Source organism: Panicum hallii, chromosome 3, assembly GCF_002211085.1.
Source record: "Panicum hallii strain FIL2 chromosome 3, PHallii_v3.1, whole genome shotgun sequence".
NCBI classification, from domain to species: domain Eukaryota; kingdom Viridiplantae; phylum Streptophyta; class Magnoliopsida; order Poales; family Poaceae; genus Panicum; species Panicum hallii.
In genome coordinates this window covers 7,033,097-7,171,121 of record NC_038044.1, presented here as the reverse complement: position 1 = coordinate 7,171,121, position 138,025 = coordinate 7,033,097, and the positions used below count along the sequence as shown (strand labels likewise).

The window sequence follows — 138,025 nt, the reverse complement described above, 5'->3', positions numbered from 1 at the left end:
TCGGAGGGGAGCTCCAGCCCGAGGTCGCGGCACGCGCGGACCTCCTCCACGTCCATGGCCACGCCGCCGCCGCCGACGGAGCCCGCGTGCTGGGAGTGCGCCGGCGAGGACGCGCCCGACGCTCCGCCCCCGCCGCCGCCACCGCCCTTCCCGACCACAACCACCACGGGGGTGTCCGCGTCGGGGGCGCCGCCGTTGCGCTCGTGCCAGCTCCGCTTCATCTCCCACGCGCGGTCCAGCCACGCCTCCCGCGCCGCGCGCTCGCGCCGCACCACCGTGAAGCTGCTCCGCCGCTGCTGCTGCTGCTGCTGCTGCTGCCTCGCGCCGGCCCCCGCCGCGCCGAGGAACCGCGCCCACTGCTCCTCCGCCGCCTCCGGGTCGCTGTCGTACTGCTGCTGCTGCCTGATCGCCAGCCACGCGTGCGGCGGCGGCAGCGCCCGCGCGCCGCCGAACGAGCGCCGTCGCCGCGCCGCCACCGCGTCGTCCTGCAGCCGCCCCGGCCTGCCGACCGAGACGCCTTGGGCACGGCCGGCCCTGCTGCCGTCGGCGTCGCCGCCCTCGACAGCCAGGCGGGACACCCGCCGGCTCGCCGCCTCCCTCGCCACGACGCCGCGGTCACCGCCGTCACAGTCAACAAAGCCCCGCTGCTCGTCGTCCTCGCGGACGCCGCCGGGTCGTTGCTCCGTCGTCGCGGTCGCCATGCCTGATCCGACGATCACCGTACCTACCAAAGTAGTCAAACTAGCTAGGAGCCTAGGATATCTATCGGCAGGTGGTCCGTTCAGCTAGGAACAAGAGGAAGAGGAGATCCAAGTGGTGCAGGTGAGAATAGCTGGAGAGCGATCAGTGCGTACTGTCGGGTGGCCGGGTCGGTCTATATATACCCGGCGGGGCAGTGCGGGCCGAGGTCACCGGCGACGGCGACCGGCGGGGGAAGCGGTGGCGCGACACATGGACGGGGGCGGACGGATAGACGGAGATGGCCGTGTTGACGTCGGACGCTGTCGCTAGCTGCATGGTGTGGCGCGGTATGGTGGCATGGTAGGCATGGCAAGGAGTGTATCAACAGTGCCCTGCTCAACCAGGCGTCGTGTAGGACGTCGAGACGGCCGGCGTAATGAATTCAGAATTGGCCGCTAATTCAATGTAGCATATCCGTTAGGACTTGGGAGTTGTGTTTGCAGTCTCTGCAGTGTTCGTGCATTGGAATTTGTGGCCCCTGATGAGTCATGTCGCGCTCTCAGATGGTTTTGAATTGAAGAAGGAAAACAAAGTCGGAACTCCCTTCATTGCCTTTTTTAAAAAAGAGAAGAACATACCATTCAAGATCTAAACTTTGAAGAGTTTGGCCAACAAATAGTACAAGTATCTGTGATTTTTGTAACATTTGAAAATTAGTTGTGGTACACAACTAATTTCAAATTGTAAATCGGAAAGTACGTGGTTGTCGGGCGGCTGGAATTCTCGTTCACCCCGCTCCACAATGTATTCAGCCAACTTTGGTGAGCGGGTTAGGACACCTGAACTTTGGTTTTAGACACCTGGCTGCTGGTTATTGGCATGATCTTTTTTTTTTTTCGCTTCGATCATATAGAAAGCACGCCTTAGATTTGAAGAACAGTGAGATCGATCACCGCTTACAGTTTACTTCCGAGGACAAGGCATTCTGGTATGAACAGTGCACACGCATCCCCTGATCTGAATAAGCAAAACAAAAGATTTCCACAAGATTTTTTTATATAGATGTGATTTTGCCGTGGGGTTGGGGAATAGCTCGGGTGTGCCATTATATATTGTGGTAGGTTCAAACCGTCGCTCTCGTCGAACTGATCATCTCTTAATGGGCAAAGGGAATGATTACACGCTTGCATCGCAGAAGTTTTCAAAATGATGGTTTGGCGATCGACCAGAGGATGGCACAGCAGCTTAAAATTAACTAGCAATACATTAAGCAGGAGATAAACGCCGACGAATAGCATCCAACGCTGCGAGCCACAAGTTCTGAAGCTTGCCTCTTCTCCGCGCCAGCGTGATCGGCATCTGCTTGCCCAAGTGCAGGTGTGTTGCCGTCAGAGGATCGGCAGGCCATGATGGCCACAGATAAGCTTGACAGAGACCAATGGCGCCTGGCGCCATATCTATCCGGATAAGCCAGACCCATCGCCGGGGGCGATTAAGCTTAACCACGCATTAAACAATTACCCAAAAGTAGTAAAGATGGCTATGATGATGAGGGCTCTGCTCTTTCAAAGGGGAAAGAGAAGGCCGGCAGCCGGCGCCGTGGACGGAGGGGGAGCGCAGGCGCCACGCCGGACTCCAATTCAAAGCTGCGTGCGCGCGCGGGAGGAAGGAGACGAGGGGGCCGGGCCCCGCCGCCGATGCACACGTGGCGCGCGCGGGTTCCGGGCCCGGGGGGAGAGGGCAGGGAGGGGTGACGTGGCGGGAGAGGGGTGAGGTGCGGTGGGGGGTCGGCGTCGACGCGGTTAATCCGCCGCGCCAAAAGCGGGGGCGGCTAATCATTTTTAATTAGCCCCCTGCAGCTCTGGGGGGATTAGTTTGATGATGATGATCGGGTAGGGCGGGGAGCTTTAGTTCCCGCGTGTGCCTCCCTCACGCATGAGATCACTGCACTGGTGTGGGCGCACTAGGCTGACACGGCGACGCCGCAGGACGTGAACAGTTGGTACCTCTGCATCGATCTGCTGGTGCCGCGACGCATGGGAAGCGTACGTGCGCATCCATGCCCACGCCTCCTTCCAAGAAATTAAGGCATCACGATGCATGGTCGATCTCATCTCCATTTTTAGTAGTATATATAGAGTAGTAGTAATAACCATATATAACACGGCGACGGAGGTATAGAGTGCCTAATCCGTGTACACGCATCATGCTGATTAATTATCACATGGGCTTTACGGATGTCGCCGCGCAGGTCAGCCCACTCACAGCCCAGGATGACTGACGTTGTGGATGCGGCCCGGAGCAAGGTGCTCAAAATCCTTCCGGCCGGTGCAAACATACAAGCCGGTGGAGAGGCCCACCAGGCTTTGGGGGTGCACGTGCTCCCCCCCCCCCCCCCCCAATAAATAATTTTTTAGCGGCGATTATCTCGTTTTAACAATGTGGCCACCTACTTAAAAAACAGAATTATGCGACCGGAGCAATTTATTTGAACGCAAATCACCGGTTACGAGGTGACGTCAGCTACACCAGCGGAAGAAGGTACACATTTTGGCTATTTACGTGTGGACCGTTGCTACCTTAGCATGAGCTAGGAAATCACCATGGGCTACGAACAGTCATTCTTTTATTTCCTGTTTCTGAGAGGCAACAAGTACTACTATACTTTCCCAGTCTCGAATCAGCCCCAGGAATTGCAAGGCTTTCTAGTCACGAAATTTAATCATCCAAGCTGGATCGCTCGGCCAGCGGACCTGAATTAAAGGACATGCATGAACTGTGCTAAGATCTGATGTAATCGTGTAAAGCAGCCAGGCTTTAGGAGGGTGGCAGATTGCATCCTCTCTCTCTCTCTCTCTTTGTTAGGAGGAGGATTGGAGGAATAAATAATTGCATGCTGGGGTGACTTGACTTGTCCCTATCTTCCTTGCCGACATCTCATACCCCTCTCTTCTTTGTCGATCGACCACCAGTTGCTTTAATTTGTCAAACAAACAAGGCCCAGATGCTTTACTATATTTCCGCTAGCTTCATATATCGCTGTAACTGACCAACTAATCAGTTATAATTGCAAATTAGCCAAGCTTTTCAAAACAGCTGCATGCCATCTGTACCAGCTAGTGGTAGCAGTGCTCTTGACGCCTCTGGTGCTAGTTCTTCACATATACGAACGGATTCAGGCCCATCGATCGATCGTTGCTACAGTCGCAGACGTCTTGTTTCTTCGCTCCTTTCTTGCGTGCGATCTCACTTTTGAGCGTTGGTTCACTAGGTAGGCTTTGATTTTTGTGGGTTGGGCTTTTCCTTGGTAGGACAGCTGCTGGCTCGTGGCTCCTCCTCCATTGTTGGCTTTAAGCTTGGCGCCATGCGTGCAAGCGAGTGTTGCCGTGGGCCTTTCTAGCTCTAGGCGAAGCATCCATGTGACGCGAGAAGGAACGGCGACGACACGGGCCAGCATCACAGTCTAGCTTACAGCCTAGCACGACTGATGTATCACACACAGTCTCAGGTGGACGCATTGCGTGCGTTTTCAGAATTCAGATTTCGAGGCTGGAATGTATGTTCAGTTCAGTTACCTGAAAGAAACTTCTTCTTCTTCTTCTTTTTAACCCACACCTGCAGGTGAACAGTTGCGCGATGTGGATGCATCTGCGTGGAGCTATATATATATAGTAGCTAAGCAATTATTCAGTGTCCTGCCCAGTGACCACGCACGCACCCCCTCTAGCTTGTCTGGTGCTAATCCACGGTTTTGTTTGTTCGATGATGATGGTGATCATGACTAATTGGCCATTAGCATGTCATGGCACTGCTGAAGATTCTCAGTAGCTAGGATATATACATGGGGCTGGCATGCCTCTCGTTTCGGTTTCAGCAAAGCAAATGATGAGTGGATGAGCTGGAAAGCCGCCTCCCTCAGCAAGGACCTAGAAGCAGTGGTGAGCAGGACCTGGCCAACACAGAAACACAACCAAAGGGCATGCATGGCCTATGGCAGCATGCAGGAGGGTATCTAATCATCAAATCTAACCTAATAATAATCTGGATCACCTCTTCTCATCTCATCTCAGCAAGCAACGCTGCGTGTGCGTATATTGTTAGAGAGAGAGAGAGAGAGAGAGAGCGAGGCTCCGAGGCGGCTTAGCTGTGAGTGCGTGTTGTTAGTGTGGGATTCTCTTGTTTGTCTGGAGGCCACCTGTCTTTATTTCCCATCCATTCAGGGGCACTAGACACTGGATTGTATCATCAGGGCTCAGGACCATGTCCTCCACTGCACTGCCTTTAATCTCTCCTTTATGGGCTTGCTGCATTCCACTGCATCTTTTTCGTGAGCACTGTAGGTCATCTGATTTGCAATTGCAAGGACCATACCATCCATCCATCCCCAAGCAATACGATGGGGGACACGGCACTGCAAATGCCTGTCCTATCATGCTTAGTAGTAAGTGCAAGCAGATAGATAGGGCAGGGCACTGCATGCAATTAAAGTGTCCAAGTGCAGATGGAAAGATGATTTGATCAGCCTGTCCCCAGGAAACGAAGGGAACAAAAGGGTTTCACCAGATCAGATCCCTCTGTGTTACCTTCAGTTTGTTACCCTGCAGGCGTTCTGGTGGCCAGTGGACTGTGTCTGTACCTGCAAGTGCTATTTGCAGACTTCATTCAGAGTTATGCTTTTCCTCTCACCTCTCTAGTGCTGCTGGTATTGTGATGGGTTCTGGGAGTACTTCAAATGCTCTCCAATATAATTACTTTTTCAGCGACATCAATCTTTTCCAAATTCTGTCTGGTACCAGCTACCGAATTGGAGCGAAAGTTCAGCTGTTTTGTTTCTTTCTGCCAGGGCTGCATCATTCAACTGCTCTTCAGAAAACGCAGGGTATCATCATGCTTGCTCTCCCATATCCGTAGTACTGAGAAATAAATGATGTGCAATTTGTAGTTCAGTTGAAAATTGGAGCATAAGTGTCATCGATCGTGGTGATGGCCACACCACAAGTTGTGTTTCTTGTATTTTTCTGGCATGAACACCTGATACGTTCACATTGCTGCTAGTCTCTTTCTCGTGACTCAATCGGCGTAGCATCTCTGCCTCTTCGAAACCAACCATAAATACGGCGATTTCTGAATGTCCCTAGGCACACAGGAGACATGGTTTTGATATGTGATTTTATTTGAACCCGTGTGTGTGTATATATACAAGTCAAAATTTGATGCCCTTCAACGTGCTACTTTATTTATGTAGTCCGAAGATTCAGACGTATCGAAACATAATTTTTTTTCCTGTGGGTGGAATCATACCATCCTCGTCATGCGTTTGAACATACATGACTAGTAACAAGATCTCCGTTCCGCTTGAAAATCTCTAGAATTCAAAATCCTGATAATATAAACAAGAGCAATCAAACTAGCCGCGCCCTTTTTTTGAAAGACTTAGTCAAGTGATTGCTCCAGAAATTGACCAAAATGCGAACTAAATTCCGAACATCTGTCGCCATCGAAACTAGTCAAGTGGATTTAATGGAAACCGGTGTGGTCCGGACGGTTTTGGTTCTGATAACTTTTATGCTGAGATGATAGATAGCAACCCCTCGCAAAGATTTTTCAGGGCTAGCTCTAGACGACTGTCAAGAACTGCAGTGCCAGTTTACCAGCTAGCTTTCTTAACAAGGTGCCTTTGCAGTGATGGAACAAGAGAATGTATGGCACGCGCTCCACTGAGCAAAAGGCAACGCTGCCGGGTGCTTCTTGCTGGTGCACGCGATCATTGAGCTGATGAGCCTGCTAGCTACGACGAGCGTTTGGATAAGGGACGGATCGTCGTGTGGGACGGGCGCTTTGCACACACATGCACATGTAACTACATGCACGCACACATTCCCCTGCTTTATTTGCTTTTGATCATGTCAAGTTAGTTACTTATGTTCCTATGGTCCCTGCTGATTGCTCGAGTCTTTGAGTGATCCGGTGACATCTCTGCACAAAGTTGTCTGTACTGTTTCTGTACCTTTTCTTCAACTTTGGGGAAACACTCCATCTGATCTCGAATATAAGGCTATCAGCACATTATCAACGTGATGCTCAATATGATACCTTGACTAGCATGTCTATGCATAAGAACATGCTTTTTTTTTAAAAAAAAGGAAAAATATTGATATAACATGGGAATAGTGTTCATAGTAAATGTAGTAGCTAGTATTTTATTTTTAGATACTGATAGTCAAAAGCAAGAATGGGCTTGACCAACAACAGCCTGAAAATGATATTTCGGTCGAGATGGCAAGCAGGGCGGCTGCATGCATGATGTGATACGTACGTATCAGTAGGTCTACCATATGCACGTGCAGCAGGGGTCAACGACTAATCATTTTGAATCTTTTTATTGTCTTCTATATTCACCTAGAATTACACGCTACCTAGAAATATTGGGGGAAAAATTAATTCCATCAAAATTTCTTGAAATATTGGAAAAGTTCAGTAGCCCTTTACTGTGATGGAAAGCAAAACGGGTATCTCGATCAGCATTTTTTTTTTCTGGTTCCGGTTCCTATTCTTTGTTTCCCTTCGATCTCCTTTTCGATTTCTCATGAATGTGTAAGACCGTGCACGCATGCTTTGCTGGCACGAATCAAATGAAAGACCTACGGCAAGATTCCTGATGCAGAAACAAGAACAAGCCGATGGACTTAGCTTCATGTGCACTTTGAAAAGATGCGTGGCAAAGTCGTTGCGCATGGTGGTCCTTGATCGCGGAAGGTGAATGGAACCGCACGAGAGGCCGCAGATGGATGGATGGACCAGATCGATCCCTTCGACACAGCCCAGAAATAAATTAATTAAATAAAAGCACGCACGGTCCCATCTGTACGCCTGGGCTCCTGGCCAGGACAGCGACGCGCGGGCCCCCGGGCCCGCCCGTCAGCGACGACGTCACTGCTGGAAGGACGGCGACGTCAGAGGAGGATCATCCCAGTCGCACGTATGTATCGTTGCCCTGCCGGCACGGGCCACGGCCATGCACGTCGCGGGCGGCCGGTGGTTGCTCTCGTAGCTAGTCTCGTGCTACGTTACGTATACCTCGTACCTGTAGATCGAGGCCATCATCCATCGCTGGTACGGCTGAGGTCACCGCGGCCGGCCGGGCGCAGCTGGGCCGTGGGCTCGCCGGCCAATAGCGCCGTCCGGTCCCGTTCCTGGCAGGGCGCGCGTGGACGGCCCGCGGAGCACGACGCACGTTACGGCGACCGGCGACGGACAAGGAGTGGCGCGCGCGCGGCGACGCAAGACGGCCACAGGGACGTCTCCGCTGCCGGTCGAGAGCCGCGCCCGCCTGCCGATAGATACACCGACGCGTACCCGCCGGCCGATATCTACTCCGGAGGAATCAAACGACAACGAACCCCCGGGTTTGGCGGGCGACCAATGTCCGCCCGCGCGCAGGGACAGTCGTCACGCGCGGCACAATCATGCGTGGCCGCCAGCGGAGCGGAGCAGACGCGCGCTAGCTGCCGCACGGCCGGCCGGCAGGACGGACGTCGCCGCGGCCTGCGGGTCGGCGTGTCGCTGCTGGCTCAGCGCGCGCGCGCGCGGGGGCCGGAGGGAGAGCCCGGTGCCCGCGCGCGCGCCCGACGTCCGTCCGTCGCTGTCCGGCGGCCACTTGCGCCGACTCGGTCGACGGCGCCCGGAGGGCCCGCGCGCGCGGCGGCAGGCCAGGTCGCCGTCGCCGCAGCTGTGTCGTCGCCTGCCTCTCGGTCGCTAGCTCGGTGGCAACTTGCGGAGTTGCATGCGTGGCCCCGAGCGGCCGGCGGCCCGGCGGCTAAGCGGCTAGCATGCAAGCCGATTGCTAATTGGCTAATTGCTCAAAAAAAAAGCCGATCGATTGCCGATGCAGCTGCCTTTCTCTTTCATTCGCCCGGTACCATTTTGTCGGCACGGCAAAAAAGGTGAGCTGCTCAATAGATAGCTAGCTAGGCTGGCGCTGGCACGCGTCCCGCTCGTGCGTGCGTGCGTGACGCCAGCCGCCGTCATCACTTACCTTTGGTTTCTTCTAGATGAATGAACTTTTCGTGAACCAGCAGTTGCGTACCGTTATGCCGTTAGCTAACTTATAGGCGACGTCCGTGCTCCGTACGTCCGTGTAGGGAGCACGTACGACCGGGGTCGACGTGTACAGCTTACCAACAACTAACAGTTTCTTTCTCTTTTTTTTTTCCTGAGCGTGCAGAGACGAAGAAAAAAAAGATACCCAACCGTGCACAACAACAACATCAAACACACACAACCCGTGCATCAGTCTACTCCCAAGTCCCAACTACTCCCAGCTTATCTACTCTAGCAACTAGACACTCCTACCATAATACACTACTAATAACCACCCTGCACGCCGATCTTAATCCTAATTTATTGGCGTGTCTTCTCGCCGGCTGGCCCGATATATTAGTTGTCGGGCTAGGGTTAGCTGGCTGTCGATGCTGCTAGCTAGCCCACTGTAGTTGCCGTGTGAGCTGATTGAAAGCACGCGCGCCGTGGTCGATCAGATCGCCTCCAGCAGATTACTACTCTCCCCTCTCTCCAATATCTAAAAATTATCATTTTAATAATGAGAGTTGCTTCAGCAAATTATCAATTTCATCATTAATACCAATATATTATTGGTGATCGCCAAAACACATCTCCCTCATACTCAAATTTAAACGATTCCTCCCCTCATCCTAGCTTATATATTGATTGAGTAATCTGCTATAGCATTAACTATCAAAAATAATATAGGATTATTAATAATGGAAAGAGAAAATATATAGGATATGAGAGATGGATAATGTGTTGTAGATGGTCTCAAAGTGCAATCGTGCCATGACGCGTCAGTGCAGTCGTTACCGATCCATCGAGTGAATCACGTACCTAACAGTGGACATGCACGCACACGCACTGTAGGAGCGTGATAACTAATCACCAAATAACTTTTGCTGAACCGAAGAAAAGATAGATGGGCCGAGAGGGATCGGGCGTCACTGCTGCATGCATGCATGCATGCATGAAGGGATGATGCTAGCTAGCTACAAAGGCTAAAAAAAAAGCTAGCTAGTACTAGGTTGCACTGGAGACTGGATCACTGGACACTCGCTGGCTAGCTTGATCGATGGATCGATCGGGCGGCGCAGCAGGAAACGAAAGGAGACTTGGAGACATGGACCAGACGATCTTTCTATCCATGTATCAACAGTCGGAGAGAGAGAGAGAGAGAGAGAGAGAGAGAGGAGACCGGCAAGCAGTGAGCTGTTGGTGCCACCAACTAACTAAGCTACAGTAGTAAGCTTAGCTACATTAGAGCCGACCGAGACCGACCGACCGATCGATCTTTCGACGCGTCATTTAGTTTGACGCCGCCTGGGCCTGGCGCGATCATCAGCCTTGCATTATCTATGCAGCTGGTTGAGTTCGATCGAGCCAGGCGCGTACGCGCGCACAGTAGTGGCTCATCAGAGCTGACGACGTCTCGTCTTATCTTCCTTCAGTTTTCCACAGCTGCCTAAAGCTACTGTTAGCAGACGACCGCCGTGCATCATCCCACATGCGTCGCCGACTCGCCGTCGTCGTCGTCCTCCATCACTCACGAGCTGACCTCGCTCTGACCTCTCGATCTCCATTATTATATTATTCCAAGTATAAAAAGCTCATCGATCAGACGATCGACTATGACGTGTGCACCGGCGCGCTGGCTGGCTGTCCCACATGCACCCACACACCTATGCATCCATGCGTGCGCGCGTGCATGGCGGGCGTACGTGTACAGGAGCTGGGCGACCGACGGGTCCGTGGGCACGACCGTACGCCCAACAACATGGCCCCGGCGCTTCAGGGATGCGTGCTCTCGCCGCCGGCCGTCGTCGTCATCCATCCTCCCCGAGCCACCGCCCATCATCGCCAGCTAGCGACGACCTGTTTGGCAACAGCTAGTTCACCCTTCTCAGCTTCTATTATTTCGTCATCTCCTGGTAATTCTTATTAATTATCACAAGCCGTGCCGACCGCCCTAAACCCGGCGGCAACGCGTGCAGCTAGCAATTACAATTAGGCACCCTGGCCATTGGACAAGCAAGCAAGCAGCATGCGTCTGGCCGGCCGGCACTGCACATGGCGCGAAGCAAGGGGACGAGACGGCCGTCTTCTCGCGTCGTCGTCCTGGCGCCAAAATAATAGTGCCTCAGCTGATCGCTAGCTAGCAGCTTGCTAGCTGATTAAGAATCCTCTTATCATCGCTAACAAGGATGTATGTATAATCAATGGGCGGCCGGGGAGAGAGGGGTCGATCAAAGGGACAGGCAACCACTCCCTCCAGCATAATTGACAGTTCGTTCCGTCCCGTGGCCTGGATCATATCCAAACAGTACACGCACCCGGCCGGCCATCATCATTAGTAGCCCTGCCTGCTGGCTGGGATTATTGGGTGATGATGCATCATGTATGTAATATATATAAAAAAAATCCGTGGATTAATTAATTAGCTACAGGACCTTGTGGAGCTAGCTAGCTAAGAAATTAAAGCTAGCTACGTGTGTAGCATGCTATATTGCTTTGCCATGCTTAGCTTTTGATGATTGATGTGCATGCCCGGCCCTGCACTCAGCCACAGTAGCGTGTGTGTGGTGTGCAGGAAGCTCATCAAGTTATTTAACTTTCTTTTTCTCCAAGGAAACCAATTATTCAGCCGTAGGTTCTCCCCTACTATGTGTTCTATTACGTGCATGCATGTACGTAGTACTACAATAGTATGATTTCAAGATTAATTATTATGTATTTCCAGAGAAAACGTTGAGCATGTATGCATGCAATTTGTGAGTCCGAACGGTCAATTTAATTATCGTTGAAATTTACTAGCTATGAAAGCAATCAGCTCACACACTACAAGCAGTCAACATATATATATATATATATATATATATATATATATATATATTTGAGTATGTTCATATACTAATTCTAAGATACTTCAAAGAGATATGTACAAAAAATTTCAAAAGTATCCCTATTTTTTAAATATATCATAATTATATATTAGTACTAGTATATAAAAATAAGTATGTCTATATACTCCATGTATGGTCACATACTTAAATTATATACCATCACAGATGGTCTAGTATGATCACATACACCTCGTACATACCTTTCGTTGGGTTAGATACGCCCTACATCATGAGATACACATGTAGAAGTAGATACAAGCGCGTGTAGAATGAATTTTTCATATATATAGGAAAAATCTATTCTACACGCGCTCTCATGACGTAGGATGTATCTAACCCAACGAAGAGCATGCACTTTACGAACATCTATAATAGTATATACGTTGGGTACGTGACCATAAATACAGTATGTGGACATACTAATTTTTATATACTAGTACCGAGGTATTATAATATATATATTATATATTATAATATATATAATAGAGCCGCCATATATATATATATATTTATATATATGCATGCTTCTCAATCCCACCACCGCAAGCACCGCTTCACTAAATACACTATCTTATTTATCTACCATTTCCAATATGGCGGCTCTATTATTATGTAATACTACTCGGCTAGCCTCATGTACCTATAGCTTTTGCCTGCTAGCTGCTTTATATCCATAGGATTCTAAACACTGTTAGTAATGAACCCCCTAGATAGGTCTCCTGGACGTGTACATGTGTGTCGTCTGATCGTTGTATCCTCCTTTTTCAATTTAAAAAGAAGGACCAATCTACACGGCCAGAGATTTGCTAGCTATTAAAAAAAAAAGAGTAGAGGTGAAAACGACCATGACATAGCTAGTCTTTGCGAATGATGATGAATCAAGAGAATCCTTGACACACCCTTTATGCGTTGATTGGAGGCGCCATACACAAATGGGAAGCCTTTTCTTGTTCATTTTTTTTTTCACTCTCGCTCCTTCTCACCCTTTTCCGTTGCGTGATTGCTTGCTTGAGAGCTAGCCTTAGGCTTTAGCTAGGAGCCGGCAGGTTGGTTCCTCCTGTCGGTGCACAAGTACAATTGCAAGCACCATGAAATTTCCAACGGATTATACTCCACTCTTGACTTTGCATTATAGATGCTCCTGCCATGAATCACATGCATGATCAAGTTGTGTTGATTTTTTTTGTAGACTCCCATTGGAAAGACGAATTTCATGCATGGAACTCACTTGAGAATCATATATACAGTTATTTTTCAAATTCATGGAGATACCTACAAACTTAATTGCTCCTGTAAACTAGTGAAACATGTTCATATACAAGGCATTCATGATGATGGCATTGCATTGGTTGATATATTTACAACTTGGTACCTTCAATTTGCCTCAGGGTTTTCTAGAAAATTAAAGAACACGGAAACAAAGAATATACTACAATTTTTTGATGAAGCAAAAGAATATACTACCTGTCCATTTATAGGACGGATATTCTTTCGATCGAGATGGCAGCGGCTGATATACACATATTTTGTTTTTTAAGAGATTTTTGTCACTTGTCAGCGGACCGACAGGACTGGCCGGCCGGCGCCGATCTGTTCGTGATGAGCAAATATTCTGATGATTATGCCATACCAAAAAGAATCATGCATGCGCAATATTATTGTATATCCGCGCCGGCGACGATCGAGTTGATCAAATCGAGACATGTATGTGCATGGGATATGGTTTTATAACGTCAACTGTGGCCAACACCCTTTTTTTTTGTTGGAAAAATAGTCGCTGCGCTGATGGACTCGCCTAGAAAGCCGCACGGCTTTGCCCCTCTATTCCGTGTCGTAGCATCGTAGTGGATACAGGCTTTTACTTGTAGAGTAGTAATTATCGTGTGCAGGTAAAGGTATAGCGATGTAGGTAGGATAAATCTGTCGCTACGTTAGTTTCATATAGGTATCATGGTCTACGGCCCGTTGCTGCTGCACCTGGTATATATTTTGGGCACTTATCGTATCGCTATCGTATCGCTATTATTTAAGTAGTATATTATGTTGCGTATTGAAATGGAGCTATGATATTTTGTGGCTATATTTATTGTGGTGAAAGGAGGGGTAAAGTTATTTATTAGGGAGGGCGGAGCGTAATTAGCCGGTAGCTTAATGTAGTTGCGAAATAAGGAGACTTCGAATCAAGAAATTTGGCAATTAGTAGTCGTGATGGTATTTTATTTAAGAAATCAGGGGTTATATTAAAATATGGCAAGTTATTATGGAGGTATCATAAGAAGCGCGCTATTATGTTTTTAGGAAAATAGGATCTTCTGTTACTGTGTTACTTTGTTCATGTGAGTAGCGTCAGTATTAGAAATGATGTATTGCTATAGAGCTGGTACGTTTGTTTTCTTACAAAAATAGGATCTCAGATTGTGATGGGCAAGTTGTATAAAATGTGCAGGTTATTTTTCAAGAGTAACGTGTGGTGAGGTGGAGCATGGTTGATTGTACGGAAAAATAAGGTTCGTTTTGTGAAATGGTGAACAGAAACGGGTTGCAGATTAGTTTTCCGAGCAAAAGAGGTCTATTTTGTAAAATAGTGAAGAGAAGGCTTGGTCTGTGGGTTTATTTCGTGAAAAATTGAGATTTTTTTTATGAAATAACCGAAGGCTGACTACGGGTTAATTTTACAGAATCCGAGGGGGGTTTGAAAAAGAACCGAGAAGACCCTCGGACTGCGAGATGATTTGAGCGAAGCAAGGGGTATTGTGAAAAATTTATAAACTTTCATGGACTGCAGATTGATTTCGAATAAATATAAGGGTCTTTTTTCAAAAAGACCCTCAAGATTCGCAAAATTTGGGCCGTCCGCCTGGCTGATCCGATGGTCGAGAACAGCACGCGATATAGCCATGCTGGCCGGCCTTGTTTTGGTGCATGAATTGTATTATCACACGTCCTCCATTTTTTTCCAGTTTCCCCCCTCCTTCTGTAAAGAACTACACGTCTGTCCAACTACCTCCGTTTCATTTTTTTTGGGGTTAGTTATTAATAACCACCATGCATGTCTCAATTTCGAACTGAAAGCAGCAGTTGGTTAACAATTTTAAGTATTAATTTTATGTGACCACATACGGGTGTGGGCGTGCATTGTACGGTCCGCTACAAGCGTACGCGTGCAGTACAGCAAGCGTGCACAAGCCGGTGGTTGTCATCATCAGACGGCCGGTACGGCGTGTTGATTATCGCTGGCCGTTCCTTAACGACGGCAAACAAATGGTCGTCATTAGTAGCTAGCGTACGTGTACGACACCGACGAATAATACGGCCTATTAAGCGTACCAGAATACGATGGCGCTAGTCTAGTTGCGTTGCGTGCACGTACATACGTAGGCGTGCGACGACCGACCGGCACGGGATTGTATATATGTATATACATAAATATATATGTATCTCTGACAAGGACGACTCAAACGGTTGGGGCGTATTCTAAATTTTTAACAATCATTCGACAGCGCGAAGAAATGAGACGGTTACGTTTCTCTAACTACGTGCGTACGTGACCACACTAACATGTGAATGTCCAAAATTCAGTTTATTTAGATTCTTCTTGTTATTTATTCATTTATATTTCATTTGGTTGCATGTGCGAAAGTTGGAAACGTCCACCTCCGATCCATCACCATACGGATGACTCATCCCTTCATCACCCTTTAAGCCTTTGATGAATAAACTGATTGGTCTAGGAAGCTCGGCGTGCGAAGAGGCAAGCGGAATCGTGCTGCATGCTGCAAACCAAGGAGCCCCTTGAGAGTATTAAAAATAATACGCTGTATAAAATAAAAAGGGATTGTATATATGCTCACAAAAGTGGTATTTCATTCATAACAAATCTACCAACATCGACAATACTTTTACTGTAAAATCTATCTAGTCTCTTTGTTGCGTATAGAAGCTCAAAGCTGAGAAATCCCTTGATAAACGAGACGACAAAATGAAACGTACGACGACAGATTTACATTTGTGGTCAGTAAGTACATGGCGTATCCATCAAGCCGTGCTAAGAAACAGTAACCAGTATAATTAATGTCGGCGCACTATACGCGTGCTGTGCATATATAGTATGCATGAACAAGAATGCTCTAGACAAAAGACGAACTATATGGCGTGGCGTGGGTACACGAGGACCACCGTTACTTCTCACTGTGCCACGGCACTGGCTAGCTCTCACCACCCAATTAAGCTCGAGGTTCCCCACATCCAAGCATCAGCTAAAGCTGATCACACACAAATCATTGTGCTCCCCACCTTCCTGAAGGTACATGTGCGAGCTATTCGCACCTGTTCCGTCTCAACAGTCTCTCCTCTCGCTAAGCTCCATGGCACAAGCAAGCAAGCAAGCAAGCACACACAGAGCGGGCGTATGCGTGTACAGTGGCGCCGCATTTACGATCTGTAGTCCCGTGCTTGATCGATTCCCACGAAATCTACGAAACCCTGTGCACACTTTAATTTATCTGTACGTGACAGGCCCCGAACAGCACGCACCACGCAAATTAATCGGCACGTACAAGGCTCCAAAAGCACCGGGAGAGCGTCGCAGGCCACATGCTCCATCCGTACGTGGTGCAGTATCGCAGTACGTCCTGTACGTATGAGCCTTGCGTCGAGGGTATTGTGGTAGGCCAGCATGCAAGCGAATAATGGACCATTCCGCCATACACGCGACAGCGCATCACCTGCGCGCGAGTGGTGACACGGAGGACGTCGTCGTACGTGCAGGTGTAGAATGGGGCGCCGGCTACGAGTACCGTACCCTTGTACGTATGCATACGTGAGGTTTAAGGCATTTGTACGGATTCTCGGCAGCAGCTAGCGCCGGCAACCGCACGTATTCGTGGCCACACACCTACACGTACGAAAGTCGTTGCCGCCGGTAGAGGACACATGCATAAGTGACACGTAGCGTATTCGGAAAATGCGGAACTTTCCCTAGAATACAACGTACACAAACTTCACAATTCAGTTCCGACAATACATGAGCGACCAAAGCTATTGCGGCCGACGCCGAGCCTCAGTACATGCCTTCTACATGGATGGGTACGTAGCTATTGCGGCCATGGTGTTGGAAGAAAGGGGGGGGACCCTGAGGCAGGTGCGACTTCACATCGTAGGGACGGGGGGCGATTAATCAGTCGTGTTATGGGTTGGACCCCCTTGATTAATACTGATTGCCCGTCAACTGGCCTCCCGGCTTAATAAGCGCGCAGCTTAATTGGGTGGATAATTGGGCGTGCCGGCAGGCCGATTTGTGTGGACTAGGTGTCTAGATGCATGTAGCGGAGTGTACCATAGAGAAGGAAGGGAGGGAGCGCTTGCATTGGGGCCATGCAGTGCAGTGCATCCGGGGCTGCATTATTAGGCTTGGCTAGCAGAGGGGGTCTGGGAAAGTGATGCGTTAGTGTGCAAATGGAGCCCAACCTGATAATGCCCTCTCCTAATACCGCCCTAATATCAAATCAGTGGTGCTTGGGTGTTAAAGTTGTGCCGACAAGATGTTACTACTATAATTAAGCTTGTGTGAATAATGGTATGGTATATGCAGGTTTGTTTGCCTGAAGAGGTATGCTTCCATTACAATTCTCACTAGCTTTAATGAGTTCCATGAAAATAGCAGTAAATAACACGTTTTGGCAAACATGTGCACGTATAAAACATCAATGATTTACATATTAACTAGTTGGATCTCTGGAAGGTAGAGAAGTGCAACATTGCAATTCAATCAGTAGAACTAACCAGATAATTGTTGCCTCCCTTTCTTCTCCACGAATTTATAAATACGCAGATGAGCGAATAAAACAAAGCCATTTGGGATGTTTCCTAACTTAAATTAGCAGGTGGACCATGTCGAGCTTGTATTACGTGGAGAGGAGAAGAAAATCTGTCGGCAGGCTTCACAAAATCAAGTTTGTGGACATTATGTTTGACCTAAAAAACAAGTTCATAGTATCTTCTATTCATAGTTATACTAACATCGGTGTATTATAAACTCTTCTTGCACCAGTGCAATGCATATGGCACGCAACACGCCACACGCACTGACTAATTAAACAGAGTATACCAGCTGGCTGTCCATATTATTTTCGCAGTTCTTTCAAATCACCGTTTTTTCAACTTGATGGGCTACGTTTCCTTGCGATTATGCAAATTAGACGTGCATCGCTACAATGCTAGGGGTCAAGCATCGGTGGACGTGGCGTTTGTGGCTGGCTGTCCGACTAATCTGAGTGAAAGAACAGGGGGCAACCAAAAAGAAATTGCGGGTCGGACGCGGGCAGCTTTCGCGCTACATGGACATACTAGACGCTGGGGAAAGTGATGCATGCCGCATGAAAGCACAGTCCAATTTCTTTGCGTGGAAAAGGACGAGGCCGAGAGCGCGGCACGACGGCACGTACCGATCGTACGTCGCCTGTTATTAACCGCCTTTTTTTTACTACTTTATGCCAAATTGTACCACGTTAGGCAGGTAAAAGGACAGAGCTAGCTAGTTGTTAATTGGGAAATCTGGGCGTGATCTTCATAGGCACTCTAGTACTCCAGTTTATCACCACGTCGCGCTCTCTACTCGATCGCCACCTGATCTATCGGGTATAAAAATAGCGTACGAATAAACAGAAAAAAAATAAACTCAAGTGACCATCAACATAAGTAAGGAAGCTAGTAGTAATTTAACAACTTTTCTTTCGAGCTATAAACGGTAACAGACGAGGTAATTTAACGAAGAGGTACCTGCAAAAGTCGCAGGCGGACGATCCCGATGGCGTTCGGAGCAGCAGGCCGGTCGTCCACGAATTGCGCCTCGAACTTTTGCCAATCAATGGGTCATGAGCCATTCCATCGCGCCCACGTGCTCTGGAAAGGAGCCATATATATGGGTATTGACCTCGGATTTTCGAGATGTTCAGATTAAACCAGAGGCTCAGAAATTAGCACGAGCTTTTTCAAAAAGAAAAGAAAAGAAATTAACACGAGATAGATGTCGATGTAAATTCCCGATGGGCACTGCACTCGGGGACAGCTAGTGCATGGCCTACGGACGTGGTAGGATGCCTACGCGCGTACACGCCGCCGACAGCTGGCAACGGGGGGAGAAAACAAAAGGGGTGACAGGGACAGAGGCGACTCGCAGGCAGAGGGATGGGATATTCCGGCCCAGTCCAGCAGTATTCACCTCTCATCTCTTCTCTTCCGGGAGAAAAACTGTAGCCAGTATGGTATGTGCAAATAAATCAGGCGTATATTATACAGTACAATACCAGCCAAGTTCTGAGACTAATAATAATGGCATGTGTATATAGTATATCGCCATCATCAGGGGCACATTTATATATATATATATATATATGCATATATGTCGATAGGAAATTTGAGGGATGCTATAATGGCTATAGCGCTAGTGCGCGTCTAGTTGGTTGGCACACACGGAGGGGGGCGTGGGCGTGGGGCGTGGTCCCTTCGCTTTCGCCTCCCTTGGCTCGATCCATTCCGTTGATGCTTGATAGGTAGCTAGCCTCTACGCTACATGGGAGGGAGGATTGGATGGGGATTGGGTTGGCGATTGGATGGTGCCCTACCATTGCAAGGGCAGGGACGGCCCACTGCTGTCCTACACCCAATCTCTCTCTCTCTCTCTCTCTGTAGAGAGAAGGGGGGAGGGAGGGCACAAAGGCACAAAGGTGCGTACCGTAAGCTTCCACGGGCCCGCCCCGCGTACTATGGATGCCGTCCTGTTCCAATCTTTCATCCCTCTTGAATACCGGCTGTACTGATCATTCGTTCATCATCACCAGCCCAGGCCACACATCACAAATTTAACACATCTCTCTCTCTCCCTCTCTCTCTCTCTCTCTCTCTCTCTGGGTTGAGTGATCCTATTATTATCATTGTAAATAAACAAATGGATGGATATTGTGAAGTAAATCACTCACCAAGTATCGTGTGTGTACCGTAGGGATTAGGGAGGGGGTGGGCCTATGCTTCCTGGGGACCCCAGAAAAGATGCCTCCTCTGTCAAACTTGCCTTCCCCGTGATCTTCTAGTGCCAGCCTTGCTAATTGCCATGCTGCTGCCGCCGCCAGCCTTCCCTTCTCTCACCACCACTCAAAATAATGCCGCCTCTTTCTATATCATAATAATCACCTTGGACAAAAAGAAAACAAAATTATGCGATGATTCAGCAATCAAACCCAGTAGTGATTTTTTACCACAAGTTTACATCCAAATTACCTAGGTAGGGTCATCCCATACAAATTCTGGAGTCGGTGAACTTCCTTCCTGGGATCATGCATGGATGCATAATTCTGAGTAAGGAAAAAAGAAGGAAGAGAGCACTGGCAGTTGCAGCCAAGATGTAGGTTGTTACCTGACAGTCCGTTTTCCTGGCTCAACGGCAAGTCCTGCATGGAGGAAAAGCAGATGGTGACATTGATTCCAGGAGCATCTATTTAATTTGCAGAATTCAAACAATGACAGTTTGATAACCGGCATATAAAATCTCCAGCGCAAATAATATATACAATCTTCACAAATAATAATATACACTACACCACCCCACAACAGACAATGCAAGGCTCCAGAACGGATGAGATCCGTTGCATGGGGAATCAAAGGACAAAATGATAAGCTGGAAAACCATACTATAAAATTGCTCAATCACAGCCTTTTGATTCGTGCTGCGTTTGTTTAATTGGCGACGAGTATCCACCGTCACATGGGTACAGACGGATGCCATAACAATCCTAATCATGGAATCATGGATAAAAACGCTCTTTCGTCAGACAAGAAAAAGATACCAACAATAATGTGTGCATTGACCAGCTCGTTTCCAATACTATACCCCAAGAAATTTGTCTCCTCCAGTGGACCCTTTTTGTATTCGAAGTTTCATGAAAGAAATTCACAGGCGATGAGTTCCCCCTCGCAATGATCAGTGCCTCCATTGACGCTAGCGACAGTCAATCGGACAAATCATTATACTTGTACCGATTATCTTTGCAATTATGGGAAGCCCAATTCTTAACTGATCGGGGACACATTCAGTGCCTGCAAAGTGGTTCTTGTTGGACTGGAGAAGTAACAATTTCAGATTAGAAATTGCTAGCCAGCCTGCTAGCTGCCGGAGATAAACAAAAGGAAGATGCTCTCTGTCCTGGAATACTAACATATGATGCCACCTCTTTTTCTCCAGGACCGCTGCTGTGATGATTGACCAAGGCCTTTTCCCCAGAGAGAAGTGACCCAGTGAGTTACCTGAAAAGCAAGAGGGAAAAAAGGACAACACTTAGGTCTGACACATAAAATCTTGCAGGTGGGAAGAAAATGAGGTGCACATGCACGCACGAATCGAACAGCAGCTAACACAACGAGTTTTAATTAGCAACAGAAGAAAGGTGGACGACGCTTCTTCCCAACAGTGTGCTCTGCCCTGCATGGACATGGAGCACCCGTGATGTAGAAGTAGCTGCAGAAAAGAGAAAACAGAGTTCACTGGCTGCTCTGGGTCACAGTCATTCACGATGGCAGCAAGAGCATCAATCCATTTTCCAAATAATGTAAACTCTGATGGACACGTTTCACTTTCACTGCCTTGAGCCCGAAGAGATACACTAGGCAACAGGCATGCGATTTGGGATGAAAGGAAATGGGGAGAGAACTAACAGTAACAGTTGAACAAAGGTCACGACAATTAAAATATCGGTGGAGGTGGCTACCCCACCGGTTTTGGCACCAGACATAGATTCTTAGGAGATGACGAGACAGACGCCCACGCAGCGCAGGAAGAAACCGAGGGGAAGGCTAAACCTCCCCTCCCACAACCACCTCCACCACCACCTTTAAAAGAAGGTGCTAAAGGGCTGTCCTGCAAAGAAAAGGAGAGGAGTGCCCCTAACCTTTCCTTGCTTTCCACTGAAATCTCCTATCTGCAACCATACAGTTGCTCAATTCTGGTCTCAGCTGCAGCCCAATCATTCATCGGTATATAAGTCACTACACCCTCTGCATTTCCCACCCCTTCAGCCATCATCAATCCTTGAAGAAGCTTCGTGCTACCGGAGGTGGTGTTGGCTGTGCATAATTGGAGGCTGTATACATCCACAGACCTGTCAGCTCCGCGAATTCGGAGCTCACAGGTTCTGCATTGCGCTGAGATGGGGAGGCATTCTTGCTGCTACAAGCAGAAGTTGAGAAAGGGGCTCTGGTCTCCTGAGGAGGATGAGAAGCTCATGAATCACATAACAAAGCATGGCCATGGCTGCTGGAGTTCTGTTCCCAAACTCGCAGGTATGTATAATGAATTCTTCTTCACTTGGTCCTTTCAATTATCAACTCTCAATTCTTTCCTTTTCTTCCTCTGCATTTCACTCCTTCCATTTACCACTTCAAACTTTTCCTTCACTTGTCAATGAAATATCTCTAAGGCAGTCCAATTATCTAAAATCTAGCTGACAAATTGTTGCAGGGCTCCAAAGGTGCGGAAAGAGTTGCAGGCTGAGGTGGATAAACTATCTGAGGCCAGACCTCAAGAGAGGGGCATTCTCTCAAGAGGAAGAAGACCTCATCATTGAGCTGCATGCTGTCCTTGGGAACAGGTAAATTTAAGCCTGAGAAGTAGTATCATAATTCAGGACTGCATATCTGCAAAGCAACAGTTGGTAATTTAGCTGATATCAGCCCTTTTCTTTTTCTACGAGAAGGTGGTCTCAAATTGCAGCACAGCTGCCTGGAAGGACTGACAACGAGATCAAGAATCTATGGAATTCATGCATCAAGAAGAAGCTGAGGCAGAAAGGCATTGATCCCAACACCCATAAGCCGCTGGCAGAGGCTGATCGCAGCGGTGCAGCTCCCACCATCAGCACTGAGAGGACCTCAGGGTCCAGCGACATCAACCCGTCAAGCACTGGTGCTCTGGGGAACTTGAGCCACCTCCTCAGCGAGACGGCTCAATCATCAATGCTGCTGCCAGTGTATGACAAGAATCACCCTGAAACTCCAAACTTGGCACGCCCTAAGGTGCCACCAAAGGAGTTATTTCTGGACCAGCTTACTGCTGGACACGAGAGCCCATCAACCTGCCGCTCATCAGGCCAAACGCTGTACTTCCCTTTCCAACAGCCATTAGGCTACAGCAGTGAGAGTGGCAGTGGTGATGGTGCAAGTATGAACTCACTCTGGTTCAACCAGAATGACTTCAACTGCAGCACAATTTCCACTGTGATGCCACCAGTTTCACCATCAGCCCTCTCAACATCTATGGGGTTGAATCTCCCACCAGACAATCCTCAACATGGAGGCACTGGCATTGGAAGTGCCTCCGTAGATTCATTTTACTGGGATGGTACAAATCCTAGCAGCAGTAACAGTACTGGGAGCAGAGGAAGCAACAGTTTGGGATTTGAACCGCAGAGCACAAGCTCAATTCTGGAGAACAGTGTGTTCCCATGGACAGATATCGGACAAGAAAAGGATACAAGAGCTCACTTAGGAGAGGAACTTAAGTGGCCTGACTTGCTCCATGGAACCTTTGCCGAGACGACCATAGCCATGCAGAACCAGAGCCAATCACTCTATGATGACGTGATCAAGGCAGAGAGCCAATTCAACATGGACGGGATATGTGCTTCTTGGTACCAGAATCAGCAGCCACAGCAACAGCTGCAGGCAGCACCAGACATATATGACAAGGACATGCAAAGAATGCAACTATCTTTTGAGAATATCTAGGCATTATGTTCCACCATATCGAACAGAGCAGACCAGCAGAAGAAGAAACTTATAATTTTCACAGATTAGTGAGCAGAACTATGCTGAGCTGCTTACATAGACATGTATGTAAGTTGATACAGAAACCATCCACCACAGCTGTTCCTCCGTCGAAGATCCTGCAGTATCATCGAAAGGACAGTCCTGGCCTTAGGAGTGGCAGCGGAATACATAGAAAAGTATGTTCTAGAGTCTCCTTTTCTTTCTCTTCAAAATTGATTTTTTTTTTTCTTCTGTACAAGACAACTCAACTTTTGGACATTTGAGTTTTGTTCACTCTCTGTTTATTAAATAAATATAGACAGGCATGGGCAAAACTGCATGTGTCGGTAGCTCTCATAAACCATGCAAGTAGTCCCAAACTTTTCAACCATTGCCATGCACGTCCATGCAAATTAATTATTGAATGTTGTATTTCATTTCTACTTTTGAGAAGTTGCCGACAAACGGCAGTTGTATATTTGTAAAGGAAGAAATATGGAATATTGACCTGAGAGCTATTTTTCTTCCCCTTTCCCTTTCCTGTTTCTGTCGTAAACTTTTCTGTGTGGAGAACCCAAGCTACTTGATCGCTTTCTACTTGAATACAGGAATCGAAAAGGATTGGTTGATTTGATAGGGTCCAAAGAGGCAATCAACCTCAAGAGGAAGTAAACAGATTCAGGAAAGAAAAGGATACAACTACTCATGAATTACCTACCGTGTAGATTGGGTAATATATGAAGCCTCAGTGTGGTGAGACTCAACTTATGCTCCATTCAGTGTGCATATCATTGTTTATGTGACATAGCCATTAGGGATGCAAGTGGGTACCCAATGGTGTTTTATGGGTCAACTAAATAATTACGATGGCATGCCATCCTAGTTCATTTTATTAAGTTTTTGGGTCGACCCAATGGCCCAAAATAAATATAACTTGCATCCCTAATAGCCATGATTGGGTAATATATGAAGAAAAGTTATTGACTACTGAAGATCTCTAGGATGGGACTTTGACAATTACAGTCCGTAACCTTATATTAGGGTATATTAAATAACAGTAGTACAAAATTATTTTTAACTCCAAATATGATGATACAGCTTTCATATGGCTGCTCCATATAGTTTTGAACATAGTGAATTAGTTTAGAAAGGGTACAGCTACAAATCAAGCAACTGAGTTAATTAACAAAAAAGAAGGATTTAGATGGTGTTGATCCTAGTGATGTACAATTTCAGGATCATGTCCAGCTGGAATGTTAACTGATTTGGCTTGGCCTCTCTGGTGGGTTCCTTTCCTTGTGACTAGTTCAAACTCGAACCAATATCAAAATGAGTTTATTTTCTGCATTGCTCTATTCCAAAATAAAGCTAGCCCAATTTAGTTCTGGAGAAAAGAAATTAGCTTTAGAACTTAACAACTATCATTTATGCCGTACAACTAATGGAACATGACCATGTGCGTGAAAAAGCTGGCATAAAGTGACTGGTCCTTGGATTTTTCACAAATGCAATGAGACCAATAATGCTGATAAGGACCATTAGCACTAAAAAAGCAATTAGAGAAGCCCAACAGCTATGAAATCTACAAGTTGGCTAATAAGAAAAAAAACTATTTTCTGTCTCTAAATTCTAAAGAACAAATGATACATTATACAAGTGATAGCTTGAATACGTACCATGATGTTTCAACTTATGGGCATATGCACTTTAGTTATCTTTGTTTATATCCTGTGTCTGCTCGGACGCATGAGCTGCAGTATTGGATGTATCTTTGTGAGTATGAAAGAGAAGTAGAAATAGCAAGACATGAAAATAGCAAAGGAGGAGCGACAGTGCTCTTCCAGATGAAAAAGACATATAGTTTATATTTTAATATGCAGTCTCAGCTCTGCCAACAGTAGTACATTGGCATCCACCTAACATCATCATTAGTGAGTGGAAGACAACAGAAAAGAGGAACAGTATCAAAAAATTAATCAAACCACATAAATTAAGGGTAAGAACCTAGGGTATCATAGGTTAGCGTATTTAGTGGTCCAATGGAATAACGAATATATAAAAGTAATAGTTCAGTGATTCCATCTGACACAATCCATAACAACCAGGATCAATTTTTCTTAAATAAAATACTCATTTGGATAAAACTGATTTAGTTTGCTGAAAATGTGAACATTAGGCAAAGCAACCAATGCAAAATCATAAGAGAACCTTTTTTAGAAGGAAATAAAATGTTATACAGGTAGCAGCAAACCAGAAAGACAAGGCATAAGATATAGTCCTGCTTGATAACGTGCTGAAAGGTTCTTGCCTCCATATGACATCAGCATGATGATAAACATATGAAAGCATACTTGGAAAGCCTTTGTAACCAAGAAAGTACTCCATTGTTGGGTTTGCAGCTGTCAAGTTAAATTCCATTACCCTTAACACTCAAAACAGCCACCATTAGTCCTTTACACCTTTAGAGACAGGCCATATGCATGAGATGTGACTATAAATAGTTCCATCAATTGCTGAACTGTGGCCACACACCCGCACATATGTGTCAACAGGCAACAGATGTCAAAGCTCGTAGACATCTTTGTATTCTGGTAACCTTTCAACAACTACCTGGAAAATCAGCAACTATGTAAGTAGCAACCTCTCCATAGTGTATAAGTACTTTTGGAGCCCACAACAATTAAGTTGTTACCATGGTCACAGGAATCACAATAATAACCAGGAAGAGGGAGAGCACAGAACTCGAAGAGCTAAATCCATCTTATTAAAAAGGGAAATTTGTGTTCCTGCCACTGAATTTGAGTTAGGTCCAGTAAATCAAAAGGAATGACTAAAGCCATAAGACAGAATTAAGAGAAAAGGAAGCAGATAAAACAGTTGGAAGTGCCTTCAATGAAGCCAGACTGCCAATGATATGCAAGAAACAGGCATAGGAAAATATGAAGATTCTCAATGACTTAACTGTACAATTGATAGATATGCTATTGATAGATATGCTATCATATCAAACGAAGTACAAAAGCTTCTAAATTATAATCCCAAAAAGGAGCGTCACATGAAAAATAATATTAACAGATTATGTATCTGATTTCTAGATTAAATTACCAATTCAGATGATCAGAAGGTTAGTGGGTGTATCCACATATATTGAGCTTTCCGCGGCATACGATCTGGTGGTATCCACCCTCTCATGCATTTTAAAACACATCACAGTCCAATAAGTCTGTATTGAGGTAAAAATAGCGCAACAAGTTTATAAACAAAACAACACATTCCCATTCTGTACACTGAACTCATAATAAAACAAAAAATAAGCAGCACTTGCAGTTGGCAAATGGTGTGTTTGTGCTTTGTAGGTTAAATCCATTTCCATCGAGGTTGAATACAGAGAATGGAAGCAACTGCATATTGGCAAAAAAAAAAAAGAGAGACCACAGGCTTGCACAGCCTTCTAGTGAGGGTTTTCAGCTAATGAAAATTGAAATGCAAGGTCACACCAATCCTGAACAAAATTAGTAGTTTAGTAGTTTATAGTTGGACATTGGACCTAATAAATAAATTCATTCAGGAGATGTTCTGATGAAGCAGATATCGCGCATCCACAACTATAAACAATGTGAGCGTCCGTAAAATCTGGTTGGCTCAGTATGGCTTCAGAGATTTGGCTCAGAGAAAGACACGGATATTCATAATCAAATCAGCTAGCTTCTAATCGCGCGATCTATTTCAAATAAGATCAGTGGTAAAGGCTGAAACAGAGCCATTGAATCTTCGCTTTGCTGGTTTAGGCCATCCAATCAGCCGCAATCATATACACAAGGGAGAAAAATGCTATACTAAGCAATCACTGTGCCTGCAAAGAGGCGGCAAGTCTTCGTAATACTCAAAACGGCCGACGCGAACTCGTCTCACACCGGCCACCGGCAGGGGAACCGCGTGGGCGGGGGGGCGGGTCGAAACGGCCGCCCCCAACAACGCTGCGCGCCACCACCAGTTGCGAATTTCTAAACGGCGTCTATGAATCAACACCGCGCGCGCGCACAGAGAAGGGGGGGAAGTGGGGAGGAGGGAGGAAGAGCACGTACCAATCGCTCGCTCAGGCCGAGCCGGTCGCCGGCGAGTCTCGGGGGGAAGGAGTAGAGGGGGAGGGAGGCTGGTGGGGCGCGGAGTCGATGCCGCATTCCCCGCTTCGCTTTTTGCAGCGGCGCGGCGGTGGCGGTGGCGGTGGCGGTGACGAGTGCGCGTGCGGGCGTGCGCGTGTCTCGTTTGCGCGGAGCAGGAGGGGAAGAAGCGGGCGGAACTGCGGAAGCGAAGGGAGCCGGTCCGTCGCTATCGCTCGCGCGTGTGCGCGTCGGAGCCCATGGGCCGTTATTAGGCTGGGAGGACCCGAGATGCAGTAAGGAGAAAGCCCAAGACGCTCGCGCAGGCGAGGACGATGGGCCGGCCACGAATAAAGCAGGCAGCGTGTAGTAGCGTTGACTCAGCGGCCCAGCAGCGACGAGCAGGAAGCGGCGGCAACGGAGTTGGTCCGGTATCAATCCGAACGAATCAGTCTCTACAGAGATCAGTCTTTGATATTAAGTTAGAGGATAGCAAAGTTCGAAATTCTATCTCGGTAGGACATGGATTTCTATAACGATGAAATTCGTAAATGAAAATGGAGTAGCTAACGGGAGGGCTACCATTATCTTTTTCTAGTATGTGTTTCTAAGAGAAGGACTTTGTCCATTTCATATTTCGAGGTCTAAAAGAAGACGTGAAAACGATAGAAACTCTTGAATGGAAATTGAAAAGAAATATAGCCCCGGTTCCGAAGGAACTGGTGGGCCGTTGGTGGGCTCGTGGCATTCCCAAGAAAGAAACCGGCCTACCCCCCGGCCCCCGCCCGTCCCCAAGCGCACGCACACCAATGAAACACCACGGCGACCGCCGCCACCGACCGAACCCAGGCCGCCGGCCGCCGTGCAGGCTGGCAGCGAAAACCCTAGGCACCCACCACGGCGCCACCCCTGCCGCGAGCGCGCGTATGATGCCCGCTGGCAGGTGGCAGCGTAACGTCGGGTTGCAGCGCGAGAGGCCGAAGTGGAAGAGGCCCGCTCGCTGCTCCGTCGATGTGAACGTGATCCGCTAGCTCCAGACCTCGCTCGCCGTCGCCGGCGGGCTTTTGCGTTTGGTTCCTTCCTCTCGCGATGAGATGTGATGATGCGCGGTCAGAAACCTCATGCTGCACAGGTTCCACTGGTGCCGACGCCAATGTTCAAACGGTGGCGGGGAGGCCATGGCGCTGTCAATCCAGCTCCGGGACGAGGATGATCATGTGCACATGCTGCTCTGACTGCCTCTGCCTCCGCGCCGGGAAAGTCAGTCAGCACGTGAGGTTTCCTTTTCTGGCCATTCTTCAGCGAGCCCCTGTCACTGCGCTGCAAGTCGCACATGCAGGCTCTATCTGCGTTGGCGCGTTGCTCCCCGGACTCGCGACATCTCTGCTGATGATGCGACCAAAGGCACACGCGGCCTTTTCGTTCTGAAACGACGGCAAGGCGATGATAGCTAAGCTAAGCTACCTACCTGCTTACGGATGCTAGTAGCACTGCTAACGAAGACCGGGGATGTATCAGATGTTCACAGTTCACAGAATCACAGTATCAGTGTCACGTTGTGCGTGTCCTGGACTACCATTATGGAGAGAAGAGAGACCGAACGCCGGAGCTCCTGCCGGCTGCCTGCATCCAAGCCATCCATAGATGAGGCCTGCCACCTGCTGCTGTGGGCTGTGGCTTCAGGACACGGGGCGTGGATGCCGTCAGAGTAGCGGCGCCTGACTGCTGGGGGCGGCAGGCAGAGCCCTTTAAAAAGGGCGGTGGGTGCATTGTTGCCAGGAATTGAATCCGCATCCGCCCCCGACAGCAGGCACTGTGCCCGCGTTATCCCCTCGCACAGATCACTCGGACACTCACTGTTCAGGCCCCAGGGTTACAGAGGTACTGCTGCAGCAGCAGCAGCAGCAGCAGCTGCTGCCGCTAGGCTAGCTCTACTGCTCTAGTGTGTGTGGTGATCTGTTTTGGGCAGGGAGCGATGATACCGGAGCCGGCCGGCGCGACAGACAGGTCGATCAGCTTCAGTAGTACATGTGTCGCTTGCGCTTTACAGCCAGGAGAAGAGATGCACGAGCACGACGAGCTGAGATGAACACGAGCGCCCAGCCTGAGTTGGATTCGGATGGAGGGCGTATCCCGTGTATGTATGGGGACACGAATGAATACGCGCATGATGTATGTCTATGCGCCCATCCCATACCCACACTTGATAGCTCTCACCTCGCCTGTCTCTCTCCGGCGAAAAATCTATCCGTTCCTGACCCGACTAAGGTGTTGATTTGCGATGCGAGTGGTTGGCACGCAAGGTGATCCCAGACCAGGAACGTTCAGAACTTCAGATTTGGCCGTCTGGAAGCTGGGTGTAGTACTGCGCTCATGGAGACACGAACGAACACATGCATGATGCATGCGCCCATACACACACTTGAATACTTGATCGTGAGTGGTTGCCACGGGTGTAACCGTTGCAGAAGAATTTAGCAGGAAGCCCAGCAGCCTTTCGTTCCAAATCCCTAATCCCAGCAGCAGAAACATTCAGAGTTCTCTCTTGACAGCCAACATGTTTCTGGTGCCGACGCTTTTGCTCATGAAACACCACAAAATTTCCACATGATTCTTTGAGTTGATCACTAATCCCTTGCGTGAAACGTTCCACGAGTACCTCTTCTGAGTTCTCTCTTACAATCTACAAGCAAATTACAGCCGAGACACGACGTTCTAGCAGGCCTGGTAAAAATGTTTGTTCAGACCCGGGCCTGCTGCGTGCAATGTGCATGCGCTTCTTCAGAGTTCAGACAGGGAACGATGGAGCAGCCAAATTCAGAGCAGCACGGCGATAGCGAGCGGCCGGGTGCCGCCTCAACGCACGCGATCTGCAACAGCACGCGGAGCGCCTCGTCGTCGCCTTTCACGTCGGCTTCGGATGCTGCAGCTTCTGATCGCCCTGTAAGGAGCACATAAAAATGGCGTTTTGATCAGCCTGACGCAGGAAGCGCAGGGACCGAAGCGCAGGGCGCTGGTTCTTGCAGCTATACCTGTGTGAGTGTGGCGACGGGAGCTGGCGGGGGCTCTGCTTCTTCCCGTGCAGGAGCAGCTGCTGCTGCTTCTATGTGCTCGAGCGGCGCGGTGCCACTGGCGGCCATGTGAGCGAACGCTGCCGCGGCCGGCGACGGCATCGCCTGCCCGGGCACGCCGAACATCGGTCCCGGCGGCATTGCCATCGGCGGGCACGGGAAGTGCGCACCGGCGACGCGGGCCATGTCGAAGGCCGCCGCGGCGCCCATGCCGAACCCCAGCCCCATGCCGAGGTGCGGGAAGTGCGCCATGGGGTGGGGCACGGGCACCTGCATCGCCGGCAGCAGCATCGGCGGCACGCACAGCCCCGTCCCCATCGACATCATCTGCACCTGGAGCTGCAGGGTCTTGAGGTACTCGATGGCCTCCTCCAGCATCGACGCCTTGTCGATCTGCAAGAGTGGCCACGTACGTGTCAATGAGTGAAGCAGCTGGATGGATCCCGTCGCGGCAGGATCAGGCCAGTGATGCGTGCCTTATTGCAGTTGGGGATGAGCTCCTGCAGGGCGCGCATCTTCTGGTTGATCCGGTCCCGTCTCCTCTGCAATGCAAGGTCAGGGCAATTTTGAATTTTTCACATTATGAGAACACCGGCAATGGCGTGCATGTGCGCATTGGCAGAGTCGTGCATCGAGCAGTGCTAGCGTGTACCCTCTCGGATAGGTTGTGCACCTCGGCGGTGCGGCTGCGCTTGTTGCTCCGCGACGCCGACCTTCTTATCGCGCCGCCCTCGTCGTCGAGGTCCTGCGGCCAGAGAGACGCTGGGATCAGGAATTCAGGAAAGCCCGCCGACGTTGAGTCCAATGGGTGGTCGGGCATGCTAGCTACCTCGTCCGGGCTGACCGAGCAGTCCGCGACCTGGTGGCTGCTCCTCTTGGGATGTTGGCTCCGGTCACCGTTGCCGGAGCAGACCGACGAGGTGGTCACCACCGCCGTCGCCGCGGCCGCACCGGGAGCCCTTGCCTCCGGTTGCAACCTGCGCTGAGTCACCGTGGCGGCTTCTCCGTGGAGGTGGTGATCTGTGGGCAGAGGCGCCTGGGCAGCGGGAGCGGGAGCGGGAGCGGGAGCTGCCCCTGCCACCGTGGCGCGCGGCCCATTGGGCGGCTGCAGCCACGCCATCCTCTGCTCGGAGAACAGCGGGGTGGCCCGCAGCCGGTTCGTCGCCGCCTGCACGACCGTGGACTCGACGGGGATGCTTGCGGCCGCGGCGGCGGACGCCTGCGGCCGCTGCAGGGGCCGCGAGAAGAAGGTGAAGTTCATGACGCCCTCGCCTCCGCCGCTGGCGGAGCCCGGCGGCGGGGCCTGCTTGGCCGCGGCCTCCGGCGGCGCGGCGCGCGAGGCCGGGACGGCCGCGCCGTGGGAGGCGGGCGGCGCGGCGGGGAGCCCCTGGTACTCGGACAGCAGGCCGGCGCAGTACTCCGGCGGCAGCGGCGCCGTGTCGGCGTCGCCGTCGTCGACGACGACTGGGCAATGCAGCCACGGCACGGCGTCATCGTCGCCGCCGCCGTGGGCGTGGAGGCCTGGTAGCCCGCCGCCGTCGTGGATCCCGAGCGGGACGGGGACCATGCCGCCGGCGGCGTGGCGCTTGAGCTCGTGGGCCCTGCTGCTGCCGGCGGCGCTGCAGGTGAAGGGCTGGAACGGCGGCGGCGCCCTCCTCAGCGCCGGCCCGTTGTCCCACAGCAGCTCGGCCAGCTCGTCGCCCGGCCCGGTCCTGCAGACGAGAATCACACAGGCGTCATCAGCACCCATGCACGGGTGGGGGTGGCTCGAATCGAGAAAAGAACTCGCGCGGCAGGAACTGACATCCGAGGCGCCGTACGCGCACCGAGGGCGGCGACAGGTGGAGCAGGACGGAGCACACGCTGCTGCTACTACTGGGGCCTCCCCGCGGGCGAGCGGAGCAAGAGGATAGCGAGCCGGGGAGGCTCGCTGGGAGCAGTAGCTAGCACGAACAGTCGCTTGGAGGAGGGAGGAGGGAGGGAGGCGGGCGAGCAGTTAAGGAAGAGCGACGCGCCACCTACCACGGCAGCAGCAGGAGCCGAGGAGGCGTCGCCGTTCAGTGATGGATGGATGGATGGAGCCATGGAGGAGAGGTGGGGGGCGAGGGCGACCCATGCGCTCGCCCGGGCTATCCGATATATACACGGTTTCACACCGAGCTACACGGATCTCCCGACACTTGTTCAACACTTGCAAGGAAACTGCCCACTGGGGGCGCCTGTGGATAACTTTGGACTTGGGATCCACTGACAAAACCTCTTTGGGATATTCCACGAGTTTGCACTCTGTTTCAAAAAGAAAAGGTACGAATACTATAGATCAATCCATTTGCATAAATAAAAAGATCATGTAATAGGAGCTCAATCTTTCATAAGACTATACTAAAGTCAAAGGTGCATGAACGATCGAGAGCGCGACTACTCATTATACGACCCACACGAGAAATACCGTAGGTCATATAACATATCGGCATACCCACCCGTGAGTTTTGTGTCCGTTTCTGGATATAGGTGTGCTAGAACCGCTAGTCACACCTCACCATCCCTTCGTGGTTTCACCTATCAAAATGATCTGGACAAACTTATGTCACCTAGCTTGAAATTCCAATAGTAGGAATCTTATTTTCACAGAATTGCTCAAGTAATTAACGTACTGGTGCACAAAAGCGATGAGATATAGGGCCTTATTCGACTCGAGGAAACCTTTCAAAAGTGAAAACGTTTTTCACCCATCTAACATGACACGTGCACGAGCTCTATGTCCTCAGACAAAAAAAGAAAAAAATAATAATGGAGGGATGGCCGGACAATGTGATGGCTCGATCATAGCAGCACGCGCGATGTATAAAAGTATTTTTTTTTAAAAAAAGGAGAACATAAATATTGTTGCGACTTCTATTAGGAGATAAACAAAAACAAGTGTCGATCTAGTTTTCTTAGATTAAAGCCAGTAAAAAAATATCCAATTAGGGGATCGGATGCTTCCACAGCTCTTTTAATATGTACATTATTGTAATCTAAAAAACGAGCCTTTGCATGCACGTAGCCAGTGGTTGACGCGTGCAGCTAACGATCGCATACAGGACGGACGCCGCCGCTGTACCTACTCGCCGCCCAAATTCGACCGTAAAAGTTTCAGAGGAAATTTCGCCCCTACAGCGAGTCCATCGTGGTTAGCTGCCGTTGCAGTCTATCATCTGATGATCCCTCTCGTCGGCACCTGGAGGCACAGGGGTATGGTATGGTATGGTATGGTAGGACGTCTGAAGCTCAAAGATGCCTGCTGGATACGCGTGTTGCGCTAACAATAAGATAATGCTTTTTCTCAAAAGAAAAACAATAAGATAACACTCGAGGAAGCTACAGGTGTCTTGCAAGTTAAAGCAACCTAGCTAGCCGCTGCTTCGCTTCACATGCGTGGTTTTTGTAGGACGATGGCAATCATTGGGAGATAAAAGAACAATACGTCGGATGCTTCCGTCCACTCGTTGGAAACGCACGATGTGAATTCTTATCTCCGTGTCTCCGATCCTTGGGGCAGCCCTGCCTCGCTAATTATTATATTACTATATCCTTAATTTTAATTGCTTTGTTTGTTTAATTTTCCTACCGTTGGATACTTGTATATATCTTCTGGCTGCTCACGTTCATTTGATGTCTACGTGTGTGTGAATTGCATGCAACTCGGTCTTTAAAAAGAAAATAACCAAGCAGACTATATAACCTGTGCGCGTCAATCAACCTGCTTATTACTTCTTGACATGGATCTCTCCTGCAGTGGGGCGTTGAAGGAGGGAAGGGGAGAGAGAAAACCGGCTCTAGCGAATAATATTTCGGCGGAGCCGGCCGGAGCTCTGCCAAACGAGCTCTAATTCTCTTTCCCTGTTGAAACATCGGCATGCATATGCAGCAGTGGGCTCAAGGGTAGTCAACCAGTCTATCACATCAGGCGAACCTGGAAAATCAATGGCATCGAAGAATCTAATAAGCTGCATCGACGCATACGTGGTGTGCCGACCGATCGATAGAGCGATCGACCACTTGTCAAGATAGCAACGCAGCGCTGCTTGCGTGGCCACCCAGAAGCTGCAAGCGTGTCCGAGAGACGACCAGAGAGAGGCAAACGATGGTTGCAGGTAGCTACGTGCCTACGTGGCGCGCCTGCCGCGCCCCGTCACAAAATTAAAGCATCTCCCCGGGGGCTGGCTAGTAGGGCTATCATCGGTCGTCGTCGCCGGCCGGCCGGCGACGACGACGTCGCGGGGTCGCGCGCGCGTGCGGGGCGTGCGGCACTTCACGTGGGCGGGGGGGTGGGGGGCGGGGGGGGCGTCGGCGTCTCGGCCTAATCACCACCCACCTTCACCGGCGATCGAGCTCGATCGACCGGCCTCCTCGTACGTCTCTCGCCGACGGGGACGCGCTGAGGGAGACGGGCGGCGCCGGGAGCCCATGGCTGGCGACCGATCGTGAGGCGGCACGCAGGGAGCCGAGAAATCTCGCCGAGTGGGCCGGCCGGCACGCGTGTGGCCGCCGATGGGGACTAACGCCGCGCTAGTCCAGTCCAGAGGAAGGATGGCACGTACGCGCGCCGTCATTTTCGTACGGCCCCGGAAGGGGAGTTGCCCACGGCCGGTGGTGCTCGACTGCTCGATCGACATCTTTGCGCGAGATCGAAGCCTGCAGCGCCACCCGGCCCTGCGCTCTACGTACGCATCTCGTCCGGAAAGATGCGATAATTTCACGGACGGCTCTCGATGCAGGAATCTTGTGTGCATGTTCATCAAGCAGATGGGCCTAGATTGCTGTACAGTGGCCGATCGATATCGATCGCACGCCTGAAACTGAAGCGCGACCATCCGATTTACTTTGTCGCGTGGACCACAAACGGTAGGTGTCCAATGGGTCATCAGGCTTGTGCTGTCAACTGAGTGATATCCATTGATCGATTATTCTGGTCCTTGTTCCTAGTATCTCTCATCTTTTTCGTCCTCCTGTCGAGAGATGTCATTCGCTGTCTCGGTCGAGCTCACACGGCGTGGTGCCGCCTTATCTCGGTTCTTCTCGCCCTCCACTTCGAGAACGAAAGGCTCATGAATTGGGTGTCAATTTTAGAAATTTCTCTCGAGGGTCTGCCCTCTGTGCGTCAGATTCGTCTCATTGTCACTGCGTACGTTCACCTCATGGACGTCACTATGGGGATAGGATCTTATGGCACCATGAAATGTTTATATGGGTATGCAAGTGGAATTTTCTAGTTAATTTTGTATTTAACAGATGCGTGAGTAAAAAGGTGTAAAAAATAACTTTATTTGAAATTCCGATTTCACAGATAAAAAAAAGATATCACTAAGGGGGAAACTCACTTTGGTATTCATTTCCGAAAAACCATGCTTAAATTTATGGACTCTCACTTTGGTATTTGGATGAACCTTATGCTGAAAAGTTGACATCCGATTTACTTTTAAGACAGGCTTGTCGCATGTACTGGGTGATGTCACTAAGGAGGTCTTTGGTTTGAGAAATCGGGTGATACCTACGTCGTCATCTCATCACTTCTTACTTTTTAATTTGGCTTCTTACCTTTTAATTTGGTTTGTGGAATGGAATAGGTTGATCCTTCGTCATCTCATCCCTCGCAATGCACATGACTAGCTTAGTGATGAGCAATGAGTTCATCCCACCAAATGTAATAGGATCAACTTATGATGAGGTGGTTTCTCAAACCAAACACCTTGTGCAAATTGACCACCTCTGGTCTACTTAATTTCGCAATTCGCACCATGGGTTGAGATGCAGTGAACATCACTACCAAAAAATGATTTGTAGCAATGTTTTGTTTTTTTCTAGGGGCGGGTCAAAAGGCAACCGGTTCTACAAATGGAGTGAGGGTACCGTAGCATCCAACCCACCCCTAGAAAAGCATTTTTAGGGGCGGATTACTCCATCACCCGCCCCTGCAAATGGGCATCATTTTCAAAGGCGGGTTATAACATCATCCGCCTCTAAAAATGCTATTTTTAAGAGCGGGTGACATCACCACCCACCCTGAAAATGGTGACATTTTTAGGGGCGAGTGTAAAAATGGTTCTACATAAAAATTCACAATTTATTCATATGATCCAAGATGAAGTCAAACTTTATATCAAAATTGTAGAGAATGACGAGATCTAGAACTTGGTAGTTTACAACCTTTTCATTTAAGGTCATTTAATGGTCCAAAAAGTTATTATGAACTTACAAATAGCTATGACTATATAGTATCTCGTACAACTCAAGTTATACTTTGAGATTTGAACAATTTTAATCTTTATATACACTGAAATATACCTGGTATATTTTTTATCTATAGTTCACAATAACCATAGTGTAGAAGTTTTATTTTTCTGATTTATTTTGCTATATGGAAAGATTTAAATAAATTTTTGAAATAAAATTGAAAAATATTTTTAGGGCGGGTGATGGCATCATTTACCCCTAGAAATGTATTTCAACGTATTTCCAGAGGCGTCACTCGCACTTGCAAATAGTCCCACATAAAAAAATTCATAACTTTTCATATAATTTCTGATGAAGTCAAACTTTATACCTAAGTTGTAGAGATTGACGAGATCTATAATTTTGTAGTTGATAACTTTTTCATTTAAGATCATCTAATAGTCTAAAAAATTATTATAAAGTATCTAATAGCTATAACTATATAGTATCTCATACAACTCAAGTCATACTTTGAGGTATTGACAATCTTAACCTTTATATATACTGAAATATACTTAGCATATTTTTTCGTGTCTACATTTCACAATAACCATAGTGTAGAAGTTTCACTTTTTTTATTTATTTTATTATATGTAAAGATTTAAATAAACTTTTAGAATAAAGTAGAAAAATATTTTTAGGCGGGCATCACCGCCCCTTGGCGTCACCTGCCCCTAAAAATTAAACCATTCCCCGCTCGCTCCCCGATCCCATGTCATTGATTCGCGCCCCCTCGCGCGCCGCCGCGGCTTCTAGATAACCCGCCTGCTTCCTTCTCTCTCTCCGATCCCCTCCCTTCCTCTCTCGATCCCCTCCTCTCTTGCTGTGTCGCCCCCCTCTCTCCCTCCTCTCCCTCCCCTGCCACCCTTTCCCTCCTCTCCCTCCCGCGCCGGCCTTCCCTCTCCCGCCTAGCGGAGTCACGACGGCTCGAGGGAGGCTGCGACAGCGCGGATCGAGCCGCTCCTCCCTCGCCACAACCTCCCCTTCTCTCTCCCGCCACCCGAAGCCACAACGGCACGAGGGGGGCTGCAGCAGCGCTAGGAGGGCGGGGCGGCGCGAGAGGGACAGCAACACGCGGGACGACCAACGCTGGGCCTCCGCGGCGCGTGGAGCTGCCGGTGCAGGGGAGCTGCCGGCGCGTGGGAGGAGTAGCGGCTCGGCGCAGCACGGGGAAGCAGTGACAGCGCGGCATGGGGAAGTAGTGCCGGCGTGGCACGAGAGAGGAAGGCGGATGTGGCGGCGGCGGCGTGATCCGGCGGCGGGAGGCCGCAGCAAGCGTGCAGGCGGATCTGGCGGCGAGCGCGTGGGCAGATTTCGGCGGCGAGTGCACGAGCGGCAGCGGCGGCGATGCACTTCGTCCCCGGCAGCACGCCCCAAGTTGGCGGAGGGGAGCTGCAGCTGCCAGCGTGGGGGAGCGATGGCTGCCAGCTGCCGATGATTTTTTATTTGGTTTGTAGGGGTGGGTAACCTCCTCACTTGCCCCTGAATGGAAATTGGTTTTTAGGGGCGGGCGCGTTACCCGTTCCTGCAAACAGCATTTGTAAAAGCGAGAAGCAGGTGCGGACACCGCATCCGCTCCTACAAATAAATTTTTACCCGTCCTTAAAAACTACTTTTTAGTAGTGCATTCTATTTCTGCTCCTATTCCTTCCTTATGCCCCACCTCACTCTGCCATCTCTGAAGTTGTCCTTCCATAATTTTCTCCAAGAACTCACGGCTCGACATTCTCCTCTGTAACTTCCCCTATCCTAATGTGACCAATTTTCATCATCATCACTGTATAGTATATTGATGATATATCTCGTGTCACCATCCCGGGGCGGAGCCTAGTGGAGGCCATACTGGGCTCTGCCCCCCTAATTTAGCAAAGTTAATGAAGATTTACGAGTATATCTATAGCTATAAGCCAATAAACACTTTTTTTAACCTAAAACTTGTAGTTTATTATCAATGGACAATTTAGCCCCTCCTTGATTTCAAGTCACTCTCCGCCACTGTCATCATCGTCGTGTGGCAGATCATATGGAGCACAATAAAAGAGGCAAATGCGTCTCTGAAGCAAAAGATCTTTTTGAAAAGATATTTGGTCCAAAGTAGACTTGAAACATGGATGTTCGTGAGTTGAAGTTGAGAAAAAAAGGATTGATTTGAAAATTTCAACTCCATGATTCATAGACGGTTTAACCGTACCCTAGTTCATATACACTTGATTCCAGATTGACCGCTTAATTTCGAGGTAAAAATTTGAACTCGATTTTAAGTTGAAGTCTTGAGGTCCGGTTAGAGATAGGGGCATCATTAATGAATGGAAGTGGGCGCTAGCAGGCATCTTCTGAATTGCTGGTACTATTCTACTATATACGCTCATTCTTGCTGGTACTATTCTACTGTAACTACACCAAAGCAGCTTAATTTCGTCGGCCAGATATAATTTCATCGGTCAAAATCAAGCCGAAGAAAATAGATAGTTTATTTCATCGGCCAACACAGGCCGACGAAATTCGAACTTTTTTCGTCGGCCATCTCAGGCCGATGAAAAATGATTCATATTTTCGTCGGCTAGGCTCTGGCCGACGAAACAAAGAGACCATTTTCGTCGGCCTGCCCTAGGCTGACAAAAATATCTCTACTTGCGTTGGCCCATTTGACCAAAGAAAATAGAGAAACCCTAATAGGCGCCGTTCGGATCTGTTTTAGGCCCGGCCCACACGCAAGTCTTCTCTCCTCCCTCGCGCCCGAGCTCCCCGCCCCCCCCCCCCCCCCCGGGCTCGCCGCCACCGCCCCCGCCGCGGCCCCGCCGTCACTGCCGCGGCCCCCGCCGCCGCCCCGCGGCCGCCGCTGGTGCCCCGCGCCCCTCTGCCGCTGCCCCACCGCCGCATGGCGCCCGCCGCTGCTCTGCCGCTGCCCCTCTGCCCCGCTGCTCCGCCACCGCATTGCGCCCGCCGACGCTCTGTTGCGCCCCTCTGCCCCGCCGCCGCCCCTCAGCCGCTGCCCCTCTGCCCCGCCGCCATTCATCACTTTCACTTTATGTATGCTGCATGTGCAAAATGGATTTTAGTATCTTCCATATGATTCATTTCTTACTAGTTTTATGAGCCTGTTGAATATTATTCCATACAAGTCTAATGGACTCCTCTCCTTGGTAAGGGCGCCCTAGCTTGCTTGGATGGATTGTTTCCAACTTTACTGCGCACATACCAGTACATTATTTTACCAAGTTTTCCTGGGGGTTTTCAATTGAATCGCCATTGCTTGCAGCTACGCCCGCCACCGGATTCAAACATGGGAGAAGGTGGAGAAGAGAAATCATTCAATTTCCTACAGGTTTTGCTCGGTGCGTCGATCTCTCTTATCATATCTCTCTCTCGTAGTATTATCTCTTTGTGTTTGTTGGATCTGTGCTCCGCAGTGCAGCCAGAATTTTTGGTTGCTCATGGTCACTAGTGTGAGCTAGGAAGTTGCTGCTAAGTTCCATGATGAAATCGGTTAAACAAAACCCTAGCTGGGTTTAACTGCAGGGGTTTTGCATAAGTGCTATAACATCACCTTACTCTTTTATTTTGACCAGAACATCCCCTTTCTGTCATTAGTCACAATATTATAGCTTAGGTCGTAATGTAGCATAATCTGGAGTACGCTGATTGTAATATGGCAATCCTGCTGCTCTGAGAGCTAGTTTCTTATTGAAACCTTGTCCATTGTGGATGTGGTTATGTCTGGAGGGTTTGAGCGGTAGACTGGTCGTTGGCCCTGTATCGCTAACTATATTGCTAGGCTTAGAAAATCTTTGCTGTTTGCTCAGTTCGGCTCAATATAGTTCAGCTGCCTTCTGGTAAAGGAAAATGACACTGATCGTTGTATAGCTTTGTCTTTTTCAGAGGGCAGCATAGCTGGCATAGCTGGAGGAACCGCTGGTGTTGTGGTTGAAACAGCACTGTACCCAATTGACACGATAAAAACCAGGCTTCAGGTCAATCATCTTTTTGCTGCACGATAGCTGTTTCTACAACCTGACATCTTGAGAACAAGAGCAGTATGTGTTGTGCATACAAAATATTCATCTAAGCATGCTTGAATGACAACTAAATCCTATTCCACTCATGGTCCAAAAAATGACATTGGCTGCCTAGTTTTTCAAATTATGTTGCGTTTCTAGTTTCCCATATGAGTCAATTTTTCTGCTAATCATTACCAGTACCTTGGAATATTAATATGACACACTGTCTGTCAGACCCGGGGCCACGGGGCTGCGTACGTCTTGGAGTCCGTATTGGGCTAAGGGATAGGACATGTCCTGTACCTTATTTATGTTGTATTCTACCCGCATGCGGAGTAGAACTAGTCGAAACAGAAGGAAACTACTCGAGTTGTACTCGAGTACGATTCCTAAGTTAGTATCAGACTAGGATTCATGTAACCCTGTCCCTCCGGATATATAAGGGCGGGCAGGGACCCCCTCAAAACTAAGATCACCCGATCAACATCAAGGCAATACAAACCATCATACAGGACGTAGGGCATTACGCATATTGCGGCCTGAACCTGTCTAAATCTTGTGTTGTCTGCACCTTCGAGTTTCTGATCTCGGCGCAACCCAACCGAAAACCTACCACCTTGGGTATACCCCTCGGTGGGCAGCCAGATAAAACCCGACACTGTCAGAAATTTGTGATTTTTGCAGGCTGCTCGAGGTGGAAGCCGAATTGAATGGAAAGGCCTCTATTCTGGATTAGCTGGAAATCTTGCTGGTGTTCTCCCGTGAGTATATTATATGTCTTCTTCATATAGCATCTTAGATGTTTACTTGTTATACCTTTTGCATGATATTTGGTTGATTATTAAGGCAATTTTGGTCTGTAAGCTGTGAGCTTATCTTACGTGGCACCAACTTCTGTTGGATGCTATATTGAAGTAGTAGTAATAACTCATGATGTGATGCACTTCCTGTTATATTTTCATTAGCTGTTTCACATTTTAAATGACTGGCATGCACATATTAAGAAGTCATATTCCATGATTTCACCTTATGCAAAGATACCATGGGATGATATTGCTGTCTTATATTGATCCTGTGTACGTGATTTTTCTTAACTTATCTATAACTTATTCCAGGGCTTCTGCGATATTTGTGGGAGTGTATGAACCTACTAAAAGAAAACTATTGGAGACACTTCCTGAAAATCTGAGTGTTGTTGCCCATTTTGTAAGTTAGTACAGATTTAGCCTTCCGTCGTACTACCATTTCTTAAAATAATGCTTGTACTACCATTTCTTAAAATAATGCTTGTTGGATGGCCTTGCTGTCTATACATGTACCTTTTTATTTTACCTGCAAACATATCCATGGCATCTTATAAGGCTTGCTGATTGCATCCAACTGAGAGAGTTCCACATATCTAGCTTGAGAATACTGCTATTTTTTTTAAATAGGATCCCATTATTTTCGTCGGCCAGATGGCCGACGAAAATACTGTAGTGTGACCAGTATTTTCGTCGGCCAGCGTGGCCGACGAAAATAGCTTTATTTTCGTCGGATTTTCGTCTACTTTATTCCGTCGGCCTAATTTCGTCGGCCAACCGACGAAAATAGTAATTTTCGACAGCTTTCGAGCTATTTTCGTCGGTTTCTGGCCGACGAAATTACACTATTTTCCTGTATATACGCTCATTCTTCTAGTATTTCGTATATATTGAAGACAATTTGTTATTTTGTTTTGTATGTAAAGCTACACATTTTTTTGCTGAATGTTGAGGTGTTAGTGCATTTTTTCTTAAAACATAGTTGAAGTTACTAGAGAAGTTTAATTCACATGGCTCATGCTAATCCAATAATGCATAGAGCAAAACATGAGCTCCAATGCAAGCGAGAGCAGCCAGCTTTAGATCCTCAGCTGATCCGCCTGGCCAGCAGCACACGGCTTCGTCCCCAGCCGCCGGACGCGCCTGGCCGCTGGCCGGCCGGCTTTTGATCCGCGCGCGCCGTGGCGCGGCGCGGGCCGCTGGTTTCGCCGGGCGTTCACGTGCTCGCTCGCGGCGTTCGCTGGGGGGCTGTGGGCCGCCGGGACAGACAGCGCACGGCCGGCCGGCCGGACCACCACCGGCACCGACCCGCCCGCCGTCTTGTTCCGTCGACGCAACAGCGCGGGGGCAAGGCAAAGGCAATCGTCTGCGGCGCTGGGTGGCCATCCTCATCAGCCCCCACAACTCCTTGTCCTCTGGGGCACGGCGGGCGAGGCAGGCATGGTCCGGCGCCATGGTCCCCGGCTGTCGCCGTCGCCGGCCGGTCCATCGTTCGCGCTGTATCTGCATTGTATCCATCTACTGTGGAGTGCCAGTAGTATCTTGCAACATTTTTTATTCCGAGTACATGACTATCTTCGTGCACAGCATGCTTGTATCTACCCTGCTATCTTGAACACAGTAGGAATAATCCGAATTTCTTTTCAAATTTTACATGGAACGATTTTTTTGTTTTCAGCTTGTTGGGAAAGATATAGATTTCATGTTCAAAGGCCTGCGATGTCTTGTTCGGGCTGCAGTAACTTGCACCCCTTTTCTTTTTATCGTGGCTTGCATTTTTTTTCTTTGATGGCTCAACTTGAGCTATGTGCTTATGTCGTTCTACGCGGAACAAAAAAAAACGGAGGAGAAAGGACTTGTGTAGGTTGGGCCATGTACAGCGGGAATGAGCTGGGCCTTAACCAGTCCAAATCTCTGGCCCGACATGATTTAAAGGTCCGATCATTTCGCCACTATCCACGAATGATGACGGAATTGTACAAGCCCACGTAGGATGGGCCCTCTTCAGAACAAATAAGGCACAGAATGAGCCTAATTCTAGCCCAATAGACACGCATGATATGATAGCCACGATGTCCGTACGGAGGAACGCTTAATTAGTTGGTCCGCGTGTGACAGTGTGAGTGGGTACGCTTAATTAATTAGTTGGACTATTAGAACCGTTGGAACCATGTGAGGTTTCTTACTCCTCATCTTATTGAGAAGGCTTTTCCATGCCTTTCAAAAAAAAGAAAAAGAAAAAAAGAGGAGGCTTTTCCATGAATATAGTAAATCATTTTGTCAATTGTGCATATAATTTGCTTGTAATTTTCCTTTGCAATCATCTATGGCCGCCGAACATCTTGTTTATTTTTCATCACAAGATCAAGAGGTTGTTTGTCACATTGCTTGTTACCTCCCTTTTATCCCAACAATTTTAGCCATTTGATCCATCTACTGGCCGGCCGGTGTGACTTTGCTGTAAATGAGCAGTGAACAAGGAGCCTCTCAACGTCAAGATTAAAGCATCGCCACGCAATGTCGCATAACTGCAACAACTGCATGCCGAAAATATTGACCGGCGTGCTGCTGCTGCTGCTGCTGCTGGATACAACGTAAGAAAGCAGTCACAGTCACATGCATTAGCAAAAAGCAAAAATCAATCCCATTATTCCTCATATCAGTACATGATTTGTCCCTCACACCATCAATCGTAATTAAATAAGTCAACATGTATAAATGATTGATATCGTAGTTTGTACTACGATTAATTGGTCGCAGCGATAGCGCCCTTGATGTTGCGGTCACGTCGCCCGGATACGCAGCTCCTACTACGTACTTACTATATTTGTAAGCTGATGTGTTAAACCATTATTATGATATGCAACTCCTAATACTATAAATGTAGGCCGATGTCAAACTGTCCAGTACGTAGTTTCATTCTGAACGTGCCTGTCTTTTGCTGCCTCTGATGCCTTTTGCACTGCAATCACCGGAAAGACACAGGTACGTCTAGAGGAGGACAAAAAAAGAAAATGGTACTAGTTGTGCCATGTTTACAAAATATTTAATGTGATGAGTAAGATACTCACTAGGAGAACTAGTATTATTTTGCGCCATATATGTTTCGATTTGCTTCACAACAAATGGAAATTAAAATATAGGTGTATATACGCTTAAATAATCTGAAGTTGGTTGATATACGATTCCGGAGATCGGTCGAGCTGTCTAGCTAATTAAGAAATGTCACAGGTTTCGATCTTGAACGCTCGCCAAACAATAATATATACACGTATATATATAGAACAATCAAAATGGGTCCAGGGTTTGCCGAATGGAGATCATGTTCACTCCAGAAGGTGCGTTGATTCTCTACTACTTAACCTAACCTATCCAAACGTACTCCATCGCTTTCGATCTCAAACTTTTGCACTATCCTCTCTTGATTGCATGACTTGATCGGGATATCCTAGCAGTTAATGATATCAACTTGTTATTGTTAATTATTCATGCTTGCATATTCCATGACGTTGAACTTAGTTCGAGCTCGATTATATCGGCTTCACCACTATGTTGGCTTATTAATAAGTAACTGCTTTGTCCAAATTGCTCTCGTGCAGAATCTACATATATCCTGTTAACTTCTTAGACCATGGAAATAATTGAGAATAATCCTTTGAGTCGGGAAAAAAAATAATAGCTCTAAATCTTTTACCACTGTAATATGCTGCTAAGAGTATTATTCAGATTAGTCACTGCAGTATAGAAACTCATCAAGGATACTGAGTAGTAGACACAACTCCATCGATCCCATTACACTATTTTACGTCCAAACATTGTTTTCATCTATATATACAATGCAGCACCAGTATATGAATACAGGGTTTATTAATCTATCAAAAAGCACGACACAGTACATGCACATACTTTTTACCCCAAAAAAAAAAGAAAAAACATGTGTGAATTTGCATATAGTGACAGCTGCTCCTTTTCATTGGAAGCAATAACTGTACTTGATCTTGAGAACATTTCCGTGACAAGGTAGACATGTGGTGCAGGAATTCTCGTGTAGCAACTTGCAAGCATCTGTGTGCACGTCCACACTTTCGTATATCACTTCACACTCTGCACCAGTGCATGCAATTTGCTAGTCAATCTCATGCAACGCTAGCTGCGTTCCACACCAAGAAAATTTCCAAGACATCAAACTTATTCACAAAAAATTAAAGGTACCCATGGGCATGTACCTAGATATATATATATATATATATATATCCACCGTTGCACAGTCAATTTCCTGTTTCTTCAGTGCCGTTGCAGTTGCTATGCTGGTGTGATAATGCAGAGTTGAGCCGGTCTACGATCTCCTCCGCTGTTACGGTGAAGCCCTCCTCCACCTGAAACGAACTATAATTGACGTTGCATTTGTACTTATTAGCACATAATAAGATAAAAGTAAGAACAGGATAGAAAAAGTAAAGCTAAAACCTGAGTAGAACCATCTAATTGAATGGACCGTTTTTCTAACAAATACCACAAACTTTTCCACACAAATAAAGTTATTTTATAGAAAAGCAAGCACTCACAAGGTTGACATTTAGTGGAGTGGTTTACAACGCTACAATGAGAAAAGCCAACCTAATATGTTGTATATACTAGTAGAGTTTGTCTCACATATATAATTGTGCTGCTACTTTGTAATTCTTATGCAACACAAATGTATATATGCACTCAGTATTTTTTTCGTTCAATTGTACTTGCTATATATATATGCAGTGTTATTGCTTATTACTAGAAACAGACACATAGTTTTTGCACACACAAATAAATCTAATTTTGATCAATCTCACTAGTACAGTAAACTGGTCTGACCAAACGATAACATTTTTCTTAACGACAATTCTTATATAGATGTATTTGATTTGTCAACACTGTTCTAGTATGGCCATACTAAATAAGTAATGCAATTCTTTTCTTGTTATCACAAGCAAAGGAAGAATTTTAGGATTTTGTGGTAATTTTCAAGCCCTAAAGTTGAAATAAGTGCCTCATGTATGGATGTGGATGGTATGTTACTTGAACTAACCAATGTCAAGTATTATGGGATGCAGTGTTCAAATTCAGCAAAGAGAAACACCATTCAATTTTCTTCAGTGCACGCACACACGGATATATCTCTGATACACACCAATAAATCTCTCTAGTGCTCATGACGCTATCATATATATACACGGCCCGGGATTAAATCAACGCTCACCTGGTTCCGCTGTGTGCATAGGTTAATGTTTATGGGAACGAATTAATGAAGCTAGTAATGTATCTTAACCTCGACATGAAATCAAGATCCAAAATTTAGATTTGAATCGCGATATATATTGATCTTGTTATTAAAACAACCTCTGATAGTAAAAACTAAGTTTTTTTCTTACTCTTAAGCACATATAATGTGTTTTAGTTTGTCAATGGGGTTTATCGGCACGATAGAATTAATGCACTAAATACACTCTCCTTCTTTTTTATTTGTGCGGAAAAGTATTCTCACTACATGAACTAAAATAACATCAATGCATGGCAGAATTTCAATTGTGTTTCGTGACAATAAAGTATCCAATTGTGTTTTGGCTACTTTCTTGCACTATTAAAAAGGTTCCTCCTAACCAGCTGACTAGAAACAGCATTTAGTCATTCGGTACACCAAAAGGTTATCAGCTACTACAGCTTACTGATGAGATGCAACAATAATGCAGAGTGTTGAATCAATGCAGAAAATTAAGAAATGAAAACAGACTTGCCTTGGCGGTGATGGTTATGATCACGGTGCAAGCCGAGAACGGCATGACGTTGGCATGGACGATGCTGAGCCCGAGATCCTCGACCTCGGCGAGCACCGTCACGGCCACCCCCTTGCCGCTCCCGCAATGGATCCTCACCATCGCGCTCTTCTCCGAGAACCGTGCCTGGATCTCTGGAAGAGCTGGTTTGCCCGTCGCTGGTGGCCCCGACGACGCCGACATCGACGACGGGGAGCCATTCTCGTCGGCAGCCGCGGCGGCGGCGTTGCACGGCTTCTTGACGCGCACCACGGTTTCGTTGCTCCTGGCGTTGCTGCCGGCGGCGGCTGCCTCTTCTTCCAGTGCCTTGAGCCGCTGTTGGAGCTCCTTCACGTACTTGGCCGCGTCGGAGAGGATCGTTGCCTTGTCCATCTGGTAACAGGTTAATTAACAGTTGCATCATTCTCTGCAATCCGGGTCAGGATCAGGGATTTGGTGAGGTGAAGGGCTGGAGTGTTTGATTTTGGAGAACCTTTTTGAGGCCGGGGATGACAGTGGAGAGCTCGATCAAGCGTTTGTTGATCTTCTCCCGCCGCTTCCGCTCGGCGATGATGTGGTCTGGCGCGTACGACGCCGACGATGCGGCTCCCAGGCTTCTCAGGGAGGCTCTCCTCGTCCGCGGCGGTGACACGTGGGCCGGCTCAGGCAAGCTGCGTGGGGCGGCGCCCTCCTCCACCATGCCGCCGCTGCCAGGCTGCGCCGAGCCGGTGACGAAGTTCCAGCTAACCAACGGCAGGTTGGTGTTGCTGCTCGGCGGCGGGGCGCGCCTGAACGAGCACTGCGACTGCGGCCAGGAGCCATGGTTATCGTCCCTGGCCGCAGCTGGGGCTCGAACAGTAGTGCCGCTGCCGTCCGTGATGTCGCCGTCGCCGGAGCTCCAGCTGTTGGCCGCATCATGGGCTTCGTCGGCCATCAGCTCCCGGACCATTTCCACGGCGTGGGAGGCGTTGCGGAGCGCTTGGAGCGAAGGGAAGGTTGCCTCGCCGTCGCCGCAGCCGTCGCCGATGATGGCAGGCTCCGGGTGCTCGTTCAGCAGCGTGTCCATGGCCCACTGCATGAACATGCTCGAGTCCTCCATGTTGTGCACTCCCACCCGGAGCTCGATCAACCAAACAAAATTTGTGCAAGCGATATGCAAAAATGAGACAGTATAGCACATTTTGGGGAGAGTTTCCCTTCCCCTTTTTATATATAGCCATATATGGCACCAACCCCACACTGTCAATGTTACTCAAGTTGAGCAGTCCCTCTCAATATATCCTGTCACTAAATGAATTCCCGGCCCATCCAAAAGTTAAGAACAGCAAGAGTGCAATTAGCGTAGTGACCTCTGTGTTTACTTTTTTATTGTGCCACGTCATACCCCCTCGGTCGAGTTTTCTTTTTTCTTTTTACTTTTGATTGTGCCACTTCAGTCCAGTGAAAGTGATACATTTGCACCAGGCCACCATAGCATGCGACACATGGCGATGAAGTACTTCGTTTGATGATATGTTGATATCATCAGCATGGTATCCAAATATCATGAACAGGTGAGGGATATTTTGGACGTACAGGCTTAATCATAGCCCATGCATTAGATTTTTTTTCCCCTACTCTCGAACTGATCTTTAAATGTTTTATTACTCAGTGCAGATGCCTGATAATTTTTCAACATTTGATCCAAATCTTCAGCTGTCGATGATGCGTTTAGATAGAGCAAATCCGGGTTCAAAATTCAGTGTTGTTTGCTTCACCCTTCTGGCTCAATTAATATATGTTTTATTCATTGCTAAAAAATAAAATTTAGTTTTTTTTGCTACCTTTTAAGAGTCCCCAAAGTTGTCACTATATCCAGATTTCATCGAGATTATAGCAGCAAAGAGTTTGTAGGAGGGAATCCAGCTGAAAATTACATGTGTACCTACCACGACTCAGATATTTGTTTAATTTGTATTACTACCCCCTGAAGTTCAGGTCCTGACACAGCGTGGAATTACTCACCTACCTTTTCCTCTTCCTTTCACATGGTGAGAGAACAATCTTGCAACAAAAAAGAAACACTTAAACTTAAGATCCTGTTTATTTACCCATAGATTATATACTGACGGTGGATGAATACTGATTCGTGGGAATCCGTTCAGAGATTCGGCCAGAGGTGTAACATGCAGTAGGATTCCGACCGTGTGATGATCAGGAGACAAAGGGGTTTAGATAGGTTCGGACCGCTATGAGCGTAACATTCTACGTTCTGTGTAAAGTTAGTAGTTCCCCTCCCTCCGTTTACACATTACATATCTATTATATTTATAGCTTTCCTAGTGGCCTCGGAGAGAGGCGTACCGCCTTGAGTGTGAATGCGGCGCCTTATGAGGGGCGCCGCCGACCTGCAAGTGGCGTCCGTCCGCCAGATAGGGTCCTGCGCCGTGGGCCAGGACCATCGTTGCTGTGGACCCTGGGACTGAGGTCTCTCCCGGGCTGTACGCATCGTCCGGGACTGCAAGTGGCGCCTACCCGCCAGACGGGGCCCTGCGTCGTGGGCCAGGTCTGTCGACCGTCGAGGCCCGAGATCCTCCTCGAGAGACCCCGGGATGCCCCGAGGTTTCTCCCGGACTCTGTGTATCGCCCGGGGTCTTTCCTGTGTGCCGCTCGATGTCGTCGGCGCTCCTCTCCACGCCTGTCCGATGTGACGGGAGGCGTAAGTGGCGGGGCTCATGGTATGGTCATATTCTTGTAATTTGATTATTAATAGATTTTAAACCATTTGATTTGAAAACTCAATTTGTATGTGTAGATTAGTCCTGAAAAGTACTTACATATTTTCTGATTTTTTTCGTAAATAACTTAATTGAAAATCATAAATATAAGTATTCATATGCACAAGTTGGCTCATGCAATCATGGAGATTGTCGTATAGCTAATTAACAAACATCACTGGCTTCGATTATGAATGCTCACCAAACACGGCAGATACATAGCACAATCAAAATGGGTCCTGTGGTTTAATTTTGCCAAAGAGATCGTGTTTACTCAGTCAAGGTGTGTGTTGTCTGTGTCATGTCTATTCAAATACCAACGCTGTCGATGTAAACTTTGCCTTAACCTTTACTTGATTACCAAGATGACTTGATCGGGATCTCCTTGTCAATTTAGTGATTGTTTATTATGCTTGCATCTTCCATGACGATAAAATTAGTGCTTGCTGAATCGCGTTCTAGCTCATCATTGCCTTAAGTACATGCTTGTCTAAATTGTTAACTCGGATTCTATGCATAGTACCCCTGCAGCATAAGTCCTAAACTACTTTATTCACAAGTTATTATTTTCATTTGGGTATGACCTCTCGTCAAGATACACAATTCAATCAGTTATGGGAAGCCTAACAAACACTTATTGAGCCAAAACTATTGTTTTCAGAATTGAAATATACAGACACGGTACATAGTGTGAGTATGTATTTTACATGCGTAGAAAAAGTTCCTTTTTCTTTTGTCGATAATAAAAATTGGCACGAGTCAGTTAAAACCGATAGTCCGGTTATTAGAAATTGGAGGTTCTGGTTTGAGGCTAGTCGGTGATGCGCAATCCGAGGTGTTGCAACACCTCTAAAGAAAAGAGCATGCATCAATTGGTAGGTAGCTAATCCTATTTGTCTGGAGGCTGAAGCGCCACTTTGTACTTGACCTTGAGCGCATTTGCAAACAGCCCACATGTTAGTACTATCCACAAACTCAGCTTTAATTTGCATCCATAGATGCAACCTACTAATTAATAAGATCTCCCTTTTCAAAAATATAGATACCTGCTTTTCTAGGATAGCCGCCGCAGTTCTATGAAAAGTAACCTTAAGAACCCATTACTTGCTGGTCTGGCCCAGTTTGTACCATCCTCCAACAAACACTGCCTCCGAACAAAACAGAACGTCCCAAGCTTCTTTTTTTTTTCCTTTTTCCTTTTTTCTTCCGGTGCCACTTCTCCGAGCCAGGAGCTCGGTCATCGCCGGTGCACGACGTGAACGACTGAACAATGTATCATGCATATGTGTTAGAGAGCTACTATTCTCTTCGGCTTGTAAAAATTATGTGTCTGAGCCCTTGGCGAAGAATATGTGTATACATGGTTTAGATTTTCGAAATTTTTTATTTTTTATTTTACGAATTTTTAAAAATATACAGCCAATCGAAAAATTTGCAGATCTATACCATTGCCGCCGAATGAAATGGCTACAGCCGGATGAAGTGGCGTAGATGCACTGTAGCAACCTTACCGCAAGTTCACCGGCGTAATTTCCCTGGACAGCTCACTTTTAAAAAATTATAACTAATTTATATAAACTCGGATGGAGATAAAATTTAAATAGAAATTGTGGAACTCAACAAGATTTTCAACTTTGTAGTTCAAATGTTTTTTATTTGAAGCCATCTTGATGCTCATCGAGCACTAAGATGGCTCCGAATGAAAACGTTTGAACTACAAAGTTGAAGATCTCATTGAGTTCTATGATTTTCTTATAAAGTTTATATCCATACGAGTTCATATAAATTAATTATGATATTTTAAAGGTGTGATGTCTAGTGTTCATATCAAAATTAAATTTTAAATCTAAAATTTATGTCAATTATTTGAGCCCTGATATAGCTTCGAACGGAAAAAGTTTGAACTAAAAAGTTGTAGATCTCATCGAGATCTACAATTTTTATATAAAGTTTATCTCCATCCGAATTCATATAAATTAGTTATAATTTTTTTAATATAAGCTGTCGAGGCTAAGGATATTCCGCCAGATGACAGTGCCACTGCGGCCGGTTTATCCAGCTATACCTATTTCATTCGACGGTAGTGGTATAGATCTGCAATTTTTCAGTTAGATGTATATTTTTAAAAATTCGTAAAATAAAAAATAAAAAATCTAGATTTTCATAAATTGTGGTCTTTACGGACTGCTGCTGTGTCAAGCAGGTTTTCAATATGGCCCATGAATCACCGTTCCAGAGTCCGGTCCAAATAAGATTCCTCAAAAGCTCTGGGCCCAAACAGACCGTTCTCCTCACGTGGCACGGCGGCGCAGACCGAACAAGCGTCGGGCGGACACGGCGACGGCGGCGCACCGTCGCATCGACCGGCGGCGAGATATACCGAGATGAAGACGGTCAGCCTCGGCGCCTCCAGGCCCTCCACCGTCAACTTCCGCATGTACGTCCTCTCCCCTTTCCTAAATCCTCTTCCATCAGAGGGAGACCTCGGATCGATTGCTGCGGAGGAAGAGGGGGCGGTGGCTGATTCGTTCCTCTCTGGCTCCTCCGCGCCGCAGGCCGACGAGGGACAACCTGGTGCCGATACGCGTCGACCTCGAGGTGGACGGACAGCGCTACAGGGACGCCTTCACCTGGAACCCGCGAGGTAGCCTGCCTGCACCCATCCCCGCTTCTTGCTTCATCCCCCACTTGCTTTTGCTTTCTCGCTCGGTCGCCGGATTGATTCCTTGCCGCACCTGGCGCGCAGACCCCGACTCGGAGATCATCAGCTTCGCCAAGCGGACGGCCAAGGACCTCAAGCTGCCGGCCAATTTCGTCCCCCAGATGCTCCAGTCCATCCAGGTGCCTCTCTTTTTTTTGTTGCTGGCTTGTCTTGTCTTGCAAAATGCCACACTTTTGTTGTTGCTTACTATTTTATCAATTGTATTACTCCAAACAGGGGCAACTTGCGGAGTTCCGCTCCTACGAGGGGCAGGAGATGCAGATCAAGGAGAAGATTGTGCCTCTCAAGGTTTGGTTTGCTTCTCTGTCTAATTGTTGCACATCAGCAGACTGCTTCTGGGCCTCTTGCATTTTTATACTCACATGAATTGAGTTTATGTATTCAAATTCAAGTGACAGCTTATGTATGGTGAATCTGCAGATTGACCTCCGAGTGAACAACACTGTAATAAGAGACCAGTTCTTATGGGTATGTATGTGTGTATTTGTAGTTTCTAGGAGTCCTCATGTCCAGATGATTTGCTTTTAGTTCACATGCATTTTTGGTGGTCAGGATATTGGCAACCTTGATAGTGACCCTGAGGAATTTGCGAGGACGCTATGTGACGATTTGAACATCACAGATCCTGAAGTTGGGGTATGCTTTAATTCATGAATTCTGAGTATTCAGTGTAACGAACTTTTAATTCAACTAAAGCAGCAGCTTTTATGACGAGGGTTTCCCATTTTAGCTGGCCCCTATTTACACATTTGCAATCCCCCCTAATCATCATACGGGTGCGGTTACTGGATGAGAAGAGCATGCATTGAACTATGTTGTACTTGCAAGTCAAGCAAACTGCCACTATTATTATTGCCAAATCTTTCTAACTTTCCGTGGATGCGGAACTCGTGATTGGCTTAGCCATAATTTGCTGTTACATGAATATTTGTTGCACTGCAATTCTTTTTGTTTAAAATACTTGTTGTGCATTACTTTCTGCAGCTTTGTTTATGTTGACAGTCTTTTTGTTTAATGTGCAGCCTGCAATAGCTGTTTCCATCCGTGAGCAGCTTTATGAGGTTAGATGAACTTTCCTGTGCAAATTCTAGATCACAATATCATGAAACTGCTTTTGTGTTCCTTAGCGGCAGAACTTGGAAAGTTTTGCTGCAGTTCCTTCACATCTACTGTTAATCTTCTTTTTGGATAAGGCCTTCTATTGAAAAAAAATGTACTTTGCAGATTGCTAGTCAGAGTGTCTCTGTTATGAGAGAGAAGCAATTGTCAAAGAAGGGAAGGCGAGCACCAGAATTTTCTTCGAATAGGTTCGTGGAAGAATTTACTGTTTTACCTTTGAAGAAAAATCTAGGGTAGCTGGATAAAGACAGATACTAATCAGCATATTCGAACTAAATTCTCTGCTTCCTGTTCCTATTTGTTATATGAAATTGATGTGGCCATGTTTTGCAGCAAAGCCGTGAACAACGCAGTGGACTTATTCAAGTATTTTGGCAGCAAAGGAAGCGTCATTCGGTACGATCTTTTTTCTCAAAACATTGATCTGCTAATGATTAGTGTTTTTTGGTTATGATAGTATCATTTATGTCAACTGATAGGCATGTAAGGCAGGGAATTGTTGACTGACAATGTTCGCTTTGTTATTGAACTAATATGCTACTAGTTTACTATTGTTTGGTCTTAAAACTGCCTTGCTTGTGCTTTTCCGTTTTGGTATATCAGGAAAAGGAAGGAATGGTATCTATATGAGCCCGTTGTCGACGTTGTAGCTAATGAGGAAGATGGAAAAGAGGAGCCCCCTAATAATTCTAGCAGGTGAGGAAAGAGCTGATATTGAACATTCATTATCGGCGAAATCAATTTTAGTAATAGTGAATTATACTATTTCTTGAAGCTGTAATTTTGTGTCCTTTACATTGCCATCCCCGTTAAAAGAAAAGAGGTGGAGAAAATAAAGATGCCTAGGTTGTGTAGTTTAGTTCATACTATTTCTTGAAGCTGTAATTTTGTGTCCTTTACGATGCCATCCCCGTTAAAAGAAAAGAGGTGGAGAAAATAAAGATGCCTAGGTTGTGTGGTTTAGTTCAGAAACATTTTTACTGCTAAAGGGACAACACAACTTTCACATTTTCTGCAGGCCGAAGAAGCGAGCAGAGGAGGAGAAAGTTGCAAGTCTTCAATCCCTTTGATCCAGACATGGGACTGCAATCTTGAAGAGGATTGTTGAGCAAGCTGCTGAGTGTCTCTAACCACAAAGGGTTAACCCTGTTTGCCGTGGGGATGGTGCCTGCCTGACATTAGTCCTAGGATGGGTTCATTGTTGTTTGCATGTCTTCAGATATATGTATGTATACAGTGTGCGAGTGTTTATTCCCTGATGCCGTGCCGCACCACCGTGACACTGTACAGTAACATGTAGTATGTGATTTGCTGAGTGAGGGTTTGTTGGTTGCCAACGTGTGTTAATAGGTCATGCATGCTTGCACGACGAATTCGAAGCCTTTGTGGTGTAGCAACAAGTTAAGAAGCAGCAGGTGCGGCGCAGCTCTAACTTGTTCAAATTTATCTAAATTCAAGGCAGGTTAGGATCTCAGCGAATAAACCAAACAGCAGACCATGGGCCATCATCCCATGCGTCTCCCATGGGCTGTAGCTAGCTGTCTGGATTGAGCCCCGTTACCGCTTTTCTTTTCAGGAAAAGATATTTATCTTTAGCTTTTGCTTTGCGCGCGGGTGGGGAATAATAGTCTCTACTGCTATAGCCGTGTCAGGTGGCAGGCAGGCACTGTGCCGGTGCCAGGGCCGGCCGGTCAGCGTCGTCGTCCGGGTACGAGAAGGGCGGGAGGTCGCCGTCGCCATCGCAAAAGCCGCGTGGAATTAATTCCCGTGGTGCCGCGTAGGTCCAGAGTGCTGCTTAGCAGCCAAGGAATTCCATTCTAGACAAGTAGCATCATCTCCGGCGGCACACGCAAAACTACTGTGACGGTTTCTTTGACTACCAGGGGATGGACGGCAGTAGTAGTAGTTGGGAGGGAAGCAAAGCGAGACCGGGCTGCTCCGGTCGCCGTCGCGGCCAGGACGTTACGCGGCATGCACGCGCGGCGCCGGCGCCCGGCCGCGGACCGCCGGATGGAGGCCACTTGTGCGCCGCGGCGCCTCGCCGGGCCCGCACGTGCCACCGGACGTGTCCTCCGCTGGTTTCTTCATCTCGTCGTGTTCCAACCTACCTACCTGCCTGCTGTCCCCACACTGCACCCCAGCGCCACCCCGGTCTACGAGTCTATCTATAAATCGATCGGGCCGAGCCCGAAGGGGAGGAATCCAATTCTTCCAGGCCAGACTGCGCGAGCACGGCACTGACCGCTGAGCATCGACCAGGAAAGAGATCGAGAGACGGAGCATCATGGCGGAGGGTTCGGCGAACTGCATCGACATCCTGATCGCCATCATCCTGCCGCCGCTGGGGGTGTTCCTCAAGCACGGGTGCGGGCACGAGTTCTGGATCTGCCTCCTCCTCACCTTCCTCGGCTACATCCCCGGCATCATCTACGCCGTTTACGCCATCACCAAGTACTAGTCGGTCTCATCATGAATCCGCACCAGTCTGATCGACGAGCGCTCCACCAGTTCCTGCGTTCGTGCCATGCATGATGCAGTAGTACTCTTGTTTAGTTTCACCCCGGCTGCTCTTGTATCTACACCTTGGTCGTTGGTTGTTGATTCCAGTGCTTATTTTCGCTGTTCATCATGTCTGTACTTTTTTTTAATTGAGGATTTGAGGTGTTCTCTCTAGCTGATGCTGATGGATCGTTGCAGCCGATCAAGGTTATTGGGAATTATATACTGATTGCGCTTGCTTCATCAGCGAGTCCAACCGAGTTGATTGTCTATGCTTTTACAAGTTGATTGATTGTCATCTGCTACGGGCTTCTAAGATTCTGTCCATATCTCCGTGCTAATCGTACTCAACTACTACTGACGGTGCTTCCTTCACTCAAGCAAACATGCGTTAAGCAGCAGGAACCAACGTCCTAGAGAGTAGCGTGTGACAGACAGAGACGAGACGCATCTCCCAGTTCAGAGTTGGGACGAAACGCGGTGCAGAGCTTGTTTCAGTTGCTACCTACACCTGTACCCCAGCCGTTTCATCCAGCAACCTACGGTTACCCAAGCCAGACAGCCTTGCCTGGCCTTGCCTTGCATCACATCATCTCCCCCTGTTTGGACGTGGCTGCCTTGCCTAGGATCGATCATCCCAACCGAAAATTCGTGCTCGTGCGTCACCACTCACCAGTCTCCTCCGGTTCCAGCTCCTGCTCCTGCACGATCGCAACTTTATTTGCCCGTTAGACTTGCAGCAAACACTGTCGCAAACTCTCCAGCTCCTTCCTGCACTTTCAGATGAGGTGATGATACGAAACAGTTGCGGGCCGCACTCCCGGCCAGCAAAAAGGTGGGGGAATCCAGTTGCAGGCCGCCGGTCAGGTCGCTGATCGCTGGCTACCCTGCTGATGGCCCCGCTCGCCGCCGTCGCCGACCTGCGATGGCGTGATGAAACCCGCGACACGCCGAATGTTTCCCCTGCCATCGGACATCGCATGCAGTGCGGACGACACATCAAAACTTGTTTCTCCAGTATCTGGATGCTTCTGTCATGGAAAAATGACGGACTTGGCAACTTCCCCTCTTTGTCAGGGTACAAATCAACACCCATGGTCTCTCGATTCTGGATGCCCCTCGCGTCCTTCCCATTGTGCGCTGCGCCACCGGATGTTGGTCTTGCAAGTTCAGTACTAGCAATGAGCAGAGGCATTACAGTTTTTTTTTCCCACCTGATGTTGTTCTAGCAAGTTCAGTACTAGCTCTGTTTGATGTGCCTCCATCTGTCTTGATCAGCCATCTTAATTCTCAGAGTACATTCCTGCAATTTTCAGAGTTCTCGCATTCAGCTACTTGGTTCGTCTGATTTCGTAACTTAGGGTGGGTTCGTTTCCTACCCTCTAAACTTTAGACCCGCCACATCAAAGAGAATCTTGTCATTTAGAAGTATTAAATAAAGTTTAATTACAAAACTTTTTGCACAGATGAGTGCTAATTCGCGAGACAAATTTAATGAGCCTAATTAATCCATAATTTGCCACAGTAATGCTACAATAATCATCAGCTAATCATGGTCTAATATACCTCATTAGATTCGTCTCGCGAATTAACTCTGGGTTCTGCAATTAGTTTTATAATTAGATTTTATTTAATACTTCTAAATGATAAGATTCTCTTTGACGTGACGGGCGTAAATACGGAACGAACACACGCTTACAAGCAACCGGCAAGAGAAACTCAGCGAGTACAACAGAAAAGAGGCAGCGCAAATGGCGGGCGACTAGGAGGAATAGGGCTCCTGGCGAGCGCAGTCCAGGTTGGGCCCGACGTCGACGCCGAGCACGCCGCAGTACCGCCGGAAGAACCCGATCCGGTCGCCCACCGGGGCGGCGTTGCCACGGGGCCCGCACTCGATCCCGCCGTTGATGATGTTGGTCGTCAGCCCAAACCCCGCCGTCCGGTTCGCCGCCAGGTCGCCGGGGCTGGGCCGGTAGCGCCCCACCATCACGTCGTGGCACGACGGCTTGGGCGCCCGCGGCGTCATCCAGAACCACAGCGCCGTCTTGAACGCCACGTCCGGGTCGACGGCCACCACCTCCGGGTCGCGCAGCCCGTCGAAGCCCAGCGCCTTGCCCGCCGGCCCGTAGTTGAAGTTCCTGCATGCGACCCCAAAGCAAATCTCGTCACCTCCTCCGTCGCCGGCGGAGCTTCCAGAGAAACGCGCGTACGTTACTTACCAGGAGAGCTGGATGGGCCCGCGGCCGTGGTAGGACTTGCCGGGGAAGCACGGCCACTCCGTGTTGCTGGCGTCGCAGTAGTTGCTCGGCGGCCTGATCTCCTCCTTGAAGCACAGGCCCCACGCGAAGGGGCCGTCGGGCGCCGTCGCCCACCCGCCCGTCGTCTCGTGGGAGATCTGCGCCAGGAACGCCGCCACCTCGCGCTTCCGGGTGGCGGCGTCGCCGTCGCCGCCAAACCCGGGGAACGCCTCCGCGGCGCGGAGGAAGGAGGTGTAGTTGTAGAAGCCGTGCGCAGGGCAGGCGGCGTCGTCCTTGTGCAGGAAGAAGGAGCGGTACACGTCCTCCGTCACGATCGACGCCACATGGCTGCGGCTCTGGCCGTGGCCGTGGCCGTAGCCGCGGTCGGTGCTGGGGAACAGGCAGTCCCACCTCCACCCCGACCACCACCACGCCTCCGCGACGCCAGCGTTGGAGACGATGGCCAACAAGCCAGCCAGCAAGAAGAAGATGGGAGGCAGGAACAGGCGCGCCATTGTTGTCTCGGCAATTGGTCACGGTCGAGGACGCGGCCGCCGGCGAGCGCCCTGCATTGGTGGCGCAGGGAGCATGTGTATATATATAGATGGAGAGGAGTATGTGTGCAGGCAGCATCAGGTGTAGCACGATCTAGGCGAGGACACATGGCGTGCACGTGCGCGGAGGGCATTCCCCGGCCGCGCGAGGCGGCCGAATTGAGGCGACGGCGACCGGCGGCGCTGGCGGAATATAGCTCATCATCTCCCATTGCATGATGCACAGTTGACTTTGATCATCCTGATCGAGCTTGCTACATTATTAGATCATGAGAAGCGCTGGAGCAGTAAAGCATCTTAGAGCATCGATCTGTTGATGCGACAGCAAGTGTTCTATCCTTGAAATCTGGGCTAGGTCAATGGCGACCGACTGGGCATGCATGTGCTGCATGCTTGCATCCATTGACAGGAGCTCATGGGCTGCTAACTCTGCTGATTTTCTTAAGACAAAAGAAGTAACTTTTGGCCTATGTTAGCTCTGTTGCCAGGGCTGGTAGTCTGGTACTATTGCAGCCGTAGGTGAAAGCTAAGATTGGTGACCGAAGATGGGCAGAGATCAGAGAACAAGGTGGCCGCAGAGCAGTGGCGGCATTGAGGCCCATATCAGGTGGCAAGGCCTGGGCCCTGGGGCATTGAGGCCCACATGTGATATGTCCATTTTATTGCCAGCATGCTGTTTGCTAATAAGCCAGAACATATCACATCACTGAAGAATTGATGTGGTGACAACGGACCTTTGAACACCAGCAAGGAGCAAACTTGGGAAGGTGAGAAAGAGATAAGAAGACATGTCACCACGACGCAAACTAATGTAAAAGCATCCGATGCCATGTTTTCTACATTTACCCACTTCCACCTGTCTGATCAGCTGCGTCTACTGGTTTTGCTTGATTTTGTATACATGGTGATTTACAGCTGTATAATAGGTCTAAGCTCCTAATACTTCCTCTTGTCAAAAACATTTGCCATTTAAGATACTGGTATGTGTATTCTATAATGTAACGCACTGACGAATGATGAATTAAACAATAGGCTCAAAGCTAGGCGTTAACGTTAGGCCATGGCCTGATGTGTAGCCTCGCTGCTAACTCCGAGCTTGCTGGTAGCATTGATTTTATGTACTCAATCTATTTTGGTAATGGAGTAAGCTTATATATAAAATATTTTATGTTTGCCAACATATGTGTTATTTATAACTGATTATCAATACTATGATATTTTTTGATTGACAATTGTTCTAAAATGACATAAGTTAGGAATTAGAGGGAGCACATTTCTTCTGCGAAATCAGAAAACAGAAAACGGGTTTGTTGCATAAAATTCTTCCAAAGAAAAATTAGTTTTTGGCCCTCTGGAGAGTAGAAAAGTTTTTAAAAGAAAATTCAGAAATTGGAACAGGGTGTGACACCATTGTTCTCTTATTATTAGACCTAAGCAAAAAAAAAATTGGACGTTACGATAATACTGTCATTTAACATGTTGATACATCTCTTGGATGGATGAGTGGTAGCAGCTTGGCGTCTTGTGATCTTGTTCGCGCCTACTTTAATGGTCCAGTGCTGCCAGGATATATACCTGCAAGGTAAGAAGAATTTCAATCTTTGCAGCCTGATTACATCTTGTATCTAGCCAGGCAGCCAGTAAAACAAGATCATTTTGATCCGCACGATCAAGACGTGATCATCGTCTGTGATATCTCAGGCAAGCTCTTACTGTGCTTTCCATTTTTTGAGCCATAACTTCTTTCCGTTTTAACCAGGCAGACCCGTTATATGAAAGGAGCCCCCTCTCTTGATCTCTCGTCGCTCTCGCACCAACCTAGCTAGAACACACAACAAATTTCCCCTTGCATCCCCGGCCGATCGAATCCTAGGGTTTCTTGCGCCATGCCTCGCGCTGGGAAAGTCAAGATCCAATGGATCATGGAGAAGGGCGTGCGGCAGGCGTCGTTCCGCAAGCGCCGCGGCACCCTGTTCGACAAGGCGCGCGACCTCTCCATCCTCTGCCAAATCCCCGCGGCCGTGATCGTGTACGGCGGCGGCGAGGCCGAGCCGCAGGTCTGGCCGGGGGTCCAGGAGGTCACGGAGATCCTGCGGAGGTACCGAGACCTCCCCGACTCCCTCAAGGAGGCGCGCAGGCTGGACAACGAGGGCTTCGTGCGCCGGCGCACGCAGAAGATGAAGAGGAAGCTGGACAACTGCAGGGCCAGCGCCAGCCGGCTCGAGGTCAACCTCATCCTCAACGACATCAGCCTCGGCCGCCCCCGCGAGTTCGCCGATCTGCCCCGCGAGCTCACCGGCGCCGTCGTGTCGGCGCTGGACGCTCTGAGGAGTGTCACCGCCGACCGCGTGAACTTCCTCCGCTCGGAGGCTGCCCAAGCGGCGGCGCTCCCGCAGCAGCTGCTGGAGGAAGCTGTAGCTGCGGCGTTGATGGCGTTGCAAGAGCCGCCCATGGTGCCGCCAGCTGTTGCTATGGCGCCGCCGATGGTGGCGAACGCGCCGCTTCTACTGCCGGCGCTGGAGCCGGAGCCACCGATGGTGCCACCTCTTGCGATGGCACCAGTGGTAGCTGACGCGCCGCTTCTGATGCCGGTGCCGGAGCCGGAGCCACCGATGGTGCCACCTCTTGCGATGGCACCAGTGTTAGCTGATGCCTCGCTTCTGCTTCCGGCGCCGGAGCCAGAGCAACCGATGGTGCCACCTCTTGCGATGGCACCAGTGTTAGCTGACGTGCCGCTTGACCTGCTGCTGCTGCTGCTGCTGCTGCCGGAGCCGGAGCCGGAGCCGGTACCGCCGCAATCTGAGCTCGTGGTGGCGCTCGCGCCACCGCCTCAGGAGCCGCCAATGGTAGCTGATGCGCCGCTTCTGCTGCCGGCGCCGGAGCCAGAGCCACCGATGATGCTGCTTGACCTGCTTCTGCTGCCGGAGCCGGAGCCGGAGCTGGTACCGCCGCAATCTGATGAGCTGGTGGTGGCGCCGGCGCCGGAGCCTCAGGAGCCGCCAATGGTAGCTGACGCGTCGCTTCTGCTGCCGGCGGCGGGGCCGGAGCCTCCGGCCACCGCTGCTGGTGCGGTTGTTGACGAGCCCCTGAACCTGTACGCCGAGCCCCGGGATGGAAGCTTCCTGCTTGAGATGGCAGACGCCATCATGGACGACGGCAGTGGTCGCCAGGCCACAGCTGAGGACGTGGACCGCCTCCTCAGGGAGTACGGCCTCGAGAGCTTCAAGCCCATGTAGAGGGCACAAAATGCGAGCCTAGCTGTGTCAGGACTCAGGCGCCTGCACATTATGAATCTCAGAATCTATCCTGTAGTGTTTGCTTTGTTTGATTTCGTATCAATGGTCGAGAATCGAGTCGAGTCAGTGTGAGGTCGTCGTCGTCGTCGTCATTCGAGTCGTCGGATCGAGTAGCCCTTATACTAGGGCTGTATCTATCCAGAATTTGAATTTTACAATCGACAGTGTGTTCTATGTTTTCTGCTCAATATATGTTTCATTCAGATATATTCCTCCGTTGTTATGATAACCGTGTACGTTGTTCAGTGAAAAGAGTCTAGCAGTCTGAGCTTATCTACAGTCTACGACTACTACATGCGTCCATCTATACAACACCAGTACTGCTCGGTTTTCTGGTGTTACTGTGGGTTAATTTCCCCATTCTTATGAACTCGATTCTGTTCATTTAAATGCAGCTGCAGCCCATGAACAACCTTTCAGGCCCAGGCTCAACAGACAGAAAAAAAAGTTCTGTTTTTTAAGCTAGCCATTTGACTGACATTCTCTGTCAGTAAGGTTTCGAGATCTGTCGTATGCCTGATGATATGTTCTGCAGAGATGTACATCCGTTCACGCACCGACGTACACCCTGCAAACCTACGACTGCATATTTTCATTGCAGAAGTGAATGACCACCATCTGACGATCCCGGCCGCAAACTGGATATGGAGCATCAAGTTCTATCCTTCTTCTCTCATTACTTTTCCTGAGGTCGAGGAACGTTGTTGACTTTGTTTGAAGGTCTCCACAGGATAATTTTCACTTCGTTTGGAGCTTCCATCTTCCACAATCGTGGCCAATCGGAAATGGTTGCATTTCTTGCTGAACCTGACGCGCCCTGTCCATTCCGGCGATCATGTATTTCCACACCAAGCTTTGGTCCTGATTTCACAAAGAAAAAAGGCCGATACCATTTTATCATATATAAAAAATATACCGGCCTTCAATTTGGGGATTTTTTTTGTTTCTTCGCCCTATAGTGAGAAAATCTGATTAATCAATGCTATTCCCAACTACCATCAACTGGACATGATAAGTTCATAACTGTTCTGAGAATTTTTTGTCTTTATTTATTGACGAGCGGGCATTATTTTGGGGGGGTGTTGCATAATATTCTTTCAAACTACTATCCTTTGCAATTCTAGTGAGTAGTGACTATGACAAAAGGTCTTTAATTTATCTGTTAAAAATTCCCGGTACAGTTAAAGATGAAAAATGAATTATATATCTAATATTTGCTCCACTGTATTTGTACCATTCACACAATAGCATTTGAGGATTTATGATGCAACAAAGCTGATCAAGAAGGCTAACAGGTACCAGTTCAGAACCTCAGATCACGCTGTATATATATGTGATTATACACATTCCACTAAACTGAGCAAAAGCGAAAGTGCTGCATGCTTTAAACTGGGAAATAAAAAAATTGATAGCTCTTGAATAGAGACACCTTAGCCTTTTATTCTCACTAAACCCACAGACAGTTAGCAAAGGAACAGGTAATAACGAATGTGTGAGGTGTGTAACACTAACACATGCATGACAAGAATTTCTCAGTTCACAAAAAATAAAAATTACACAATAAAAGACAGAAATAAACAGGTGCGAGGAAAAAAGAGCATGCATGAACGAGTGGTCTAGCCAGTGGTGCGAGAGGCCACTGACATCCTACAGAAGTTTAGTGTGTGAACCTGCGTGACTCTGACTCTGCCAAGGAGAAGAACTCCCTCGATTTTGAGGGCTCTGCACCAAAGTATTTACAAGAAGCTTTACGACGGGAAGCTCACCATTTACAACATGGAGACCATGCATGGCATATAGAAGATTTGTCTTCCGAGCTATGCGCACAAGTCAATTCAGTGCTAGAGATGCACATGAAATTTTGTTATGGATTGCAACAGCTTTCATTCCTTTTCTCAAAGGGCACATTCTAATTAAAGCTCTAGACTTCTATAATGCAGTTTCATGAACAAATAATATATATGCAAGAAAATTTCTAGTAGTAGTTTAAAATGTGCCCTCGCTGAAAAATTATATTGCACTAATAGTCGTATTTATCCAGCTTTAATTTAATTTCAAGCACGACTGAAGTGGCTATACATACAAATCCATTCGTCCTTAAGAAGTTGCATTACACTAAAGCTTTGGACAAAGCCTCTGCGTTGCATGAATAATTTTTTCATACTACACTTAACCCATGATGTGAAGTTTTATGGTGTATTTCTTGTTCCGATAAAAGCTGCTAGCCATACCCTCGTAGTCGATTGTTACATCCCAGCAACACTGCGAGCATTTCCTGCTCTATTTGGAATCTAATCATCACCTGTTGGAATTCCTAATTTACAAGTGCGTGTAGAATGGATTTTATATATATATATATATATATATATATATATATATATATATTTCAAGTTCATGAATGTGAGTTATTACAAGATTTATAGTTGCTGGATAAAATCATCAAGCAAAATAGCATTAGTAGTAGGAGAGAATGGGCAACTCGTTCGGTAATATGTTCTCATACAATGTTGCTCCAAATTTTTTCTAGAGGGCCTAGCTGGCAAGAAGAGGAAAAGAAATATCACAAGTCAGACACAAATAAAATCTGTTTAGGGCCTTCGAATCACTGGTAACATAGATATCACAATTGTAAAGCAGCTCTAGTTCTATATAGTTCAATCAGCTGCAATTCAATTAACTTAGGTTCTCGGAACAGCATAATATCTAGTATTCTATATGCAGCTTTATAATTTTTCATAGGATACTGTACTATTTGATCAAGTTTTTCAGAAGAAGCACCTAGTATAATACAGCTTTAACGTATTTTTTGAGCTCAGCTAACTCTCACTTGTTTTGTATTGGTTTGGTCGTCGTTTGGCTAGAAAATTCTTACTGAACATAGACTACAAAACAAATATTCATAAACAAAGTAAAGGAGATGTTGACTAATTTTGTCACATATTTCGTAGACAACAAAAATACAATTTTATGCACAAATCCTTTGTATAGGCCCTGATTGTATTCCATTAACAATACTCATACAAATTATCTTATGTTCCAAATCAGATATATTATGGATTCGTAAGTCATTTGTGCTCAAAATAGTTCAAGTTCTAATTTAATCGAGTGTCATCATAATTCGACAAGCAAGCAGGTTCCACATCATGGTACTCGGTTACCATGGAGATACATGCTATTCCATAGAAATTGCTTCTACTTACAAAACCAATTATAAATCAATAAAGCTATACTTTAACTCGGCAAGCGAAATGTTTTGACAAATAGGATTATTACTAAAACAGAAAAAACATGCACAAAGATAACAAACGGTACCCAATTGCTCATGGATGGAAATGGTGGACATCTTTGTCTCATGGCCATCAGTGTGTGGTAGCCCGCAAGTGAATTGGTTCACCTTCCCAGGAAGGTCAAGATCCCATGGGTCGCCCGCAAGAAAGCGTGGCTGGCCAGGAGCGTCCTGCTCCTGAAGAGGTGCGAGGACCTCCTGAGCCAGCGCATCGAGAAGCTAAGAGTGAAGGTAGAGAGCATCAGGATCGCCAACCATAAGATGAACATTCGCATCATCCTCCACGAACTCATCCTGGACCGCCGCAGCGTCGCCGATGTGGCCCCCAACGTCGTCCTCGACGTCACCTCGCTGACTGAACAGCGCCTGACGCTCCTTACTGACAGTGTCAAAGTCAACTTATCGCGCCTGGAGGGTGCGGGGTGCCCCAGCGGCGCTTCTGCCGCCGCCACTTGAGCAGCCGGCGGCTGCGCCTCCTGCTGCTCCCGCTTCTGGCGTGTGTACGGATGCCCCCGTGGACCTGGGCGCTGAGCCCCGTCATTGAAGTGGCGGTGGCGGTAGCGGCTTCTAGGATACGGCGGTTCAGGACGTGGACGTATCCTGAAGAAGCTTTCTTCAAAGCCCTCGTGGAAAGGGCTGTGTCGGATTTGTATTCCAGCAAATCCACCCAGGTTATGCTCAGATAATCGATTTATAGGTGAAGGAGATCGCAGGGATCGGAACTTGATGGTAACACAAGACGTAAGACTTTTTAGACAGTTTCGGGCCACTAAAAGCGTAACACTCTACGTTTTATGTTCAGAATTGTATTGAATGAACTAGTGTTTCTGGATGAGTAGGCTAGTTGCGTTGTCGTGTGATGGATACCCCCACAGGCCCCTCATATAATCGAGTTGCCGTAAGTTACAAGATAGGTTACTTGGGTTGTTTACAAGGAATCGAGTTGGTTAAGATATATAATATCAGAGTTATCCGATTCGGCCCAAATCATAATCCCTAAGAACCCTTCCGCCATCCAGCCGAGTGTCTATCCGCCGGATCGTCATGCAGAGTCGTTTCCTGAAGAACCAGACCCCACTCTACAGGGAGGTAGGGATCTACCTCTGTCAGGCTGGTTCTACCTCAACCAGCGAGAAATAAGGGCTTATTTCTCAGCCAACCAGAAATAAGCCTTCTTTGTTGTATTTGGTTCATTTGCTGTGTGTGAGAGTTTGTCGTCAATGGGGTTAGAGTCCTTACAAGTTACAACAGGGCTCCATGTACTCTAAATTTGATTAATTCCATGAAACTTGTGCTCTATTCATTTACTTTCAGTCAAGTTATGTGGGAGTTAGTCGTCGATAGGTTAGAGTCGTCCTTACAACAGTGCTCTGTGCTTGTACTCTGAATTCGATCAATTTCATGAAATTTGTGCTTTATTCATTCATTCACTTTCAGTCAAGTTATGCGAGTTAGTCGTCAATGGAGTTAAGAGTCCTTACAACCGGGCTCTATGTACTCTGAATTTGTTTAATTTTATTAAAGTTGTGCTTTATATATTCTTCTCTAGAGTTTTCAAAAAATATATATATTCTTCTCTAGAGTTGATCTGATTGAGGATTTAAGGTGTGCGCTTTTCACATTAGCAATTACAGTATTTATTTTTTTGAAATATTGGTACACCGAAAAATTTATGTTCATTACACACTTAAGTCTTAGATGTACTCCTCCATTTGGGATTAATGGAGTAAAGTGCTGTCAAGTTATTAACGGTGAAGTTTATTACTTCATTTGATTGTTGCCAATATGCATCGTGTGTTATTAGTGCCAGCATTTCGATTAATGGAAGAAAGCGCTTTGATCTCTGTTCTCACATTAGCAGACAGGCATAAGAAATAAGGCGTTGTATCTTCGCCTACTGTTCAGACGCATGCATGGCAGTCCATTTTCTCTATCCTTGTGAAGGCCTTCTATCTCAGCCAGCCAGAAATAAGTGTTGTATATGCATGCCTAATGTTCAGGCGCATGCACACAGTCTATGTTATTTGTCTTGAGTCAAGTCCAGTGGAGTTTGTTATCAATCGAGTTAGAGCCAATAGAATATTACTTTATGTATTCTGAATTTGATCAATTTTATGGAAGCTATGCTTTATAAATTTTTTCTTTGTTATCAATCGAGTTAGAGCCAATAGAATATTACTTTATGTATTCTGAATTTGATCAATTTTATGGAAGCTATGCTTTATAAATTTTTTCTCTACAATAGGTTAAGGATTATTTAATTTGTCCCTTTTCACGTAACCTGCAGGTAGGGGTGGTAACGGATCATGACCATAATGCTCACTTCACAAATCCAATTTGATCCTTATATATTTTTATATTTTTAGTTTAAAATTGTATAAAATTAGAGCTCTGCCCCTACCTTACCACCCCTACCTGCAGGATGTTATGGTCAATACACATAAGGCAGAGGTGAACTCCTCCTCCTCCGCTTATGATTACTGGAATAAAGTGCTGTCAAGTTAATGGTAAAGTTTGTTACTTCATTTTGCATTCATCATTACCTATATGCATCTTGATTAATATCATGGCACAAGCCGTTATAAATTGATAACAAAAAAATATATATATATATTTAGCTCACATTGAAACTAACATGTTGTGCAAAATGTTTCAACAAGCAGTTATAATATACATATATAGGCTAAAATAAATTGCATCAAGCTAACAAACGAAGGTACCCAATTACACCCATGGATGGAAATGGGACATGTTAATCTCATGACTGCATGTGGCTAGTTCCACGTTTCTCTTTGCAGAGAGCATGCTTCAAAATCAAACTTCTTTGTATATGACACGTCCACGTGGCATGAACATCTTTTCTGTCCCATACTGGTTTGTATTTCCGACATCTCACATCCTTGCACCTTTCTTCATTTTGGACTCCAAAGTATGGGTGTGACGGTGCACACATTTCGATCTCCGAGGTCAACCGTACAACGTCCAAGTTCTAACATAGTCATGGATCCCGACGGCATGCAAGATGGCCCCAAACGGGCCGGCCATAAGCCACAATTTTGTTTGTTAGGCTGCGCTGAGGAGTGGTAAGGAAGAAGGATTAAGGAGGGTCGCTGCATGCGACGGGCCTTTTAGGCGACAGAAAGTAAATTAAATTTGCAGCCCAGGATGCACATAATCGCCGATATCGCGGCCCAACATGTGGGCATTGGGCGACAGCATCAGTACCCAACAAAGAAGGTTTGGCCCACGGTACCCTTGATGGGCCGTTAGTTACTTCCAACCAGCTTCCAAATGTTCTGCAAAAGTACATATGCTTTCTAAGTTTATATGGAAATTTTCGAACTGTAAATTTTAAGCAAGATACTAGTACTAACTATTTGGGTGGGAAAAAACAGTGTATAGAAAAAATTATACTGCTGAACAAATGGTGAATAGTTTATTTGAATTCTCGTATCGATCGATCTGAAGTCAACAACAATATTAGCAGTGCTGCAGTTTGATGTTCATCTCCATTCTCTAGTTTTGTATTCACTTCAAATGTGCAGTAGGCTAGTGAAATAAAAAAAACACTTTTAATGCTACTCCCTTGTTTCCAGGCTTGCCCTTTGGAATGATTGTGTAGGTGGAAACACCAAACTATACGACTATATAGGGAGGTACAAATTTGAGGACTGTAAGATACAAGTAAAGGAGCCGATCGAGAGTCAAAGCAGAACGCAAAGTTAGCGCAGGGACTGCAAAGCGGTTCAGATCTCTAAAAGTACTATATAAACTCATGCATCGGATGATGAATACTTGCATCTCTGACACCAAAAACAGAAAAAGAGGAAACAGAGCATCATGGCCTCATCAAAAGCAGCAACACCTAAGCTAATGTTGTGGTCGCAGTCACTAAATCTCTCCAAGGCAGCTAGCACACCTTCACTAGTCACTATGATCCTTGTGTGCCAGCAATGGGGATTCAGACTCCACCACCATTCGTGCTACGCCACACGAACTCAACTGGAAAAAAGAAAAAAGTTTCAGAACTTGCATGCCGCCTCGGCAGCAGTCTGCAGGTGAAGGGCTCGCTGCCCCGCAGTCGTCGCCAAGAGCTTGCTTTGCAATGAATGGCTATGGCTCTGTCGTTGTATATACTGGTGGGTCGATCTCGTTCTCGTCTGGTCGGTCGTCATCTCGCCATGGACGGACGGATCGGATGGGTCGGTGGACGAAGCAGGTGCGCGTGGTCACGAGGCGGCGGCGCTGCAGATCCTGGCCTTGTCGAGCATGGACCACATGACCTGCACGTCCTCGTACGTGCACGCCATAACCTCGCCGTAGAGCTGCGACCTCTCCATCTCGCCGCTGTGCTCCATGGCTGCAAGGTCAACATAATCATAAGCACCATGAGCACCCATCGTTCATCGCTAGCTAGGTCGTAAGAGATAGATGGATGGATGAAAACCACAAGAACTGTGTATTTACCTGAAGGAGATTGGTGGTGGTGGTGGCGCGGCGTCTTCTTGCCGTCCCGCTGCGGGTTGAGCATCTTCCTGAAGGGCGTCGTGATGGTGCGCACCCAAGAACCCATGACGACGGTGCAATCCGCTGCTACTGCTGCTCGATGTTAAGTTTGTGTCGTACAGATAAAGGACTGTGCTGGAATCAATCGGTGTCTTTTGTGTATGCTGGTGGGATCGAACAAGTAAGTACTGTGCTGTGGTAAACAACAGCTACTCGGCCGGGGCCTGTGAGCCCATATTTATACCCATCCACGGTCCATGGCGAGAGGATGAGAGAGAAAGCCAAGGGAGAAGGAAGAAAGAAAGAAAGAAAGAGTGAGGCGAGAGGAAGAGGAAGGTGGGAGGCAAGATCCGGAAGACAGGACTGGTGGGGGTGCACGTTGATGTCGACCCAAGAAACAGAAATTTATTCGGCCTGCATTGAAAAGCAACTGGCGCGGGAGTGGTGCCCCGGCCGAACCGGCCGCTGGGCCGTCGGATCGCCAGAGCTCCGGCGGTCCGACGGCGCTCCGGGTCGGGCTGGACACGGTGGCGTGCGGCACATGCGTCCTGATAATGAGAAGAAGGGAGAGAGGGAGCTGATGTTTCTATAACGTTAAGCAATCATTCCCGTCACATTAGAGTATCGTTACGAGATACGTGCATAGTTAATCTGAAAGTTGACAATTGGATACGTGTGTGTTCCCGTGAAACCAAGGATCCTGTGCCTGATGCTCCCGTGAATACAAAGACTTTGAATAACGCATGAATGAATGGTTCGAAACAAAAGACTGGAACATGGAAATCGTATAAGATTGATGGACTCCGTGACATGTTACAGGATCGGTTTTTGCAAACGATTCGAGTGTAAAAAAAATTTGAGTTCTGGACGGCCTCACATCGATGTCTAGCAAGAGGATCGGGCTTGTTTGTATGGATGCAGATGGACGCAATGCGAGTGCGAACAGAATCGTGGAGGTGTGGGGACAGGGCGCGCATGGCGGCACGTGCACCGGCTCGATCTGGGGCGATGGGATGGGGTGGTGGTGGTGGCGTGCCTGCCTTGAACGAAGCGGGCGCTAAAAGGACAGAATCATGAGGTCGCATGCAGGCGCACATGCACGGAGGAGCAGGAGCCGGAGCCGGAGATGGAGACGGCCGGGAGGTATGGGCCGGGGCCCGAGAGGCCGCGCCGCCCAGACCACAAGCCGTGTGCTCGCCGGCGCCGGCCCCAGGCTCACGCGCGCGATGCATGCACGCATGTTTCCCGCGGCTGAGCGGCTGCCTCTCTGATCAGCGCGGCCCCAGCTAGCACAGTGCTTCTGCTACACTGAACCAGTCGGCTTTGACCCTTTGCCTGCTTGTGCTGTATTCAATGCATGGATTCATGTATCGTCTCTCTCTCTCTGAGAGAGGGGGAGAGAGAGAGAGAGAGAGAGAGAGAGAGAGAGAGGGGGGGGTCTGCAAATAAAGCAAGGCCAAGGAAAACGCTCCGGCCGCCGGCCACTGCGGTGACGACCGGCCGTCCATCACCAACGGTTTCTCTCCGTGTCCGGTATCATCAGCCACGACCAATCAAGTGCGTGTTTATGTGCTCTGACAGAGTATCTAATGATGCACGAGACCAGAGGAAAAGAATTCAAGTGCTGATTAGGGAGGAGTATTCTAGTACTCCTCCCGCGGAGTGGTGGTGGACGACGTCGGTACTTAATTTAACAGCCAATCAATCAAAAGGAAAACATTGGAGATTGCAAAACGCAGCGACTAAAAAAATGGGTCGGAGATGCCGGGGCTTAAAGAAAGAAAAAAAAAAGCCTTCCCCCTCTGCTCATGCGTCCATGTGATGGCCGGTTATTGTCGGGGTTTAATTTCCTAGCATCGTCACACTGACATGCATCGATTGGACTGTTTGAGTACGCGCGTTCACATCATCAGATGCATGTCACATGGTCAGATATATCAGAGCTCCGGGGCTCAGCTCAAACGAGCATGGGTAAGCGGAAATCATCAAGCAGGCAGAGCAGAGAAGTAATGCTCAACGACTGAACATCTGACTACGATGCTACGGTTTTGACAGGCGCGCAGGTAAATTGCAAAACTGCTTTCAAGAAGAAAGACTGCAGAACTGGTGACTGAATCCATGCATCGGGCAGCGTAAATTACAGGAACAGGCCCCGCCTGTTCGTTTCCTACCCTCTAAACTTTAAACCCATCACATCAAAGAGAATCTTACTATTTAGAAGTATTAAATAAAATCTGTTTATAAAACTTTTTGCACAGCTGGGTGCTAATTCGCGAGACAAATTTAATGAGCCTAATTAATCCATAATTTGACACAGTAATGCTACAGTAATCATCCGCTAATCATGGACTAATATACCTCATTAGATTCGTCTCGCGAATTAGCACTGGGGTTCTGCAATTAGTTTTGTAATTAGACTTTATTTAATACTTCTAAATGACAAGATTCTCTTTGATGTGACCCCTCTAAACTTTAGACCCCAGGAAACAAGCACACCCTAAACGAGTATACAAACAAACATGGGCCACTGGGACTTATCTAGCCATATCCTAGTAGCTTTGTTTGTGCCGTCACCCGGAAGGGGAAAGCGAACTCTTTATTGGCGTTCACGTGACTCGCTCGGATTTCAGTTCCATTGGACTCGAGTTCCCCAAGCCCCGGCGCAGAAATGAAAATGTAGCAGCAGTAGCATATGAAACAGAGAGAGACTGCCGTCGCCGGCCGCCGGCCAAGCATGTGCTCGGCAGCAGCGGACTCGAGGGCGCAGTCGGTACACCGAAACAAGCGGGCGTAACGCAACCTTCCAAACCAACCAACCAAACCACACGGGCCCCGCTAGCCCGCACGGCACCGCCTGCGCCTGCTACCACTGCGGCCGCGGCGCCGCGTCGTCGCCGCCCCGCGCGCCGGCGAGCAGCATGCCGCGGTGGACCCGGTCGATGAACTCGGCCGCCCGGCGGTCGATGTCGTCGTCGCCGCCGCCACCGCTGCTTTCAGGCGGCGGCGGCGCTCTCGTCCACGGCGCGGCGGTCGCCGCTTGGTGGTGCTGCTGGCTCCGCTGCCACGACGACGCTCCTTGCTCATCATCTCTCCCCGTCATCGTCTCCGCCGGCGCCGTGAAGCCGAGGAAGCCCAGCACGGCGGCGCGCTTCCTGCCCGATGGTCTCCCCATATACGCAACGCTCCGGACGGATCTCGCTCGCACAGCACACACCGACGACGGGAGTGAAACAATTGAAGTACTCTAGCTTGATTGTGCTTTACTAATAAGCATTTAAACTCTCGCTTGTGCACGGATTACTGCTAATACGACGCATGCATTTATAGTGGCTGATTAGATGGACTTGCATTGCTGATGGTCGTCAAGTTCGGCGACGACAGGTACTCGGTGCTGGTAGGGTTCCCAATCGAATTTGCGCTTTTCGACAGCAGCCGGCCGGCGGGGTAGGCAGCATTTCGATCCGTCGCTGAAACCGTGTGGTACGGCGTACTCCGCAGTCCGCGCACTGGCCGTGCGTACTCCACAAACTGGCCGGTTTATGCACGGGCCGTACTTCAGTTAGGTGCAGCTAATAGCTAGCTATCTGCTAGCTAGTTTTTTTTTTAAAAAAAAGACATCTGCTAGCTAGTGATTGATCGGGTATGAGCATCGATCGAGTAATCAAGTGATTTAGTCGTCCTACCTGGCAAGAACATACGCATATGGGAGACCAACTAACTTGCTATGATTATTCTCTTAGCTTGATGGGGAGAGAGAGAAGTGGGAAGACAATCTAACTATTGTTGTGTGCCAAATGATAGAGGCAAGCAACCGCACATAAAAATGGATAGATATGATTATTCCTGGAACCGCCTAATGCCCAGATTAGAGTATCCATTATCATGGGGAACCCACTTCCTGACCTAACTGGTGGTGGAGTACAAAGCTCCTTTAATTTGCTGGCAATATTGATTACTTCTCGCCAGTGATTGCTGGGTTAACATTCGACACACTAGTACAGAATTGGCTTGTTGTCCCGGTTCCCAGCCCTTTTTAGTCCCGGCTATGAAATCGGGACTGATTGCAAATCGGGGATAAAAGACTCGGATTATTAGTTTTGGTTCCCACGCCCGGAACTACGGTTCTGGAACCGGAACTACGAATCCGGAATAAAAGACCAGTCCCGGTTCCCACATCCGGGACTGAAGAGTATGTGCAAGGTAAAAAATTTACTCCTTACCTAGGACTCAAACCCAACATGTCGGTTCCAGAAATGACCGGCAGCTAAACCTACTCGAAGTGTATATGGTGCATCATGATCGGAGGTGGCCTAGCAAACAATGACTCAAGATTTATACTGATTCAGGCAAATGTGCCCTACGTCCGGTCAGGGTTCGGTCGGATGTTGTTTGAGCCCAAGTGCTCGTGAGAGTTGGGGAGTTACAAACTTTCGAGTGGAGGATGAATCTCTTGGATTTCGGTCTGGTCCCCTTTCTTAGGCGGCTGACCCTTTATAGTCCATGAGGGTCCTCCTTACAGGAACTAAGTGTAGAGAGAGAGAGTTCCTTGCCCCGTTGATCGGGGTCGACAACCCTGTCAGTCGGAGTCCTCGGGAGGCCACCGTCCAGATCTTGTGTTGCAGAGTGGCCGTCTTGTTCTGTCCCTATGCATCGTACTTCGCCAGTCGGAGGGGCAGGTGGGCACTGATAAGCGCGGTATGGCAGTCACGCTCCGTCCTCAACGTTATGCCCCGTCATTCCACTATGATGGAGGCGTGCCCGCTGCATCATGATGACGTTGTTGTGTTCCGTCCACTCAGAAGGACGGTCAGGTGAAAGTGCCTCCCCGCTGTGGCAGTGAGGAGCACTGCAATCCCTGTTCGGGGAATGGTTGGTCTGTACGGCAAGTTGACTCCGGTGTGCATCCTTATCCACCACACTTGTTCCCGGGGCCCGCCAGACGCAGGGTCCGGCTGTCCTCGGCCTCGCCGATTGAGGATAGCGAAACGCGTAAGGCGGAGCCTAGTCAGGGGGACCTTAATCGAAGCCGTGGTACGAATCTGGTCCCTGATCGTCTCCTAAGTCGGGGACGCGAGCCATCCTTTTCCCGACCGGCCGGCCGGTCGAGATTATGGGCCTAGGCGGCCTGGACGAAACCGCGGCCTGTGAAAGTGGGCGTTTGTTTCAAGTGCTATATTTGTGCTAGTCTGAATATCAGCGGGAGGCAGGTCCGCTTGGGACCTCGGGTCCCTAGACCCGTCATAAAACCTATTACCTTGCGTATAGCTTCTTTACCACCCCACCGACACAGCACATGTGTCTTTAAATGGGATGCCTTTCTTTTAAACTAATTTATGAAGGACCCTTTAGTTCCGGTTGGAACCATCAACCAGAACTAAAGACTCTTTTAGTCCGGGTTGGAGCCATGAACTAAACTAAAGGGTTATACTTTAGTTCCGGTTGTTAGTTCCGGTTGGTGGCAACAATCTGGATTAAAGCTCTCCACTGTCCCCTAGCTGTTAGATCTGGGACTAAAGTCTTTATTAGTTCCGGATCTAGCAACAGCTAAGACTAATGTCAAGATCAAATACGATTTCAGATCATTTCTATACCAGTGGACAATGACAAATGCTCGACGTGCATACTTTTTTCTGACAAAAAGATAATAAGGATATGCTCGACATGTACAGTGATGTAGCACATGGGATCGACTGGTCATTAGACGGTGCCACATGTGGTGGTCACAAGCTTTACCTAATCATCATCGTGCTCTTTTCTTTTCTTCCAAAATACAGTATAATCCAGGCATTCATAATACACGTACGTGCATACTTACTTAGTGCGCACAGCTTACCTATAAGCATCTTTTGTGAGAGAGTCGACGGTAAATCTTGAGATGGGTGAAATCATCAGAAAAACATCTCGTAGTCGACAAAGTCATCGACGCCGCTTGCAACTGAAATAATAACGTTGTTGATTCTTAGGTTAAACTTAAAAAAACACGAGAGTCAAACTATGAAACTGTCTATGTATGTTACCAACTCGAGTAACACCCAGTTCGCTTATCTTCGTGCATGCTCTCATCCGGTGCAACTTACTATAACTACCATAGTCGAGATGTTTCGCTGCATATTCATTCTAATCTTTGGATCCGTTTGGTTGGGCTTTTCAGGGGCTGTGGCTTCCGGCCAAAGCCCAAAAGCCAACTAAACGGAGGTGTTGTGGTCGAGGTGCTTTCAAGAAAGCAGTTTCCGTGTAATTCATTTTTTACAGCAGCGAACGAGGTGCTGTGGCTGGCTGTGAGATTGGTAAGTTCGAGAAGCTACCCACCTGCCATCGGATATGGAACATACGCTTCTTCTTTTTCCCTTTTCTGTCGTGGCTTCCTTCTCCGGTGCGCCTCTCCTCCACACCCTCCTCTCATCCCCGGGCGTTGCACGCCCGCTCCACCGCCACGAGCTCCGGCCGCGGCGCCCAAGCCGGCGAGCCCCCGGCCGCCGCCGCTCCTTCGCGCCAAGGAAGTGACAAGCATGGTTCGCTCTTCAGTGAGAGAGGGAGAGAGTTGAACGGGGAGGACTGTATAGGACATATGGGTCCCTTTAACAATTTTCTCAAGCCACAACTGTCCAACCAAGCGGCTTTCGGCTTTCTCACAGCCTACACCTCACGGCAGCTTTACTGTAAGTGCAATCAAGCTTTTTGTGGGTTTTGGCATTGATGACTACCTAATTAGGGAACTAATGAGATTCATCGAGATGACATGTAGGGAATTTAAAAAGGAGGATGACGTACAGGTTGGAGGATCCCCCAAATTGATATGATGGCTATCTTGACTCATGAAGGCTTAATTTATTTTATATTTTGAATATTGAGTTTAAGAAAAGCCGTACTATAAAGAGGGATCCAAGAACGACTGTCCAACTGTTGAACTGTTATCGTCATAATTTAACCGGGCCAGAAGTGGGCCATGGAGCAAGATGGGCTTAGAAGGCAGTCATGACAAGCTTGCGAATCGGGCCTTGTGCGGATGATTGAGGCCAGTAAGGCCGTGTAAATTAGGAATAAGGCAGTTAAGATTCGTGTCGTGTTAGGTTAGGGTTAGTTAAAATAGAACAAGTCTACGGACTATAAATATGTACCATGAATAAATAAGAAAGACAGAATCGTTCATCATCAACTCTCGGCGTATCGCCTCCCCTGTTCTAGGGTTTCTCATCGGGTAAGTGCCATGCGACCCCGATCGCGCTTCGCGGGATCGGGGTAGCGTCACCCTTGCTCGTTCGTTTATGCGTTGCTCGTTCTGAAGCCTTGTAGATGGCGAGTAGCGTTATTTATCTTAGCGCGCATGGAGTAATCTTATTCTTTTTGCACCTTAATCATGCTATGCATATTGCTCCCGTGTGCTTGACCATCGTGTTCGCTTACGGATATGGTGGTTATATCTTGTTTTGTATTTATCAATAGATCCGATCTGTCATGGCTAGTTTCTGTTTATTTAGAGGCTTGGTTCAATATATGCATGATTAGGCCTTGCAAACGAGTTGAATGATCCGATGGTATGCTTTGTATCGGCTTATCGCTTGAATAGAGGTTGTTTCAGGAATCGACTTTTCAGTTGCTTCTTTGATCTCTGTTTAGATTGTTATTCCGATGCCTTCGTGTATTTGTTAGGCTCAACCACGTGTAGGATGTTCCGATTGTGCAATGAGGGCCCAGCTGTCGTGGATTGGATTAGATTGATATTTATGAGGCAATTCTTGTTAAATATATATATATATGTGTTCATGCGTTGCATGTCCCGAAGATCCGATCCGGCATTGATGCAATCGGCTTTCCATAGCCGATGCCGGGGAGGAGGTAATGAGCCGATCACGGCTCGGACTAATCTTTGTATACGTCTGTGTACGCAGGAGTTTGACACATCACACCTTCCTGATCGGGTGCGGGATCAGGTGGCACGCCTAGCGACTCTCATCCAGGGCGCGCGCCGGATCACTGGGCCGTTGACCGAGGGACCGGGGCCCACCAGCCGTCCCGGAAGCCTCCCGGCTCCTCGTGTTGCCTGTCGCTGCCCGCCGGCGGGTATTGACCGACATCATGAACCAAATGCTCAAATTCTGAAAACCACATCCTCATACTCAACCAAAACAGCCAGCAAAATTTCACATCCAGCAGAGTTGTTTTGATGGGTGCGGCAGTGCAGCACCTTGGTGCGGCAGTGCTGCACTTAATGTACCGTTGGGACCAGAGGGGTATAAATTCCCCAATGGTAACAGACCACGCAAGCCAGCTCTCCAACGTTCATATTCGTGGAAGAAAGAACCGGAGCTCTTCTCTCTCTCCTCCATTGCTCCCAACTCACCTCTCAAGTGGATCTTCACATCTAACCACCAAATCTTGAGAGAAAAGGCAGCAAACTTCGATTGGAAAGTGGATCTACTGATTCCCCCACTCAAAAGACCATTTGGTTCACGTTTGGCCGGCAGTTCTAGGGTTTGTTACTCTTGGAGCTTGCTCCTAGCCGGCTAGGCGTTGCCCTTGAGCTTGCCTCTTCGTGTGGCAGCCTTGGAAGGTCTGTAACCTTCTCTTGCAGCTAGTGATATCACCGCTCATCCCAAGAGTTCACTCTCTTGACTTGAGAATGAGGAAGAGCCAACCTTTGTGGTGAAGCTCAAGCCTTTTGTGGCTGCCTCAACAACGTGGACTTAGGCCAGCCTTTGTGGCGACGCCGAACCACGGGATAAATCTTTATCTCGCGTGCTGATTTACATTATTGCTAAGTTACTTTCTCGTTCTAGGTTTGAGGCCGATCTACTTCTCTACTGTGGTTTTCTCTATTCTAGTTCCATATCTGTGTTGCTAACACCTGCAGGAAACCTAGAAATTAACTTGATCTACTTTTTGGTTCGTCAGATTTTAAATTCTGTAATTTGTTTTCTGTTGAGCGCGGCAGTGCTGCACTCAGACGCGGCAGTGCCGCACTCTCTGACGAGAATTTGGAGTTGAGTTCTTGCAAGCCTATTCACCCCCCCTCTAGGCCTCTTTACTGGTCCAGTGATCCTACATTTTCTACAGCCCGCAGCTATTTTTTTAAAAGCCACAGCTGAATCTAACACACCTCTACACAAGCTAGATAGTGTACATTATCCATGGTTAGGCAGCTGCCTCGCGGCTTTCTAGCCTCCAAAGATGACTTCTGGCATCTATCTTTGTTCGTCGATTCTTCACATTGCTTCAACTAAGACAAAGAAAACCCCTTTCGTGATTTTTTTTGGGAAAGCCATTCGGCGAGCTTTATTGATCTGATAAAATAATTACATCGTTCAATAAAGCATTCAAAATCAAAATAAAACTAGGGGGTTCATCAACCCAAATGCAAGAAGATTTTGAAGAAAAAGCTTTCCTAGCAAGCTCATGAGCTACCCGATTAGCCTCCCTATTACAATGTTCAATGGATATACTGCTGAATCCGCTCCACAAGATAATGCAAACATCATAAATCGTCGTCGCCGGTGTTGCCAAGAAACCCACATCATTCATCGTCTCTACAACCAGTATGCAGTCAGTCTGAATAATGAACTGATTGCATCCTATATGTTGCGCCAACATCAATCCTTCTTTAGGTGCATATGCCTCCACCATTGGTGCATCAATTACATGTGGGAAGAATCGCTGACCAGCTGCAACAGATTGTCCTCTCTCATCTCTGATAATAACTCTAGTACTCCCACTTCCCGTATCAGTGTCAAAAGCTGCATCCACATTCACCATTAGTTTTCCTTCCGGGGGTTTCTTCCAGCCATAGCTTATATTGGTTGTTTTCCCGTAGACCTCATATAATTGATAGTCAATGCTGCAATCAACATTGCTGATCTGGATGGTGTTTGAATGCTTTCTCCATGCACAAATTTTCTTCTCTCCCACCAGTTATACCATCCTGCTGTTAGCACTAGCTCCACAAATCCCATATTGTTCAGAGAAGGAATTTTCCCTCCTAGTCGAATAATCTCCTCCATCATAATTGAACCTGAGCGGTCAATGTTTAGAACTTCTTCAATTTTGTTCCACACTCCTAGGCATCTCCATACCTCTCGAGCTCTGTCGCATGTAAACATCATGTGCTTGATATCCTCACATCTCGATGGACAGAGAGGACAACTTCCCAGATTTCCAATGTGTTTGTTTGCTAGAACACCATGGCAAGGGATCATCCCATGCAAAACGCGCCAACCAAATATTTTGATCTTCCCTGGAATCAGTGGCGGAGGACGCGGCAAAATCAAGGTATGGCTCAACTTATGGTTGAGTGCTACGGTGGAAATTTGACACTGCAATATATAGCAAATGATATCACGAAAGTCGAAACATGTACAACAAAAATAGAAAATACCTTATCATTAGTCCAACTTTTGTAAACGCATCATGACAAAACTTATCATCCATTCTATCATGTTTAAGAAGGTAACAATAGAAGCAATAAGCCTTGTTCTTCTCCACACTATATTCCAACCAACTATGTTGCCTAAACCAATGCTTTTGAAATCTCCTTTTATCATGTGATTGAGGAAATTTGTGACCAATTGGTTGAGTCAGACCTTTAGCTATGAGTGCCCTTCTAACTTCATCTCTAATATTAGGAGCAAAGCGATCAATTGGAATATGAAGTACTGGATCAGAAATGATGTGATCCGGGTTGAACTCAGTTATACCTTCAAATTCTTGACCATTAACTTCTTCACTATTGTCATCTTGACGTGCTTGAACTTGAACATGTGCATTTCCTTCACCATTAACCTCTTGAATCAGAACATGTGCAACCTCTTCTTCCCCTTGTAATTGAGCTTCATGATGATCTGCAACTCCACTAGCACGAGTGCTAGGTCCACTGCAGCCTTGACTAAAATAGCTCTTCAAATCTGTCAATTATCAAACATCAATCATCAACAATGTAAACAATTAATACAATCAGAAATTTAGCATCATATCAAAAATATACCCTTTTGGGCAATCTTTTTCCTTGCATTCTTATCCATACTTCCGATGCAGGCTACGGAGCGGGCTTGTGGAGCGCGCGCTCGCCAACGGCGCGGCCGAGCTCGACGCGGAGACCTCCGTGCTCACCAAGGTCGCCGGCTTCGAGGAGGAGCTGCGCGCGGCGCGGGCCGCGCGGGCGGCCGGCGCGGCGCTGCCCGGGGGCCGGGGCGGTGGAGGCCGTGCGGGCGGCCGTCGATGGCGGCGCGGCCCGGGGCGGGGCGGTGGAGGCCGCGCGGGCGGCCGTCGAGGGCGGCGCGGCCTGGGGCGATGGAGGGCGGCGCGGCTCGGGGCGGTGGAGGGCGGCCGGCGGCGGACGAACGGGGCGGTGGAGGGCGGCGGACGAACGGGACAGGGAGCCGCCAGCAGAGCGAGGGACAGGGAGCGTGATGGGTTTAGGGTTATCTATTTTCTGGGTTGGGCCAGTTGAAGACATGGGTATAATATCCTTTCTTGGGCCAGGCCAAGGTATTGCCCAAGCAATACCAGGCCACATTGGGCCCTCCGCCCATGCCTGGAATGTCAACTTCCATAGTCTGTCCCACACCGGGTTATCTCGCACTCCACTTGCATGCCTTCCTTCTCCTGTTCTTCTTCTTTCAAATTTATATTCCCATTGAGAGTGATAAGCAGACCTGACTGAGAACAAACTATTCCGGTTGTGGTGCCATGCAACAAAATCCTCTCTTCCTGATGAGATAGGAATTTGAAGGATAGAAAATGTACTTCTACCGGCCAAAACAAAGATTTTATCAGGTCCTCATCCCAGCTTCCATCCACTGGATTTATCAGTTCATTGACTGTCCTTACTATAATGTTACCTCGAGGTGTTTGAATCTTCAGATTGTGGCTTGATGGAATCCCATATGTTTATCTGAGTTCCATCCCCCACACGCCATATGCAGCCACGTTTGAAACATTCTAATCCTGCTAGGACACTTTGCCAAGTATAAGAGCTCCCACTTTTCAGATTTGCACTCAAGAGTTTACCATCAGGGTAGTACCTTGCTCTCATTACCCTGGCACAGAGGGAGTCAGTTTCACTTAGCAGCCAACCCCTTTCGTGATTTAAGTACATGCATTATTGTCCTTTGCAATTGAGAAAACGGAATAAAGCAAGAGCAAGGAGGGAGCAAAAAAAGGAAGCGTTCAGTGTGCTGTGTGCAGGATGATGGACCACAGTGGCGTCGCTAGCAGTTAGGCCCATTGTTCTCTTTGGCGCCCGTCGTGGTCGACTCCATCGAAGCCCAGCCCAGTGCATGCCCAGATACGATGCGCACGTACAGCCCAAGCCCACTGACATTTCAGCTCTAGTTGGAGCTTTATTACCCATCCCCTCGGCCCTCGCCGCACTTATGCTCGAGTTTGAGCAGGTTCAAAGACACACCCTTTCCAGTTTGCAGGGGCGGCGGGCGCGTTGGCAGCGACGACGATGGCCGGCGGCGACCGTGCCAGCAAGCCTCCGCCGACCCCAGCGGGCGAGGACGAGGAGGGCGCCGTGGCGGACAAGGCCCTCCACGCGCTGGGCTTCGAGTTCACCGGCATCAGCGCGCGCGAGGTCGCCGGGCGGCTCCCCGTCACCGGCACGTGCTGCCAGCCGTTCGGGGTGCTGAACGGCGGCGTGTCGGCGCTGGTGGCGGAGTCCCTGGCGAGCGTGGGCGCGTACATGGCGTCCGGGGGCCGGAGGGTGGCCGGCGTGCAGCTGTCCGTCAACCACCTCCGCCCCGCCCGCCTCGGCGACCTCGTCCAGGCGCAGGCCAGCCCCGTCCAGCCCGGCCGCAGCATCCAGGTCGATCTCGGTCCCCCCCTGTCCTGTTCATACAAATTGAAACTCCAATGCTCCATATAGAGATTCAATTTGCTCGCCTGTATGTTGTATAAATTTGAAGCAATGCATTTAAGATTTCCGTGAAACTGTTGCTTGCATGCGCGTATAGTATAGCCTGCTTTGCTGCGATCGATCGACATGGCTGCTTCACCAAATTAACAATCGAATGAGTTAGCCGACTACTTTTAGAAACGACGGCGGCCGGGAGTTCCGGGTCAGCGGCGCACACCTGAACTGAACGTAACGTGGGCGATCACCTCGCTTTTGACCGTTGGGAGTTAAATATATCACTTATTCAGCTTCAGCTGCTCAAGGTTGACCCGGCCCTGTATATCTAGCTTCATAGTATGGTTCTCTGACGCCTCCACGTAAAGCCACCTAGAATTTTAGGTGGACAATCTAAAAATACAGAAATTCTAGAAATTCTCAAAAAATCAGAAACATTCGGCCACAATTCGATAACTCTAATCATAATAGTTATTGGATCTGCTATTTTTTCTAATAAATTATCCACCTCTTCCATTATGAAAATAAACTAAAGTAACCCCCTAAACATATATCTAAACTACCCGCATCTGCCATTATAAAAAAAATCTAAAAATAACTCTCTAATCTTCATGTAAATTACCCGCATCCGCGATTATAAAAAATAATGCAAATAATCCCCTAAATTTGCATATAAATTATCCAATTATGTCATTATTAAAAGTTAAAGTAAGCCCTAAATCTGAATCTAAATTATATAATTATAACAAAATGTTAAATTGCACCAATATAAAATTCTGAATTATTATTTCTATTATTATTAATATATTATTTATGTTGTTATTTATATAAAAATACTACCCACGATATGTATCACCGTAAATTCATGCATGATGGAAGAGATAAAAATACCAATTCACAAATAAATAATTCAATTAAATATATATCAAGCACACATGGAGGTGTGATGCAAAGTGAAATCTATTGCAACTAGATAATGATAGTTATATATTTTAGAGTATGCGTTAGAATATTTAATAGATGAAAGAGGGCATGTGATAGATAATTATAATTATTATCTATAACCTTTATTTTTATATTAATTCTAATTAGCACGTGCGGGTTGATAGGCTAGTTAGCATAATGCAGCCATGGAGTATCTTGAGCATATATATACATCGACAGTTTTTTTTTAAAAAAAAGTAGACAGGGTGTATTGCTGACAATTTAATTTCTCCCTTCAAGTAAGTAGAGTATACTTATTTTCATTGTTTGGCGTGCTTGCTATAATTATCTGCGAGCGAGCGGCAGGCACAACCGCTGACTGGTGACAGCTGAAACGTTTCGTCGTCCGTCCTGGCAGGTCTGGGAGGTCCAGATATGGCGGGCAGATCCTTCCACGGGAGAACGCATGGACCTGGTGTCGACAGCAAGAGTTACCATGTTAGTAGCCAGCAGCCCGTTGAGACCTGAGGAGATGACGAGCCATGAGGCCACCATCAAGAAGTACGCCAAGCTCTAGAGACTAGAGGGCATCGTGCAAACTAAATGTCTCGCTCACAGCATCCTCCATCCTTCTACGGGGAGCTTAGGGTAACAGATAGGCTATACTCCTGTGTAGTCTGGGCCTCTTGTATTTTTGGTGAATAAAATAAAATGAAGAGAGGGCGATTGGTGAAACAGTTAGGCCCAAACTTCTGTTTTGTTTTTGCGGAAGGCCTAAATTTCAGCTGGGCCAAAACACTGCACTATCGCGTTCCAGGATCGGCCCATACGGGGGTTCGGTGCCCTGGGCCTATTATATAGCATCAAAAGCCCGTTGACGGGACTACGCTACGCCCGACAACGTCTCCGTTGGTTGGGCTGGGTCTTTAATTTATCGACTCCACCCGACCGACCCAACGTCCCGGGCCCGTCTCTGCCACGCCACCATCATTCCTTCCCTCCCGTAGTTCGCACTCGGACCAAGGGGGGGCTCTGGCGCCGAGAGCGATGGGAGGCGGCGCGACCGGTCCTCCTTCGCCGCCGGCAGAGGGCGAGGCCGCCAAGACGTTCGTGGTGGACCGGGGGCTGCAGGCGCTGGGCTTCGAGTTCACCCGGGTCACCGCGGGGGAGGTCGCCGGCCGCCTCCCCGTCACCGAGACCTGCTGCCAGGTACGCACGCCCGCCCGCGGGCGACGATTAGATATTCCCCTTTTTTTTTCCGAACGTGATGAGTTGAGCCGGCCGGGTGCGATGCGCGCGTAGCCCTTCGACCGGCTCAACGGCGGCGTGTCGGCGCTCATGGCGGAGGTCACGGCGAGCATCGGCTGCTACGTCGCCTCGGGCTACCGGAGGCTGGCCGGCGTGCAGCTCTCCATCAACCACGTCGGCCCCGCGCGACTCGGCGACGTCGTCCAGGCCACGGCCACACCCATCCAGCTCGGCCGCAAAATCCAGGTACCATCTCTTGCTAGAATTTTTCAGGCACAGATTCAGGTTACGCTCAAAATTCTTGTAAAAGTTTCTGCGCCTCAAACAATTACATACATCTTTCTGGGAAGATCGATCGGCCGTAGTTTAGCGGAAAAAAAAAATCAAATCGCTCGAGAGGCAACATTTTGAGCGTGCAGATGGAGCTTCGGTTACCGGGCTTCACATTTGCTTGGCGACTAGTGGCCTACGGGGACCAGGCTTTTTCCGGGTCAGTCTTGTTCTGGAGTGTTGGAAATGTTGACCTCCGCTGCACAAGTTGGACCCTTTTTCTGCACGGCCACCGTCATCTCTGACGTGCAGCATCGTCCAAGGAGGGAAGGTGCCGTGTGGGGCTCCTAGAAGCCCATCCCCTCAATTTCACAGTTCATTCAGCATAATTAGCAGAAATTGCCATAAATCATAATTAGCAGAGACAACATGCATATCAGTGTATCTGATGCTCCTCGCTTTTTTATGGAACCACGTGTATAGATTTTAGCTTTCTCACCATGTTTTATGAGTGCATTAATACCAACAACCAATGTGTGCATAGCTTGCCATTTGTTATACAACTATTTTTTTTTTACTTTTCAAGTATGGATATCTGTTATTTGTGCAACTTCTGGCTTAGCAAATCTCAAACTTTTACTGAAACTTTCTGCGTTCTTGAAGGTTTGGGAAGTTCAGATATGGCGAATAGATCCTTCCACATCGGAGCGCAAAGATCTGGTCTCAACAGCAAGGGTTACCTTATTAGCCAACCTATCGACGCCACAAGTGATGAAGAACTATGAAGAAGGCCTCAAGAAATTCTCATCAAAGTTGTAAAGACATGATGGTTACATAGTCACATATAAGCATGAAAGAGAACATGAACATCTCCTAATCAACAAAGTCTGCCCTTTGTGGAAAGTTTCGGGTTCAGAGTACAATTTGTTACTTGTATCGTAGCATATTTGCCAAACAGAAGGTACTGGGTACTGCAACAGCCAACAGTTTTTTTTTTTGAAGGAACATCCAACAGGCTTATGATGTTCAATTGTTCATGTTTATGCTACTGTCAGAAGCATGTATCATTTGATCAGGAATTTTAGGATGAATAATAAGCTCAGGACTGACATCTCACTTGAAGAATTATTCATGTATTCCCATATTTTGGCTATCCAGTCCGGTAGCTCCAAAATCTACTTATTGTGAGCCTCTTCCTGCATTGGCAGAAGGAGAAACAATGTAAACACCATTCTGCAGCTAAATTTTGGAGAGCTTGTGACATGTATTACCTAAGGTTCTTTAGTTGGCTAGTTAAATCATTTATCTCCAAGAAGGATAGCTTTAGTGAAGACAGAGTTCCAGGTGCCTCTTCTGCCACTACTTTTGCTAACTTATTTGCTGCTGTTTCCAATTTATGCAGAGCCTGTAAAGAGAAAAAACAATCTGTTTCACATAAGTGTTCATTGTTGTTTATATAAAAAATAGTCATCATTATCTAGATGATTCACTCACTCTGCATGCTGTAAACGATAAGATCGTCAATGACAGAAAGCAGCTCATCACCTGAAATTAGGATCAACAAAGTAAATTGCTGAGTGTGCAAGAATTAGGATCATCTAGATAATTTCTATGGAACTACAATGTCTACAATCAGATTCAAGTTCTGTCCATGCAGCTGCGGCAATTGATTTTGACCAAGCACTAACATGCATTTTACCATTCTATTATCACTTTAATGATGATTTCTCTTGCTTTTATGGTTGCTAATGACCATTTGTGACAAGAACAGAGCACCCAAAACTCTGTTTGGATACAAAATATTTTTGGAGTATTGGATAAATACTATGGTATTACAAAATACTTTGGTTTTCAAAATCTCATTGGTGTTTGGATGCAACAAATTTGTGGTTTTAAAACATAGCATTTTGGGAGTTTTAAAAACTCAACTCGGGACCTCTTTTTCTAAACCACAGTTTTGCACGTCCTTGGCTTATAAAACTACAGCTTCTTGATACTATAGTTCTCTACAACTACAGTATTAAAATTTGCTGCAAGAATTGAATAGATTCCTATAAATGGTGCGCAATTCCTTCGTTCCGAAGGGTCCCTAAATCTACTTCCAAGATTTTGCACACATTTCTTCGTATCCTGGCGAAAGATAAATTTTGACTCTTGACGTGCATATAGCAGTGACGAACGGGTAGCAGTTTACCTGTCCTGCTCTTTGATATCGCCAGTCTAGATACTTTACTAATACAAGTAGAGAATGTTTCACCAACAATCCAAGAACCAAGACCTCGCATCAAACAAGAAACAACATGCTTACTGCTGACCAATCGCTCCCCAGCACCAACAAGACGAAGGAAAATCCAAAGGCAGCAGGCACGAGGAGAGGCATAATACCGCAGCGAGAACGACGAGAAGCAGGGCGAGCCCCGTCTCCGCGTCCCTCCGGACGGCGCCAGCGGCGGGGAGCGGGGGAGGAGGATGCGACTGCGCAGGCACGAGGCGCGGCTGCGGCTGCGGACGGTAGGGCGCCCCGGAGCGATGCGCTAGGATGAGGGATGACCTCCAAGCGCAGGCTGGTCGGGGGACGAGACGGCGGCGGTGAGGGCGCCACGGCGGCAGCTGCTGCGCCGCTGGCGAAGAGAGGAGAGCCGGTGGAGAGCTCATGGGTTGGTTTGGTGAGGCCGAGTCGGCTGGGCCGTCGCAGAAAAGTGGAGCAATGCTGTGCGTGGGCTTGGTGGGCTTAGTTACGTTCTTTAGTGGGCTGTTGGATTACGTGGTCTGGGCCTAGGTGGCCCGGTTCCAGCTCCAAAACGTGCATAGACATACACATATACGGACTGGGAATGGAATTAAATGCAAGGCGAATTTAAACCAAATCCAAAACATGTCAGGGTCAGATTAGAAATCCTTGATTTCCAGCATCCGTATCGCGTCCGTCCTGTCGACCACGACGTCGCCTTCTCGTCTCTACCTCCACCGTAAGAAAATTTCCACCCTGCCGTCCTTTCAGCCAGTTGTACATCCTTATCGAATCTTCACCGTAAGGAAATTCATACTCTTTAGTTGCCATCACCAGTTGGTACACCGACAAGATACATTAGTCTTCATTACGTTTTCTAGGCCCCTGTAGTGGAGCTCCGACAACAGCTCCATCCATCAGCGGCTCCAGTACACGAAGTCGTACCAAACGGAGTGCATGTAAACCGGTTTCACCCGTGAAATATCTTGAAGCCAACTTTCTATCTCCTCTTCCTATCCCTCACAGGACCCCAAGGAGCCGGTGGAGCCACAAATTATAACTCCATCGGCTCACACTTATCTACACTTACACTACAGTGGTTGAGCTGGAGTTAGGTGAAGATGTCAAAATAATGGTTATGGACATGATTGCCAATAATAGTGGAGGTGTTTCGTAGAGCGAGGTGGCGTACCACATCGCAGCAACAGCTCCACGCTAATCACCGGGCTCCATTATCTAATCATCAAAACTCCGCGTCAGGAGATGGTTCGGCTGATTATACCGGATTACTGAAGATTGTCCGGATCATCACACCCATCACCGTCGAGTTTACAATACCTGAACTGCCAGATTATCTGGAGGGCGATGACAGCTTGGATGTCAGCGCAAGCCGGCCTGGCTCTCTTGCTATTTCGCAGGCGACATGCAATCCACGATCGTCCCTTGGGTCAGCGGGTGCCAGGCAAGCACAGCACAGGCGACGGGATGCTGGAGGATCCGAATCCGATTCCGAATCGATCAAAGGTGTGCGCATATTGAATTGAACTGAACAAGCGCAAAAATATAATCAAGCTATAGGTATACCATATTTTAGTGAAGGACTGATCTCTCTCTGTGTGTGTGTGTGTGTAAATTCGACGGGCAGGAGTTTAGCGAGCTGCTGGATCACCCACCCACTGCACTCGTCCCCCCAGTTCAAACTTCAAAGCGAGATCGAACATGGCGGCATCGCTAACTAGCAGCCTCGCCGTCCTGGCGCTGGCCGTTGTCCTCCTCCCGGTCCTGGCGGCGCCGGCCTTCGTCGTCGTCCCCGGCAGCACCGCCGCGGCAGCTGATCCGGCGGCGGCGACCCGTCCAAAGTTCCTAAGCTGGGGTTACTGAGCTGCTGCATCAAGCTTCTCCTGGACTCGACGCCCGTCGGCGACGACCTGCTCGAGAAGGCCCGCCAAGATTGCTGCGGGACCGTGCGGGGCGCCGTGGCGTCCGGGGAGAGGTGCGTCTGCGAGTTGATGAAGGAAGCCAGGGTTAGCCTCCGCTTCTTATTCAGCGCGAACGCGTTCGAGCTGGTGTGCGGGGATATCAGCCTCAAGCGACACTGCAAGGGTTCTCCTGAGGCGGCGGCGCTGCATGCTGGATCGCAGCAAATTAAACACAGCCTGCAATAGTTACCTACTTACCTATATATATATATTTATATATATATATATATATATATATATATATATATGTGCGCGCGCTTTGGTTGAAAGTGTACCTTGTTCAAGTAATTCAGCAGTTGTGTCTGCGCGCTTGCGCTTGTTTGCATTGCCAGGAATAATTGTACTAATAAGTTCATAATGATCTTTCTCTTTTGTGTGCCTGTAATATTGCTCTGATTAACGATGGATGGAAGAAGTAGCTTGTCCTGCTCTGCTACTCAGCTTAGTAGCGGATGGGCCGTAGCAGAGGAGTGGACCAAGAAGCAGTAAAGAGCAAAGTAAGTTCCAAGGTGGCCCATTTTCAGCTGTGCTTGGATGAGTGATGATGATTGATGACCCCTCCAAACCACTTGCACTCCAGCTCCCGGCGCCTCTTCCAAATCCATCCGCATCATGAATTCCTGACCCATCGCCGCCATGCCGGGACAAACGCCATGTTTTCCAGCCCCCGTCGCGAGCACTGAGTCAGTCAGTCACGGCGTCGCGTTCCCAGCTTGCATTGGAGTGCAGAACTGATTCTGCCAGTAGTCCGGGGTCGAGGGTGACGGCGATGACTGCGCTGGACCGGACTACTGGAAATATCCCCGGCGGTTCTGGATGTATACGGTCGACGACGGCGACGAAGACGAAGACGAAGCCTCCATCGTCGCCGTCGTCGTCGACCTGATCTATCCGCGCATGACTCTGCATGGAGGATCGGACCTGGTCATCATACATGTTCTTTCTCATACATGCTGTCAAGGTCGGCCAGCATGTTCTTCCTCAGTCTTCTTCGTCGGGAGAATATTAGTTATTCGATCCGCCGTCATCTAGTCGGCATTTGCCAGTTAGTGTACGGCCAAAATACAGAGTAGACTTTGTTAACGAGATAATAGGTTTTCCAAGGGAGAATGTTAGGGAATCGTGTACGGTTCTGCGTTGAAGCAAGTATACGGGATGGAGTGGTCGCCTAGCCTTCTCTCGTCAGCTTAGCTTCTTCGCTGAACTAACCTGTGCGTATGTAGGTCTTAAATAGGTATGCATGTATGTCCTAGATAGTTTAGGCCTTGCTTGTGTTTTAGCTAGAAATTCTGATATCGTGGAGAGTAGTTGAGGGTCCGTAAGCTTGATTTGGATTTGAGCTTATGGCCTCTTTCTCCTCTTCTCTCACTTACGTGCGATCACAATCACAATCAAATAAATGTGCTACTAGCCAGTGAGGCAGTGAGGATGCATCATATTTCCTCTATCATGAGACGTAAAAGCATCTCCAGCAGTATCTTAGTAAACATCTTCATGAATTATTGGGGGAGATAATTTTATAGTTTCCAATAATTCTATTTCAATACAACTAATATATTAGAATATATTAGAAGAGAGGGATCCCTTTATCTAAGGGGAATTGGGTGAAATATTAGGACAAACCAATAATTATTGAAGAAAGAGAGATGTATTAGGGAACTGCTGGAGTATATATCTTTTTCTAATATTGACAATTTAATAGGGAAAAGGGAGACTGTTGAATCGAGATGCTGTAAGAGAGAATAATTTTTTATGACAATTTAATGAGGATAGCAGAAGCACTTGTGCCCCATATTAATCATGTCTAAACCAGCTAATTGGCTGAAATCAAGGGATAACCCAGCCATTAAAATTTGAGATCTGGCTCAAAGGAGGTGCTTTTTAAGGAACGAGTTTTTTTTGTCCTAATATACCCACAGTTCCTTATATTTGTCGATAAAATCTGAGGAACACTACTCCAGCGTAACCCATCACCGCCGGTTCAAAAAGGCTATCACCGCCAGTTTGGGGGGAGGGGGGGGGCGTTGGATTTAAGTCGACACTGTTGGACGGGGCCATCACCGCCAGTCGCCGGTTCACAAACCGTTGGTGATGAGTGCGACTCATCACCAACCGTTTGAACCGGCGGTGAAGATCTTTTTCCGTTAAAAAGTATTCATATAATAATATTGCACCATTTTTACAGTATAAATAATTATAGCAGCAGAATTCAACCAAAGAGCTCATACATCGAGATTAAATGGAAGAGTCCATATATCAAGATTAAAACAAAGAGTCCATACATCGAGATTAAAACAAAGAGTCCATACACAAGTCCATACACCAAATATATTACAATGTTTGATAGAAACGATCAATACGATCTATGCATTATACCTAGAGCATGTTGTGTTCAGCTCCTGGCTTCACATCGTAGTCCACGAGCCATCCGGCTAGTTGCTCTTAAAGTGCTACTAGCTCGGATAAGAGCAATTCAGAAGTATGCAACTTATAGTTTCGTAAAAATATAAGACACAATAATAAGATACTAGACAAGTTAGGTAATTCAAGACACAAGAACATACATATCTTAATATAAAACCATTTCATATGAACCTATTGGTTGCCGAAGTGATCACTGGTGTAGCAGTGCATGTAATGCATTACATAGAACCTGCAGTGATCGTTGCCCGAAGGCTGCCTGTGGATATATTGAACCTCATGTACAGTGAAGTCTCCCTAAAAAGTCTATGATTTTTGCTTTTCTTATGGAACCTTGTGAAGGTCCTATGTGCAAAATTATGAACAAGAAATTGCATGAATAAGATACATAACATTCAAATATTCAATAGAATTAATTGCTTTACTTACTTGTTGAGGGCATCAATGACGGGCTGGATTGCTGACAATGGCTTCTTTCGTGAGTCTGAAACAAAGATTTGGCTAGTATCTAGGCAGATATCGAGTAGGACATGATGGTAGCTGCATATAAGGCACAACAAAGCAAATTAATAATAAACATGGTGAGTGTAACTTTGGTATGGAAGTAAAAAACGCACTTACAAGCAATTGTATGAAAGAAGTATGGATGTTTTATCGTGCATGGCAAGCAAAGCATTGTACAAGTAGTCAATAGTTTTTTGGCAAGTGGACTGTCTTCTCATGTACAACGTTAGGGTCCAAGAACTATGTGTTGCTAATCGCACTTTGTCTGCATTTGTGTGACTCCATTCTAGAAAGAATGATGAAAAGTTAAACACGCTAATGCGTGATAAAATACGCCAGATGAGCACTAGTAAGGATACTTACATAGTCCACAAGCTCATGAAATGATACAAGTGCTCGAATTCAACCTACATGTAGCCATCATCTTGTAGGTTCTTGTACGCCTTGGCGGTCTGCATAAACTAGTCAACGCCGTCGACAAAATCCAAATTTCCAGCCTTCGTACCGTACATCCATCCTCGATTCATCTATATGTACAAAAAAACGCATAAGAATTTAAATTTAATAAAATATTATCTCTACATATAGATTTTCGATTTGTCAAGTTTCATAAGAAATATCATACTTTAAGAAATATAAAAATATCCCGATTATTTAAGAAATTCTCTCTAAATTAACAAAGAGCCTTTACATCTCGATCATCACAAGTAAGGAATGCCCTCTACATTAACGAAAAGCCTTTACATCCCGATCATCGCAATTAAGAATTGCCCTCTAAATTAATTAAGAAAGATCCTTTACAACCCGATCATCACAATTTTGACATCAATCAAACCATAAATAGCTAGTTCCGTAGCTTAAATCAAGTATGCGAAGTCTAACCCTCAAAATTTAATAAGCCTCCATGATGACTTTTGATGAGAAATTGTCCTAAAATGAAGAAAAAGAGACTCTTCATGATCACTTCATCACAAAATGCATGATTAATCCTATGATAAACGATATGAATCCAATGGATTGCTAGCCACTTACCTAGCACAAGTTGGTGCACTCAAACACCAAAAAAGAGGAGCCCCCATGATGAGTTTTGGTGTGAAATAGTCCTAAAATGAAAAAAAGCTCTCTATGATCAATTCATCATAAAATGCAAAATTAATCCAAAGAAAATGGGTAGAAATTCAATGGATGGATGGTTACTAATCTTAGAACAAGTTTGTGGAGTCCATACATCAAGAATGGTGAAGTTTCAAGTGAATTTCAGCAAAAAAGGCCGCAACAATGGGGAAGAGGAGGTGTGGCCGTCAGGTTGGGGAAGAAAAGTGATGGGAGGAAGAAGGGGCTTGTCATCGTCTGTTCGTAACACCAACCGGTGGTGACGGGCCTCATCACCGCCGATTGGTGGCTGGAACCGGCGGTGATGACCGGCGACACTATCACCGCCGGTTCCAACGGTCACTACAGCCACCAACTTTGGAACCGACGGTGATGTCTCATCACCATCGAATCATAGCGAACCAGCGGTGAAGATCGACCAAATCTGTAGTAGCCCAGAGCATAGCTAGTCGCTCTCCCAACTTGAAACTTAGATGAAAACATAAGATACCACCTGTCTATCTATTTTATTTTTTATTTTTGAGAAGGACCTATCTATCTAGCTGAGCATCGAGTCATCACGTACTGATCCTTCAATTAAACCATCACGCCGTTGATATTATGTGTTATGGGGCCTGCCTATATGTCCCTCTCGCTTAAGAGTTAAGCTTATTTTCCCTCTCATCAAAAAGTCCGAGAGATCATACGCGCAGAGACTGACGACCGTGCGTAGCTAGCTTAATTAGGTCGTCACAAGTCTCTCTCCCTTGGCTTTTTCACTGGATCGAGATCATATTACCTCTTGCATCCACATCTACTACTTGCAAGTACCAGCCCAGTCCAGGCTCCGCCGATCCAGAGTGCAAGCCAGGGCGCCGCTATCTTTTACCGGCTGAATGAAGCCACCTACCTTTGGTAGACATTTTGCTCTCTCTCTCTCTCTCTCTCTCTCTCTCTCTCTCTCTCTCTCTCACTCTCTCTCCACGTACGTGCATGTCAACATGTCGTGCTCATGCATATGGCCATCACCTTTTTCTCCCGGCCCGCCCGGCCCTCTTGTTGCTTTCAACTTTAGGGCCCTCCCCTTTCTGCCCTTCCCTTTCTTCCCTGGCAGCATCTATGGTTGCTTCTTGTTGTTGACCTCAATTCCGTCGTCGTTTGCGACCGCGCGGCGACCTCGGTCGATCCTTTCCGTGTCTCATGCCGTTGTATGGTTCTCCATCGATCATACATCTCCGGAATTCCTTTTGGGCCGGGACTATAAATAAACAACTAGCCTGCATATACAGACATGTAGTCTTGCTTGCACAACGAACACACTTGACTTGTTAGAGGCTAGGGCTTGAATCCTTGATATTGGAGAAAGACAATTGTGCGCAGATCGACCCATACTCGAATTTCTTCACCACCTTTACCTAATTCGAGACCCTTTCTACACCAGCTAGAAAATAATGCTGGCTGGAGTTTGCCGAACAAGTCTTCTTCATTTATGTACAATGATGAATCTTTGCTTCTCAATATTTTCATGACCCGGATCGTATCACCACAGACAATTTTGCACCACACTTTTGCCAACTTAATTTCGATTCATTGGATGCATTACATTCGTGCATCACGTGACATGAAAGTCTGGAACTTAGTGGTCTCGGTCGCTCGTGTCGTGCACTTTATGTCAACTTTTATAGCGCAAATTCTTAAGCATAAGACAGCCTTGGCCGCAGGTGATCCGTGATCGCCTTTCCATATATTTTTTTCTTTCAGTTGTTAGCTTCCAACGAACACCGGGCCACATATGAAGTGTGTGATCGATCTTAGTTATCTCTCCTTACAAAACAAATGAGGAGGAAATATTTTCTTTCTATGGAATAACTACCATGATGTTCCTCGTATATGCGGGTCCAGGAATCCAACAAAGCCTGGACAAAGTCTAATGCATGCATTTCCCTATCTCTAATAGAAGAGGTCATGGGCACTTATGGCGCCGGAGCTCCGGGAGGCACCCATGTCGCCGGACCCTGGGTCCACCCCTAGGGTGCATGGTGGATCTAGAAAGTTTGTCTATGAAATCCCTCTCCATTTAAGCACTACACCAGGGAACATATTTTTTCTGTGAGGGTCAAAATCTGCCACAAAAGTTAGCAAAGCTGCCCAGGAAAGTTTTCAGATGGAAGACAAGCAAGTAAATACATCGCTAATGGAAAATTTCTTGACGTCTTTTCCAGGCAGCCACGTCAAGGAAACTAGGTTATTATCCAGGAAATATCTTCGGCAGTCAACCGCTAGGATATATAACCTTTTCTCTAGAGGTTTATGGCTGATATAGATAAATTGAATTAGTTTGCCTGATAGCTTGGCACAACCAATTGGAAAAATTGGGTTTTCCCTGACAACTGATCAAACCCAAGGAAATCACCTTTTGCCGACATCATGTACGGTCAGGAAAGAGGAGAAGCGGAATCATCAAGGTGGAATTGGTTCTGTTAGAATTAATATAGTGCATGAACTTGGAAGAACAATTGGGGTTGACCAATTAGCCGAAATAAGACCATCAAGCTCGATGTTCCCTTACAACATGTACCCAAGCCATCGTGATTATCTTAGCTTTTATATATACAACATGAAATTTGCATAAAGTTTTAAACTATTTTGAAAACTCACATATTTTGCATGTACTCCCTCCGTTCTAAAATGCAGGTCATTTTGGGATTTTTAGATTCACTATATCTGCTATGTATGTAGATATAATATATGTCTAGATGCATAGCAAAATTTACGAATTTAAAAAATTCAAAACAATCTAAATTTTGAAACGGAGGGAGTAATATATATATATATATATATATATATATATATATATATATATATATATAAAAGCATTCCTTGAGTATCCATCATGTACAGGGATTGGTTTGAACTCCGTAGGATATGGAAATGGAAATAACCAATATTGTAATAGCTAGCAGACAAGTAACGTCGACGGCTAAATTGTCAACGTGCGAGGGTGGAGAATGTACAGGCTACCGCTCATTCGTTAATCCCAGGCATTCTCATGGTAATCGACCAGGACAGCATCTAGGTGGCTTGTAGGAACAGGCCAACTTCAGCAGAATATTTTTGCATGTTAAGTCTAAGTTGAAAAGGTCCTTCCCCTTTGATTATGCGCATTGTCAACTAGCTGATGGCGGCCATTGACCAGATAGTTAATCAAGCTAACCCCAATGGCCGGCTATCTCGATCTTCCTCGTGTTTCTTTCTCAATTCTCCACAAATTTGCTACGGCTAGATAATGTATAAAAGTAATGATGGCTGAAAAATATGTGTGTGTGACTATATAAGTCCGATCCACCTCTATTTTGTCTTGCAAGTATACATGTGGAACTGCGTACAAGTAGTCTTCTTACAAAATCAATGATTGTGTTTGGATTTGTTTACAAGCACATGGACATAGAGCCATTTACCTTGATGGCCTACAACAAAACTAGTTGGAGGACTCGACTTGAGAAATTAGTAGTGGTAGCTATATATAGTTAGTCTTGATTTTCTTCCCTCCAAATTAAGTAATGTGTATATATAGTGAATTTGTGATGACACAACCTTAAACTCCCTGCTCCTTAAACTCCCTGCTCTTGTATGAGCTTTCATACTAAAATCTTGAAAATACTTTATTTAAGAATTAGTGTGTAAAACCATATCTGCTTTACCCTCGACGAATGGCTTTTTGAAGACCGCACCCCACGAGGTTTGCATTGAATCCACGCCATGGTCGAGTTGTTAAGATTTACTCCCTCTATTTTAATTTTAGACACAATATTTATTTAAGTGCATATTAAAAGATATGTATCTAGATTTGTTAAAACGATCTACATTTTAAAACGGAGAGAGTAATTAGTTTTCAGAAGAAACCTATTCCATTTGCCCGTATAAAAGGAATAAAAGGCTGTAAAAAACCCAGCCAGTAAGTTGAAACTGTTGACAGACAGAGATGCATGGGTCGTGGCCTCCTCTCCGCCACTCCCAGACTCGCAAAACGCAGCAGCCATTGACCCCATTGACCCGGCCCACGCGCAGCGACACGTGGACTGCGTGGCCTCCCGCCTCAGCCACCTATCACGCTGACGCATGGGGTGGCCCACCAGTTCCAACCCCATCCCATTGGTCCAACCTCCTCCTGCCGTCCCGTCTCCATTCTCAAGTCCAAAGTCCAAGTCTTTCCGTTTCACGTTTCGTGCTTCTTCTGTAGCTTGCACAGTTGGACATCTCTCTCTCTCTCTCTCGCCCCCCCCCCTCCCCCCCTAGCTTGTAGCTAGCTAGTACGGCCACAAGTCACAAAGTTGTATATAGCCTTCTCGTCCTCTCCATTCTCTGGCTTGAAACCTCCAATCCATCCATGGACCTGGTGCCAAAGCAAGAGCAGCACAAGGAGGAGGAGGAGAAAGAGGAAGAGAAGGAGAGCATGATCTTGGCGGAGCATAGCAACCGGGCCAACTTTGGCCACGGCGGCAGCGGGAGGAGCGAGATCAAGGAGGTCGACTTCTTCTCCACCGGCGGTGCTCGCCGCAGGACCGACGACGATGACGATGGCGACGGTGAGGATTGGAACCGAGAGGCATCAGGAGCACCAGGACGCGGTAATACCACGGTCAACGTAAGTCTTCGATCCAGATGAGCTTGAGATTGATGCTTGCGTGCGCAATTAAGACGGCCATTAGATCGATACATGTGTATGAACTTGATTTTTTGAGCCGGTTCGCGTGTCCTTTGGGTCCGTGCAGACGGCGCTTGACCTGCTGACCACGGCGGCGGCGACGCCGGTCAACGGCGGCGAGGGTACGGCTGCCGGGGCAGCGAGTGATCAGAAAGAGGTAGGCGCGGCTTCTCTCTTGTCCTTCCACGCATCAGAGTTATATTGATCATATAAAGCGTTCTATTGCTTCACGGATGTTGATCCTTTACACATGCTGCCTTGTACGTAGGCGGCGACGGTGGAGGGGGAGCTCCGGCAGGCCGGCGAGGAGAACCGGCGGCTCCGGCGGATGCTGGACGACCTCACCCGCAGCTACAGCGCTCTGTACCATCAGCTCATCCAAGCCCAGCAGCAGCAGCAGGTAAACTGAACTTACCAAGTCCGATCCTTGCATCTTGTTACCATCTCATCATCATCATCAGCTTCGCCGTTCATGTCGTCTCCTTGACTAACTTCCACCTGTACTTTCGTGGCTTAGTTCGTGTTCAAAGTCCAAAAGAAATGGCTTTGCGTCGCAATTGGAACCTAGCTAGTCAACGTTGTACTTCCATGCTACCAGAAAAATATTAAGATCCCTTGAATATCTTTTCCCTAAAATATCTCGTGAAAAAGCAGCAGCCAGCAAGGGTGACTGGGTACTTTATCCGTTTCACACAAAATCTGCTCCTATAATCCCGCGCGTATATATATATATGCAGAGCGGAGCTGATGATCACCTGCCATAATCTGTGTGCATCCAATGAATTGACACCCTACCCGTTCGATTCCCATTTTCTTTAGATCCATCTGATTTCTCAAATTTTAGTTCTTGTTCAATGCCCAACCAACTTTATGCGGCTAACCGAGAAATTGTGTAGGGGGGTTGGATCAGTGAAAGCTGCAGAAATATGCAGGGGTAACAAATCTTGCATTCACACATTACCAGCGTTACCCAAATCAAATGTGTAGCTACTGTATTTCTCTCTAATTTATAGTGTCAAAGGTTGCATAGCCAAAGTGGTTCAGAACTTCAGATGGCACCTCATTTCTGTGACACCACTACTAGGTATTATACGTTACTGAAATATGCAAGACCACTTGTGGTACTAGTTGAGCTTACTTGAGCTCAACTATTGTGCATTGAACCCCATAAACAAAGTTTCAACACCTGATTAGGTCGGTAGTCAAATCTTTGTCGCCCATTAATGATTTGGAGAGAGGTGTCTCGATCCATGTTTACGCGCTATATACAGTAGTAGCACGGGGCTACCATGTAGATCTCGCCATCGCAAGCACCTTTGGCCGTGCCAACAGGAACTAAGCTTGAGAGCAAAGCCACACTTACTAATGGTTGTTAGCGTGTTCGTGTCGATCGACTTACCACCATGCATCTCCCGCACAGTTCAATTTGACTGCTACGTACGTACTGCCAATGATCATGACAAGCAACGCCTTCAACTGCGATGGATGGATGCAGGCCAGCGGCGCGGCGAACTCGATGCTACCGGCGGCGACGGTGCCGGCGGGACTGCAGTTCGTGGACCCCCGCATGGCTCCGGCGATGCGAGCTGCGGCGGCGCATGACGGTGGCGACAGGGGGGACTCCGATGGTGGCAGCGGCAGCGCCGGCGAAGCGGAGCATCAGAACAATGGGAGGTCGTCGGCGCAGCAGGATGGGTCGGGGACGCCTGAGCGCGATGAGAACGCCGAGCGGGCGGAGGCGCCGCTGCGGAGGGTTAGGGTGTCGGTGCGCGCGCGATCCGAGGCCCCAATGGTATGATGCCAGCAGGTCTACTACTTTGTTGAGAGTTTGTGATGAAATTCTTAGTAGGCCATCCTTTTCTCATCAATCTCGTTGGGAATCGGTGCGTGTGTGTACATGTAGATCAGTGATGGATGCCAATGGAGGAAGTATGGGCAGAAGATGGCCAAGGGTAACCCATGCCCCAGAGCTTACTACCGATGCACAATGGCCACAGGATGCCCCGTCAGGAAGCAGGTTTGCAATATTATCTCCATGCATGATGGTTGCAATATGTGTGTTTAAACTGTTAAAAAAACATTACCCTTACAATTATATATAGCTATATAAATTGGGCTTAGGAAAATGGAAAATCGATCATGTCATATAAGAAACCACATCATAAGACAAGAGGGTAGCTGGGTAGGCCCATGGTTAACCTGAAACCTGGCCTTAGCTTAAACCCAGATTGATATAATCTTATAATATATATATATATGTTTAATGACTGGTCCATCAAGAAGGACATATTTCGGTCAAGGAGATGCCAAACAAATTGAGGCTGCTGGTTTACTTGATTTGAATTAAAGGGGTGACAACGAACTAGAGTACCAGGTATCAAGCAGCATACACGACTTAGCTAAATAAGAAAATGATGGCATGGTGTATTCCCATTATTATATGCCATGCATGGCCCATATGCTGCGTGCTTAATTGTAGAATTCAGACACATGCACGTACTTTCTTCCGACCAAGCACATTTCAATCTTTGGATATTCAAACATGCCATTTGAAAACACGCCCAAGAGACCAGCTACAAAAGGACATCTGAATACATCTTTGCGACTCTGACGACATATCCTAAGATGACATGCAAGTGTGAACGTTCGCAGGAGCGGTGCAGGCTGCACACTCGCATACGCTATCGATTTGAACCTAGCTAGCCAAATCACTACGGGTCATTTGTCCCTTCCTCTTTGTCTAACCTGTGACCTGTCCCCAATTAACAAATGCAAATGGAGATACTAGTAACTCACCATGATCGGTGAGTGACCTCCCTGAACACGTTTGCACTTTCTTCCACGGTCAAACAGCACTGATCGTGACATCTCACCTGCAGGACGCTGCTTCTAAAAAAATGGCCCAAACTCTCAACTTGTTTGGCTGGTGTGCATGCAAGTATGCAGCTAGAGAACATGCAAGAAGAGTGACTAATCGACACACGTGTGTGCAGGTGCAACGGTGCGCGGAGGACAAGGCGGTGCTGATCACCACGTACGAGGGCACCCACAACCACCAGCTGCCGCCAGCGGCCGCCGCGATGGCCAAGACCACCTCGGCCGCGGCCGCCATGCTCCTCTCGGGCCCGGCCGCCAGCCGAGACGCCGGCGCGCTCTTCGCGGGCCACCACGTCGCGGCGCCGGCGCCGCTCTTCCAGTCGTACCCCTACGCGTCCGCCGCCATGGGCGCCACGCTCTCCGCCTCCGCCCCGTTCCCGACCATCACCCTCGACCTCACGCACCCGCCGCCGGCGCCGGCCGCGGGCCTGCTCCCGCACCGCCCGCCGGCCCTCCCCGCGATGCCGTTCCCGATGTACGGCGGCTTCCCTGCTGCGCACAGGCCGGCGGCGGCGGTGCCGCCACAGCCGACGACGGTGTCGTTGGGGATGATGGACGCCAGGAACCGGTCGGCGCTGGAGACCATGACTGCCGCGATCACCAGCGACCCCAACTTCACTACAGCGCTGGCGGCCGCCCTGTCGACGATCATTGGTGGAGGGGGTGAAGCAGCTCCCCGGAGTGGTGCCGGCGGCAACGGAGATGGTAATAACGGTAGCGGCGGCACTGAGCCGAGCGCCACGGCCGCGGCGGCCGGAGCACGTGAGACGGCATTGCATGCGCTTTTACAAAGACTGCATGACAGCCGGCAATGACATTTTGGAATCAAAGCTTATGGACGACGACCATCTGTACATACATGCATGCATACACATCTAAGTCTGTACACACATCGGTTTTGTACGTTATCTATACCGTATAGTCCTATGTGGTAGTGTTGTAAATGGATTATATAATTGAGATTTTTATAGAGGCCATACGATTTAATTTTCCACACCTTTTCTTTTTGCCACCTACAGTAGGCAAGGTGTGAACAACACCGAACACACGCTGACATTCTTCTCCCGTGAATTTCTGGCCCAGAGCTGGTGGAAGCGGTAAGAGGTAGTAACAGACTCCCTATAAGACGAAAGATGGAGGTGTGTGGTCGTAGAGATCAAAAACTAAGTTCCATTTTCTAAAAAATGGGACAGAAAATGGCAGGGGAAAACGACCGTATAGATAAGGCAAGGCATATCTTGGCGGGCACAAAGAATATTGGGAAAAATTTAGTTTACACTCTTGAATTATAATAAAAGTTCGATTTTCAACCTTCGACTATAAAATCGGATAATGAAAGCCATTCAACTATCAAAACCGGACAAGTTTGGCTCATGAGTGGTTCCAAAGGTGATTTTATATATTTTTTAAAAAATCTGGTTAGATCTAAAATATCAAAACTAATTCATTTTAAATTGAAAATATATGAAACTAGTACCAAAATTTTTCTAAAAATGAAACCATAGTGGTATCGCTCTATTTGAATCTTATTTATAAAAAATAATAGGCATAGCTACAAGCAAATAAATACTAAGAACATAAAAAATATTGGATCCAAATAACTGACTAGTAGAGTGACAATAGATGGGTTACATTTTTAGAAAAATGATAGCACATGCTTCGTATTTTTTATTTTAAAATAAATTATTTATGAATTTTTTAGTTTAAACTTGATCATTTTTAATTTTCACAAAATGGTTCATAATGGTTCTAAGTCCAGCACCATCACCTGCGTTCATGATTTTTAGGCCAAACCGCTTTGCACGTTTATCAAAGCGTGATGTTGCTCGCTTCCACACGTAGCAAGCCTTCTATATTTTTTTTTTGCGAAAAGGGGGAGTTTATTGATAATTAAATATCAGTACACACCAGACTCCTAACAGACTCTGGAACAGAAGAGCAACTCTGACCCCAATCGAATTGCTAAATGCGCTAACAGACTCTGGAACTTATGAGCTACTTTATTCTGTTCTCTCCCCACCTTAATGAAAGACACCCGCTGCAGCTGTTGGCTTTCCTGCAGAGCGTCAGCGATGATTGGAGCCACAAGCGATCTGTTAAAGCCTCCCGACCGGAGCTTAAGCAGCACCGACGAACAATCCGTCACAGGATCATATCCCGATCAGTGCATCTCGGCGCAAGCCTGATGCCCTCCAGGCATGCTGCAGCCTCGACTTCCGCTGCATCCCTGCAATGAGACAACGCACGCCAAGCTGTAAGCACAGGGGAGCCCATGCTGTTCCTGATTATAACACCCACTGCAGCCGCTCCAGTTTGAGAAATGAATCGGTGGAAGCCATCTCTGGTTGGAGCTGGTTGTTCGAGGAATCGGCGAAGCCTTGCAATCTCTGAACATCTTCTGCTTTCCACGATCGTCGCCAGCTACCGGCTGTTGTCGGATTTGTAACAGTGACTGCATATAGCTTCAGAAATAGAACAGAGCCAGTGATCGAGACTGTTCACCTGCTTGCAGCACACTATTTCTAACACTCCAACATCTCCATATCAGCATGAGAAATTGGCGCGTATCTCAACCAAATACCTGTCTAGCAAGAGGAGCAGCCAGTCAGGTCTAGAATTAATCAGGTGTTCCTCATCAGGTACAGTATAGTGCTCCCTACAGGCATGGCGAAGGGCCCAGGCGTGAGGGCAGGACACCGTAGCATGAAAACAATTCTCCATATGGAAAAAGCCTTCTATATCGAAGTGTATCAGCGAATATAGAAAAGCTTGCTGGAAAAATTATTCAAAGGCTACCCTTTCTATTAAGTTTACACTCACTAAAAGGTGTTGTACATAAGTGCACACTGAAAATGGCAGCATACACACTCGAGTTCAAGTGAAAAATTGAGAAAGACCAAACTTCCAGTTAACAAAAAAAAAACAGCTGACTGACTTCCATGAATTGATTTATATATTTCTCTATCTGAGTTCATCACTAGAACTGTAATACATCTAAATTTATTAAGATTAAAGTATTTGGAAGAGATTAATTTCACAAGCAGTCTCTATGGATCCGCTGGAACGTTTAGAGCTTATAAAAAGACAGAGATAGCATACTTAACTGTTAACTATTGTTTATTGACAGTATTTCGTTCGAAATGCAAAATAGAGTGGTAGGCCCAAACAGTCCCTATCGAAGCATTTAAAGCATACAAAAGATAACGGAAAAATACTACACAACAAACTCAAAATTTACTAACAGCTTTGACTTTAGTATATACATGATCTAGAATTGGGAAAGTACAGGTGAAATTTCTCTAGCAAGGTTCCAAAGGGGTTACTGATTATTGTTCCAGTTAGCCTTTCGATTGAAAGGAGCAAATCAAAGCCAAAGAGATGAGGCTGAATCACGGCGCATCTTTCTTATAGCTAGCCTTTCATTTAGTTTACACCCACCATCATTCAGACCCAGCCAATACTCGGTCTCCATTAGTAAGGAAAAAAAAATCACTTGGGCACCCTGAGCATTAGAATTCAGTCCAAATAACAAAGACGACAAGAACTATCCCAACAGAGAAGCAAATTGCATTGTCACATGCTATCAGTTCCAAGTCAATCCAGAAGTTATTTTACAAACGATAAGTTGTACAACTATGAACAAACAATTTTCAAGATGAGATGACATGAGCATGATATTATTTCTCAGTGTTCCTTTCTTCAGTAAACATCAAACATACATGTCTTCAAGCATAGCTCGACAACTCCAAGCATTCATTTAGTCTTCTTCAGAAAGAAAGGTCTACCCGTGTGCTAAATCGTGTTCCCGGTTTTAGCATTTTTCGCGATCCATTTATTTGCAGTGTACTGTCTGCATGGAGCTGAAAGAGAAACTACACTAATGGAGCAGAGTGCTGACACACTCATGCGGATTTCGCGAAGCCAATCCTGTCCTTGCCAAAGTCGAACACTGTGTGGTAAGCTCCCATGAAGACATCCCCAAGAATCCTGCAATGGTTCATATGCAAGCTCTCAGACTGAGATGGGGAAGAAGGAAAAAAATTATCAAGGTGTGACGCAATGTTATGTTTCACACCAGAGAGGACCACGCGGGGGTGGTATGTCGAATGCCATGAACCCACTGATGCAGACAGTTTGCCCTCCTTGGTCCAGCTTCACAATGTACTGAACACAAGTTTCAAAAAATTTGAGAATGGACGCATTTGCAGTGATGATTGTGTGAAAACAAAATTAGAAGTGAAGTTCACAGATTTTTTTTTTTCAAATCAAGTAGAATATAAGAACTATATAGTCAACTGCACTGCCTCTACCAGGCATTTCTGGGTTCCAAATATCAACATCTAATCATATCACTTATAAATTAGCGCCTTAAAATGTTCAGTTATGAACTGCGCCAACACTGAATCCTTCATAATATAGGACTCAATAGGTCTCTTCTGATAAACATCAAGAAGCAAATGTTCGAGCCCACTAATATCTTGTTCACAAAATGATCAGTAAATTTGATTAATCATCAATAATAGCAACATATGCTGAAAAAATTGGCTACTTTGTTGTACTAGGAAATGAACAAAAATTGGTTAGTATAGTTGAAGGATGAGCTATGGGCTACTAGAAAGCACCTGCTCTGGTGTTAGGGTGAAGGTCTTGTTTGCAATAGTGAACGCAAGATTTGGCATCTTTGATATCTGATGGCAGCTGACCGTTGATTCACCATTGGGGCTTGGTAGACGCTCGCATAGCTGGAACACAAGGCAGATATTGTCACCAATTATATATATAATTCGTAACGATCAAAGAAACATCCAGAGTCAACCATAAATTTTTGTAACCTGGTTAGCATATTGCAATATCATCTCCTTTGTTTTGTTTTCACGGAGCTGATTCTCTATCCACACAACAGCCATCTGACAGGCTGAGCACATAACATCTGAGCCCAGGTTTTCTTTCCCAACAACAGATTCAATTCCTTCACTGCAGAAAATTGTGTAATAATTCATCAGACCATGAAAAGAGGAATATCAGTAAAACAGAAAGAAAAAAAAGCCAATTTGACACATACTACAATGGACCGGCATAATGGACTCACCTGACAGAGTGAATACCATCAAACATGCACAGACCAATCTGACTGCAAACTTTCTGTGGATTTGTCTGCAGAGGCAAATTTTACCAAATTACTAGATTTCAAATTAAATTAGTTATTAAATTTCGTCTATGGTTCAAAGACTGAACAAAAGCAGGGAAATGCAGAAACTAGCAAACCTGTGCTATGAGCAAGTTGAGGATCATCTCTCCATACTGGCTCACCACTTCTTTGCATTCCGTGCTGATAATTCCCTCAGCCCCAATTGCATGGTTCACTTGAGCAACTATAGCCTGTACATGAGATTCAAGAATTTAGTCATTCCTTATCAAAGGTTGTCCATTCTACCAAGGGACCTTATCCAGTTCTGTACAGACACCAACCAGAGACAACCTAGTACCTAGTCATACCGATGCTACACAGTTTAGCATCTACATAAATTCTAGTGATACTCATAATCTATTGGTAAGTGACTCCAGCTCAGCTTAAAATTTGTAAGCCCGGTGCGGTGCCCATGATCATGCAAATACAGAGAAAATCAGGATCGTCAGTATGAGGATACATACTGTAGGACCAGCCAACAAAGAAGTCCCAGAGTCGGCAATAGCGGCACAGCCTTTTGCACAGAAGCCAGTTGAGTGACCATCAATGAGGAGATCCCCCATGTTGAACTGCCAGTAACCTTTGCGGGAAACAGGAACATAGGTGTGGTTCCCCTTGAAGTGTTTAGGGTCCACGCCGCCAAAGACAAGCTCTCCACCCGAAGGTGCATCAGGGTTTCGGTTGAGCCAGAAGGAGAAGACGTTGTCCTTAAGAAGTTTCTGCTCTTTCATGCTCTGCCTGTTGTTGCACATAGAAGAAAATGGTATACAATTCAGGTGGCAACCGGCAAGCCAACCTTTATATCAGTGAGTTAACAGCTGGAGGACATACCAAATGGGAGGAGCTTTGCCGACAGATATTTCAGGGTATCCAAGACCAAGAATGCCATCAAACTTCCCAAGGATGAATGAGATACTGGGTTCGCGAGTAGTCTCAATGAACTTCTGAAATGGGGAGAAATAAGTTGCAGCATTAGAGATACAGTTTGCATGTGAATGTTAACATGGACAATTACACTGAAAAAATATACAATTTACCTGGCTTTTAACAACAAGGTCTCCAACCAGCACGTTATCCTTGCTGAAGAATCCAACAATTGATCCAGAGCCATAAGTAATTTTGCAAGTCTCCCCTGAATAATTTGATGGAAAAAAAACGTGGTGCAGAGATTCAGCAATCATCTTTGGATGGTGTGAGGAGAAAGCTGTAACTTCAAAAAAAGAAAAAAAAAAGATCAGGCCATATACCATCAGCCTTGTAAGTGCTAGACTTGCCGGATTTGTATCTGTGGTGGAAGTAGCATGCTATCTGCAGTGGCACATGGCAGTCAAATTAAACATCTCTCCGAGTATCAGTCGTTCTATCACAGTGAGACTAAAGCTTGAAATCACAAATTTAACAAACAACTAGAGAAATGGAAACGAAAATATGCCCAAGAATGAGCGCACCGAGAAATAGCATTTGGTGGAGGGGACCCAGAGGTTGGAGCTCCCGGTGTCGAAGATGACGGTGAAGTTCTGCGGCGGCGTGCCGATGCCGATGACCCCGAAGTACTGGGTGTTGAGGTAGTCGATGAGAGGGATGTCGCCGCCGCCGGCGGCCCTCAGGCGGCGGCTGTCGTGCTGCCTGTCAACCTTCGCCGCGACCAGCGCCTCGCGGTCGAGCTTGTTCTTGTTCAGGCTGACCCTGAGAAGCCCGTCAGGGGTGGAAGCACGGAGCAGCGAGGCGCACGACAGAGCCCACAAGCAGGCGGTCGCCAGCAAGAGCTGCCTGTGCCTCATCATGCCAGAGACCCAAGATCACCTGAGGAGAATTTGTGTTAGCAAGGATCAGGATAAGGCTGCTTGCTGTATGCTCCATGCAGTATGCGCTTGTCCTTATCCTTGCTGCTCAGCAAACTCGAAAGTCAACCAATGGAGATGCTTGTATTCATGAAAGTTTCAGCAAAGCAGAGCTCAACTGGAAATCAAAGCCCCAACAGAAACATGCTAGGAAACCTACAGATTCGGTACAGCTACAATGAATCGATCAATCTATCTAAAACAGGATAGGATAGCAGGATAGGATAGCCAATCGATCAAGGTAATAAGTAATAACTAGTAAGGATTGGCATCAGAGTATATTAGCACAGACAGTCACCGAAATTACGCGAGCTGAACAATCGTACTACGTCCTAGAGACAGCATTCAATCAGACCTACCAGGCAAAAGGCGGAGAAGGGGACGAGCAAGAACGCCGAGAAGTGTTGGCAGAGTAGAGCTCAGTCAGGCAAAAGTGAAGTCAACGGTAGGCGGTTCGAGCAAGATAATCAGTCACCTTATAGAGTGGAGGCGTGCTCCGTGCAGCTACCTTGCTTCCAAGACGACGAGGAAGGACGGTGGCGAAGTCAAGGAGGAGGAGGCGGGGTTGAAGAAGAGGGGGGAAGCGTGGACGCGCGGGCGACAGATACAATAGAGAACCCACCAATGGCGTCACAGAATGTGGCGAGGCGACTGGCACCTCCCGTCCCACTGTTGCCTGCAGATGGGCCCCCTGGCAGTGCCTGGCCTACGTGTCGGTGGCAGAGGGCGCTGGAGGTAGGTTCTGGGTGTCGGATATTCCAGACACTGGGAAGGGCGGAACATGTCAGAACTGGAGTGGATGAAGCGGGTTGAAGAAGGCGAAAGCGGCGGGGTGGGGGGTGACGGCGTGGCGTGTTCCACGCCGGGAGATATTTCTTTACCACCGCCCCGATACTCTGTCAACTCTCTCCAAGGAAGAAGATGGTGGCGTGGACCAATGGAGAAGAAGGAGAGATTCTCCGTCGCTTTGTTTTTTTCTTTTTATACTTTGCGCCCGCTTGTTTCTTGTGGGCCTTTCTTTCCGACGTCGGACGGGGCCCACCGAACGGCGGAGAGCGCCGGGCCCAACTTCCCTTAATTGTCAATACGCTGTCTAAAGAAAAATTGTCATGCAACTAAATTGCTTACTCCCTCCGTTTTTAAATATAAATTATTTTAATTTATCATAAGTTAAACTGTTCTAAATTTGATCAAATTTATAGAAAAAAGTAATAATATTTTGAATATCAAATAAAAATTAATTAGATACATTATAAAATATATGGGTTAGATATTAATATTTTTCTCTATAAATTTGATCAAATTTAGACTAGACAAAGTAAAATGCCTTACATTTTAGGATAGAGTGAATATCTATTTAAAAAACTAAATTTCTTATACTACTATTAAGAAAGTTATGAGACGTGGCAATATCTTACAGGGTATACGCAACTTCAACCACTAATTTTTGACTAAGATCCTACGGATATACGAGGTTTGAAAGTGTTTTTAAGACAAATCGACACACATCTTCGCGTCTTGAAACCAGGGGCGGAGGACCTGGTATGGCAAGGTATGGCGGCCGCCATAACTTGATTTTTTGACAAGTACCCTCAGATTATAAAACCCTTTTATCACCGGCGGCCATGAGAGCTTCATCTCCAACATTCTGAGCAGAGGAAGAGGCTACAGGGAGGAAGAAATACAGTAGTAGACCGAGCGAACAGTTATGTGCTGAACTAGGCCAACATATGGACTCCGTTTTGATTAATGTGCCGGCAGCTGGCTCCATCCATCTATATTTGCCCCCATCGAGTTCCACCCGATGCGACTCATCTACGTGAATGGTGCGGGATTCCCGAATCCCAATCGAAGACGAAACGACGACGCCGTGACTCCCGCGAGGTAGCAATCGAGATCAGGGCGGCGTGCGGTGTCGGCGCGTCTAGCGACTGGCGAGTGTGCGATGGCACACAAGCAACAAGCTGCCGAGACCGCGATTGAGAAGAATAGTGCAAACTTGCCTTGCTTCACGAGCTCATGGCAGCAGTGGCCGGCGGCCGGCGAATCAACGACTACAGACTGAAGAAGTGAAGAGCAATCATGGATCGGAAGGGAAAATGCAAGGCCAAGTCTAATACAAGAGGTACATAAAGTGCAATTTGAAGAATTACTTTTTAATTTTTATTTGTTTTCTTCTTTGCTTTGGTGAACTGATGCTGCTGCTTGCCTGCTGTGATGTGCCCATGTTGGAATGCAGATTTAAGGAGTTTTTGGTCCAATGGCAGAGGCTCAAATCCAAGTGCCAATGTAGGTGCTAGCACCTGTTGACGTGGAGAATGCAGATTTAAGGAGTTTTTGGTCCAATGGCAGATGTCTAATGCTTGGCTTAATGCCTTGATGGGGTGCTACATTGAGAGAGAGATATTCAAAGGAATTGATCCTGAGAAAATTAAGAAAGCATTCCAGAAAAGAAAGATAGACAAGTGCAGTTACCTAGATCTTCTAGACCTAAACACAATTAAAGTGTCATTGTCACCGGGTGACTCGTGTGTTTCTTGACTTGTTCTTTTATGTTTTCTATCCTAAACGAGTAAATGTTAGGTGATCTCTCTATATGTTCTGTACTTCTAACTTCTAAGTTTCATGCTTGCTAGATTATTACATTTTAAAAAGTACATTACATACCACTTTTAACTTGAATCTTAATCTTTTGACCATTCGACTTCGCCATAACTTAATTTTTTCCGCCCTCCGCCACTGCTTGAAACTTAATATTTTAAATTCTACTGATAGTTTCGAGAGTTAGAGCATACGTTGATCAAGCGTCCAAAGCATATCAACAATTCTGGTATACTAATAGAGAGGGGGGGGGGGGGGGGGACAACACAGGACAAAACAGTTCAGAGTCAACAAAAGAGAAATCAAGCAAAAAAGCGTGGGGCAAAGGAGGAATCTAGTAACGAAGATGGAGATTCAAGAATCGCATACACAAAACTGCAGCTGCAGGTCACCAGTTCCAATAATTTCTTCGCCAAGACAGTGGAGACCATTAACCATCCCTACTGACAGCCACAGGTGCTCAAACCTGAAAACCGTGAAACAATCACAGGGCACTATGGATCTGAAATCTGGAACCTTGATTAGCATAGATGTTATATATTAGTACATAAAGTCATAAGCTCAGCACAAGCAGCCCAGCAGCAGGGCGGTAGGCCGTAGCTAAGATCTGCACTGTATATTTGTTCAGTACAACTGATAACACAGCTTCAACTCTTGAAGTGCTATGTCTAGGTGGGCGACATGCCCAGATCACCGTCTCCAAAGAGACCTGCCACTATGGTGCCAACATCTTCTAACCCTACACCGATGCAGAGCGGGTTCCTCTTTGCAGGACCTTCCGCTGAGACCTCGCTCCTCAGCCGCACATTGGGGCCTAGGCCGCACTTCCCCAGGCACTTGCAGCCAACTACAGCACCTCCAGTGCCCACAGTCTTCTCAAACTCCTGCAGAAGAGCAAGTGCGCCTGATTTCTTGCACTTGCCACCCATGCAGACCTCGATTCTGTTGGTTGTGGATGTCTCAGCTACTGCAACGTTGCTGATGCTGGTGACTTGCATTGCAGTTGCAGTTGCAGTTGCAGGCTCTGAAGCTTGAGATGGCTCCAGTGGCAACGATGCTGGAACTTGAGGAACTATGATGGGGAAAACAGCGCTTGGAGATGGCATTTGAGGTGCGGTGATTGTAGCACAGCAGCTCATCCTGACAACCTCCCCCTCACATTCGCTGTCGCTGGAATCCAATGAGCATGAGGAATCGTCTTCATCCCTGCAGCCATTCAGTGCGGCCATGGCCATCTTCTTTGCTTCCTTTTCCATCTTCATGGCCTTCTTCGCAGCCTTCTTCTGTTCCTTCTCCATCTTCTTCATGGCTTTCATTTGTTCCTTCTCCATTTTCTTCATAGCCTTCATTGCAGCCTTCTCGCACTCCATCCCAGAGACAGTCAAGATGCCGGATGCAACAGCTTCGGGAACTGCTGCCGAGATCACCATGCCCTGCTCAAAGTTCGTGGTTGCCTCATCCTCACAATCGCTCTCACTTGATTCAGAGGACGACTCATCTTCGCAGTTCATCATGGCAGCCTTCTTTGCTTCCTTCTGCTGTTTCTTCAGTGCTTTCATGGCAGCCTTCTCCTCTTTCTGGGCCTTCTTCATCTTGTATTCCTCGTCCTTCATCTGGTTTAGCTCCTGCAGCAGAAGATCCGTGGCTTCCTGCGTTCCCAATTGCAAGCAAATCAGAATTCAATTAGACTTCCATTCAACACAAATACGCAATACAAAACTAGCAACTACCTAATTACCACTCGAACATGTTAAATCCAAGAATTATGCACTGCTAATTTTTTTCAGAACCGTTCAGTTACCACCAAGAACTAAAATTAGTTGGTAAACGGAGCGACTCTTAATATTCCAAGACCAAATCAACCATATCGCATCACCACCACCATCATTCCAATGAAATATGAACCCACCCGAATTCTTCGACATGAACCAATTCGCTAGCAAGCAATTGAGATTCTACACCCAATTCCCAAACACGACATCAAACAAGACCAAAAGGCGAGGAAAGATGGGGGAAGGAAGTAGAGGGCTCACCGAGAGGACCTTCTCCTTGGCCGCGTCCCCCGCGACGAGCCCCATGGCCCGAAGCCTGACCAGGTCCCTCGCCACCGCCTCCACCGCCTTCCTCCGCGGGGCCGCGGCCTCGTAGTACCTGAGGTGGCCCTCCTCGGCGAACCCCCCGCCCCCGACGCAGGCCACCCTGGCCGGCGCCCTCCCCCTCCTCCTCCCCCTCGCGGGCGCCGGGGACGCCGACGGCAGGGACCGCCGGAGCGCGGCGCCGGCGAGCTCCATGTCGTCAGGTCACGTCACGTCGGCGAGAGAGAGAGACAGACCTCGCTGCCTGCCCGCCTCCACACGCGACAGTTTTTTTTTTCTTCCTCCCCTCTTCGCCTGGTTGGTTGGCGACGGCGCGACGCTTCTACGCGTCTCGCTGTGGGAGGTGTGATTTGACCGTTATGCCCTTGGTGGGGATGCGTGGCGCGCCGGGAGTGGCTGGCGACAGCCGCTGCCTCGCGCGTGCGCGCTCGTGCCGCTCGAAGATCCTGGCGGTCGGGCGCCGCGATGGGGGGAGTGGACGGTCTGGATGCGTCACACGTCAGCAAACACGTGGTAGGTCTGGCGTGGCGCCTCGGTGGATCCTGCCTACCGTAGACCAGGGGGGATTTTAGGTAGGGGGAGATTTTCAGAACCGATCCGGACTTCCGGAGTCGATTCCGGCTCAAGAGCGAGGTAACCGCATGCTGGAGGGATGGATTTCTACCAGCTTGTCGTGCCCTTCCTCTCTGAGTTTTCACAGAGAAAAAGTTGTCCATTTGGAAGGTGCTCCTCAATTCCTCATCTTCTCTAGGGTTGAATCTTTCATTCTCGATTTAAGCGGCCTTTTTGGTTGCTGCCGGAGCTCCTCCCATGGCCTGGCACCTTCCTTCAGTGTTTACAGTCATCATCAGGGTCTCTTTTCTTTGGCAGGATCAACTTAAATCCAGGATCTTTTGGAAGTAGTTTCACTTCGTCAGCCGCATGGCGCCGGCATTGCGACTGACTCTGTTGCTACGAGGTCCAGCTTGCTGACTAGATTCTTGTGTTCCTGGAATAGCTGAGGGCTACGCTTTTCTCCAAATGGAGTGAATCCAAATCATCATCCCCTTCTTTGTTATTATTATGCTAGAGTATAGTGCTACATTCAGTATATGTTACACTGAATATCTGTATCCATATCAGCGACTTGGGGCATGATTGATGCATTTACATTTTGACACTGCTATTTCTGTAATCTTCTCTCCTGCTTAAGCTACGCGGGAGTTACATCTATAAATCTTCGCGTTACGTCTATTTCATCAGGACCTGGACAGTAAGAACCGGCGCCTGAACTTTGGTTAGGCTGCCAGGCTTGCTCAGCAACCACAGATTCAGTATCACTTCCGCCTGACCCCTTTCCATGTGCTACGACGGTGCTGCTGAATGCAACGCGACCAGGGACGCGTACGCCCCGCCCTCGACGTTCATCAAGGTGTCGTGCCTCCCCTTCTCGATGATCATACCATTCCTCACCACCGCGATCACGTCGGCGCCCTGTATCGTGGACAGGCGGTGCGCCACGATGACGGTTGTTCTGCTCACCATCACCCTGTCCAGAGCGTCCTGCACTACCCGCTCGGACTCCGCGTCCAGCGCGCTCGTCGCCTCATCGAGGAGGAGGATCTTGGGGTCCTTCACGATGGCACGAGCGATGGCGACGCGCTGCTTCTGCCCTCCGGATAGCTGAGCCCCACGCTCCCCAACCGTTGTGTCGTATCCCTGCGTTTTTCAGGTAACAACTAACTGATCTCTGTAACGAACGTGTTTGGCGCATCACCTAGTTCTTCAGAGTAGGCAGCATGTAGCAATACAGTTGAGGCATTACCTGATGCAATGAACTGATGAACTTGTGAGCATTTGCCAGTCGTGCAGCAGCCACAACATCCGATTCTGTCGCTTCCCCTTCCTTTCCGTAGGCGATGTTTGCCCGGATCGTGTCATTGAACAGAGATGGTTCTTGACTCACCAGTCCCATCTGTTGCCTCAGCCACCTCAGCTGGAACTTCTGTATGTCCACTCCATCTAGGAGTATGTGGCCGGCATCAGGATCATAGAACCTCTGCAGCAACGCTATTGCTGTCGATTTGCCACTGCCACTCTCTCCAACAAGCGCAACAGTCTGACGGATATGATAAGTCACATAGTGCAAACAATTAGGTTCAGTTTCAGAAACGTATACGCTGCCTGCCAAGTATAACAATGTAAACTTGGAGGAATTAGGATGTTTAGTACCTTCCCAGATTGAATTGTCAGGCACAGGTCTTGGAAAATCTGAACATCAGGCCGAGTAGGATATCTGAATCTAACATGCTGAAATTCAATGTCACCACTTAGTGGCTCTAGGGTTACCCCAGCGTCATCGCTTGGATCAATCCTTGATTTTCGGTCCATGATGGCAAATATAGAAGATACGGCTGATTTTGCTTTGGAAGAATCTGATGTGAGGGTGCTTGTGTGAGACACCCCGATTGCTGCCATACTGAGAGCTAAAAATACCTGCATTCAGATGCCCAAGTTTACATTTCAGTGTCATAGTAAAAACATATATCATTTTTAAATGCTTCATGATATTAAAACCCACTTATTTGTGAAAGTTGATTCTGTAAAGACCTCAGAATTAACATGATACCTACCATGAAAACTTTGGGAAAAGTTGTTTTTCCATCCTCAACAAGCCGCGCGCCAGCATAGAAGCTGGCTGCATAGACTCCAAACAGCAAGAATATGGAAACCCCAAAGCCAATACCATTTATTATTCCTGTCCTGATCCCTGCTCTTAAAGGTCCTTCGCATTTTTTCTTGTACAAATCCATCACCTTTTCTTCAGCTGAAAATGACGCCACTGTCCTTACGCTGCTCACTGCATCATTTGCTACTTGGCTTGCCTCCTCATACATCAACTAGAATCATGACTTACAGTCAGTGAATTGATCGATTACATGAATAGATAGTTGATTGGCTGGAAACAACACAGCATATGTGGTAGATTCCATACCTTTGCATCTGCACTGAATCCCTGGATAAACTTCATCTGGATCCATCCATTGAGGCCAATTAGTGGAATCAAGGCCAATATGATAAGCGATAGCTCCCAGTTCGATATGAACGCTATTACTAAACCAGCAACTAAAGTTGCTGAATTCTGCACAGCCAACTGAAGTGCATCACCCACGAGCCCCCGGACTTTTGCAGCATCTGCCGATAGCCTTGCCCCAATTGCTCCACTTGAGTTTTCTGGGTAATCAAACCATTCGATCTCCATATTGACCACCTTTTCGAAAGTCATCAGTCTGATCCTTCTGATCAACTTGCACCCAGCCACTGAGAAAAGGTATGAGCCAAGAGGAAGTGACAAGAAGTACACTGCACCGAATACCAAGAACATAGATGACCAAAACTCGGCATCCTTCCTCAGAACACGTGGCGGCTCATAGAATGCTTTGATCACATTTGATAGGAGTACCGCAAATATCGGGAAGATCACTCCACTGACAGCCGAAGCAATAGAACCAAGAATAAGCACTGGGATTTCCGGTTTGTTAAGTGATGCGAGGCGGCTGAGAGTCACTTCCTGCTCAATTTCTTCATCTGCATTCTTTGATGATCTGTCCTGGACGTCGATTTCAAGAGGTACGCTGAATGATACTGATAACGAATGATTTCTGCTGTTGTTCTGAGGTGACCTTATGGTAGCTGACTGATTTGTTGGCGTCTGTTTGCCTGCACAAATCCCGGAATCACCCTTCCTGATTGACTTGCTCTGGTAGTTTGTGCCCTCGGAAGCATGACTTGCTTCCTGTAGGCGTATCAACTGGCTGTAAGCTCCCTCTGGATCCCTTACAAGCTCATGGTGTGAACCTGGCCAAGTGTGACATATTTAAGGAACTAAGCAATTATTAACAAAAAGATAAGGTGGGGGCAGTGCATCTGGTTTTGATCACAGGTATTTCAGTAAAAAAATGTACCTTTTTCAACTACTGATCCCCTATGAATGACGGCGATGGTATCAGCATTCCTGACAGTACTCAAACGGTGCGCAACTATTACAGTTGTCCGGTTTGTCATAACCCTGTCAAGAGCCTCTTGCACAATCCTTTCAGATTCAGTGTCCAAAGCACTTGTTGCTTCATCCAATAGCAGGATTCTTGGATTTTTAAGAATTGCTCTCGCAATGGCAATTCTTTGCTTCTGACCACCCGAAAGTTGTGTTCCATGTTCACCAACTGAAGTAGATAAACCCTGAAAAATGCCAAAACATAAAGAAATGCAAATGTTCAAATATTCTTTCTTATATAGATCTGTCCAATTCTGCACATTATTAATAGTATGTCTTATTATTATTCTTCATTAGTGATGAAATTTGCAAATTCATAGGATAAGCAGCCTTCTGACCTGGGGCATTTTATCTATGAATTTGGAGGCATTAGCAAGCTCAGCTGCAGCTCTGATTTCCTCATCCGTTGCATCATCCTTGCCATAAGCTATGTTGTCTCTTATGCTAGCATCAAACAGGACTGGTTCTTGACTCACGAGGCCGATTTTACTTCTGATCCACCTCAACTGAAACTCCTTGAGATCCACACCATCTATCAGAACTTCACCAAGCTGAGGGTCGTAGAACCGCTCGATCAAGCTGATGACAGTCGATTTTCCACTACCACTCTGGCCAACGAGTGCGACAGTTGTGCCACTCTGTATGGCAAGGGAGAAACCTCTGAAGATCTGCTCATCAGGCCTTGTTGGGTATGAAAAATAAACTTCCCTGAACTCGATGTCCCCCTGAATGTCGTCCAGCTTCCTACCTGTTGTGCTGTACGCATCGATCTCTGGCTCCCTGTTGATTGTTTCGAGCATCTTGTACGCCGCAGCCTGACCAGCCGCAAACGCTTTCATGCTTGGTGATGCCTGACCCAGAGCTCTGGTGATTGCAATAGGGAAGTGTCAGCTTTCTGGATTAATTAATAGTTCTGTTGGTTAGTTTGATCCAAGAATTCCATGTGCAGTCAATAGTATTTCGATTTTGATGAACAGAAGCACGCTGAAAGTGCAGTAGATGAATCACTGAACAATATAGATTTAAGATAGATGTAATTTGTTTGATGCACATGATATGAAATTGTGCCATCAGAAAAGCTGATAGGAAAGTGTATGGGATGAAGCTTTCTCAACAGCAAAGTTCATGGTAATTCTATTGCCATGAATCATTTATGTTTACTCAACAACAGAATTCGTTACCAAACTCACTGGATATGGTTGGTACGAACTTGTTAAAATAAAAAAAGGCAAGGTTGGCATGATGTGCACTTGGTTAGTTGCTGCTAACTGAATGAACCATACGTGCACAGTTGGTCTAGCTTTATCTGTTTGCCCACGGAATCAAGTGCTTATCACTGTCAAACAACAGCTAATTTGGAACTTTGAGTGCCCTGACATGTCCTAATCATAATCAGTGTAAAATCCAAATAGATGGTTTTATCATATACAGAAAAAGGCAAAATCCAGATAGATGGTTTTATCAACATATATAGAGAAAGCAACATCAACACATTTTTTGGGTAGTCTTTTCATTCCTGAAACGTTCCATCCTTTTCTAGCAGATAAGACTATTAGTCTTCATGATCTTGCTTGACAATTGAGATTACTGTGAGTCTGTGAGTGAATTTGTTGGAAATGCAACAGTGAAAAAAGAACTTACAGTGAGCCAGTGAGCACTGCAAAGATGACATTCATGACTTGGGCGCCGGTGTAGCCCTTCTCCAGGATGAGCTTGGCGCCGTACCAAATCCCCAGGGAGTAGCCGCAGAAGAGGAGCACCATAACGATGCCCATGCCGACGCCGGCGGCGAGGCCTTCCCTGACGCCAGAGCTGTACGCTCTCTTGAGCGACTTGCTGTACTTCTCCACCGCTCGCTTCTCGCCGGTGAAGGACGCGACCTGCGGGTGCGTTCCATGTGTCAGTGTTCAGGTACTCATCGGACCGACATGATCGGTGCTGGAATGAAGGCAGCCTCGCTTACTGTTCTGATGGAGCCGATGGTCTGCTCGACGACGACGGCGGCCTCCGCGTAAGCGGCCTGGCCGAGGGAAGCCATCCTGGCGACGACGCTGGACATGACGGCGCCGGCGAGCACCAGCGGCGGGATGGTGGCGAGCATGACGAGCGTGAGGAGCCAGCCCTGCGCAAACGCCACGGCGAAGCCACCGACGAAGGTGACGAGCAGCTGGATGAACTTGCCGACCTTCTCACCCATGGCGTCCTGGATGAGCACCGTGTCGCCGGACATCCGGCCCACGACCTCGCCGGTGTTGGTGTGCTGATCGAAGAAGGCGATCTCCTGGCGCAGGATGGTCCTGAGGTACAGGTTCCGTATCCGCGCCGCCTGCCGCTCGCCGGTGATCATCCAGCACGCCACCTCTGGGGGAGGCATCAGCATCGCCGAGCGAGGAAAATCAGTGGAAAGTACTCACGGAGGCGCTCAGTGTCGGTGGGGTGTCGGTGGCGAGCACTTACGCACGAACGAGGCGGCGGCGGAGGCGACGGCGAGGTAGACGAACTCGAGCGACACCCCGGAGACGCGGCCCACGACGTCGCGGGTGGTGGCGGCGCCGCCGAAGGCGTCGATGAGGCGGCCGAAGAGGACGGTCATGAGCGGCAGGGCCGCGCCGTTGGCGACGGCGCCGAGCGCGCCCAGGGACATGAGCGCCGCGTCCGCGCCGTCCGCGAACGCGAACAGCCGGTAGAACGGCACGCTGCCGCCGCTCGTGCCGCCGGCGCCGCTCGGGCCAGCCTTCCCGCCGCGACCGTCGCCGGTGCCGACGGCCGACGACGACGGCCCGTCGAGCTGGAACGCCCTGCTGGATTCCGACATGCCGCCCGATCAAACAAGGATCCTCCTACAGGGTCTACACGTATCCGCACGCGTCCAGCTCATGGAGCAGAGACATTGCCGAGCTCGCAAAAGGATCAGATACAGACGAGGCAAAGCAAGGACAATCTACGAGCCCAGGGCAGGAGACAGAGGAAAGGTTTCAGATTCCATGGCCCCCGGCCGTGGGAATAAAGCTTTCACGAAAGGAAGACGCGGACCGCCGGGGCAGGAGACGAGGAAGGAGACAGCGTTAAAGGAGCCGCTCCGCCGCCGGACACTGTATGGACACGGACGGCTAACGGACAGCAGCTGCAAGTGAATTTAGGAGTGAACGGAAGAGGGGAGAGAGAGGCTTGTTTCCGTACGTGTGGGGGGATGGAGTGGAGACGAAGACGGTGGGCTGAACGTAGTGGGCGACAGACGAGACAGATCGGGGCCGGTATTAATGGCGGCTTACCGTGGCAGATGAGCGAGCTTAGCTGCCTGTGGCTGTCCATGCACTGATTCTTCAACCGCCCAACCAGTGCTGTAATAGTGTTCGAGCTGTGCTGAAGTGCTGAGACTGAAACGATGAACATTTTCTTCTTCTTTTTGGAACGTGTGGTTGTAGATCACTAGATCTGCATATGGCCGTGTCTCTGAACTGTACTTACTGTATGAGCTAGTAAGAAGGACACCCCTGTGCCGAGGCCTCGTCTTTGAGCTCGAATTTTACCAAATTTCACAAGGATAATCCCGGCCGGACTTGTACATGAATTCAGGCCGGCCATTGTTCTCCTGTTGTCCTCGCGTGAGAATGTTGCCGTGTGGACGTCCTCGCGCGACGACGAAGCCGTGCAAGTCGTCGTCTTCTTCATCTTCTTGGACATGTAGCAACTTTGCTTCTCGTTCCTTATCAAAAAAAAATTGCTTCTCGTTGTGACGGCCGTATACTGCCTGTGCCTGTGTGGCTGTACCCACGAACGCACGGTTGCGTTCATCCGGCTTCCAAGGGTGGTGCGGCGAGCGTGAGCAGTGAGGAAGCATCCATGTCCGTCCATCCATCCGCGGGTGTGTGAGACGAGAGGTGACGGGAGGTTACCTCCGGCTTTCGTCTCTTGCTCCAATGGTCAAGCACCCGTGGACCCCTGTCTGTCTGGCCCCGGGCGCCACAAGATCGATCTCACCTCACACGGTCACACGGTCACGCCACGCCAGCAGTCAAAGCACGCCTCAGCATCTGCAGATGCAACAAAGCAAGAGCAAGCGACGCTGCAAGTAGTGATGGCTGGAGACGCTAGCTAGCTAGACACGGGATTACATACTGCATCTCCTTTTTTTCTCCGGCTGACTGCTCCTAACCACCTCGATCAGGACATGACTGATGATGCTCTCTAGTCTCTGCGGTCTGCACTAGTCGCCCTGCCTGGCTGTTTTTCCCACAGCTGAATATTCGTCTCCTCGGCTCATTGTGCTGCTCTAACCTCTCAGGTCCTGACAGCAACAACACGATCACATGTATTTCTTCACGTGTACGCCCGACATACGAGCTGTATACAGACACCGTATCAGTACGACGACGGGCTGTTTGAAGTTTCAGCGGGACTCTGCATGGACGGGCGTGTTCCACTTGGGCTCTGTCCAGCCCTGCAGGTGCCACACACTCGCCTGTCGATCAGTGGCACTGCTCAGGATGGGCAACTGGGCGTGCTGATGTGTACAGCTTGCTCGGTGCTCAGATATACGCCCGGTGCCGTCGCTTTCGGTCACTGTCCTCCTTGTGTATGTGTATTGGCTTGTACTTGTACATCTACTGCTGCAGTTCATGCACAAGGTATGTGCATGTTCTGAACTCTGAAGGGAGCTCATCAGTTTTGGCTGAAGAACGCGGGGCTTTGTTCCTTTGTGATGGATGAGATGCCTTGCGGCGTCCTCTTTCTCGATCTATCTGCCCCCCAACCACCGTGTTTGTTTACATTCTATTGTTGTTGCACACTGCAGATCGATCGATCAGGTTCCGGAAACTGACAGGGCCAACATCAACGTCTCTACTGCGACACATGCATGATGATCAGCACTTCTCTGACATTCTGAAAATTGCAGTTGCATGTAGCCCCTTGCTTGCTCGAAAGGATGAAGGAAAAGAAAAATCCGCCATGGAGATTTTGCAAAGGTGAGGAAGACTGATGATGGATGAGGCGACACAAAAGATCTGGCCTGGCCTCATCGAATGATCCTGCTGCTTTGCACTTTCTGGACCACCGGTGTTCCTCAACCACTGCCGCCGGCGCTTCCTCCTTCCACGGCGTCCGATTCGTTCGTACTGTCTGCCCTTAAATCTACCACTGGTAGTGAATTCAAAGCCAAACATGCTAAAATCCTGCACGGGATGAGTAAAACTCTTGGCAACCCCTCTTTGTATTTCTCTTCTTCTTCTTTTTTTGGTTTGCCCTTTTACGCTCATCGAGAAGCCGGGCGAAGAGGTAAATTAAGTTCGTCCCTGCTTTGACTATGAGAAGAGAAAAATAGCTGGTAGCACAAAGACAAATACCATCTATGCATAGCTGCAATGATGCATTTTGAACCTTTCTTGATCTCCTTTGATATGAGGCAGGCCGGGGGTGACCCTCTTTCCTGATTTTACTCGACAAAGATTGCATCTTTTGCTACACCTTTGCTAGATAACACAAGTACGCACGGCTCCAGGCCACTACTACACGTCTTTTTGCTACACCTGGAATGCTGGGTAGTAGCAGGAATGCTTTTGTAGTATACTGATTGGCACCCCAGTAGGTTTGCTTTCAGACGTCTGCTTGTTTTATCAGCGCTCTACACCTGCTAGCTTTCCTTTGAGAAAACGAGAGGCGATTCCAGACTCTGGACAGCGTTTGGCGCGCGCAGCCTGAGTGAGTGTGCTGCCGCAGCTGCTACCTATCTTTCACTGAAATGGTAGTCCATCCTCTGACGAGCTGAAAGCTGCTAGCTCTCTTGCTTGCAGGATGGATACGGATAAATGCGCCGTCTGTGGAACGGTTAGCTAGTTAACAATGGCTGCAGTCCGGGCGGGCTGTCGACGTTGCAATAATTGGGGCCGCCAGCTCGAAATCTGAAACAGGGACTGGACCAGGCCATGCCTCCCAGCTATTCAGTATTCATTCTGGATCAGATTAAAGCTGGAGTACTATGCACCGAGATGGATTAGCCAACAGCGACGATAGCGCGTCCTGATAAAAAGGATGCCAACTAGAAAGGAAAGCGATACATGTATGTTCTTCTTCTTTTCTTTTCTTTTCTTTTCTTTTTCTTTCTTTTTTGCTTTTCAGGAATCGGGAATAATGCAAGAAGATGGCTGATGGCAAATGTATGATGGTACATATGCATGTCTCCATGCTGCCTGAAAGGAATTACAAATTGAACAACGCAACTCTGAACTCTGATGACACCAGATAAGGTCTGAACTCTGATGGACACTGACAGTGAAGTAGTTTCTCGCTGAGGATCGATGTGAAGAGCATCTGTGATCCTCCTAGATTAGCTGTAGTACTCTACAACCTCCTTTTGCAAAGAGAGGTCGACAGTGACATGATGTGGTTTTGACTTGCTCTCTCTGTCGCGCGGCCGTGCGTGCATGGCATGGCATGGCATGTCTGCATTATTGGTGGTCCGCGGGGCTATCGTAGAGCAGGCAGCTGATGCATGGCGCAACAACGAGGAGATGCGGTGGCCGCCATGTGACCAGACCAAATCCACTACAAATATGCTGCAGCCGCAGCAGCACCAGCTGCACGCGCACACGACGTGTCCGTGCCTGCTGCTTCAGAAACGGCGCGGAATTCTTGTTTAGTTTCCAGCCTGAAGTGTCGTCGATCAGTGCTAAGCTAAGCACGGCAATGTATTGGAGGCGACTAGTAGTATAACATCCCTCCTGCAGCAAAGTTTGGGTCTTTGGGACCGCAACATTTTGGCCGGTTCATCTTCAGGGTGATACTGTATTGCACAGCAACGCATGGCTAAATCTTTTTTAGAGTTAAAGGGCAAGGATGCCCCAGTCTTGACTATTAGAAAAGACCGTTAACCAGTTTACAGCATCAGCAAAAACTCTAGGTGCCTCAGCGCAGTTCAGGCAAAAAGCTAGCTGTCGTCCAGAACGAAACAAAGAAACACAACCCAGAAGCAGAGCAAAAACTAGAGGTAGCGGCGTCAACGAGAAGCAGAGGGTCTTCTCATCTTGAATCAGCATCATAGGGCTGTGGAGCTCTCAGCATCGCCGATCCGCAGCTTCTGGACGAAGCCCATGTTGTCCCACACCTCTTCGGGTTCCAGCAGGTCGAACATGGCTCCCGGCGCTGAACGCCACGTTCCGCCATGAGATGGCAGAGTGGCGGAAAGGTTCCCGTGCAGCTCCCCTGCTACATGGAAAGCCTTGCAGGTTGCTTGGCCAAGCTTTTCAAATGATCCAGCTTGAGGTCTAGATCTCGTCTCATTATTGCCTGGGGGCACACCAGCCTCCAGTTGTGTGCAATCCCCAAGACCTTGTGCAGCAGATTTGCCATATCCTTCCAGTTCCCATTCTGAAAACAGAGAAAATTTCTTAGCTTCCTTAACCCCCACAGGGCAGCAGAAGTAAGAATATTAGCTACAACAAATTTCTTCCTACTAAGCCACATTTTCGCAATGGATTCAAAATCATTGCCACAATGAACGTCTAAAACCAGGGAAATATACACCCACATCTGTCTAGCCACCATACAATTAAAGAAAAGGTGCATAACTGACTCATCTTCATCACAGAACATACATTTTTTGTTCTCCAAATGTTTCCTTTTACCAAGGTTATCTCTAGTCAAAATTTGGTTCTGTGAGAATAACCACAAGAAGAAGTGAATCCTAGGTGGTACGTAAAGGGACCAGACGGAGGGGATATATACTGGCGTAATTCCTCTATAGTTAATGATCTTATATAAGGTCTGAGATGAGTAGATCCCATTAGAGGTGTAGGACAAGATCATCTCATCTTCACAATGGCTGAAGCTAATAGTAGAAGCTAATTGGAACACTTCGTCCCGTTGGTTTTGGATATCTATGGATGCAGTCCTTCTAAGGGTGCATTTAAGATCTTGGCCATCCCACAACTCAGCCACTGTTTTATTCTTCTCATTAACCAGGGTGTAAAGCTTCCAGAACTGAATGGCCAAACTAGAAGTACCCAGCCAGTTGTCCTCCCAAAAAAGGATTTTCTCTCCATTCCCTATCTTCCACCTATACCCTAACCTAGCAGCTTTTGCTGCCCACGCATGGCTAAATCTATCCTGGGCTAGGCTCAAGTGACCATACAAACATGGACTCGTCAACATGACAATGTTAGCTAAAGAAAGGGCGGAGCCTGCAGCACTGATGACATGTAAACGAAGCTCAATTGTGCCGGCAGGGAATGCAGCAGATTTCTGATAATCAAACATTCGAACCCCCGTCTGAACCGGCGGACTGCCATGGCATCAGGCTACTGCTGGCTTGCTGCAGTAGCGTACCGCGGGTCTTGATCTGCTGGAGTTCACACCCTCAGTCTTCGGAGCTGGGAACCTGACAAGGACGACCAGACGCCTTGCAGGAGCGCCGCCGCCGAGACGCGTCCCGGGCATGCTCTCCGCTGATGCCGCGGCGAGTTCGGTGATTGCGGCCTTGCCTGCAGCCTGCTGCGCCAGTTACAGTTCCGGCCAGCAACTTCTGATCGCAACCAGAGGTGGCGGCGTCCAGTGCGCGCGCCGTGCGGCAGTGGGACGAGCGTCGCCGGAAGCCCGAACGGATGCAGAACTTCCACGAACACGTCCGATCGCGATCGCGCCACCGCTGGCCACCGTCGCCGGCGAAGTGAGCAAATCGCTGCTTCTCGTGAGCCACTGGAGCACCGGCTGCGGCGGGCGACTGGCGAGGAAGACGCTCTTGAGGGTTGAGATGCTCCTAATCTGAACCGTTCAGAGCGGATCCGACGGCTTCTAGGCACCCAGGGGTGGACGGTATCACCCGGTCGGTATCTGAGATACCGTCCACCGTTGACGTTCTGCCCGGCCACGGTACGCCGGAGCGGCGCCGAGTTCAGGCCGTCCCTGGCTTCCATCCCCTTCCTCGTAGGCACCCAGGAGCCTCGCCATCTTCTATCTGACCGGCGACTGTGTGATGGCTGGCCTGGAGCCCTGGAAGCCAAGGGGACCGATCGACAGGTGTGCTGGGGCTCGCCGCGGGTGGCAGCCTGGCAGACATGGCGCGCGCACAAAACGCACGCGAGACGTCGGCGGCAAAGAGCATCGGCCTCGGCGATTTTGACCTGATCGACACGATCAAATCCCGGCTCGCCGCGGCCGGAGGCGGCGACGACGCCTCCTGCGCCGACATCCTTGCCTTCGCGGCGCGCGACGCGGCAACCATCCTCAGCGGCGGGAGGATCCGCTACACCGTCCGCCGCGGCCGCAGGGACGGCGTGGCATCGGCAGCGCCGCCTCCAGCTTCGCCGAGCTGGAGGAGAGCTTCGCCGCCAGGGGCCTCGGCAAGGGCGACCTCGCCGCGCTCTCCGGCGCGCACGCGGTCGGCGCCTACCACGGCTCCTCCTTCGCCGACCGCCTCCGCCCGTCCGTCGCGGCAGCCTAACAGATCAACGGCACGTACCTATTGCAGACGGCGGCGAGCGACTCGGCGACGACGACGGAGACAATTACGATGATGAACAACGCCCGCGACATGGACCCGGCGTTCCGCGCCGTGTCCAGCTACAGCGTCGTCGGGGTGGGCACGGCGCCACGGCGGGGACTGGCGCCCTGAACAACAGCTACTACCCGGCCAACCTGCAGAACATGGTGCTGCTCAATTCGGACTGGGAGCTCACCTAGGACGAGGACACCCTGGCTCGTCTGATCGCGTTCAGGGACGACGCGGCGAGATGGAACAAGGACTTCGGCGAGGCCATGGAAAGGCTCAGCAGCCTGCCGCCACCCGTGGGGGCGCGCCTCGAGATCAGGAACAACTGAAGGCTCAACCTGAGTCCCGGACGAGCAGTGGTGCGCGCACTGAAAAGTTTCCTACAAAGACGTTGCGATCAGATATCTGGTTTGCTAAATTTTTTTCAATGCAGGCTTGATGTAAGTCAGGATTTGCCATGAGCATTTGAAATGGAACACTACTTTTCCCCTCCTGGATTCCTACTAGAAAAAGGGCTGTTTGTTTGTTACCACAAAAATGACTCTGAACTTGCTGAGCATCATGCATGTCGAGTGATCAGTAGTCTCAGCGTTGGCCCTACTTACCGGCAGAAGAATGGACAAGTGAGCCTGCTTGCACGTAGCCACTGTTATACTACACAGGACCTCTAGGAGTAGATCTATAGGTTCTTTCATTGACTCACGAATAAATCAAAGGTTCTTAGATTACACCGATTGAGAGGTAGACAGAGAAGAGTGTGTAGCACCTTCGGACTTGGCGGAGGATGACGCAGTGGTGTCCATGGCAGCAATGTCGAAGTGGTCGACAGTGAAGGCGGCGGCCGGTAGCGTGCACTTGGAGTCGAGGGCACGGTGTCGTCGGGGATGGAGTCGATGGGCGACGATGATGTCGAAGTCGGTGAGGCCGGCGATGAGGTGGTGGCGATGGCGTGGTCGGTGGCGGTGCAGTGCAGAGTCGGCGGCGCTTCCCTCACTTCAGTGCCTCCCGCCTAGGGTTTGTCGGTGGGGTTTTGGGGCATGGCGAACCTTAGCGTGCATGCCCCGCGGCCCTCCACTTTTCTTTATAGCGTTGCGCAACGGAAACCCACCGACCAAATCTCAATTGGATACCTCTGATCAGGACATAGAACACAATCAAGGACTCTGACTCGATCGTTAGACCAAGTCGGACGAGATCAATTCTAACCGCCACATCCTGCAGGCCAGACTAATCTCTGACTTGTTACCGTCACTGGTCGTCGTTATCGTCGTCGTTTACGCATTCATACAGATGCTTGAATAGCAACACCAATCTCTGCCGTGTCACATCTAGCTAGCTAGCTACCCGGCCTCTGAGATCGGCTATGCGTGCCGCCAACTTCTTCTTGGCCGCGGCCGCCGCCGTCGGCGTCATCTGATCGAGGCCACGGCCACGCATACCAGTCCAAACAGATCATCGACGTAACGGAACTCGATCGGTTGAACGCTCATCAGCTCCCTACCAACTCCATCAGTCACTCAGCCAATGCAATCATGGCTGGGTCGCCACGCAGCAAGGGATGAATTCGCTCGCTCGATCGCGGTGGCCGGATAATGGCGACTCGATCGGTGGCACTGCGGGTGCCGGCCTACTGCGTGCACGCGTACGTCGTCGGCAAGCCGGCCGGCCACCTCTTGTTTTCCTGCTGGGTGATACAGGTAGGTTGCAAGGAACAACTAATCACAAGTCAAATTTGATGACCAAAACGCTATATAATTATGGCCATCCAGTAGATGTTTTCCGATGTGATGTCTAAACATATTCCCAAACCCAAAAACGATGCTGCTAGGATTGAGAAATCAAGCAAGCGGAAAATTAAACAAAACGTCAACAGCACGTTATCGATAAGCTAGGCTGCCACTGCTGTCACGTTAATTCATACCTGGAGGTGAACCACTAATCCTTGCATTCAGGACGACGCGTCTCTCCTTTTTTTTTTTGTTTCTTCTCCTTTTTCTGCCAACAGTTAGTATCAGATGGAATACGCGCCGCACGTTGGGCCGTCCTAACATGGGAAATGGGCTTCGCAATATTTGGGCCGCGATTGATGGGGAAGATCGATTGGATATCCTCGTATTTGAGATTGTACTGAGATAAATCAATGGATATGTGGTCTTAATCGCAAACCGTACCGTTTGGATCTTCGTATTTAGAATATATACAGTAAAATAAGATTCAATATAAGTATATTTTCTCCTGAAGTCTGAATCTCTTTACAAATATGGTGATGAACAATGTTGCTATAGTCTTCAAAAACACAATATTGCATTCTAGCAATGAGTGTAAGACTAATAGAAAGAGAAAACTGCCAACATTTACACTAACTAGACAAGTGTAGTAAGAGGCCCAATTCATTTAAAAAAATTGAAGGCGGCTGAATTGTGAAAGAACCAGCCCATTGCTCATGTCGTTTCCTCCTAATCATTTATACATGCCATAATTTGGTTTTTTTCTTTCAGTTTCGTAAAAAAAGATTGCTTCAAAAAATAGCATAAATATGCTCACGACATGCTATCTACATAAATCTCCTTTTCCATTGGGCGATCCATTATGAATCTTCCACATGGAGGGTTATCCATATGTTTCTCTACCGGGAGCAAGGAGAGAAATATCTAAGAAGGAAAACTTAACATATATATTAATGTTTTATTATATATATGAAAATCCGTTTAACTTTATATTATTAGTTAGTTGTGCATGATACAATAAGCTTGAATGTGTTTATTTTTGGCCCTATTAAAATATTGAAACGTTCTGTTGAAGTTGACTTCTTTTGGTAGGCTCAAAGCTTGATGAGAAGAGTTTGGTTCCGTTGTGCTCGTGTTGGTGCCTGCCTACATCACGCCGGCGGCAGCTTGGCGTCAGCAAGCAGGCCTGACCAGACGATAATGATGCTTTCAGTTTCAGTACGCTAGCTTATCCTAGGCGAAATGATTTATTAGTAGCCAGTAGCATCCGTTCCGCATCAGCTAGTAGCTTGACTCATCGCACTTTCAACTTCGTTAGCTAGGCCGACGCGATCATGAGTCAAATTCCACCGAAATCACCGTCAGTCACACAATTAGGTTTCAATCACAAGTCGTTGATCTCGTACCTACACGTACACGATCAGGTCCGTACACACCGGCCCAAGTCACAACGCAATGCACGACCAATATTGTTTTTACAAAGCACAGACGCAGATGATCACATACGCATACTCGCATCACACAGTCAAAATCTAGCTAGTACAAATCATGCATCGGTCTTTTATTTCATTTTCATCCGCGAATTAATTACATGCAGACTCACACGTAAAAGCGAGCTAGCCCGCCATTTTTGGGCAGCCGGGCAGTAATACATGCACGGACGTGTACGAGTACGGATTACAAGTTTACAACGCTAGTTGTGCCGAATTTGAAATCCAAATTACACGCAAGCAAATACACTCAGCAGTTCTTGTGGCATAGCAAGTTAGACGATCGATCGAGATTACTGGCAGATTTCAAACTTGCAGTAGTTGCATGCACCATGCACGCAGACGTACGCTTTGAGAGAGGATCGATGTGCCGACGACGATAATGGCGACGGGCGCTGTCTCACTACTGCTGGTTCCCGGCGGCGAAGGCGTTCATCTGCTCCTGGAACTCCGGCAGGTGCTTCTCCGTGACGCACATGGTCATGACGCGCGCGCCGGTCTTGGGCGCCGGCGGCGCGCCGATGACGGCGACGGCCATGAAGGGGTGGTAGGAGAAGGGCACGACGTGCGCCGGCGCGCCCCACCCGTAGTCCGCCTCCAGGAATCCCAGGCGCGTCCAGTCCGAGACGAAGAGCGAGTCGTAGGTGAAGGTGAGCTCGTAGGGGTCGCGCTCGAACCCGCCGCCCGCCCACCGCGCGAAGTCCGCGGCCAGCCGCGCCTTGGCGTCCCGGATGGCGAGCACCACCTCCACAGCGCTGGCGGCCGCCACCTCGCCGCAGGGCCGCGTCGCCCTCACCGTGTAGAAGCAGTTGCCGTAGAACCCGGGCGCCGGCGGCAGGAGGTGCCGCGTGTTGGCGAAGAAGCAGACGTGGACGGGGCGCGCCGGGTCGTCGCCGTCCAGCCGGAGCGCGCGGACGCGGGACTGCCAGGTCTTGGCGACGCACACGTCGAACGCCGAGCAGCGCTGCCCGGTGGCCTCGAAGAAGCTGGACTTGACCTTGGCGATGTGCTCCGGGCTGAGGTCCACGGTGAAGTAGCGGAGGTCCAGGAGCTCGAAGCGCGGCGGCGGCGAGATGATCTTGGACGGCGCCGGGATGATGTCGCGCGCCCACACGGGGGACACGCGGGGCCTGGGGAGGCCGCGCGCGTAGTCCGCCACCGCGTTGATGAACTGCCCGGCGCCCAGGCCGTCGGCGATGGTGTGCACGGAGATGAGCCCCACCACGAAGCCGCCGCACGCGAACTCCGTCACCTGCGCGCGTACGCCAATTTCTTTCATCAGCCATTTCGCTTGATTTTATTTGGAGGGATCCTCCGTCAAATTATGTTTCACTTTCATGCAAGAAAAAAAATAACCTCATCAAAGTCATCATGGTTAATGTATAATAAGGGTTGCTTGTTATCTGAAACTAATATACGACGACAGTGTAACTAATTTCCACGTCATCAAGAACTACGGAAGATAGTAGTAACTTGACAAGACTAAGAAGTAACTAAAACAAATTAAGACCAGATAATATATAGAGTTAGTTAACCATATATATGTACCATGCATATCGGTAAGTACATGAACTTACGTGGAAAGCAATTAATTAAGGAAGAAAGCTGATTGATGGTTAAATTTGGTAGCAAGTTAAGGGATAAGATCATGTCGGTCGAGGCCATTGTCACTCGATCGGCCGGAGTGAAAGGCTGAAAGCTACGCGACGGATGGAGCCTCTTGACCTGCACATATCTTTGGGTTTTGTTTTTTGTTTACCTTTTCACTGAGCCAACAACTAACGCACTTGGGCGCCTGCGTCTTCTTACCATCTGTCAGACCATCACACGCTTTCACCCCCTGTGCTACTTTTTCACGCGCAAAGCTCTCACCAACCACGATTACGTCGGTGCGCCAAGCCACTAGATTCACTGAAGATTTCGCCTTTTATTTTTACTGGATGCTGAAGGTTCTGGTGGTCAGGCGGTCAGCGCGCATGCATGCACCATGCACGACCAATATCAGTGGCACGCAGCCGCTGTTGGTCAATAATACAGAAGCATAAACAGCACCGCACTCTGTGTGTATATTTGCAATATTAAGTAGCTTTTTAGTCTCTAGGGTTTAGACTAATTAAATGTTAAGTTGAATGATGAGAAAGAATATATATATATATCGAGCCATGTTGCCTCTGGTTGCCTGGAAGTGGCTAGCTGGCCTACATGCTGAAGGAAGTTGGTACTCTCAAGGCAAAACTTTTTCTTTAACAATCGTTGATTTGTACCTCCTAAGTTATAATTCTATTGTGAATAATAATACCACCACAGGCCACCTCTGTAATAGTTAACTGCATGTTGCTGTCCAACTTTTCCCTTGGATCATGTTATTACATATGGGATTGGGATTTGGGATTTGGGATGGACATGAAGGGAACTAGGAGACTTGCCACAAGTGGGCGCCACCAATGCATGCATGTCCCTTTTTCGATCATCTAGCAGAGGACGCACCAACGTCGCGGTATCTGGTAACCGATCTCTATACATCAACAACGACTTTGCAACCCTTCAGATAGCTACGCGAACGGGCACATATCTACGCATATGCTGTGGTAAACATTACGTGTGCCACCCGTGGCGGAGCGTGAACGTCTTTTTAGAGGGGGTCAATCAGAACAGGTTACATACAAAATGCTCTAAATTGTTCTAAATTGTAAAAGAAACAGAACAGTAAGTAAGGGCTGTGAGCTTGTGAGCTAATCACAAGAATTTTTATGAAGAGTCTAGTAAGTAATTACTAGTAGTATATTTTCACGGAAAAGAGGGGGCCAGCGCCCAGTACGGTCTTCATGAGGCTCCGCCGGTGCGTGCCACGTGTCATCCTAAAGATATTATAAGTTTGTTCCATTATTCTACTATTGGTACCCAGAGAGAAAAGGGTTGCAGTGCGTGTAGTTTATGAGCTCCCAAGTCCTGTCTTGCAGTGGTAGGCGGGTAGCTAGCTAGGTAAGTAGGTACAGGAAGGTGGTGCACTCCGATCCTCAAGTTCTGACGATATCTTCTGCGTGCGGTCGTGGTCGTTCCATTCCGTCGTACTACGTCCTGGACGGAAAGATATTATATATAATAAATAACTAAGCAAGATGATGACCGAGCAGGACCGTACCATGCTCTCGTGTTGGAAAAGGCGGCTGCTTTTATTTGGCGCCATGATCGACGGTATCGTCGAGTCGAGCTCATGCTCATCAGTCATCACCTCACCTACCGGATAGCGGCGTGCAGCTTATAATAGCGCGTCGTCAGGATGCTTCCCGGCCAGGCACGGAGCAGCAAAGCCACGCCTGCCTGTGATGCGTTAGTGGAACAGTGGCAGCACACGCAGAGACAATGGATGGATCGCGATGGCCCAACTGCATGGTTTCGCGCCAGAAGATAGCTAGCACGCGCGCTCTCGATCAGGGCCTGACACCTGTGCGCTGCTACTCGATCGATCACTCGGAAGTCAAAACTGTTACCGATCAACCACTACAGGTGTGCCCACACGTACAAGATACTGTGGGCAGACCACACCTTCTACGGCACGGCTGCGTATGCAATCCCTCTCCCTCGGCTCACACGCGTCCCTCCCTGGCTTCAGTTTCAAACTTACGAGACCCTATCGAGCATAAGTTTCAAATTAAACCGGTTCCAAAAAAAAAACTAACCTTTCCATTTCCCTGCAGGTTTTCTGCAGGCAAGCATAATCACTAGTGTTGTAGTGAGCACGTATTACACCATTCGTACGTGCTGCTAGTTCGTGATGACCCACATGGCAGTGAGCACTGGGCAGTATATATACAGAGGTAGTTATGATTCGCGCTTGACAAGATCTTGACTTCTTGTCGTGGTTCCCATGCATGGCAGCTAGGTACACACGGAAAATGGTGCGAAATTCTTTTGACGAGTGATGCCAGTACCATCTCTACCTTTTTCGGGTACAGTCCGATCCCCATCTCGAGGCTTGATCGAGATATGGCGCCAACGTTTCGGATTTTTGGCTTAATTCTTCCCTGTGTTCATTTCTAGTATTTTTTTTCAACAATTACAGATGATAAACATATTATTCCGATGCTTTTCGCTAATCGAGCCTGGGCCTTGTTTAGATTACTTCCAACTTCCAACTTCCAACTTTTTACACTCTCTCTCCATCATATCAATTTTGGGACACATGTATGGAGCAGTAAATGTATGTAAAAAAAATAACTAATTGTACAGTTTAATTGTACATCACGAGACGAATCTTTTAAGCCTAGTTAGTCCATGATTAGATAAAATTTGTCAAATACAAACGAAAACGCTATAGTAGCAAAAAGTTCCAAAAGTTATAAAAATTTGCGATCTAAACGGGGCCCTGCATTGTTTTTTTGCGTTTTGTTCTAGGAAGAGAAAAAAAAAGGTTGTTATATGCATCGTCAATCTAGCTACCATACATACTCTGCTTACCTTCGAAAAGATTCCTTCTCTTTTATTACCTTTTTCTTTGTCACCAATTCTAGATAAATGCTCCAGATGCCTCTCGCTAATCGAGGCTGCATTAGTTCTTGCGTTTGCATTAACATATATAGATGCATGGATAGCTAGCTGTATGTGTTGTGTGTATCCGTACCTGCATCATGAGCGGCATGTCGAGGGGGTTCACGTCCGGCGCCGGCTCCGGCAGCAGGTCCTCCTTGGGGATGACCATGGGGTGGTCCAGGTGCTTCACCTCCTCCAGGGTGCACGCCGCCGCCGCCTCCACGAACCACGCGCCCTCCGCCGTGCACGCCACCCGCACCTCCCCGTCCTCCTCCACGAACCGCCCCGCGAACGGGTAGTAGTCCACCAGCGCCTTCCCCAGCGCCTCCCGCAGCGTCTCCGCCGGCGTCCTCACCGCCGCCTCGCCGCCGCCCCCTCCGAGGCGGCCGTCGAACACGTGCAGCGACCGCACCAGGTGCCGCAGCCCCGCCACGCGGTCGATCACCGACAGGCGCAGCGTCTCCCGCGGCGTCGCCGACGACGGCGCCACCAGCGACCTGCTCGTCCTCGTCACCGGGAACCCGATGGTACCCATGCTCAGCTCGCTCCCTCACCGGCCACTTCTTCACCAAAGCACCTTCCTTTTTCTTTTTTCCTCCTCGACCTCGAGTGGTGATCGATCACTTAGCTACCTTTGGGTCGATCGGTGATCGTGTTATAATAAGGTGGTGGTAGCAGTAATGTGTAGTGCTCATGACGAAATGTGGAGGAGATAGCATGGGTATATATATAGGCCCAAGAGGGCGTCTAATGGCCACAACTGATAGTGAATTAACATATGATCACTAGCTGATGAGAGAGAGGCTTAATAGTATATTTGGTGGTGCGTACAATTTCTTGGCGAAGTGTCTACTCGATCATGAGAAGGGTTATCTTTTGTGGTAGTAGGTGGAGGACGAGGATTGATCGGCCCCACGCACTGGGCCAACGGATACCGGACTGATAGCCGAATTCGGACCGTCCGATCGAACGATGGACGGATCGGATGAAATCTGGTCGATGAAAGTGTGACCAAATGTCTCACCCTATGCATGTTTTGTACATTTGGGTCACTTGAGAGCCATCCACGGCACCCCACGGCTATGTGCTCCTATAATTAAGGCTCACAAAATTCTTCCATGGTAGCAGTAGAGTTGAGAGTCACGCAGTGTTCCTTTCAACCTCTTGCAAAGTCGTCGTCAATGTCAAGCGGGTATGTACAACTGTAAATCACTATAATTTTAACTAGCTATGTGGTTAGAAAAAAAACAACCACATTATATTGTTACAGCATTAATTATTGTTACCATTATGGAAAGGACAATCACTATAATTCTTTCTCATTTTCTCTTAATGAAATACGTGCTCAGGCACGTTCGCGAAAAATAATTCCTTCTCGAAGAAAACCATGAATGGTTGTAGCATCCTGCAGTAGTGCTCACATCATACCAATTAATTCTAGTTACAGGATCTCCACATCGATCAGCATATTTAGTTTGTCTGAAATAATCGCCTATTCGCATTGAACAATGAATAGCGGCATGGCCAGATAGATAGTGTCCTCCGTGATGACTTCTCAAGTAGAGATGAGAAAATGTAATGGTGGAAGCAACATCACGTTGACTTGGGAAGTCATGCATGGAGGCTGTCTATTTTCTCTCCTATTGCACGTCCACGCACTTGTTGCCTAGTTGTGAGTTCTAGAAAACTCTCATAATAAGAAGATTCGTTAGACCTGCTGGTCAGCTCAAGTAAATTATTGTAGACAAAATTATATAGTAGTTGAATTCAATTTGACTTGAAAAGTTGAGTCCTTTAATTCTCAGGTACATGCATGGAACTATGATGGACTACGGTCACAGTAACATACATCACTTTTGACTTGGAAAGTTGAGTCCTTTCTTACTAGATAGATGGAGGAAGTCGCTGCGACCTACCGTGTTCGTGGCTTTAGCTGTTTGTGCTACGGCACGGCAATAGTAACCCTGTGATGCTTGATCGATCCATTAATTTCCAAGCTACGCATTACATGCCTTGAAGAAATTTTTAAGGCAAAAAGTTAAAAGTTGCTTCCTGATGACGATGCACAGAATTTCGAAACCTATCCTTGCTCCACTCACATGCATACAGCACTTGTTTAATGACGGTGTGGTTGGTTGTCTCCTGTGGGTGGCAATGAGTAGCTAGCGCCCATTAACAATCTAGCAAATGCTGCACTTGCATCTTCAGTGGCGGCTTTTCCATTCATCCCCCACTTGACGCTTTTGGGCCTTGGCGCATGATGTAATAAGCTAGGTCACGGATAGATCGAATCCGGCCTGCTAGCTACCGGGTAGCAGGATAGGTTGGTGAGGAATGTGAAATGTTTTGACTGAACATTTGGAGCAGATGCATCGATCACATGCCGTACGTATCTCAATGCTGCTGAGAATTGCTTGGCCGGCCTTGTAATCTGAGTCGTGTGGCCGGCCCCACCATAGATATGCATGGTGCATGAGTGGTTAATTTGTCAATATAGATCGAGCCACCCAAATTAAAGCAGCCAGAAATGACCACTCCAAACCCACCACGAGTAGCCCATCGGACCATACCCCATAGGATTGAAGCAAAAAGGCTGATCGAGCAAGTTGTTGGGGTGCGAAAAGTAAAGTAAACATTTTCAGCTAGCTAGCACACTGGATTGTAGCTGCTGGACATGGACGTGCGATCGACCAGCGTAGCTAGGGCACAGTACTGCTGGCTAGCACACTGGTTTGTTAGCACTTCGTTCGCACTTGCATCGGATGCCGATGGATGATCGATCGACATGGGGCTACTAGCTGCACCCGAAAGCTATAGGATGGGTGCTAAAGCTGCTGCAGGGCCAGTGACCTGCCTGCACCTGCTGCGTGGGTACACACACATATATGTGCAGTGATATATCGTCGTCGTCGCATCGGTACTTGCTCGATCGGGAAAGGCAAAAGGGTGACGAGTCGGGACGTGCCTCATCAAAAGCCCCAGGGACACGGTAGATGATCCTACCTACAGGCTCAGCAGCTCCTCATGTGCGCTTCACTAACGCTCTCGCTTCAGCTCTTCTTCCTTTACAGGGACGACGTAGAATGCCAGACGCGCCCAACCGAAAACTCCTCCTGTATATGCTACCAAACTCGCGCAGTAACTAGATACACGCCGCGTGTGCACACGTGCATGTGCGCTTCTCCGCGCACTAGCTACGAGTCTCGAATTCTCGATCTCGCTCAAAGGCACCTCGAGGATCGGATCGGAGGTGCCGGCACGTGCCGTGTCGCCGAACCCACGCGTGTGAGGACCTATCCTAAAAGCTAAATTTGTCCAATTTTAATAGTTGGATGATCTCTATCATCCAATTTTATAGTTGAAGATTTAAAATTAAACTTTTACAGAATGTAAACCAGATTTTTTCTAAAAAATATTCATATGAACGATCGTGTTCACGTAGGAGGTCCCTAGCTAGCTAGAGATGGCTTTGGCCTATTCTCCAAGGACTGTTCGTCAAACTGATACGA

At 47.9% G+C, this 138,025-nt stretch overlaps 15 protein-coding genes, 3 long non-coding RNA genes and 1 pseudogene across 20 annotated transcripts in view; 9 read left to right on the top strand and 10 right to left on the bottom strand.

Moving 5' to 3' along the window:
• LOC112886358 overlaps positions 1-862 on the bottom strand; it is a 2,252-nt gene extending 1,390 nt beyond the window's left edge. Inside the window, exon 1 of the mRNA XM_025952240.1 lies at positions 1-862. This exon is cut by the window's left edge and continues 104 nt beyond it. Within this exon, the coding sequence (XP_025808025.1) occupies positions 1-701 (701 nt within the window). The 5' untranslated portion in view covers positions 702-862.
• A 20,641-nt stretch (positions 863-21,503) lies between these two features.
• On the top strand, positions 21,504-23,959 carry LOC112887080 (annotated as a pseudogene).
• Positions 23,960-30,014: 6,055 nt separating this feature from the next.
• On the bottom strand, positions 30,015-32,724 carry LOC112884077 (transcription factor APG-like). The gene is made up of 6 exons (XM_025949395.1): positions 32,417-32,724; positions 31,442-32,324; positions 31,265-31,357; positions 31,089-31,154; positions 30,574-31,005; positions 30,015-30,482 (listed from the first exon to the last, which is right to left on the bottom strand). Coding segments are annotated over exons 1-6 (1,512 nt in total). The 5' UTR covers positions 32,419-32,724; the 3' UTR covers positions 30,015-30,446.
• A 7,276-nt stretch (positions 32,725-40,000) lies between these two features.
• Positions 40,001-40,761, top strand: LOC112888034. The gene is made up of 3 exons (XR_003227690.1): positions 40,001-40,010; positions 40,127-40,202; positions 40,747-40,761. It is a non-coding gene; the product is annotated as an uncharacterized LOC112888034 (long non-coding RNA).
• On the top strand, positions 40,762-42,020 carry LOC112888032. Its single transcript, XR_003227689.1, has 3 exons — positions 40,762-40,838; positions 41,550-41,626; positions 41,981-42,020. It is a non-coding gene; the product is annotated as an uncharacterized LOC112888032 (long non-coding RNA).
• Positions 42,021-45,516: 3,496 nt separating this feature from the next.
• Positions 45,517-48,556, bottom strand: LOC112885094 (transcription factor bHLH18-like). The gene is made up of 4 exons (XM_025950769.1): positions 47,951-48,556; positions 47,440-47,850; positions 45,910-46,044; positions 45,517-45,779 (listed from the first exon to the last, which is right to left on the bottom strand). The coding sequence occupies exons 1-3, from the start codon at positions 48,554-48,556 to the stop codon at positions 45,937-45,939; spliced, it is 1,125 nt and encodes a 374-aa protein (XP_025806554.1). The 3' UTR covers positions 45,517-45,779; positions 45,910-45,936.
• A 3,929-nt stretch (positions 48,557-52,485) lies between these two features.
• LOC112885936 (chromatin structure-remodeling complex protein BSH) lies at positions 52,486-55,391 on the top strand. The gene is made up of 11 exons (XM_025951645.1): positions 52,486-52,650; positions 52,769-52,857; positions 52,960-53,054; positions 53,152-53,223; positions 53,356-53,403; positions 53,488-53,571; positions 53,958-53,996; positions 54,160-54,242; positions 54,388-54,450; positions 54,658-54,750; positions 55,073-55,391. Exons 1-11 carry the CDS (start codon positions 52,598-52,600, stop codon positions 55,122-55,124), a joined length of 771 nt encoding a protein of 256 aa, XP_025807430.1. The 5' UTR covers positions 52,486-52,597; the 3' UTR covers positions 55,125-55,391.
• An 850-nt stretch (positions 55,392-56,241) lies between these two features.
• On the top strand, positions 56,242-56,838 carry LOC112887376 (hydrophobic protein LTI6B). Its single transcript, XM_025953523.1, has one exon. The coding sequence runs from the start codon at positions 56,339-56,341 to the stop codon at positions 56,510-56,512; it is 174 nt and encodes a 57-aa protein (XP_025809308.1). The 5' UTR covers positions 56,242-56,338; the 3' UTR covers positions 56,513-56,838.
• A 1,146-nt stretch (positions 56,839-57,984) lies between these two features.
• Positions 57,985-59,348, bottom strand: LOC112887375 (chitinase 10-like). Its single transcript, XM_025953522.1, has 2 exons — positions 58,773-59,348; positions 57,985-58,691 (listed from the first exon to the last, which is right to left on the bottom strand). Exons 1-2 carry the CDS (start codon positions 59,303-59,305, stop codon positions 58,316-58,318), a joined length of 909 nt encoding a protein of 302 aa, XP_025809307.1. The 5' UTR covers positions 59,306-59,348; the 3' UTR covers positions 57,985-58,315.
• Positions 59,349-69,675: 10,327 nt separating this feature from the next.
• Positions 69,676-70,707, bottom strand: LOC112887103. Its single transcript, XM_025953194.1, has 2 exons — positions 70,394-70,707; positions 69,676-70,286 (listed from the first exon to the last, which is right to left on the bottom strand). The coding sequence occupies exons 1-2, from the start codon at positions 70,497-70,499 to the stop codon at positions 70,156-70,158; spliced, it is 237 nt and encodes a 78-aa protein (XP_025808979.1). The 5' UTR covers positions 70,500-70,707; the 3' UTR covers positions 69,676-70,155.
• Positions 70,708-82,825: 12,118 nt separating this feature from the next.
• On the top strand, positions 82,826-84,962 carry LOC112887472 (1,4-dihydroxy-2-naphthoyl-CoA thioesterase 1-like). Its single transcript, XM_025953648.1, has 2 exons — positions 82,826-83,231; positions 84,619-84,962. The coding sequence occupies exons 1-2, from the start codon at positions 82,875-82,877 to the stop codon at positions 84,775-84,777; spliced, it is 516 nt and encodes a 171-aa protein (XP_025809433.1). The 5' UTR covers positions 82,826-82,874; the 3' UTR covers positions 84,778-84,962.
• Positions 84,963-85,170: 208 nt separating this feature from the next.
• On the top strand, positions 85,171-86,846 carry LOC112888076 (1,4-dihydroxy-2-naphthoyl-CoA thioesterase 1-like). The gene is made up of 3 exons (XM_025954426.1): positions 85,171-85,409; positions 85,503-85,694; positions 86,382-86,846. The coding sequence occupies exons 1-3, from the start codon at positions 85,248-85,250 to the stop codon at positions 86,535-86,537; spliced, it is 510 nt and encodes a 169-aa protein (XP_025810211.1). The 5' UTR covers positions 85,171-85,247; the 3' UTR covers positions 86,538-86,846.
• LOC112888077 lies at positions 86,593-88,402 on the bottom strand. The gene is made up of 4 exons (XM_025954427.1): positions 88,104-88,402; positions 87,213-87,263; positions 86,990-87,123; positions 86,593-86,914 (listed from the first exon to the last, which is right to left on the bottom strand). Exons 1-4 carry the CDS (start codon positions 88,371-88,373, stop codon positions 86,869-86,871), a joined length of 501 nt encoding a protein of 166 aa, XP_025810212.1. The 5' UTR covers positions 88,374-88,402; the 3' UTR covers positions 86,593-86,868.
• A 9,811-nt stretch (positions 88,403-98,213) lies between these two features.
• On the top strand, positions 98,214-102,520 carry LOC112887761 (WRKY transcription factor 6-like). Of its 2 annotated transcripts, none has more exons than XM_025954023.1 (6): positions 98,214-98,589; positions 98,717-98,806; positions 98,918-99,049; positions 100,070-100,441; positions 100,553-100,666; positions 101,643-102,520. In XM_025954023.1, the coding sequence occupies exons 1-6, from the start codon at positions 98,332-98,334 to the stop codon at positions 102,339-102,341; spliced, it is 1,665 nt and encodes a 554-aa protein (XP_025809808.1). In that variant the 5' UTR covers positions 98,214-98,331; the 3' UTR covers positions 102,342-102,520. The 2 variants fall into 2 exon arrangements, with proteins under 2 accessions (XP_025809808.1, XP_025809809.1); XM_025954024.1 differs by having other exon boundaries at positions 98,215-98,589; positions 100,145-100,441.
• Positions 102,521-105,071: 2,551 nt separating this feature from the next.
• LOC112885930 (aspartic proteinase) lies at positions 105,072-109,226 on the bottom strand. Of its 2 annotated transcripts, none has more exons than XM_025951636.1 (12): positions 109,031-109,226; positions 108,163-108,517; positions 107,962-108,022; positions 107,752-107,846; positions 107,546-107,658; positions 107,179-107,452; positions 106,792-106,905; positions 106,616-106,680; positions 106,359-106,500; positions 106,149-106,268; positions 105,602-105,690; positions 105,072-105,513 (listed from the first exon to the last, which is right to left on the bottom strand). In XM_025951636.1, the coding sequence occupies exons 2-12, from the start codon at positions 108,496-108,498 to the stop codon at positions 105,429-105,431; spliced, it is 1,494 nt and encodes a 497-aa protein (XP_025807421.1). In that variant the 5' UTR covers positions 108,499-108,517; positions 109,031-109,226; the 3' UTR covers positions 105,072-105,428. The 2 variants fall into 2 exon arrangements, with proteins under 2 accessions (XP_025807421.1, XP_025807422.1); XM_025951637.1 differs by having other exon boundaries at positions 108,915-109,070.
• A 2,427-nt stretch (positions 109,227-111,653) lies between these two features.
• LOC112886405 (diacylglycerol O-acyltransferase 3, cytosolic) lies at positions 111,654-113,559 on the bottom strand. Its single transcript, XM_025952303.1, has 2 exons — positions 113,190-113,559; positions 111,654-112,805 (listed from the first exon to the last, which is right to left on the bottom strand). The coding sequence occupies exons 1-2, from the start codon at positions 113,445-113,447 to the stop codon at positions 111,825-111,827; spliced, it is 1,239 nt and encodes a 412-aa protein (XP_025808088.1). The 5' UTR covers positions 113,448-113,559; the 3' UTR covers positions 111,654-111,824.
• A 227-nt stretch (positions 113,560-113,786) lies between these two features.
• Positions 113,787-114,485, top strand: LOC112886406. Its single transcript, XR_003227383.1, has 2 exons — positions 113,787-113,975; positions 114,123-114,485. It is a non-coding gene; the product is annotated as an uncharacterized LOC112886406 (long non-coding RNA).
• LOC112886404 (ABC transporter B family member 4-like) lies at positions 114,279-120,640 on the bottom strand. Its single transcript, XM_025952302.1, has 10 exons — positions 119,743-120,640; positions 119,249-119,646; positions 118,927-119,165; positions 117,624-118,149; positions 117,197-117,470; positions 116,227-117,089; positions 115,865-116,131; positions 115,464-115,727; positions 115,057-115,350; positions 114,279-114,950 (listed from the first exon to the last, which is right to left on the bottom strand). The coding sequence occupies exons 1-10, from the start codon at positions 120,098-120,100 to the stop codon at positions 114,597-114,599; spliced, it is 3,837 nt and encodes a 1,278-aa protein (XP_025808087.1). The 5' UTR covers positions 120,101-120,640; the 3' UTR covers positions 114,279-114,596.
• Positions 120,641-130,029: 9,389 nt separating this feature from the next.
• On the bottom strand, positions 130,030-135,332 carry LOC112887903 (acyl transferase 4-like). Its single transcript, XM_025954188.1, has 2 exons — positions 134,608-135,332; positions 130,030-131,238 (listed from the first exon to the last, which is right to left on the bottom strand). Exons 1-2 carry the CDS (start codon positions 135,049-135,051, stop codon positions 130,390-130,392), a joined length of 1,293 nt encoding a protein of 430 aa, XP_025809973.1. The 5' UTR covers positions 135,052-135,332; the 3' UTR covers positions 130,030-130,389.
• Positions 135,333-138,025: the final 2,693 nt, after the last annotated feature.

Coding starts and splice junctions, on each gene's coding strand:
- LOC112886404 (XM_025952302.1), bottom strand. CDS start 120,100: ATGTCGGAATCCAGCAGGGCGTTCCAGCTCGACGGGCCGTCGTCGTCG. Junction 116,132..116,226: donor GATTCAGTGCAGATGCAAAG/GTATGGAATCTA, acceptor TCATGATTCTAG/TTGATGTATGAGGAGGCAAG. Junction 115,728..115,864: donor CTTTTCCCAAAGTTTTCATG/GTAGGTATCATG, acceptor ATCTGAATGCAG/GTATTTTTAGCTCTCAGTAT.
- LOC112885930 (XM_025951636.1), bottom strand. CDS start 108,498: ATGATGAGGCACAGGCAGCTCTTGCTGGCGACCGCCTGCTTGTGGGCT. Junction 107,659..107,751: donor ACCTTGTTGTTAAAAGCCAG/GTAAATTGTATA, acceptor TCCCCATTTCAG/AAGTTCATTGAGACTACTCG. Junction 105,514..105,601: donor CCCCCGCGTGGTCCTCTCTG/GTGTGAAACATA, acceptor GAACCATTGCAG/GATTCTTGGGGATGTCTTCA.
- LOC112884077 (XM_025949395.1), bottom strand. Junction 31,155..31,264: donor TGCACAACCTATCCGAGAGG/GTACACGCTAGC, acceptor CTTGCATTGCAG/AGGAGACGGGACCGGATCAA. Junction 30,483..30,573: donor CCGTCGCCACACTCACACAG/GTATAGCTGCAA, acceptor TGCTCCTTACAG/GGCGATCAGAAGCTGCAGCA.
- LOC112888077 (XM_025954427.1), bottom strand. CDS start 88,373: ATGAGCTCTCCACCGGCTCTCCTCTCTTCGCCAGCGGCGCAGCAGCTG. Junction 87,264..88,103: donor TTCTCGTCGTTCTCGCTGCG/GTATTATGCCTC, acceptor TCCTAATTTCAG/GTGATGAGCTGCTTTCTGTC. Junction 87,124..87,212: donor TATCGTTTACAGCATGCAGA/GTGAGTGAATCA, acceptor TTCTCTTTACAG/GCTCTGCATAAATTGGAAAC.
- LOC112887472 (XM_025953648.1), top strand. CDS start 82,875: ATGGCCGGCGGCGACCGTGCCAGCAAGCCTCCGCCGACCCCAGCGGGC. Junction 83,232..84,618: donor AGCCCGGCCGCAGCATCCAG/GTCGATCTCGGT, acceptor CCGTCCTGGCAG/GTCTGGGAGGTCCAGATATG.
- LOC112885936 (XM_025951645.1), top strand. CDS start 52,598: ATGAAGACGGTCAGCCTCGGCGCCTCCAGGCCCTCCACCGTCAACTTC. Junction 53,224..53,355: donor AGAAGATTGTGCCTCTCAAG/GTTTGGTTTGCT, acceptor GTGAATCTGCAG/ATTGACCTCCGAGTGAACAA. Junction 53,997..54,159: donor TCCGTGAGCAGCTTTATGAG/GTTAGATGAACT, acceptor TGTACTTTGCAG/ATTGCTAGTCAGAGTGTCTC.
- LOC112887375 (XM_025953522.1), bottom strand. CDS start 59,305: ATGGCGCGCCTGTTCCTGCCTCCCATCTTCTTCTTGCTGGCTGGCTTG. Junction 58,692..58,772: donor GGGCCCATCCAGCTCTCCTG/GTAAGTAACGTA, acceptor GGTCGCATGCAG/GAACTTCAACTACGGGCCGG.
- LOC112887376 (XM_025953523.1), top strand. CDS start 56,339: ATGGCGGAGGGTTCGGCGAACTGCATCGACATCCTGATCGCCATCATC.
- LOC112888076 (XM_025954426.1), top strand. CDS start 85,248: ATGGGAGGCGGCGCGACCGGTCCTCCTTCGCCGCCGGCAGAGGGCGAG. Junction 85,410..85,502: donor TCACCGAGACCTGCTGCCAG/GTACGCACGCCC, acceptor ATGCGCGCGTAG/CCCTTCGACCGGCTCAACGG. Junction 85,695..86,381: donor AGCTCGGCCGCAAAATCCAG/GTACCATCTCTT, acceptor GCGTTCTTGAAG/GTTTGGGAAGTTCAGATATG.
- LOC112887103 (XM_025953194.1), bottom strand. CDS start 70,499: ATGGGTTCTTGGGTGCGCACCATCACGACGCCCTTCAGGAAGATGCTC. Junction 70,287..70,393: donor CCACCACCAATCTCCTTCAG/GTAAATACACAG, acceptor TTGACCTTGCAG/CCATGGAGCACAGCGGCGAG.
- LOC112886405 (XM_025952303.1), bottom strand. CDS start 113,447: ATGGAGCTCGCCGGCGCCGCGCTCCGGCGGTCCCTGCCGTCGGCGTCC. Junction 112,806..113,189: donor CCAAGGAGAAGGTCCTCTCG/GTGAGCCCTCTA, acceptor TTGGGAACGCAG/GAAGCCACGGATCTTCTGCT.
- LOC112887761 (XM_025954023.1), top strand. CDS start 98,332: ATGGACCTGGTGCCAAAGCAAGAGCAGCACAAGGAGGAGGAGGAGAAA. Junction 99,050..100,069: donor AAGCCCAGCAGCAGCAGCAG/GTAAACTGAACT, acceptor TCTCCCGCACAG/TTCAATTTGACTGCTACGTA. Junction 100,667..101,642: donor GATGCCCCGTCAGGAAGCAG/GTTTGCAATATT, acceptor ACGTGTGTGCAG/GTGCAACGGTGCGCGGAGGA.
- LOC112887903 (XM_025954188.1), bottom strand. CDS start 135,051: ATGGGTACCATCGGGTTCCCGGTGACGAGGACGAGCAGGTCGCTGGTG. Junction 131,239..134,607: donor ACATGCCGCTCATGATGCAG/GTACGGATACAC, acceptor GTACGCGCGCAG/GTGACGGAGTTCGCGTGCGG.
- LOC112885094 (XM_025950769.1), bottom strand. CDS start 48,556: ATGGAGGACTCGAGCATGTTCATGCAGTGGGCCATGGACACGCTGCTG. Junction 47,851..47,950: donor TCATCCCCGGCCTCAAAAAG/GTTCTCCAAAAT, acceptor ACCTGTTACCAG/ATGGACAAGGCAACGATCCT. Junction 46,045..47,439: donor TCATAACCATCACCGCCAAG/GCAAGTCTGTTT, acceptor AGTTCGTTTCAG/GTGGAGGAGGGCTTCACCGT.